Source organism: Triturus cristatus, chromosome 4_2 (assembly GCF_964204655.1).
Source record: "Triturus cristatus chromosome 4_2, aTriCri1.1, whole genome shotgun sequence".
Classification (NCBI taxonomy): Eukaryota; Metazoa; Chordata; class Amphibia; order Caudata; family Salamandridae; genus Triturus; species Triturus cristatus.
In genome coordinates this window covers 103,719,281-103,863,459 of record NC_140586.1, presented here as the reverse complement: position 1 = coordinate 103,863,459, position 144,179 = coordinate 103,719,281, and the positions used below count along the sequence as shown (strand labels likewise).

At 45.1% G+C, this 144,179-nt stretch overlaps 1 long non-coding RNA gene across 2 annotated transcripts; it reads left to right on the top strand.

Moving 5' to 3' along the window:
• Positions 1 to 73,613: 73,613 nt before the first annotated feature.
• Positions 73,614 to 137,610, top strand: LOC146833103 (uncharacterized). Of its 2 annotated transcripts, none has more exons than XR_014960505.1 (5): positions 73,614 to 73,742; positions 123,318 to 123,408; positions 136,211 to 136,307; positions 136,395 to 136,455; positions 136,705 to 137,610. It is a non-coding gene; the product is annotated as an uncharacterized LOC146833103 (long non-coding RNA). The 2 variants fall into 2 exon arrangements; XR_014960504.1 differs by lacking the exon at positions 73,614 to 73,742 and adding an exon at positions 74,805 to 74,972.
• The last annotated feature ends 6,569 nt before the right edge of the window (positions 137,611 to 144,179 follow it).

Genomic DNA, 144,179 nt, shown 5'->3' with positions numbered 1-144,179 from the left:
ATAATCTAAATTGAGTGGAATTAAATACAATTTAGTTACATAAATATTGGTTTAGTGTTCCTAATGGTTTCTCTTTGTAATATTAAATTTAATTGACTAAATTACTGTAAGCTAACTCGAATGGTAAACCTAATATTTTTCACATTTAATTAGATGAAAAAAAAAAAAGTAAGTAAGCTCACCCTAATACTAGTTCTATCCTAATCTTTCAAAGAAAGTAGAATTGAAAATAAGAATTCTGTAACATTTGGGAAACAATAAACCTAAAAGATATTGAAGTCAATTTAGTAACTTTCAGCAAACTAGTGCATACCTTTGAACTAACCTTGTTTCATCTAGTATCATGCTCTGCCACCACATTCTCAGTAGTGGCAATGTTAATGCAGTGATTAAAGGTACTGAAAGTAGTGGGGTGTACTCCACAGACTACTTTTCTGTAAATTATGTCCTTTGTAAATGTCCCTGGCTTCTTGAACAGTGCAAGTGACTCTCTGTAAACTAACTGAGGTTAATCTTCATCCAGCTTGTGTTTTTCTCCCCTCTCTCATCTATGTTGTGCAGCTTTCCGGTTTTTCCATACTGTACGTACCTTGGTCCTTTCTCATCCCTCCGGTCTCTTGTTCTGCCCTTATCCAGTTCATGACTCTCTCTCAACTGGCACGTAACCCTCACTTCTCTCATCAACCGTGTGCTCATACACCTCATTCATCCATCTTGTGCATCATTTTACTTTCATCTATTGTGTGGCTTAGCTGCTGCTCATATAAGGTTTTGTTCCTGCCTCTCCTTCTCACTGGTTTGGACCACATTTTCTTCTCTCATCACCGGATATGAATCTTTCTCAACGCCAGCATCCATTTTATGGCTCAGCCTCCTGTGTCTTCAACTGCATTTCATGCTGCAATCCAGGGGTGTGGAATTTAATAAAATATCTACTTGTCCCTGGGGCAGGTTGCTTCATAAATCTACTTGTCCTGTAACAAAATCCACTTGCCCCTTTCGTGCCATGTAGTGCAGCGACAAATTATGGCAGCAATCTCATTATATAAGATCTCTGATATAGACTATCCTATTATGCCGGGGCTCATACCATAGTAGTGTACGAATACTAGCAATCCCCTCATGTCGCCACGTATCTGCAGATCTACATACTGGGCTGAAAATAGTGGTAAGCAATAATTCCAGGGTTACAATGCCCTTTGAGTCTGTGCAAACCTATTCATTTGCATGTTTTAAGGGTTTTCCACAACTCTTCTTTTCCCATACTGGGAAAAGTTGGAAATTTACTCCTGACAATGGCAGACATAAACCTTCTTCCAGAGTTGGGGGGGGAAAGTGGTTGGAGGGAAAGTGAACTTGCAAACACTCAGATTTTCGCATGAGCAAATCTACACATGCATATTTGCTCATGCTAAAATGCAGTTCACAAATATTTTCTGGGAGTACTATTTCTTGTCCTACTCCTGTAAATTCTTGGGAAGTCACGAAAGCCGTATAGCTGCACTTAATGCAAGGACATATACAATGGGTGCACTTTTGAGACTTTCTTTATTTGTTGGACCCCTAATTTGGTCTGGCGTCGATTGTGACTTTTTGTGTTTATTAAAATTCTGTCCCTCTCTGTATTGGCTGGCTTCACTGGGGGTGACAGCATTCTGCTACTTCACAAGGAGCATATCGGCAGAAAAAAACGTAGTTTTGTTCAATGCCAGTGCCTACTGTAGTAGTGTGTGCTTTTTGGGACCAATAAAACATTTTTGCTTTTGCCAATGTTTGTTATAATGGTGAGAGCCCGCAGCTCCCACACCAATAAAGTTTTACAAAAACCATGTCAAAACAAGTCACACATTGACAAAACTAAAACGCTGACCACCAATTTCAGACCTACTGGCTTTGCCAATGGTTGTTTATTTTTGTTTCCAATAATCTCATTGAAACTGGTTACATTGATTTTCCATTATGAATATTTTTGGGTAATACTAGCATGTATCAACAAATGTTACTAAATGATTCTGCAAAGAAATGGTACTTGAAATTTTACAGTGGTTTAGCAAAATGTATTTTTCCCTACTTTCAGTTTTTTAATTAACATTTTATTTTGAAAGCAAAGAATCATCAGTCTTGCTTTCAAGCTTCTGCAAATATTTGCATCAAATCAGAGAGTATTCTTGGAGCATTATACATACCCTCATATTTCTAAACTTTGAAAACGTGTGTACACATTTTTTATACAGGAACCACTGTCAGTAATGCAGTCAGAGCTCACAACATTTACTTAGAGCGCTCACCCTAATAATAAAGGCTTTCAATTGATGAACCATAAATACAAGTTTTTACATCATTAATATATATCGATTATATAATGATGGAAGTAAAACATTGGAATAGGCTGCTGGAGTTCAGGGTGGTACCAAGATATGATAGTGACCACAATGCCCTCGTACTAACATTGAAAGCTGGAAGTTTTGGGCTGACAAATTTGGTGCCCGATGCAACTAGTGTAATCCCTCCCTACATTATGGCTAACAATAGACGTAGGGTAAAATGGCCATATCTACAGGAGTCCCCCACTAAACTGGCTAAAATATATAATATAGCCATACCATTGATTTCCGAAATGGGGGATGATGCCTCTGAGGGCAGAGCTGTGAAAATTCACAAGCAATTGGCAGACCAGCTAGTGGATGTGCTTTGCTCCGCGGTGGTGGTAAACCCACCGCGGGCTAAGACACACCCCTGGTACGATGCCATCTGTAGAAAGGCAAAAAAAGAGCTATTGGCATCAATTAAAGCGCAAGATAAAGTAGGTATAAAGAATTCTCGACTTCTCTATAAAAAAAGCAATTATAGGGGGTAAGAAGGATTGGGAGGATAAGATATGGGAGGAGCTCGGATTTGCACTTGAGCGCAGGGACACCAAATCCTTTTGGGCCATTGTTGCAACAGGCACTAGCGAGGGCGACCGGGTATGCGCCCCTAATATAGCATCCACAGTGTGGGAGGCACACTTTGAAGCTCTATATGCTAGCGTCAAATTGGAGATTATATCAGACCCAAGTAGTAAACTCCCTAAGGAATCAGGATTGATGGGGTTGGCTGTTTTGGAACATGGGGAGGACGGAGTGCCTCACCCGCCGGCCTCCCCGGGCTCCCGCCATGAGTATCGGTTGGTGGGGGCCTTGGGCGGCCGGCGGAGGAGGGAACATAATGAGGTTGGGGAAGTGTGTCATCTTCAATGGCACGAGGTTATTACCCTTAAGGAGGTTGAGTTAGCAATAGGAAGGTTATCTCCCAATAAGGCCCCTGGTTTGGACAAACTGCCAGGAGACCTATTTCGTACCCAGCCCAAAATATGGGCCCCATATTTGGTTGTCTTGTTCAATGAGATTCTATCGGGGACATGGCTCGGAGCTGCGATCGTTCCCATTTATAAGAAAGGTTGTCCGTTATCCCCATCCAACTATAGGCCCATTAGCCTTATAGATACAACTCAAAAACTAATGGGCAGGATTATTCTGGATCGGATTTTGGGTTGGATGGAGGAGAATGAAGTATTGACAATCCTCCAGGCTGGTTTTAGGTCAGGCATTTTCACCCTGGACCAAATATTTCGCCTGCAGGTTTTATTTTGGAAAACGGAAAGTGTGGAGGGTGGCAGCCTCTACCTTGTCTTTGTTGACCTGCGGGCTGCTTTCGATCTTGTGCCCAGGGATAAGCTATGGAAGGTCCTGACAGATCTTGGTCTCCCACCCTACTTCTTGGCCGTACTAATTAGACTACATACTGGTAATTATGCCCGGGTTAGGTGTGGGAGGCATGGGGACCTTTCAAAACGTTTCCCTGTTCTGAAGGGAATACGCCATGGTTGAGTTTTGGCCCCAACACTATTTAGTCTGTATATCAATGGTCTTGTAGATCATTTGTCTGGTATAATAGACAATGATGCTCCTAGACTAGCGACCGGGAGAGTGCCCGCTCTGATGTTTGCGGATGACACTCTGTTATCCAAAACATCATCGGGCATTCAGCGTATTCTGGACGGCTTCGCGGCGTTCTGTGCTTCGCGGGGATTGGAGATTAACTAGGATAAAACCAAGTTTATGATCTTCAATCCCCCCAGAGGGAAACACGCCCAAACCCTGTCCTCAATGGTATTTCCCTGGAGAGGGTCAAAACCTTTGGTTACCTTGGCATAACCATAACTGAGAATTTTGATTGGGGCTTTCAAATTTCCAAATCGGCCCTCAAGCTAACACAAATAATTGGGGGCATTAGCAAAGTTCGTAGAATATCCGATCTTAAACCGGTTGCCCCGGCCCTTGAAATCTATCGACTTCAAGCTAGAATGGCCTCAATCTACGGCGCTGAATTTTGGGGCCATAAAAATACATCTAATCTATTGAGGGTGGAGCTGAATTTTATGAGGAATTTGGTAGGATTACCTCTAAGCACACCACTCATTCCTCTGCGACTCGATCTGGGGCTGGAGTCGATAGAGGAGCTTGTAGCTGCAAGACCTATGCTCTATTGGAAGAGGCTGTGGTCTGTCCCTGAATTGGCTCCTTATAGAGCAGAGTTTTGGGAGATTTGGCCCTTGCTAAAAAGTAAAAACATCCCATGGTTGCTCCATATTAGGGCCCTTAGTAAGCGGGTAGGTATCCCACAACTTTGGGAGACACCTGAGCTGCCTTGTCCGGGGTTGCCGAAATTGGAATTTCAAACCCAGTTTAGGAGGCAGAATCTGTTAGCCCTGCAGACATCGGTAACCCTGGGCAGGCTGTCCGCTGAGTTCCTCCTAGTAAAAATGGAACTCCGATTCGAGGAATTCCTAGATGCAATACAACCTCCCCTAGCGAGGAAGTTGTATCTCCAACTAAGGTATGGTAGCCTGCCCATTAGGTCTTTTACCTCTAAATGGTCCAAATCAGATGGGGAAGCTTGCCCTGTAAGTAACCATAAACGTGAAGACGTTCCCCACGTTATGTTTTTTTGTCCTGCATATGTTAAAATAAGGAAATGTTGGTTAATCCCACTATGTAGGAACTTTGGATTTCGCCATTGTGCGCAGGCCAGTCGGGTCTTGACTTTCGATACTCATCCCCTTGTTGTCTTTTCTGTATCCCGCTTCCTACATGGCATGTGGCGCAGAAGGCACATTTTTGTATAACATATGTGATGGAGTATGGTTGTTTTTATTTTTTCTTCTGATAACTTTTGAGTTTAATTTTTGTTCTTAACAATTGTTGTTTTGTATTGTTTTAATCTCTTGTGCTTTGTGTGTATTTTATTTGCACTTTTATGGTCTTTGACCGAAATAAAGTTATCAAGAGAGAATATATAGGCAAAAATATTACCTTAACTGCAGACAGTGCCCATCCATTATCCATAATGTTGTACTGCAAACTGGCAGCCAAAGGGTTTGTGCTGCAGTGAGATGGGCCTACTTGTCCCAGGGACAAAATACACATGAAAGCCTGTCGCCCTTCACCCCAAACAATATATCCTGGGAGTCGAGCTATAGGAATTCCACATCCCTGCAATATCATCTACATTATGCTCAGTTACCGTTGCTTGCTCCCCTCTCATCAGCATAGTACCCTGCTTAACTCTCAGCCACATCAAGTCCCAATCTCTTCTCTAATCCTGCTTCTCTTCCTCATCTGGGTTGTGGCATGTTCAGACCTATTGACCATATTTGGCATCGGCCCCTTCTTATCATCACTTTACTCTTCCCCTTATCTGCTTTGTGTCTTGCTCTTTTCCATCATATAAACTGTGCCTCACTTGCTTTTTTCCTCTGCTCTGTGCCTCAATCCACTCATCTGCATGGGTCTTGGCCCCCGCCATCATTCGACTTGGCAATTCCTGCATAATTTCTTTACATTTGTGTGCCACGCCCTTTTCTCACCAGCCTAATTCTTTCATCTCCTCTTTCATTCAGCATGTGCAGTCTCCCCTACACTGTGTCATTCATCTTTTTCTTTTGATCATATTTCATTGAACAAGGTAATTCTATAATTACACATTAACCGACATTACTAATTCATTAAAGGAGATGTAAACGTGTATGTCATAGAAACCTAGGTGCTTAGTTAAAAGCCACTTGCGCCACCGGTGTTTCACTTTTAATATGTAAATAAGCTCCTAGTCTCCAAGATACTGCAAAAGATATTATAACAAACAGCCTATTTCCAGTACAGGTCAGCTTAGTTACATTAATATGTCTTGTAATCATACTATACTGCTAGGAGATATATTTTAAAGGGGAGCAGAGGTTAAAGTTTTATTTTTTAAACTTGCTACCCTACTGTATCCAGATTGTGCTAGTCTTCTGCTTTTCCATCCAGTGCATGTCTTGGCCAGCCCTCATCTGACCTGTGGCTTGTTCCATTGTTCTCCATCTCATGCCTCACATAGGTCTTTCATTTGACTTTTTCCTCACTCACCTCTCTCATTTGTATAGTGTCTAGTTCCACTTTCTCATCTGTGCTCTCCCTCTGGTTACTTCTCTCATCAGTCTTCTTCCTGGGTCACCCACATCCATTTACGTCTCAAAGAATCCTTAATAAAGAGTAGCAGTACAGACAAAGTGGGCACTAGGAATGTAGATCTTAAGCTACCAAATTAGGTTAACATATTCGCTCCAGAATTTAATAGTATTTTAGGGGTCAATCGAGAAGCGCCATCCAGGCACAGGCTTGGTCACTATAAGGTGGCTTGTCAAAGTGGCCTGTGCAATCTCTAGGTGTTGGGAAATTGCTTAGTAAAGGCGTTCTTGTATGCACTGTGTACAGTGTGCCCCCGTTCTGAAAATGAGGCATGTGCAGCAGTAGCTGGGGAATCTTGGAGAGCGTGTCTACATATGGATTGCCTGGCATCGCCAAGGTGTCCGTTTGCAACCAAGAAGGGGCCATGGCACAGTGGTATGAGATTTCAGGGTGGTAGTTTGTGAGTGTGCATGCGAGTGTCTTACATCCTCCATTTCTGTATCCTCGTGCTTAGTGACCGAGGAAAAGTTACCTAGTTGTTTCTCAGAGAAGGAGAATAATACAAAGGAGGACAGCAGCTTCTCATTTCAGGTGGTGCTCACAATATACCTCCACAAATCAAATTAATCTTAACCTTCCAAAATAGAACCCAACAGCGCACAAGATATTGGACTCATGCCACCCATGCGCAGCAGAATCAATGCAATACATTACCCAGCTTTCCTTTACAACAGAAGTATAATGGAAATAAGATGGAGCAATAGAATGGGAGAACTGCTAGCACCAAGGATTTGGAATGGTTTATTCCTTCTTCACTCTACTAGGTATGATAAATCCCATCCACAAGCAATCTTTCATACAGTAGATGCCTAATAAGGCCACATTGTAAATACCAAGGTGGCTATGCTGCCAATAATATTAGAATATAAATACTATACAAAGTGGCTGATTGACAACATTATGCATCTGGATGTTCCTTGCTGCTAATGCTGCATTTTTGCAAAGTTGAAGGGTTTCTGAGATCCAAGCACTTCCTGAAATTCTGTCTCTTCTTTTGGAGGCATTGTATTTGGGCTAAATGGAGACAAATGGAGAATGTGCACCTCCACAGCCATTCCTCATGTACTGTAGCCATCCTCAAATTCTCCATGGAGGGTGGGGAGCCAGGCTGATCAGTGCCCCTAGTATCTGCATACTTTTTCATACTTCTGACTTCTTCGGTCCAGCAGTGTACACAGGCACCAGCACAAGAGCTGTGCGCCACTGGAAGTAGCATACAGACAAAAAAGAGATCGTGACCTCCATTAGTGGTAGGTATGTGGCCCACAGATTCACACCCGGAGGTAAAACATGTTTTGCCCTAATCGGATTAATTTAAATGGCAATAAGAAGCATTGATTTATTAAAATAGGTTTATTTACTTTCAACAGAGCATCTTCTCAAGCTGTGTTACTCAAAACTACTTCAACAACATGCGATTCCCAACCAAAGAATCTTCCTCAATCAATAAGAAAAGATGATAACCTTTCTGGCTCATGTGGGATGTTTCAATCTTAACACAATGCAACTCTAAGGGAAATGGCTGTCTATGAACCTTGTGGCCTATTTGAGAACCGAGAGTAGCATCCAGGAGAGCATGGACACAATACCCTGACTCTATTGGAGGAGAGTACAGAACCTTTAATCCTGTGTGAAGAGCTTCAGCTGCCCCCAGGAGTAGCGGGAAAATGCCCTGATCTACAGGGGTTAATTGTGCTGCAGTTTCCTTGCTTAGGTATACTGCCTGTAGCTGCGCCACCAGAAGAGCTGAGGGACCATGTCGAGCTCTTTATAAAAGGTAAGTGCAGCTGGTCCTAAAGTATCAGCAAGAGGATCAAAGAGACAACACCCCGCTCCATGGAGAAGGAATCTGTTAGGGTGTTTTGTTCTGTGTGATGTTTGAATGGAAGCAGGAGGAACTCCACCCACTCTGTAAAAGAGACACAGCATGGGGTCTTCTAGGTCTATATGCCTCCTGCTAGTGACTGGGAAAAGCAGATAAAAGCACAGAAAAAGAAGCCTGCGAGGATGTAGTGTCAGCAGCACAGCCCTGCAGGAGCTGGTTGACTCCGGCAGATGAAAGATGACAAAGGGTCTAATGGAATCAAAAGTGCCAAAATGTGATTTTGGGGAGAAATAAGATGGACGTGGAGGGCTCTGTGCAACCACTAGAGACAAGTAATGATTGCTGACTCCATGGACGAAGAGGCTGGGGCAACAGAGATGGGCTGATTGAAAATAATGAAGCCCTGGTGGGGGGCTTAAAAGCTCTTCTAAGCACTCTGTGAAACGCAAGGTGGCTGACGAGAATACAGAGCTCAGAACCATCAGCATAAGTCTGTCCACTTCATGGCAAATGCAAGTCCTAAGAGCGGAAGGAGTACAGTTCCCACTAAATTATATTTATCCGAGGGCATCTCATTTCCATCAATATCTCTGGCTGAACCCTTGAAAATTGACTTTGCTGCCCTCCAGTCTTCCACTTAGGACCACTGGAAAAGAGAGCAAAATGTTCACTCTTTTTCTAGAGGGGACACAACCAAAAAAGCATGCAACAAGCTACAAACACAAAGAGAACCTCAAATCTCAGCAGATTATCTCTTTCCTTCAAGTTGACTGCCCCGGAACATGCATTACTAAAACAGTCACCAACACGTCAGGCCTCGTAAAGGATAAATGGTGGAATGGCAATGACAACTATTTCTGCCCAGTTTCCCCTCCTTCCCCAATAACTCAAAGACATCTATCCACAGTACAGTGGGTTCACATGCTTCCAGGCCACATTAATCTTTTACCGCGGCCTCTAGAGACAGATATCTTTCAGCCCAGCCAGATAGCCCCATAGACTGTTCTTATTCCACTGGTAAGTGACCGATAATATCCCACTTTCCATTTTTCATCTCAGTCCCAGGCCTAGATTCTTGAGCCCACTGTACCCGATTTAATCATTTTAATCTGAAACCTCCAGTCAATCTTTGAAAGAACTCAGTCCTTCAGAACTGGACCCAACACTGGAAATAGCACCCATTCCCCCTTTCACAGCCCCAAGCATTGGTCCAACACTACAGATATACCACATCAGTACATATGGGCCCAATTCCCACTAGCTGACAGTGCTCCAACGTCCCTCCTACCCTTCCCAGAGGAACAGGTGATTTGGCAACCTAGAATACAACACTAGTTCCAATGGGAACCGTGGAAACAGATCATCACCTTCTACTTCCTACTCATACATGTCCATAATAGGCTAAAGAAAGAATTTCAGTCTACAATATTTATTGCAACTATACAGCTCTATTATTAAGCAAATGTGCTGCGATTAGAAAACATATACAACTGAGCCAAGTAATTGTAGGAAGCTGGCTCTTTATATGCTATACCAAAAAGAGGTATATTGTTCAGAGAGTCCAGGTATTCCCTTATGAGCGGACACAGGCTTGCTCTAGCAATTCCAAGGTGCTCTTATGGGGGTAGTGCGGTTGGGCTGCCTTAGGCTTATCAGGTGTGTTAGCCAGCTGCAAAACACACACACAGCCAATAAATGATGCACGCGAATTAAGGAGATCCACAAAGTACAAATAATGTTTAGGCACCAGAATCAAATCGATCAGGTAAGTAAGTCCTGCAGGAGAAATACTTTTACATTTAAAAAGTCAACAGTGGATTTTTCTGAAGCTGCATGCTAGCCCAAAGGAGGAAAAACAAGTATGGCAATCAGGTACAGTACCACGACTCACAAGTCTAATCTCCTGGACTTAAGGTGAGTATTGGGCAAGGTCCAAGGCAGGATCAACAGGTCACCTCCAGCGGCACTAGGACGGCCAGGTGTAGTGGTTCAACAGAGAATGGGTGCTGAAGGTTAGTCAATAGGGTTTGGTCTGTGAGAAAAGAAGCTGCGGATTTGGACTGGGAGGCCAGTCAGGCTGAACCAACCGGGGGGCTCACTAACAGTGTCAACAGTCCTAAGATCAGAGAAGGGCTCCACGTGTGAGCTGAGTCCTGAACAGATCCCTGTGTCTGGCTGACAGGAACTTTCAGTCACCATCTCTAACCAGGGCAACACCTTCCTACCAGTAGTACGAGGGCCCTACAGTGTGATATCATTCACAGCTGGCATCAGATCCCAACAGCAGTTGCCAATGATGCAGAGTCCAGCAGCCCTATCTATGCAGGGGCTCTTTGCTACCATGACCCTCACAAGGCTCGTCACGCAGTGCCTGGAAGACCTGGCACTGCAGACGGCCTACGCTGCATGGGGTGGTCCCACCCAGGCACCAAGCAGCACCTGCGTTAGTGCCCACTGCACTGCCAAGACGTGCCACTGATACACCACCCCTGCTGCAGGTGGATGGTAGCTTCTGACTGGTAGACTGTAATGTTGTTTGATGTGTCTTTCATTACGCTCCCCTATGCTTGGGCCATTCCTAACTACCCCCTGCATCTAAAGCTCAGACAACCTAGAACTTGACGCTATACGAAACACCAAGAAGCAGCCAATCATCCGATCATGCCATGCTCACCACACCCAGGGTCGAATTGACATAACAATTCGGCCCAAGAACCCCCAAAAAAGTGGCCCACATTTCCGGATCACACCCATTGATGAAACAGCATTTGGCTAGTGTCATTGGGCTCATTTTTAGAGAAATGCATGATAAATCATCAATTTTAAAACTCGTACCACCAAAACCATTGGTGAAAACTAGAAGTACTACATTTTGGTCAGGCGAGCCAAGTGCAATAAAGTGGCACAAAAGGCCACAACTCCTGATCGGGCTATCTACCACCTGACCATTTTTTTTAAAGGCATTACGGTTTATTTTATTGTTCAGGTCAGTACAAAAATTGAGAGAATCACCCACAGCTGGTATTTTCTATTCTGATCAAAATGTACTTTTAACAATAAATGCAAGGTGAAAGCAGTATAAAATGTGGTGTAAAGCTGCTTTAATGATCGATGACTGACAGTTAAAACTAAACAAAGGCAGAAAAGCCATGTGAAGAAGGAATACAAACTTTTTTATTATTGTATGAAGAATACTCTTTCATTATGTTCCTGCCTTCGCAGAAGCTTAAAACGAGCAAACAGAAGGTTATTTTTTTATCAGTTTTATTTAGTTTGATTATGGTTCAAGGGCAGCAACTATATGAGCACCAGTCAGAAAAAACACCCCCCCCCCCCCCACCAAACCAAGACCTGAAAAATACTTCAGTGGAGGAGCCAACCAAAGGCCCAAAAGCAAAGCCCCTTCCCTTACTCCCCCCAGCCAACTATAACCTTCACCACCGCTTGAGAGCAACCTGGCTCTTTGGAGAAACAGCGCTCAGATACCCCTAGGGGTGACAGTGTTGTGCTTTATAAATGTTAGTTTATGTTTGATTACGCTAGATCAAATTTATTTTTATTTTAGTCCTTGGGCAATTGATTTAAGTAGAATATGTAGAACAGGGGTCTCCAACCGGTCGATCGCGAGCTACCGGTAGCTCGCTGACCACCCGGGAGTAGCTCGCGCCCGGCATCCAATTATTGCTTCTTTCTAAGATCCGGTATCTATTTATTTTCCCTTCGTTATTATTTTAGGCGTGTTATGAACGCTTGCCCGCCCTCACCCAAACCAGCTGCTCAGATTGGCTGAACTGAGCTTTATCTGGGGCGGGGCGGGCAGAAGAACGTGACGTTCTTCCTGAACTCCGTCACAAACAGGAATCGCGCCACCGGCCTTTTCCAGGCTGGCATTGCACTTTATATCCTGTGCGACATGTGCGCAAAGCATCAGGACGGAAAGCCTGATAGCTGTAGTGCAGGTGGCACAAGCACTGTTCAGCTATCTACCCTACCGGAAACCGTGCCACGTGCCTTTCGATCCTGTGAAGAGTGGAGCACGTTAGCAGATTGGTAAGTGAGCCCCTGGCTCAGTAGCTTCATATTAAGCAAAAGCAACTCAGTGCGTGTAAGACTCTGATTCGAACGTGTGTACCCATTCATGCGATACTGCCCCCGCCCCAAATAAAAATCGGAGTGTAATGCTGCCTAATTTGAAGGATTCTACTACAATAGTTAATCAGCATACTGATAATATCAAGACCGAACATGCGCCACGGGAAGCACCGTCCTGCTCTTCATTTTAAAAATGCGTGCAGCTGAAAAACATTCACTATTAACTTTAAAGATAACATTTCAGTAAATGTGCTGTTTTATGTTCAATACCGCTGCCGCCTATTTAAGCAAAGGCCTACTTGCAAGTGCCGTGGATTATCTTATTCAAAGATATATATTTAAAATTCAAGAAACAAGCCCACAGGAAAAAAGTACTATGAATACAAGTCAAAATGCTCTTACGATACCTATTCCCTTTTCTTGTTACCAAGTTACCAACGGCAGGCCAGCCCCAGGGACAAGCAGTCTTTGAGTGCATGTGAAGCAGAAGGTAAGATATGCATTGTCAGAGTTGGCAGTTAACCTGCTTTCTCTGTCAGCAAACCGATTAACGAAAAGATGATCAGCCCGTACACAGAGAGATGGGCATAGAGGAGGCAGGAAGTGGGGGAAGTCACTTGTAAAATGTGACCTTGAGGGCTTCGCAACAGGTGCATTAAGCCCCTGATCTATCCTAGTTTCATTGGAACCAATGAGACATTGGTTAATGCAGATTAGTGAAGGAGGAGGTGCATTGACCTCCGATGTATATTCTAATCTAGAACAGGAAACTATTATCTGTAGGGAGAGGTCCTGCGTTAACCTATTCAACTATATTATTGGGGCTAGAATTAGTAACCTGCGGGTTTGAGCTCTGCATCAATCACATTAACCCCCTGAGCTTTCGTACTGGGTTTGAATCTGCGACCTTCAGTTTGCATGCCTATCTCTGCAGCAGGTGCATTAACACATATACACATTTCTGCAGCAGGTATATGTCATTAAGCCACTGAGTTCACTTCTATGGAACCATAATTTGACCAGCATGGAAAACGCGGCTCTCATTAAAAAGATACTAGTCTGCATTTTTTTGCTTGACAGAAGCTGACAGATACTTGGCTAAGTAATCAAATGGTCAGCTTAAGTTGTATTTGAAACCTCTTACATTAACGATTAATCATTAGGTGCAGCTATCTCAAAACCAGGTGCCAAATGCAATGGGAAGGATGTGAGAACATTACTCTGTTATTTTATGGGGTTTTTTTCTGTAAAGCTGGAGGGGTGAAAAACAATGTCGATATATGTACACAGTAGTTACAACCTTTCCAAATACCAGTCATTTGTTGTTGTTTAAATAGTCTGCAAACGCCTGGACATGAAAGAAAATCATATGTATTCATTTGTAGCATAACTTTTCTCCCTTTGTTTATTTGAAAACCAAGAAAGGAGAGGCATTTTGCTTCAGCATTTTTATAGCGCTTACTAACCCAATGTATGGCACTGTAGTACTTACCTACATGGTGAGCAAGTGTGTAAGGTAGGTGGTTGGAAGTGTTTTCTTTGGTTTTTGTTCCTTTGTGGGAAGCGTTTCCATGTCTTGCCTGATGAATACCAAGGTGCGGTTATCATGTTATGGGACGCAGCGCTTAGCAGTATGGTGGGTGATGAGGTGTGAGACAGCCTTAAAGTCAATGAAGCTGGGGGTGGGGTCTCTCGGAAAAAAATTGTGAGCTGTTTAACCTTTTAGGTAGCTCACTAAAGTTTTCACTGATCAGAAGTAGCTCTCACTACAGAAAAGGTTGGAGACCCCTGATGTAGAATAAATGCATTGCAGATACATTTGTTTCTTTGGCGCTTTCTTGTTTTTGCTTTACCATTCATTATATGCATTTATAATATATCTGTTGATTGCATATACATGTAGTATCCTTCACATGGGATTAAATGCCAGTGTTGCTATATATATATATATACACACACAAAACACAGACTATACAGCTTAGAATAAATTTCTCTACGAATGAGTCCAGGGCACAAGTCCTAAAAAAAGAAGTGGGGGGACGCTGTCACCGGAAGTGACGTCACAACAGGAATCTCATGAAAAGAAGTGGGGGGACGCTGTCACCGGAAGTGACGTCACAACAGGAATCTCATGAGTATTCATATGCCTTTAGATGACGGGGCATTTCACAGCACTGCTACCCCTGGTCTGTTCCTCGATGTCCTTTGCAACCCCCCCTCCCCCCCACTCCCCCGAGGGGGTGCCCCAGTTGCACAACGAAGTGCTCAAAAGTGCACAAGATACAGAAGGACACACATTCCAAGCGTTAACCGCCAACGCCTGCTCGCTCCGCCTCCCAATCACTCCAGCCTGCACACACCACCGGTGCCTCTTAAAGTCTCCAATTACAAATATTAGCATATCTTTGGTAATTTACGGGAAACTTCCCTCCCACCCGGGCTCTCTGCTCACACAATGCTGTCCAGCTTTTGGGCAGGGGGGACGGCGTCCACCCGGAAAAACCTGGTAATATAAGTGGGGGGACGCCGTCCACCCGCGTGGTACCCCGACTCGAGCCCTGAATGAGTCACAGACCATTCTCTTGTATTCCCGTATTGTACCCAGGTCTGGTGACGATTCTTGGGTTCCCCCATTATCTGTAATGGTTAGGATTGCTCTCAAGCAGGATCATTAATCACCAGTTTGCTTGAAATTGTTTATTGTTGTCTTGCATCCATGATAAAATAAATAAATGAAGCATACACCAATTATGTGCCTTGCTGGGCCTGGGCAGATTTTAAAAAGAAAAACAAATAGTAACACATTCTTTTACCTACTCCATTAGTCAAAATGTATGTCACAGCCAGGTGTGATAAGCAGCTGCGGGGTCAGGTAAGGTGAATCAAAATACACAAACTTCTTTTCTACGGCGCTAAACAGAATGGAAATATCCACGCAGCAAGACGGTAGGCAAGCAGCAGGTCGGTAGGCAAAAGTCTCCTTCGCCATGCCCCTATTGTACCTGCACGACAACCCACCTTTCTCAAAGGAGTTGGGCGATTGCTGATGGCTGTGCGAAAGAGCCAAGGCCCAATCTTGCACTCCCAGAATAGGTAGAAAAACAACGTTAGGAGGAAAGTTTTAACTTATAAAGCCCATTTTCGATTGGCCTTCATGTCCTCACTGAGAGGGCCAAGGCTCATGTTTAGTTGGGAAGGGTTATGTTTGGGTGGGCCTGGCTGACCCAGCCCCCCGCTAGAACCGGGCCTGCCTTGTTGCATGCACTATATTACCCTTCCCTCGCACTTACCTCTAGTCTGTTCCCAGGTACCTCTCCAAGTCCCGCGCAGGCCTTGCGCCCTTCACCACGTCCGGGGCTCCGCTAATTGAAGCGGCGCACGCGCCGTGTAGCAACAAACCAGTCGTTATTGTGAGAGTCTCAGAAAACAAGGTGTCCGCAGAGCTCCGCCCCCATCGGCAGGTAGCGACCAATCACAGCCAGGAAACGGGGTGACTGACAGTTTTTCCAACGCTTCTAATAAGAAAACATTGGCAAATGCAATAGGTCTCGTATTTATGCGAGTTTGAGCTATTGGCATTGTAAATGACAATGCCTTTTATTTATGATTTGGTTTTTGAAACATAAATAAAACGCATTGTCATTTACAATGCCAATTGCTTAAACTCGCGCAAATGCGAGACCTATTGCATTGCAAATGCAAAGGGAGGAGAGGTATATTCATAGTATCTCACCAGTTATTTATTATACTGGGGACAAACATGTTGTTAGCGGGCCATGAACAGTAGTAGAGCATGTTAGGCCCTCATAGCAGAGAGACTTAATGCTTGTTGCATCCACTGAGTTTCTAGGAGTAATCGCTATAAATATAAGGGGTCCCCGCAATGTGAAATCCAAATACATGTTATGGTCCACATTAGTTGCAAGAACTAAAGCACGTTTTGTTCACACGGGGGAAAATAGTAGGAATCACTGCCATCTTGGAAAGGTTTTCTTACTCTGGCAAAGGCGACATATTCACTTTTTTCCACAGACCGATACTTCACAACTCGACTCTAAGTAAAATTAAATGCACACTTTAATGAATTTTGCCAGTAGTGCACACAAGTGGCACGACACAGCACTTTTCCACTGACCGGCGCGGAAAGAAACTCAGAAACATCCCACAATGAAAATTCTTAGCAGCTTCAGAAAACATATTTTTGCGAAAGTAAATACCAGATAGCCTGTAGCTATTTAAATCAGGACCAGCGTTTTGGTCTAGAAATGCACTCACGCGATTAAAAGACAATTAACATCTCCCTGATCAACTAAAAATGAAAAATCTGTTTGCAAAAATGTAAATGATATTACATAAGTGTAGTGACCAGATTAAAAACATGTATCCTAGGGTTGAATAACTGATTTACTTCACTAATGTTATAACGTACGTTTCTCTTTGAGGTTACCACCAAAATTACACACATAAAAAAAAATAAGGATTTAAATTTTGTTTCCATTGGAAAAATAGTCCTTACGGCTGGAACAGGTTGACCAGATCCCGGTCAGTGGTATTTGGAGGAAGTTCTCGGATGTAAAGGTTTGTTTTGCTTAACTGGTCCTACCCTGAGCTGTTGCTGCTACTGCTGTTGTTGTTACTACCGGTGGTACTGGTGCTCGGTGGCGTCACCAGGTGGGCTGGGATAATTAATACACTTCTGTGCAAAGTTAAATGCACGTGTGTTTGTTGCTGAAAACTCTCGATCAAGAGGTTTGAATTTTTTGTTTTCTGCTCCACGGGAGTATAGTTGTTCTTAAAACATGTAAATACTATGGGCCTGAAAGTAGCAGAGGGTTTATTAAAGAGCATACTGAAACGTTTAATCTAAAAGATTTAATGATAAAAAATAAAATATTAAAAGATCAACGGGGAATGATGTGATTGAACGACAGAGCAGCAGCAGTGTAATAAACAAGCACTGATCGTATGCCTAAGCCTTACAGAAACGGAATATTTACAGATCTGTGCAGAAACCAGAACACCAGTTATCAACCCCTTATCACGTGTAAATACATCATCAATTTATACTTTAAAATCTTTCACCTGTAGTTTTGGATAACGAAAGGGAAATGCTAATCATATCAGAATGCACGACAAAACAGTACTGGAACTAACCTCACCGACCACAGACTAACGTAAAATATATATAGGCAGTTAATGCATTTAAAATTGCATTCTGGTACTTGTAGTTCTGATATTTTCATTATGTTCACTATAACCACAAAACTATATCCCTTCAAAGCAAAAGACAAAGCAGGCCTGGAGATGTCAGCATGGCCCTCCTTTTATGATCTGCATTAAGTGTGAAAACGGGAAAATGTCACACTGCAAACAAGTCTGACTACAGAAAATGGGGAGCTCTGCGGGGTGTTAGTATGTGTGAGGATGTCTGGTGAACCATGTGACATGGGTGTTTGTCATGTGTTGGTTTGTGGACTCCTGTCTGCCTGCGTGTGCGCCTGCATCACACAGGCCACACCTAAGCTATGCTCTTGACCCATAAACTGGTTTCAAATTATGTGATCGTGGGCAAATAAATTAATTCATTGAGCCGCCATTTTCTTCATTATCACATATGAGAGCACCTTCAAATGTGCGAGCTCAGCATGTTTGCTGTACATAAAACTCTTTTGTTTGAATTAGAAGACTAAACTTTCCATATTGCTGGCATAGCTTGTTAAAAAACATTATATGAGAAGCAGAGCAAAAGGGGTGCTTAAGAGGCAGTGTGTATTGTTAGCAGTTTAAAACAATATTTTTCACACTAACCCACATTTCTTTAAGACCTTTGAAACAGAGACGAGAGTGTGTGTGTTTATATCTGTCTGTATGTATAAATTACAGGTGAAATGCGACAGATACCTCACCATACCTTACTGAAAGCACTTTTACCAAACTATTTACTACAGAATACATGTTTAGGGGGTGTAACACCCCTCACAACCTCCTGAAGCTGCACCAGCAGCTCTCTGTTGAGATTGTTGCGCGACAGTTGTGGATTGCGCAGGGCTATATAGGCACCATTTATGCGCGCTGGCATCAATTCCATTGTTTTCACACCAACATGTGGCTCTCGAGCGAAAACTGGTCTCTTTGAGACTCTTTCCATTAACAATTTCTTCTGAAAATTCTCAGTATGCAAGGTAACTATGTCAGCTGCCAAATCTGCAGGGTTTTAATCCTGTGGGAAATGTCTCAAATAAATGTCTGTCACTGAACCACATGTGATTTCCATATTCCTGGGATCGGAACACGTCCCCATGGCCATTTAAAACCGGGAAGCAAAGTTCTTTTTGGCGCGGCACCGCAAGAGCCTGCGCGGTATCGATTGAGGTCTAAAGGTAGGTCCCTGAGCTCCTCCTGAGATTGCTCCAGCAACAGGTTGTTTGCACAATGTAAGTCCACAGGCAAATCTCAGACAAAAACGCAAGAAGTCCAAGTGACACTTGGCCTCGTTCCATCACTCTAGGTCACCTGTGAAGGTGCAAGGGTGTCATCGTGATTTGATGTGTTTTCGACTGAAAGTGTACTGGGTTCCTGTTATCCAGGTCCCCAGGATCAGAGCTCTTTCCCAAAACTTTACAGTTCTTCCCCCAATTGGCAAAACCTTTAGCACCCTCTGTAAGTTCCTTATAAATGGGGCCTGAGGTACTAAAGAAGGTCCCTACGGGCTGCCTCATGAACTGTGTCACCCTGAGGGATCCCTCACCAAGCACAGGCACGAGTGCCATTGCAGGCTGCATGTCTTGGTGCAGACAAAAGTGAAAAAAAAGAGATTTCACACATCCCTGCGTGGCATGTCTCCTATCCCTTCATGTGATACTTCTAATTCACCCATACAGCAGGCCTGACAGCTCTAAGGCAGGGTAGTTAGTATTACATGTGAGGACATTCCTGCTTGAGCAGATATGCCTCTGTGCTGGTCAGTTCCATTACTGCCAGTACAAGTAACCAGGGAAGCCATTTTAGAACATGTTTTGTTGCAGGGTTTCTGCACATACACAGAACTATGTGCAGGATTATGGGACCTTGGTGTATAGGGGCTAAGCCTTCCTACCACCTTAGTGCCCACGAGCCCAGTTCCATTACTGCCAGTACAAGTAACCAGGGAAGCCATTTTAGTACATGTTTTGTTGCAGGGATTCTGCACATACACAGAACTATGTGCAGGATTATGGGACCTTGGTGTATAGGGGCTAAGCCTTCCTACCACCTTAGTGCCCACGAGCCCAGGACCGACTAGCTATAGTGGCTCACTCGCTCTCCTACTCACAAATGGAGGAACCAATGATTAGACACCCCAGAACACAACACTCTCAGGAATCGCAGTAACAAGACACACCTTTTCGCTTACACTCTCGTACTTGTCCACAATAAGATCTGACTGAGACACAATGATAGTTTAAAATATTTATTTTAACTAATGTGCTCTAAAATGCAGTATACGTGCCACAAAAAGCATAAAGTTGCATAACACCAGTATCGTTAGCATTGCAGTAAGGCCATTTATCATTAAGGGAGAAGTCATTATACAAAGACTTTGGAGAAAGGACTACAGTGCATATGCTCCCTCCCCTTGGTAAGAAAATTGATTATTATATAATAGAAGATCTCTGGGCTTTGTTAGCAGACCCCATACCTAAGGCCATAGATCGTATTTCTATATCACAGGTGCGTGTTGTTCTTCTCCCTAGAAAGGTCCCTCTCCAAGTGTGTTTTACCGAAGCATGCATCCCCATAATATCAAAGTACAAGTTTCCAACAAAAACAGCTGCATTTGTATGTTTTGTCTAGGTGCTCGGGCTTGACCAGAACAGAAGAAGAAGGGGCAGTGTTTATCGACCTTGCTCACAATGTTCCGAATAAACTCCAGGAACTGGCAGAGAATGAGCACAGCAGAGAGTTCTCTTTTTTTTTATTTTTTTTAAACAGACTTTATTAGGTCACAAAACAAAATGCAGCCAATCCCCTTCCCCCGTACTCCACCCTCCAGCCAAATCAGAACGTGGTGCAGTGACCAGTCCACCAAACTGATCACAACTGTACAACATTCACCCCAACAGCGTCTATGCTACAAGGTAGGTCATCCACAGGAGTAATCCACAATGAATGTGCGATAAAACCAATATGCCCCCCGCCCCATCCCCCAGCAACCCCCCCATCGTAACCCCCCCCACCCACCCACCCAAGCATGTCGCCAGTATCTATCATAATTACATGTGCATCAAAGCCTCACCTACCACTCGTCGGATCCGCCTCCCAGCTATCCCAGCAGAGAGTGCCTCAAGAGCATAGGGGGAAGCCTGTTACACAGCAGAGAGTTCTCATGTGAAAGTTATCAACAGAGTTGTGTAAAAATAAAGGCATGTAGTAACGTGCGCAAAAGCAGCATCATGGCTACCGGGTTCATGCTAACTTAAAGATGTCAACAATGTTCCTAGCGACCACGTGACCCCCTCCGCTTGGCCAGTTTGTAGTGCATAGACAAACAGGTGTCAATGATAAGCAGAGCCAAATCGTATTATGTTCCACCCAAAAAGAGTTAATCCAAAAGTGCAAATAAAAAAATATATATATATATGTGTGTAGATATTATCTACTTGCGGTCGCCAGTAGATAGTTATAGTTAGGACCTATTTTCCATAGGAAAACCGCAACTTTCTATTCCCAATAAATCTGGCGCCGGTTGACGAATCTTCGCTTAATTTTCCAAACTTTTGGCCAGCTCCGCTCCGCTCCTACCCTGAAAGTTTCGTGGTGATTCGTCAAGCGGGGGACGAGAATAAAGGGGGGTCCCAAAACGCGTTTTCCCCATGCAATTTCCCATAGGATCTGTTGTCGCAGCTACAGCCCGAACCGCTGAAAGGAATTACACCAAATTTGGCAAAGAGGTAGTCCTCAGTTCAGACTCCTGCCTTTTGCATAAATGGTGTGAATCCGTTCAGTAGTTCCTGAGAAAATTAGAGTTGAAAGTACATATATATCTATGGCCGTGGAGGATCCGCGGACCCTACCCGCACCGTATGCGCACCCTCCCCGAACCGAGCGCGCACCCTCCCGATCGCGTGCTGAATGCTAATTGGCTGTCGAGTGTCTGTCTACATTCGAAACCAGGAACTGTTGGCAGCCATTTTCTGCCTCGGTAGAAGCGAGGACGAAGAAGCAAGGGGAATAAGTGTGTAAAACATATGAAGGGGGCAGAGTGGAAATACTCTGACCCTGTAGAGGTGCTTAGGGGGTCCGAGAAGGACCCCCTGGGGCCCCCTTTTTTAAAAAAAAAATGGCGAATGTGAGTCTGTGTGCATTTGGGAACCACTGTGAGAGAAGCATTTGGTAACATCATGTATTGTCTGGCAGATAACTCTTTTAAAACCTGTCATGTTGTCAAGTTTTAGTAGCATTAGAAGCCAGTCTTTGCTTATGCGTTGATTAAATGAGTCATGCTTTGACACTAATGTGCTGTACTTAAATATGTGGAGTGTGTGCAGTACCCTTACCTCTTCTAGACTAGTGAATGAGTTTTGGTAAACTGCTAGGGATAGTGTTGCTTGTCTAAAATCACACTATGAGTCTGTGTTCAATTGGGTAAGGATTGTGATAGAAACATTTGGTAACATGGTGTATTTGCTGACAGATAACTGTTTTAAAATCGGTCCTGTTGTCAAGTTTTAGTAGCTTTAGAAGCTATTCTTTGCTTATGCATTGATACAATGAGTCAGGGTTTGACACTAAAGTGCAGTACCATGTACTATTCTCTTCACTGTGCCAGAACTGAACATTTAAAAGTTTTACTCAGGCACTGTCCTAGCAGTAGTCTGATGATTTAGTCAGTTTCCAAGTACTCATGTTGTGAACCATACATTACCACATAAACTGCTTCAAATGTCTATGCAGTATGCATGCAGACTTCTAACATACTATACACTTGTCTTTCACATCTTCAATTCCCTAGTCAGTATCCATACAGTCTAGCAAACATCCTGTCACTCCCTTTGCACTCCTCTAGTGACCCATTCAGTACCAAGTACTAAGTACTAATCCATTCACTGTGTCAAAAGCCAACCACTTATAAATTCACCCAGGCACTGTCTTTGCTGTACTCTAATCATTCAGTTATTACCCAAGTACTCATGCAGCGAGACAGACCTTAGCACATGGACTGCTTCAAACGCCTATCCACTAGTATGCATGCAGTCCTCTAACCACCTACACACTTGTGTTTCACACCTTCAATCCCCCAGTTAGTATTCATACACTTCTAGCAAACACCCTGTCACTCACCCATTGTGTCTCCTTATAGTACTGTAATCATTCAGTCAGTTAGCATATAGTCTTTTAGTGAGGTAGGCTTTAGGGCATGAACTGCTTCAAAGTAGTATGCACTATTCAAGTAGTGTTTTAACCATCGTCACACTTGTGGTTCAGGGCTATAGTTTCTTAGTCAGTTTTTATATAAAATGTGTTTGTACAGTATTGGAATAGTATAAATTTGAAAGTTATTAATATACATTTATTTGTGATTCTTTTTTACAGATACAGAACAGGAGTGTTTCTCATCCGTTTGCACTCTTCTCGTGCAAGATTGTTTGGATGAAGGGTCTTTCGGCGTTTCATCATACTTGCCGTGCCGTACGAGTATTTCTTGTTAGGATCCCCTTGCAACAGAACTCTTTTGCAAATCTTGCACGTGACCAAGGTGGCATTGATCTTTGTGTGCCCCTCGGGAAAAGTAAAAAATTTCCACACCACTGAAGGAAAACGTTGTGGGCGTGGTGCGTCCTCCAAAAATTCATCCTTAGATTCGGTGAATATTTTTAAGCAACAACATTTACAGTTTTTGTAAGTTAAACTTATAAAATGTTGTTAGCTGTAAGCATTTTATATATCTGTGATTTGTATCTTTGGTATTTTGTTGGGAATAGCATGTTGTTTTTTTTTTAACAATCTTTTTGATTGTTTTTTTTTTTGCCCGCTGTTAAGTGATGAGTACGATTGAAATCACTATTTTTAGTGAAATTTAATATATTCTGAGAACAGCAAAAAAGGCAAACAAATTACTTTGTGGAAATTATGCTGTGTTGTAAAAAATGTATTATTACATGTTATCATTTTTTTTTCTTTTTCTTTCACAGATCCAATTTTAAAAATAAGCAATTTATATGAATTTAGATTGCAATGAAAATCTGAAAAAAATGTAGACCATTTTTTATTGCTATTACTGTGAAGGTAAGTTTAACTAAGTCTCAATATGCAGAATGAGGAGGTCTGCAAGAAGCTACAAAGTTGAAACACGTTTCTAAAAACACTCTGTTTATACCTATGTAATTTTGAAATCTGACCATAGTCAGATATCATGTGACCTGCAAAAAAAGAGATTTGAGGGGTTCATAATATTTCCCATTGTAGCTATTGAAGGACCACAATTATTTCAATCATTCTTCTTTGAACATCTTTGCAGACAAAACTCTGCGCTTACCTTCTATCATTCGCAAGGAATTTTTAAACTGGAAATATGTCACTTTTTGTAACATAGTTATTGCGCAAGACACTCTTTCATATTTACAAAGAGAGGAAAAGGCACTCTGTGCACTTTTTATACTCCATGTAAATACAACCTCATTATGCACACCAGTTTGCGTTGAAAGGGTATTCTATAACTGTTGTTGTGCATGATTGCACTGAATACTCATAGAACAAGACACATGTCTAGATTTGTCAGCAATCATAAATCTCGATTTGTGTGTGAATGCTGCACCATTCTAAAATTGGTGTAGGAAAGCACAACAAGGAGAATTGTTTTCATTTCTCCACATTTTTACATCTTCAATGCATGCTAAAATGCTCAGCATACATTGAAGGAGAAAAATGCCTTTACTGCTTGTTTTTGTGCAGGAAGGTGTGTCTTCCTGCACAAAAACAAACAGCACATGACACAGATATCCTTGCACTATAGATTTGCAACATATTTATGTACATATGTTGCATCCCTGTGCTTCGGAAGTACTACAGCTCACTGTAGTTAAAGAGGTTACTGTGTGATGCTGCAGCACTTCCTCATAGTTCTGCACTCATACATTCACCATACGCTACTAATGCATTAGTTCAGTCAATTACGTACTACACATACATTCATCTAAACTTTCACAGACAAACAAACAAATATATATATCTTTTTTTAAATCAGGAAAGTTAGTTCTTAGAAGAACGTTTTTTTTTCTTCTTTTTTGTTTTTTAATTTTTTTGTACTTTATGGAACAATTTTGTTATTTTTTTGTTTTTTTCAAAAGGAAAAAACGACAACAGGAGGAACAAAACAGTCAACTTCTGCAAAAAAAAAATAAAGACAAGTTTAGCACTTGTGGTTTTGCTGCGCTCAGTAGATTAGTTCAATTGACTGCTCGCCGTAACATAGTAGTTTGTTGCATTTAATGCAACAAATTTTTAGTTTTCCAAATTCTGGACGTATGTCCGTGTGAGTGCTCAATGGTGATGCTGCAGAAGTGCTTGCCACTGCTTGCTGAGGCTGCTGTCGGAGTCTTCTGCATTCCTGCTTGGCCAGGTTCAAGGGATGCAGAGACTTCAGGTGTTTTAACATACTCTCAGTCCCAAAAGAGTATTTTTTGTATGGATCTCCTCTGGAAAGCACTCTTTGACATATTTTACATGTCACTTTAGTTGAATTAGTTTTATTTTGTCCTTCTGTGAAGGTAAAAAATTTCCACACCACAGAGGTGTATCTTTCTGTGCGTGGAGGTTCCACAACAAATTCCTCATCGGCTGAATGGTCTGATTCTGATGGTGGCTGCTGTGCAGAAGCCATTGTCTTCAGAAAAATTGCAGCTGTGGAAATATTCCCCAAAAAGTTTCTTCTAGTTCTAAGGTGTGAGATGTTCCTCCAAAGAAGCTCAAAGAAGAATGATTGAAATGGGTGGGGTCTTTCAATAGTTAGAATAGGAAATGTAAGGAACCAATCAAATCTCTTTTTTTGCAGGTCACATGGGATCCGCGCACTGTGCGCTTGCGCAGCACGCACCCAGCGCGCATCCGCGAAATTGAATTTAAAAGGAATATAGGATTAGATGTAAAAATATATTACTTTCATGAGTAGTTTACAGTTTGTGTTCAATTAATATTCACATGAAATACATATATATATGTTTTTTTAAATGTTAAATATTTCGCCGGATCCGCGCACCCATTGCGTCATACACGCATGTGACGCATCGCGGAAGCGCACACGCATCGCATTACGTACATCGTACGTGTCGCGTATAGGCTTGGAGTCGCGTATCGGTCGCATTGCAAACACGTACCCAACGCATACCGTTCGTGGATGCTTTCGTGTAGGGATCGAGAACGGTGCGCATAGGGTGCGCGAATCCCAAAAAAATGGAGAAAGAAAATAACACGTACAGTTTTGAAAATATAGTTTAAAAATAGTTTTAAATATATAAAAAAATATTTTTAAACAACCCAATAAAAACAAATAATATTTTTTATTTTTAAAAGAATTAATTAAAAAAATAAGTTAAAAAAATGGTGATAAAATAGTATTTCAAAAAAACATAATTAATGAAATTGACACACTGAAATTGAAAAATATAGAAAGCCAATGAAAATCATTAAACATGATATCTTTAGAGATAAGTTATAGATAGGAATTAGCATTTACAAAACCTTTGAAATTCACTGAAAAACTATAGGTTTCATGCACGTTATAGTTAGGAATTGTCTTTTAAAAACCCTTTGAAATTCACTGAAAAAACCATAGGTTTCAGGGGCGTTATAGTTAGCTGGACATTTCCCTCATACAAAACCCTAGAAATTCCCCCGTTATAGTTAGTTCAGCTAACTATAACTCGCGCCCCCGCAATGCACTGCTGATGACGTCACATATTACATCACTCATGACATGGTCAGTGACATCACTGATGACATCTCAAATGACATCACTGATGACATCACTGATGACGTCATCCAGTGAGTGTGTGTTTCTGTAAATTTTAAATATGTTTAATATATATATAGGGAAAAACCTATGGAAGGATGAGTGGGTGTATAAGTGTGTGAGTGGATGATTTAGTAGGTGCGTGATCTACTCTATAAGTGACAAATGCAAAAACAACAATTGATGGACAGAATGCAGAACAATGTCATACATTCACCCCAGTACAGAGATCTGGGCCTAAATCCATCGTTTTTTTGCTCACCATGCCATTCCAGTTTGAACCCAGCCATATGCAAATCAGTCTTGACCCTGTGCCCCATGGGAACAGTCCAGTCCGAACTGCCAAGCCAGGTCCTCCCTGGACTGGAAACAAGCATCCTAGGACCGGTTTCGGGCTTTCAGCCCTCGTCAGCCAGGATAGCTTGATTCCAGTGGCATGGAGAGCAAGGGACTCACGTCTGAGCATACCCTTTCCACTCGGGGTGACAAATGCAAAAACAACAATTGATGGACAGAATGCAGAACAATGTCATACATTCACCCCAGTACAGAGATCTGGGCCTAAATCCATCGTTTTTTTGCTCACCATGCCATTCCAGTTTGAACCCAGCCATATGCAAATCAGTCTTGACCCTGTGCCCCATGGGAACAGTCCAGTCCGAACTGCCAAGCCAGGTCCTCCCTGGACTGGAAACAAGCATCCTAGGACCGGTTTCGGGCTTTCAGCCCTCGTCAGCCAGGATAGCTTGATTCCAGTGGCATGGAGAGCAAGGGACTCACGTCTGAGCATACCCTTTCCACTCGGGGTGACAAATGCAAAAACAACAATTGATGGACAGAATGCAGAACAATGTCATACATTCACCCCAGTACAGAGATCTGGGCCTAAATCCATCGTTTTTTTGCTCACCATGCCATTCCAGTTTGAACCCAGCCATATGCAAATCAGTCTTGACCCTGTGCCCCATGGGAACAGTCCAGTCCGAACTGCCAAGCCAGGTCCTCCCTGGACTGGAAACAAGCATCCTAGGACCGGTTTCGGGCTTTCAGCCCTCGTCAGCCAGGATAGCTTGATTCCAGTGGCATGGAGAGCAAGGGACTCACGTCTGAGCATACCCTTTCCACTCGGGGTGACAAATGCAAAAACAACAATTGATGGACAGAATGCAGAACAATGTCATACATTCACCCCAGTACAGAGATCTGGGCCTAAATCCATCGTTTTTTTGCTCACCATGCCATTCCAGTTTGAACCCAGCCATATGCAAATCAGTCTTGACCCTGTGCCCCATGGGAACAGTCCAGTCCGAACTGCCAAGCCAGGTCCTCCCTGGACTGGAAACAAGCATCCTAGGACCGGTTTCGGGCTTTCAGCCCTCGTCAGCCAGGATAGCTTGATTCCAGTGGCATGGAGAGCAAGGGACTCACGTCTGAGCATACCCTTTCCACTCGGGGTGACAAATGCAAAAACAACAATTGATGGACAGAATGCAGAACAATGTCATACATTCACCCCAGTACAGAGATCTGGGCCTAAATCCATCGTTTTTTTGCTCACCATGCCATTCCAGTTTGAACCCAGCCATATGCAAATCAGTCTTGACCCTGTGCCCCATGGGAACAGTCCAGTCCGAACTGCCAAGCCAGGTCCTCCCTGGACTGGAAACAAGCATCCTAGGACCGGTTTCGGGCTTTCAGCCCTCGTCAGCCAGGATAGCTTGATTCCAGTGGCATGGAGAGCAAGGGACTCACGTCTGAGCATACCCTTTCCACTCGGGGTGACAAATGCAAAAACAACAATTGATGGACAGAATGCAGAACAATGTCATACATTCACCCCAGTACAGAGATCTGGGCCTAAATCCATCGTTTTTTTGCTCACCATGCCATTCCAGTTTGAACCCAGCCATATGCAAATCAGTCTTGACCCTGTGCCCCATGGGAACAGTCCAGTCCGAACTGCCAAGCCAGGTCCTCCCTGGACTGGAAACAAGCATCTTAGGACCGGTTTCGGGCTTTCAGCCCTCGTCAGCCAGGATAGCTTGATTCCAGTGGCATGGAGAGCAAGGGACTCACGTCTGAGCATACCCTTTCCACTCGGGGTGACAAATGCAAAAACAACAATTGATGGACAGAATGCAGAACAATGTCATACATTCACCCCAGTACAGAGATCTGGGCCTAAATCCATCGTTTTTTTGCTCACCATGCCATTCCAGTTTGAACCCAGCCATATGCAAATCAGTCTTGACCCTGTGCCCCATGGGAACAGTCCAGTCCGAACTGCCAAGCCAGGTCCTCCCTGGACTGGAAACAAGCATCCTAGGACCGGTTTCGGGCTTTCAGCCCTCGTCAGCCAGGATAGCTTGATTCCAGTGGCATGGAGAGCAAGGGACTCACGTCTGAGCATACCCTTTCCACTCGGGGTGACAAATGCAAAAACAACAATTGATGGACAGAATGCAGAACAATGTCATACATTCACCCCAGTACAGAGATCTGGGCCTAAATCCATCGTTTTTTTGCTCACCATGCCATTCCAGTTTGAACCCAGCCATATGCAAATCAGTCTTGACCCTGTGCCCCATGGGAACAGTCCAGTCCGAACTGCCAAGCCAGGTCCTCCCTGGACTGGAAACAAGCATCCTAGGACCGGTTTCGGGCTTTCAGCCCTCGTCAGCCAGGATAGCTTGATTCCAGTGGCATGGAGAGCAAGGGACTCACGTCTGAGCATACCCTTTCCACTCGGGGTGACAAATGCAAAAACAACAATTGATGGACAGAATGCAGAACAATGTCATACATTCACCCCAGTACAGAGATCTGGGCCTAAATCCATCGTTTTTTTGCTCACCATGCCATTCCAGTTTGAACCCAGCCATATGCAAATCAGTCTTGACCCTGTGCCCCATGGGAACAGTCCAGTCCGAACTGCCAAGCCAGGTCCTCCCTGGACTGGAAACAAGCATCCTAGGACCGGTTTCGGGCTTTCAGCCCTCGTCAGCCAGGATAGCTTGATTCCAGTGGCATGGAGAGCAAGGGACTCACGTCTGAGCATACCCTTTCCACTCGGGGTGACAAATGCAAAAACAACAATTGATGGACAGAATGCAGAACAATGTCATACATTCACCCCAGTACAGAGATCTGGGCCTAAATCCATCGTTTTTTTGCTCACCATGCCATTCCAGTTTGAACCCAGCCATATGCAAATCAGTCTTGACCCTGTGCCCCATGGGAACAGTCCAGTCCGAACTGCCAAGCCAGGTCCTCCCTGGACTGGAAACAAGCATCCTAGGACCGGTTTCGGGCTTTCAGCCCTCGTCAGCCAGGATAGCTTGATTCCAGTGGCATGGAGAGCAAGGGACTCACGTCTGAGCATACCCTTTCCACTCGGGGTGACAAATGCAAAAACAACAATTGATGGACAGAATGCAGAACAATGTCATACATTCACCCCAGTACAGAGATCTGGGCCTAAATCCATCGTTTTTTTGCTCACCATGCCATTCCAGTTTGAACCCAGCCATATGCAAATCAGTCTTGACCCTGTGCCCCATGGGAACAGTCCAGTCCGAACTGCCAAGCCAGGTCCTCCCTGGACTGGAAACAAGCATCCTAGGACCGGTTTCGGGCTTTCAGCCCTCGTCAGCCAGGATAGCTTGATTCCAGTGGCATGGAGAGCAAGGGACTCACGTCTGAGCATACCCTTTCCACTCGGGGTGACAAATGCAAAAACAACAATTGATGGACAGAATGCAGAACAATGTCATACATTCACCCCAGTACAGAGATCTGGGCCTAAATCCATCGTTTTTTTGCTCACCATGCCATTCCAGTTTGAACCCAGCCATATGCAAATCAGTCTTGACCCTGTGCCCCATGGGAACAGTCCAGTCCGAACTGCCAAGCCAGGTCCTCCCTGGACTGGAAACAAGCATCCTAGGACCGGTTTCGGGCTTTCAGCCCTCGTCAGCCAGGATAGCTTGATTCCAGTGGCATGGAGAGCAAGGGACTCACGTCTGAGCATACCCTTTCCACTCGGGGTGACAAATGCAAAAACAACAATTGATGGACAGAATGCAGAACAATGTCATACATTCACCCCAGTACAGAGATCTGGGCCTAAATCCATCGTTTTTTTGCTCACCATGCCATTCCAGTTTGAACCCAGCCATATGCAAATCAGTCTTGACCCTGTGCCCCATGGGAACAGTCCAGTCCGAACTGCCAAGCCAGGTCCTCCCTGGACTGGAAACAAGCATCCTAGGACCGGTTTCGGGCTTTCAGCCCTCGTCAGCCAGGATAGCTTGATTCCAGTGGCATGGAGAGCAAGGGACTCACGTCTGAGCATACCCTTTCCACTCGGGGTGACAAATGCAAAAACAACAATTGATGGACAGAATGCAGAACAATGTCATACATTCACCCCAGTACAGAGATCTGGGCCTAAATCCATCGTTTTTTTGCTCACCATGCCATTCCAGTTTGAACCCAGCCATATGCAAATCAGTCTTGACCCTGTGCCCCATGGGAACAGTCCAGTCCGAACTGCCAAGCCAGGTCCTCCCTGGACTGGAAACAAGCATCCTAGGACCGGTTTCGGGCTTTCAGCCCTCGTCAGCCAGGATAGCTTGATTCCAGTGGCATGGAGAGCAAGGGACTCACGTCTGAGCATACCCTTTCCACTCGGGGTGACAAATGCAAAAACAACAATTGATGGACAGAATGCAGAACAATGTCATACATTCACCCCAGTACAGAGATCTGGGCCTAAATCCATCGTTTTTTTGCTCACCATGCCATTCCAGTTTGAACCCAGCCATATGCAAATCAGTCTTGACCCTGTGCCCCATGGGAACAGTCCAGTCCGAACTGCCAAGCCAGGTCCTCCCTGGACTGGAAACAAGCATCCTAGGACCGGTTTCGGGCTTTCAGCCCTCGTCAGCCAGGATAGCTTGATTCCAGTGGCATGGAGAGCAAGGGACTCACGTCTGAGCATACCCTTTCCACTCGGGGTGACAAATGCAAAAACAACAATTGATGGACAGAATGCAGAACAATGTCATACATTCACCCCAGTACAGAGATCTGGGCCTAAATCCATCGTTTTTTTGCTCACCATGCCATTCCAGTTTGAACCCAGCCATATGCAAATCAGTCTTGACCCTGTGCCCCATGGGAACAGTCCAGTCCGAACTGCCAAGCCAGGTCCTCCCTGGACTGGAAACAAGCATCCTAGGACCGGTTTCGGGCTTTCAGCCCTCGTCAGCCAGGATAGCTTGATTCCAGTGGCATGGAGAGCAAGGGACTCACGTCTGAGCATACCCTTTCCACTCGGGGTGACAAATGCAAAAACAACAATTGATGGACAGAATGCAGAACAATGTCATACATTCACCCCAGTACAGAGATCTGGGCCTAAATCCATCGTTTTTTTGCTCACCATGCCATTCCAGTTTGAACCCAGCCATATGCAAATCAGTCTTGACCCTGTGCCCCATGGGAACAGTCCAGTCCGAACTGCCAAGCCAGGTCCTCCCTGGACTGGAAACAAGCATCCTAGGACCGGTTTCGGGCTTTCAGCCCTCGTCAGCCAGGATAGCTTGATTCCAGTGGCATGGAGAGCAAGGGACTCACGTCTGAGCATACCCTTTCCACTCGGGGTGACAAATGCAAAAACAACAATTGATGGACAGAATGCAGAACAATGTCATACATTCACCCCAGTACAGAGATCTGGGCCTAAATCCATCGTTTTTTTGCTCACCATGCCATTCCAGTTTGAACCCAGCCATATGCAAATCAGTCTTGACCCTGTGCCCCATGGGAACAGTCCAGTCCGAACTGCCAAGCCAGGTCCTCCCTGGACTGGAAACAAGCATCCTAGGACCGGTTTCGGGCTTTCAGCCCTCGTCAGCCAGGATAGCTTGATTCCAGTGGCATGGAGAGCAAGGGACTCACGTCTGAGCATACCCTTTCCACTCGGGGTGACAAATGCAAAAACAACAATTGATGGACAGAATGCAGAACAATGTCATACATTCACCCCAGTACAGAGATCTGGGCCTAAATCCATCGTTGTCAGCATTCCGTCCATCATTTGTTTGTTGTAACGCTTTTCGCCCTAAGTGGGATGGGTATTCCCAGACGTGGGACCCGTGCTCACTACGCCACTGGAGTCAAGCTATCCTGGCTGATGACGGCTGATAGCCAGAAACCGGTCCTAGGATGCTTGATTCCGGTCCAGGGAAGACATGGCTTGGCAGTTCGGGCTGGACTGTTCCCATGAGGCACAGGGTCAAGACTGATTTGCATATGGCCATGTCTGAACTGGGGTGGCGTAGTGGGCAAAAGAACGATGGATTTAACCCAGATCTCTTGACTGGGGGAGAATGACTGCATTGTCAGCATTCCGTCCATCATTTGTTTGTTGTAACGCTTTTCGCCCTAAGTGGGATGGGTATTCCCAGACGTGGGACCCGTGCTCACTACGCCACTGGAGTCAAGCTATCCTGGCTGATGACGGCTGATAGCCAGAAACCGGTCCTAGGATGCTTGATTCCGGTCCAGGGAAGACATGGCTTGGCAGTTCGGGCTGGACTGTTCCCATGAGGCACAGGGTCAAGACTGATTTGCATATGGCCATGTCTGAACTGGGGTGGCGTAGTGGGCAAAAGAACGATGGATTTAACCCAGATCTCTTGACTGGGGGAGAATGACTGCATTGTCAGCATTCCGTCCATCATTTGTTTGTTGTAACGCTTTTCGCCCTAAGTGGGATGGGTATTCCCAGACGTGGGACCCGTGCTCACTACGCCACTTGAGTCAAGCTATCCTGGCTGATGACGGCTGATAGCCAGAAACCGGTCCTAGGATGCTTGATTCCGGTCCAGGGAAGACATGGCTTGGCAGTTCGGGCTGGACTGTTCCCATGAGGCACAGGGTCAAGACTGATTTGCATATGGCCATGTCTGAACTGGGGTGGCGTAGTGGGCAAAAGAACGATGGATTTAACCCAGATCTCTTGACTGGGGGAGAATGACTGCATTGTCAGCATTCCGTCCATCATTTGTTTGTTGTAACGCTTTTCGCCCTAAGTGGGATGGGTATTCCCAGACGTGGGACCCGTGCTCACTACGCCACTGGAGTCAAGCTATCCTGGCTGATGACGGCTGATAGCCAGAAACCGGTCCTAGGATGCTTGATTCCGGTCCAGGGAAGACATGGCTTGGCAGTTCGGGCTGGACTGTTCCCATGAGGCACAGGGTCAAGACTGATTTGCATATGGCCATGTCTGAACTGGGGTGGCGTAGTGGGCAAAAGAACGATGGATTTAACCCAGATCTCTTGACTGGGGGAGAATGACTGCATTGTCAGCATTCCGTCCATCATTTGTTTGTTGTAACGCTTTTCGCCCTAAGTGGGATGGGTATTCCCAGACGTGGGACCCGTGCTCACTACGCCACTGGAGTCAAGCTATCCTGGCTGATGACGGCTGATAGCCAGAAACCGGTCCTAGGATGCTTGATTCCGGTCCAGGGAAGACATGGCTTGGCAGTTCGGGCTGGACTGTTCCCATGAGGCACAGGGTCAAGACTGATTTGCATATGGCCATGTCTGAACTGGGGTGGCGTAGTGGGCAAAAGAACAATGGATTTAACCCAGATCTCTTGACTGGGGGAGAATGACTGCATTGTCAGCATTCCGTCCATCATTTGTTTGTTGTAACGCTTTTCGCCCTAAGTGGGATGGGTATTCCCAGACGTGGGACCCGTGCTCACTACGCCACTGGAGTCAAGCTATCCTGGCTGATGACAGCTGATAGCCAGAAACCGGTCCTAGGATGCTTGATTCCGGTCCAGGGAAGACATGGCTTGGCAGTTCGGGCTGGACTGTTCCCATGAGGCACAGGGTCAAGACTGATTTGCATATGGCCATGTCTGAACTGGGGTGGCGTAGTGGGCAAAAGAACGATGGATTTAACCCAGATCTCTTGACTGGGGGAGAATGACTGCATTGTCAGCATTCCGTCCATCATTTGTTTGTTGTAACGCTTTTCGCCCTAAGTGGGATGGGTATTCCCAGACGTGGGACCCGTGCTCACTACGCCACTGGAGTCAAGCTATCCTGGCTGATGACGGCTGATAGCCAAAAACCGGTCCTAGGATGCTTGATTCCGGTCCAGGGAAGACATGGCTTGGCAGTTCGGGCTGGACTGTTCCCATGAGGCACAGGGTCAAGACTGATTTGCATATGGCCATGTCTGAACTGGGGTGGCGTAGTGGGCAAAAGAACAATGGATTTAACCCAGATCTCTTGACTGGGGGAGAATGACTGCATTGTCAGCATTCCGTCCATCATTTGTTTGTTGTAACGCTTTTCGCCCTAAGTGGGATGGGTATTCCCAGACGTGGGACCCGTGCTCACTACGCCACTGGAGTCAAGCTATCCTGGCTGATGACGGCTGATAGCCAGAAACCGGTCCTAGGATGCTTGATTCCGGTCCAGGGAAGACATGGCTTGGCAGTTCGGGCTGGACTGTTCCCATGAGGCACAGGGTCAAGACTGATTTGCATATGGCCATGTCTGAACTGGGGTGGCGTAGTGGGCAAAAGAACGATGGATTTAACCCAGATCTCTTGACTGGGGGAGAATGACTGCATTGTCAGCATTCCGTCCATCATTTGTTTGTTGTAACGCTTTTCGCCCTAAGTGGGATGGGTATTCCCAGACGTGGGACCCGTGCTCACTACGCCACTGGAGTCAAGCTATCCTGGCTGATGACGGCTGATAGCCAGAAACCGGTCCTAGGATGCTTGATTCCGGTCCAGGGAAGACATGGCTTGGCAGTTCGGGCTGGACTGTTCCCATGAGGCACAGGGTCAAGACTGATTTGCATATGGCCATGTCTGAACTGGGGTGGCGTAGTGGGCAAAAGAACGATGGATTTAACCCAGATCTCTTGACTGGGGGAGAATGACTGCATTGTCAGCATTCCGTCCATCATTTGTTTGTTGTAACGCTTTTCGCCCTAAGTGGGATGGGTATTCCCAGACGTGGGACCCGTGCTCACTACGCCACTGGAGTCAAGCTATCCTGGCTGATGACGGCTGATAGCCAGAAACCGGTCCTAGGATGCTTGATTCCGGTCCAGGGAAGACATGGCTTGGCAGTTCGGGCTGGACTGTTCCCATGAGGCACAGGGTCAAGACTGATTTGCATATGGCCATGTCTGAACTGGGGTGGCGTAGTGGGCAAAAGAACGATGGATTTAACCCAGATCTCTTGACTGGGGGAGAATGACTGCATTGTCAGCATTCCGTCCATCATTTGTTTGTTGTAACGCTTTTCGCCCTAAGTGGGATGGGTATTCCCAGACGTGGGACCCGTGCTCACTACGCCACTGGAGTCAAGCTATCCTGGCTGATGACGGCTGATAGCCAGAAACCGGTCCTAGGATGCTTGATTCCGGTCCAGGGAAGACATGGCTTGGCAGTTCGGGCTGGACTGTTCCCATGAGGCACAGGGTCAAGACTGATTTGCATATGGCCATGTCTGAACTGGGGTGGCGTAGTGGGCAAAAGAACGACGGATTTAACCCAGATCTCTTGACTGGGGGAGAATGACTGCATTGTCAGCATTCCGTCCATCATTTGTTTGTTGTAACGCTTTTCGCCCTAAGTGGGATGGGTATTCCCAGACGTGGGACCCGTGCTCACTACGCCACTTGAGTCAAGCTATCCTGGCTGATGACGGCTGATAGCCAGAAACCGGTCCTAGGATGCTTGATTCCGGTCCAGGGAAGACATGGCTTGGCAGTTCGGGCTGGACTGTTCCCATGAGGCACAGGGTCAAGACTGATTTGCATATGGCCATGTCTGAACTGGGGTGGCGTAGTGGGCAAAAGAACGATGGATTTAACCCAGATCTCTTGACTGGGGGAGAATGACTGCATTGTCAGCATTCCGTCCATCATTTGTTTGTTGTAACGCTTTTCGCCCTAAGTGGGATGGGTATTCCCAGACGTGGGACCCGTGCTCACTACGCCACTGGAGTCAAGCTATCCTGGCTGATGACGGCTGATAGCCAGAAACCGGTCCTAGGATGCTTGATTCCGGTCCAGGGAAGACATGGCTTGGCAGTTCGGGCTGGACTGTTCCCATGAGGCACAGGGTCAAGACTGATTTGCATATGGCCATGTCTGAACTGGGGTGGCGTAGTGGGCAAAGGAACGATGGATTTAACCCAGATCTCTTGACTGGGGGAGAATGACTGCATTGTCAGCATTCCGTCCATCATTTGTTTGTTGTAACGCTACTCTATAAGTGAGTCATTAAACGTATCTTACTGCAGACTAGTGAGTAAACTGTGTGAATGTCTGTATCTGCCTGTCTGTTGGTGTATAAGCGGCTGCATGGTTTTGTGAATAGCTATATGAGTGTCTCTATGGGTTATTGATTGGTTGTCTGAGTATCTGTATGGGTGCCTGAGTGTTTGTGTGGGTGGGGTGTGTGTGACTCTATGCATAGATGTGTGAGCGGTTGATTCTATGGGTGCATGGTTTTAAGAATGCATCTGTGATGGACTGTATGGTTGGGTGAGTGTGTGTATGGGTGTGTTAGGGATTGATTGTATATCTCAGTGGTACATGTGTGACTAACTACATATGTGAAAGGCAGTATATATGTGTGTAAGAGTATGTAAGTGGGTATATGTGAGAGTGTGTGATTGTGAGAGTGGCTGTATGGATGAGTGTGTGCTTGTATCAGTGATTGTATAAGAGCGTAAGAATGTGGTACTATTCTTATGAGTAAGTGAACTTGTGTGTGCATTACTGCATAGGTGAGTAAATGGGAGTGTGATTAATTATTTGCATGACTGACTAGGTGTGAGAGTACCTCTATGGATGATTGGTGGTGTGTGAGTGTCTATGTAGGTGTATAAATGCATATGATAGTCCTGTACTGAGTGACTGTAAGTATGAGTGACTGTACAGGTGAGTGAGTGGATGTGTGTGTAGATCTAAGAGCCAATGAGTGGGTATGTAGTTATTGGTATTGGAGTATCTATGGTTTTGAGAATGGACGTCTGAAACTTTGATTGAGTATATCAAAGGGTGTGAGAAGATGCACTAATTTATCACATGGATGACGTCATCAGTGATGTCATCAATGAGGTCATTTGAGATGTAATGAGTGATGTCATCAGTGATGTCACTGACCATGTCATGAGTGATGTAATATGTGACATCATCAGCAGTGCATTGCGGGGGCGCGAGTTATAGTTAGCTGAACTAACTATAACGGGGAAATTTCTAGGGTTTTGTACGAGGGAAATTTCCAGCTAACTATAACGCCCCTAAAACCTATGTTTTTTTCAGTGAATTTCCAAGGTTTTTTAAATGCCAATACCTAACTATAACGCAACTGAAACGTATGTTTTTCTCAGTGAATATATATATATATGAAAATGTGTGTGTGTGTGTGTGTATATATATATTCACTGAAAAAACCATAGGTTTCAGGGGCGTTATAGTTAGGTGGACATTTCACTCGTACAAAACCAGAGAAATTCCCCCGTTATAGTTAGTTCAGCTAACTATAACTCGCGCGCCTGCAATGCACTGCTGATGACGTCACATATTACATCACTCATGACATGTTCAGTGACATCACTCATGACATCACTCATGACATCTCAAATGACATCACTGATTACATCATCCTTTTGATAGAGTGGCAGACCTCCTCCAACCCTAATATAACCTTTGATACACACACTCAAAAATACAAACTAACATTTTCAAAACAATGGACATACCAATACCAGTTACAACACACCTATTCAGTAATTCCAAGATCTACACACACATCCACTCATTCACCAACAGTCCCTATACAGTCACTCATACACGTACTCACTCATCATATGTACTCATACACCTATACATCCTGTTACACACCGCCACTCATCCAGAGTTACTCACACACATAGTCACACATGCAAACAAAGTATCAAACATCTGTTTACTTACATATAGAGTTATACACACACTACCACTATTACTTCTACATAAACTTACACATACTTACTCTCTTAAACAATCACTTATAGAAACACCTCCTTATTTGTACAGGAACTCTTCCAATCGCTCACTCTCACATATACTCACTTATATACACCAATTCTCACATATACTAGTTTAAAACATATGTAGTTACTCATAAAGACACTATTGAGTCAGTCATTCACTCACTAACACACCCATACACACACTCATCCACCTATACAGTCCTGCACACATGCTGTCTTCAACACATACAGTGAGTCACTCATTCATGCATCTATGCACTAAGTAATACCCCCCACCGAACCATACAGACACTCAGACACTCATACTGATACTAAAAATACCAACTAACAACCCATATAGACACTCATGTAGCTACTTACCAACCCATGCAGCCACTTATACACAAAGTGAGAGACTGATACAGATATTTACATATTTAAATATTACTCACTAACCCATGTATTCACTAAGATACACTTAATCAGTCAGTTATACAATCAATTTTACAAAAAAAAATCATCCATTTAGACACTTTTATACCCATTTGTTCTTCCATCGACCTTGAGATATACATATATAAAACATATTACATTTTCAGAAAAACACACATTCACTGGATGATGGCATCAGTGATGTCATTTGAGATGTCATCAGTGATGTCATGAGTGATGTCACTGACCATGTCATGAGTGATGTAATATGTGAGGTCATCAGCAGTGCATTGCGGGCACGCAAGTTATAGTTAGCTGAACTAACTATAACGGGGGAATTTCTATGGTTTTGTACGAGTGAAAGGCCCAACTAACTATAACGCCCCTGAAACCTATGGTCTTTTCAGTGAATTTCTAAGGTTTTTTAAATGCTAATTTCTAACTATAATGCGCATGAAACCTATGTTTTTATCAGTGAATATATATATATTTTTTATACTATGTATACATGTGAAAATGTCTCGGTCCGCCTGTTTGTCTCGGTGGCACAGAAAAAATAGGTGGAACTGACGTCAGCACTCCAACGAGGTCCTCTTATGACTCCGATGACGTCATAACGGTGTCACGAGCGGAGCCGTGCTATTATGACGTACTCGTCGATGTGGGAGAGCTAGGAAAGAATTTCCGTAGAATGCTGGTGCAGGGGATATTCACCTAAGTGTTCAGGCTAGTCCTTTGGGAGCAATTGTTTATGGACCAGCCCCTCTCTGTATATGTGTGTGTGTATATATATATATTCACTGAAAAAAGCATAGGTTTCAGGGGTGTTATAGTTAGCTGGACTTTTCACTTGTACAAAACCATTGAAATTTCCCCATTATAGTTAGTTCAGCTAACTATAACTCGCGCGCCCGCAATGCACTGCTGATGACGTCACATATTACATCACTCATGACATGGTCAGTGACATCACTCATGACATCACTGATGACATCTCAAATGACATCACTGATGACATCACTGATGACATCATCCTTGTGATAGAGTGGCAGACCTCCTCTCACCCTAATATAACCTTTGATACACACATTCAAAAATAGAGACTAAACTTTTCAAAACAATGGAAATACCAATACCAGTTACAACAACCTCTTCAGTAATTCTAAGATCCACATACACATCCACTCATGCACCAACAGTCCTGAACAGTCACTCATACATGTATTCACTCATCATATGTACTCATACACCTATACATCCTGTTACACAATGCCACTCATCCATGGAGTTACTCACACACATAGTCACTCATGCTAATAAAGAATCAAACATACATTTATTTGCATATACAGTTATACACACACCACCACACTTACTTCTACGGAAACTTACACATACTTAGTCTTTTAAACAATCACTTATAGAAACACATACTTATTCATACAGGAACTCTTTCAATCTCTCACTCTCACATATACTCACTTATATACACCAATAGTCACATATACTAGTTTAAAACATATGTAGTTACTCATAAAGACACTATTGAGACAGTCATTCACTCACTAACACACCCATACACACACTCATCCACCCATACAGTCCTGCACACATGCTGTCTTCAACACATACAAACAGTGAGTCACTCATTCATGCAACTATGCACTACATAATACCCCCCACCGAACCATGCAGACACTCAGACTGATACTCAAAAAACCAACTAATAACCTATATAGACACCCATGTAGCTACTCACCAACCCATGCAGCCACTTATACACAAAGTGAGAGACTGATACAGATACATACATATTTAAACATTACTCACTAAGCCATGTATTCACTATGATACACTTAATCAGTCAGTTACACAATCAATTTTTCAAAAACAAATCATCCATTTAGACACTTATATACCTATTTATTCTTCCATCGACCTTGAGATATACATATATAAAACATTTAATTTTCAGAAAAACACACATTCACTGGATGATGTCATCAGTGATGTCATCAGTGATGTCATTTGAGATGTCATCAGTGATGTCATGAGTGATGTCACTGACCATGTCATGAGTGATGTAATATGTGACGTCATCAGCAGTGCATTGCGGGCGCGCGAGTTATAGTTAGCTAAACTAACTAAAACGGGGGAATTTCAATGGTTTTGTACAAGTGAAAAGTCCAGCTAACTATAACACCCCTGAAACCTATGTTTTTTTCAGTGATATATATATATATATATATATATATATATATATATATATATATCTATATATACACATATACAGGGAGGAGCTGGTCCTCAGGACCGAGCACCAGATGACAATGACAACCAAGGTAAAATGATGGTTACGTTTTATTGACGACTTGTTTGTTATATAGGATGGTGATGTTAGTGAGGCTCAAAATGTTGTGCAAGCTATAAATACAAATAATTTGAATTTGCACTTCACAGCCAATGTCAGTAAAACTCAAGTCAGTTTCCTAGATACCAATGTTTATATAGCGGAGGATAAAATTGAAACTAAACTTTATCGTAAAGAAACAGCTGGAAACTCGACATACCATGCAAGCAGTGCCCATGTTAAACATTTAGTGATGAGTATCCCCTAAGGGGAAATGCTTCGGTTGAGGCGTAGCAATGAAAGGGACCTAATGGAGGCTCAATCTGAAAGCAAGGTACGTTTCCTAGACATGGGATACTCCAGAAAAGTCATTGACAACGCTATTTTAAAATCTGTGTGTAAGAATAGACATGACCTGCTGACTGAGGAAGTGAAAAGAAAAAGTAAAAACAAAACCTCACTTGAAATAGACTCTATGGCTGATGAAACTAAAAAGAAATTCATAATAATCAGTCAATATAGCCAATAAAATAAACAGCTCCAATCCATCATCACTCATAATTGGCAAATGGTTCTCAGTGACCCAGTGATTGGCTCAATGTTACCAAAGAGACCGTCCATTACAAACAGTAGGGGTCGATCAATGAGAGATGATCTAGTTAAAACCAGCTCTGAGAACATAGAAACAACTAATTGGCTAAAAACACACAGGTTTTTATAAATGTAAGACCTGTAAGGGGTGCCAACAAGGGGATAATAAGACAATGTACACTACTCAGTTCGGTAACAGAAATCACAAAATAACTAAGTTATTGACATGTAAAACTGAATTTGCAGTATATGTCTTATCTTGCCTGTGTAACCTACATTATGTAGGCAATACTAAGTTACAAATGCATAGGAACATTTTACAATATCTGAGGGCAATTAACAATCAAGATAACACCTATCCTGTGGCATGCCATTTTAAGGCCAAACATCAATCATGCAGTCAGGACCTCAGGTATTATGTCATTGACGCATTATCACCAAGTAGAAGAGGCGGTGAAAGAGAACATAGATTGCGCCAACTGGAAACTAGATATATACTGGAGCTAAATACAAAACAACCTTTTGGGCTAAACGTAACAGAAGACCTTTTTACCTGTCTTTATTAGTGCAATATCATGTTGATCAATTTTTGAGATAGCCAGAATTAATTTAAACATCTAGGAATAGGTTTTATCTAAAGTATTACAACTATGGTTTTTATCATGTATTTAATGAATATTTATTGACTTTTTTGCACCATATTTATTTATATTTTTATATATATTTAACACGCGTAAATTTATATCCGAGCAATATCTATCTATTATGGATCTTATCTTAATGCTCAATGGATAGTGATAGCACTGTATTGTATAATGTATGGACACACAGAAAAAATGTCATTAAGTTTATAATTGTGATGGCATAAATAACATAAGACGGGAATATAGCATAATGAATAACTGGGTATTTAAACTGCATAAAGACGTAGATTTACGAATAATAAATAAAAAAAAAATAATAAAAAATATTTTAAAAATGCAACAGGAGAGCACCATTTGACTAAACTGCTCAGTGCGGGTAACTGGGGCTCCACTACCAGGAAATAAAAAGAGTCAACAGACTAAGGATTAGTTGCTGTTGAAAGATACATGTAAAAAAAACCACAAAAAGCATTCATGCACTTTATTGGATGTCACAAATTTTATTGATTCATATGCATTTTTATTTTCACTTTATCAATAATTTGCACAGTTCGAGAGTTGTTGGCACAATCAAGTAAAACAGAAGATATATTTACCAAATGTTTGCACCTTTACGATTAAATAATGTATTTTGCATCATTAGGTATTACAAACGAAAACTATATAGAAATTTCGGGGCTAAGCACTGAACAAAAGGTTTTAGATTTTGTATTTATCTTTTATGATATGCTTTTATCCACAAACCTCGACCTGCATAGTCTTTCGTTTGTATTTATTGATTGAAATGTCACGTATCAATGGTTTTTTATTTGCACTCGTCACTTTAAAAAGCCTATGACAATGCCAAACTATGTCATGTGATCAAGGCCCGAGGAGGGGCTGAAACGCGTCATGGCGATATGCACCATTAAAGATTAAAACCAGCACCTACTATTGTGATCTGTATCCATTTTTGCCCTCAAAATTGTGTGGAGAGTAATGGGATCTGTGGACATATACATATATACATATATGTATTCACTGAAAAAACCATAGGTTTCAGGGGCGTTAGAGTTAGTTGGACATTTTACTCGTACAAAACCAGTGAAATTCCCCCGTTTTAGTTAGTTCAGCTAACTATAACTCCCACGCACGCAATGCACTGCTGATGACGTCACATATTACATCACTCATGACATGATCAGTGACATCACTCATGGCATCACTGATGACATCTCAAATGACATCACTGATGACATCATCCAGTGAATGTGTGTTTTTGTGAAAATTAAATATGTTTTATATATGTATAGCTCAAGGTCGATGAAAGAATAAATGGGTATATAAGTGTCTAAATGGATGATTTGTTTTTGTAAAATTGATTGTATAACTGACTGAGTGTATCTTAGTGAATACATGGGTTAGTGAGTAATGTTTAAATATGTAAATATCTGCATCAGTCTCTCACTTTGTGTATAAGTGGCTGCATGGGTTGGTGAGTAGCTACATGAGTGTCTATATGGGTTATTAGTTGGCTTTTTGAGTATCAGTATGAGTGTCTGTATGGTTTGGTGGGGGGTATTACTTAGTGCATAGATGCATGAATGAGTGAATCATTGTTTGTATGTGTTGAAGACAGCATGTGTGCAGGACTTTATGGGTGGATGAGTGTGTGTATGGGTGTGTTAGTGAGAGAATTACTGTCTCAATAGTGTATTTATGAGTAACTACATATGTTTTAAACTAGTATATGTGAGTATTGGTGTATATAAGTGAATATATGTGAGAGTGAGAGATTGGAAGAGTTCCTGTACAAATAAGTAGGTGTTTCTATAAGTGATTGTTTAAGAGAGTAAGTACGTGTACGTTTTTTTTTAAGTAAGTGTGGTAGTGTGTGTATAACTGTATATGCAAGTAAACAGATGTTTGATACTTTGTTTGCATGTGTGACTATGTGTGTAAGTAACTCTATGGATGAGTGGTGGTGTGTAACAGGATGTATAGGTGTATGAGTACATATGATGAGTGAGTACATGTATGAGTGACTGTATAGGGACTGTTGGTGAATGTGTGGATGTGTGTGTAGATCTTGGAATTACTGTATAGGTGTGTTGTAACTGGTATTGGTATGTCCATTATTTTGAAAATGTTAGTTTGTATTTTTGAGTGTGTGTATCAAAGGTTATATTAGGGTGAGAGGAGGTCTGTCACTCCATCACAAGGATGATGTCATCAGTGATGTCATCATTGATGTCATTTGAGATGTCATCAGTGATGTCATGAGTGATATCACTGACCATGTCATGAGTGATGTAATATGTGACGTCATCAGCAGTGCATTGCGGGCGCGCGAGTTATAGTTAGCTGAACTAACTATAATGGGGGAATTTCACTGGTTTTGTACGAGTAAAATGTCCAACTAACTATCACGCGCCTATGTTTTCTTCAGTGAGTTTCTAAGGTTTTTTAAATGCTAATTTATAACTATAACGTCCCTGAAACCTTTGGTTTTTTCTGTGAATTTCAAAATGCTAGTTTCTAACTATGCCTACAGAGGTAGGACATGTGAAGAAAGAAGAAAAAACGCACAGAAAGAAGCAAAAGAAATGCAGAAAGAAGCAACAGAAGTCCACAAAGACGAAGAAAATTGCAGGAAGAAGCAAGACATGTGCAGAAAGAACTAACAGAGGAGCAGAGAGAGGCCTTGTTGCTAAATCTTCCTGTGCCCACAACTTTTTCATATGGGTACTGGTGGTAACTGACTCTGACTAACCAGGCCTAGAGCCAGTGCTATGCTAAAAGACACTTGGAATACAGTGAAAACACCTACATACTCTAGGGAACACTATGCGTTGGGGTACCCCCGTGATTAGCATGCCATCCTCTGTAAGGCTCTAGTACATAATAGCGCATGGGGATTAAAACTACCTCTAAGTTAGAGGTGCAGAAGTATGATACTTTAACTAGTAGTCGTGTTTGCAGAGTGGTGGAGATAGGGTGCTGGGCGTCCAACCAACGCTCAGGAATTCTGCTGTGTAGGATTTACAGGAGGTACCAGGAGGGATTCTCGGCCCCCAAACTCCCTCAGGACTAAATTGGACTTCATCTCCATCCCATAGTCTGCCACGAGGCACGTTTGCAGAGTGGTAGAGAAAGGGGGCCATGGCCTCCGAAGACGTTTTAGCAATCCCACTGTGTGGGATTTACTGGAGGTAAAAAGAGGTAGTGGGTGGCGCGATCTTCATTCAGCTGCTCTCATGAGTGTCCGGAACCCCCCATCCGTGCCCTCCTTCCATCTTGCCCGGCGTCCACACCCCGGAGGGCGGGGGGCGGAAAGTCCGCATCCAGGTGCTGGAAAGGGGGCAGTGACCGGGGCAGCCTTCTGACCTGCCAAGACCACGCTCGCCACCTCTGCGCCCACCTCTCAAACGATTAACTAAAATCAGGCGGGACCCGCGCGCTCTGTTGGTGAGGCTGCCAGCCCTGGGCTCAGCTGATGCCCCCGCTTGGGTGTCTACCCCTTCTCCTGGGTAACCTGGCATGCTCTGTCTCAGCCTCCTTGCTGGATTTTCTCTGCCTTTTGCAGGAAAGGACGTGAAATGGTTCCACCAGAGAGTTCAGGCTGTGTTGGTGCCCGCCAGTCCACAGATTAATTTGTTTCTTTAGATATTGGAAACCAGATCCGCGGATCCCACACTCGGAAAATGCGAGGATTTCCTGCATGAGCTGGGGGTATCTCGGAGCTGGGAACAGTCTGGACCGCGGATCACCCTCTTTCTTCTCCAAAGTTCCCTAAATATCGCCCCTGCTGGCCGCAGATGGGAGGGGGCTGTCACGAGCCTAGTCCAGCCGTGACAGCTCGAGAAAGGCTCCCGGAGCGGAGGGGAAGCTGCTGCCAGCTGGGTTTTCCCTGGCGTCCCCTGCGAGCAGGATCCCAGTGTCAGTAATACACAAGGCGAGGAAAGTGAGGCGCTGTCTGCCAGCGTTGAGAGGTGACGTTGGAGGCAGGTGGTGGGAGCTTGACAGGGGCTGAGCTCGGGAGGGGGAGGGTGGAGGCAGGAGTCCGGGATCCTTCTCTTGCACTCCTGTCGGGGAGAGCTGGTGACCTCGGGCACACCACGTCTCTTTGGGTGTGATCTGCCACACGGAACCTCACACCCCTGTCAGGCAGAGGGCGAAGTAGACCACACACCTCACACTGTTGTCAGTGGGAGGGCGTTGCGCTCCAGCGCTGTACACCTCACACATCTTGAGGGAGTGGTCGAGCAGACGAGTTCCCGACTGCTACAAGAAGGAACATATGCTCCCATGCACAATAACTCACAGTTCATTTATGAGGGGGTGTGGCAGGTACCCCAAGTCTTCGCAACGCACTCTCCTGTCAGAGGAAGAAATGTGCACATGGCCGTTTCAACTCACACTACTGTCGGGAAAAGGTGTGCTCGGGGCAACAAAACTTACACTCATGTCCGTGTGGAGCGCCATGCTCAGGCACCTCACACCTCTTTCAGGTGGGACCCTGGGAGCGCGCCTTCCGCTATCTCAATGCACTCTCCTGTCAGAGAGGGAGAGATGTGCACACGGCCGCTTCAACTCACACAGGAACAGGTGTGCTCCCGGACAACAAACCTCACACTCTTATCCGTGTGGGGCCCCGTGCTGTGACACAACACACCTCACACCTCATTCAGGCGGTACCGTGGGAACGCGCCGCTCTATCTCTACTCGCTCTCCTGGTAGGGCGGGCGAAGTCTGCAGCCTCTTCAACTCACACGCCTCTCAGGCGAGTGGGGGCTGGGGGGCGAGTTGGGTTCCTCTAGTCTGGTGCCTCATACTCCGATCAAGGAGGCGGTATACTCAGGTCTTTAAGTGGGATGAAAAAACAGGCGGTGGGGGTCTAAAAGATGTGTGGCCTATGCATTTGTTTATTTGATTTCCATAGTGTGCCACCCGACCGGATTTTGGTGTCTCTCGGAGCTTTCATTTATTGCACAAAGATATAAAAGCACAGTACCTGCTACGGTTATCTCTGTGCGCTCTGCAGAGAGGCCACGGATTGTATGGCCATGTATTCTGAACACGTTTTTGACCCACTGACACTGACGAGAAACTCATACTACCTTGAGCCTGAACACCAGAGCTTTCAATCGTGGCTGTATGCCCTATACAAGAGCGATATGCTGAACAGAAAAACACAACATCCTGGTTATAGCTAACACTCTGAGTGTAATATACTGTGAAACGTGAACTATAAAGGGGAATGAATGACTGTCATGGATCACCTGAACAGTTATTGCATTAATTCATCAGAAATCATTAGTGATTTCCCCAGTGTATTTAAGACATGTATATAGGGGCCGGATAGGGACCCGTTTCAAAGTCCGTTCCGAAATACTTTGGGTATGAGTCCTGAAGGGACCGGCCCACTTAAAGCCCTGGGTGTGCTCCCACATGCCACACCTCACATTTCTTTCAGGAAGGGCTGTGAAAAGCATACTTGCCGCCTTCTCAACCCCGCTACTAGGGAGGGTGAGGTGTTCAGCCACCACAGGATTAGCCCACACCTGGCACTCCCGTCCAAGATTGATTGGCTACTTCCAGCTCTCAACCCCCGCACCTCATAGTCATGACAGTTCACTTTCATCTCTGCACAAGAGGCAGGGTCGTAACTTCCTTTGGTGCAACAGGTGCAGTGGCACCGGGGTGCAGATGTCTGATGCCTCATATTGCTGTATTTCACAATTCAGTGTGTGTGTGTGTGCGTATGGGGGGCGGGGAAGGGGGTAGCACCTTTTCTTCCCTGCATTTGGACCCACGCTCATTGGGTAGCCACAGGCGAGAGGGGACCTCGAGCTGCCAGGTACTTCCCACTTCCTCTCACGCTTTTGTATGCAGACGGAAATGGGGGGGAGGGATCTCTGACACCTTCATAAACTTCTGTGTAGGCAACTGGCAAGCATTCACATCATACCTCATGCCCATCACAGGGCAAGAAGGATCGGCGGGTCTGTGAGGGATTACTCTCACTCTCTCCAGTGCGCGAGGAAGGTGCTCATACCATAACGCCATAACCATTTATCTTGGAATGGTGGGCAGTGATATAAAATACCTGTCCCCGCACGCTTGTTAGAGTGAATTGTGCCCGCAGCACCTCAGTTTACACTCCTGCCAAGTAAAGAGGCGGGAGCCGGCCAAGCTACGCATCTTGTCACTTCCTGTCGAGGGGCGGGTTTTTTTCCAGACACCTGTCATAAACTTCTCTCGTGCAGGGTGGCGGGCTGAAACACCGCTTCTGACACACTTCTAGGGAGAAGGCGCACTTGCAGACTCCTCACCTAACGTTGTTGTCAGGGGCGGTGTGCTCCCAGTCGCCTCACATCAGACAACGTTTGTCAGGAAGTTGGGCTGCAGACAGTCCAGAGATACCCCAAGCCTTTGATATGGGCTCTTAAATGTAGAACACTGCCCTGGGAGAAGCGAGATGCTCGCGTGACAGCTCTTGCCGCCTTATCACCTGGGATGGGGCAGCCTCCCTGCGCCCCGCACACAGCCGAACTTACGCTTCTGTCAGCATTGGAGAGCACCTTGAACCCCAGTATCATTTACTATTGGAATGGATTCGTGCTCCTAGGAACACCAGCTTGTGCAGGGAGGGGGAGGGAGCAATGGGGGATATATAACTCAGAGGCACTGCACTTCTGTTAGAGGAGGCGCACTCAGCGCGCTCTCCTGTCCACCGCACAGAAGAGATGGGGTGGACAGCTACAGCCTCACAGCCCACCAGGGGAGGGCAGGGCAGCTTTCGGCGGACAACGCGGCTGACATTGGTGCCATTGTGTATTCAAAGCACCTCTAGCAGAGGAGGACTTGGTGTACTCCCGAGCACCTCACACTTCGGAGAGATAACACTTCACAGATCTGTGAGGGCGGGATGAAGAGAGTGCATGCGCTCGCAGGAACCACACATCCTGTCGCTCAAAAACTCCAACCCCCTACACCAGACGAAGGAAGGGGAAGTGATGTATGTGTGAGAGGAGGGGCTGTGAAACCACCTGTCGGAAGATAGCATCAACTCCAAGACACACCCTCTGGAAAACTTGGGAACAGGCACCCCACCCTATTACACCCCAATCTAGACTGCCGTCTTAAAGCAGGGTGAATAACCTGCCCAAAGGACACTCAACTGTCGACTGCTGCAATGAGCGGGAGATGGACAGGCACTTGGCTATAAATGGTGCAGAAGGTGCAGTGGCACCGGGACTAAGGGTGTGACGTGGTGGATGCATCGCAGCTATAACTGCCTTTACTACTCATCCCGGATTAAGGGTGGTGCTTCCTTACACCAGGGTCCATGGTACACTTCGGTACTCACACCACATATATGGTGAGGGAACCTGCCTCATCTCACCTGACACTTGTGCACAGTTGTACGGACAACGCCTGCTACTGAGGGGGAGGCAGCTCAGAGGTGCCTGAGGGAGCTAAAGGCAACCTGACATGCTCCTGCGAGACGGATTAAGAGGCATGACGCCCCCAACAAACCAGCTTGGAAATCAGCACCGACTTCACGGGAGGGTAAACGGATCTCAAGACCCATCCATCCCCGAGCTCATGCGGAGGGCGGACAAAGACAGAAGTTCGGTGTTCAGTTCACCATCCGCCGCGAGCCCCGTCAGCACTCATACAACCTCTTAAAAACATAGGCCCCAGACCTGCTAATTTACACAGCTATTTACCCTGTGAGAAGGGGGAGTGGCCTTGTACCAGAGTGGCCTAGGAGGCACTGTGCCCCCTCCCACCCACCGCTGCTCCCACCCATAAATACCAGGAAAAAAAAAAGCTGGGAGAGGCTGTCGCCGATGTCCTGGGGTGTTTTCACATCCCTTAATTGATTTTGGTAGCCCAGACCCTTCAAAAATGAGCTGCAAAACCATGCACTGTCTTTACTGCCACCGGGTGATTTCGGCACCTCACTCTCTGGGTGACCTTGTGAAGGAAGCCGACGTCGTGTGACACGTGGTGGCACCGTGTGGGCTGGCAGGTCTGAGGCACACACACTCAAGCGGAGACACACAGAGCCACATAGAATTACTCAGTCACACATAAGAGACACGCACACACTGAAAGAGGCAAGTACACTCAAGCTAACAGATGCACGAACACAGATGCACACTACACAGCATATACCTGAACACAATTAACACTCAGGTAGAGAAGAGAGATTTTGCCGTGTTTTTCTGGTGTATTTACAACATTTAAAATACAGGCGTGTGTGGGGAGATTTGAAAACACGAGCATGATAACAAATGTACTGTCTACAAGCACTCCACAGAGAGAATACACTCACGCATGTCGTTGTGCGAGTGCACACACACGCTTCAAAAGAGGGGGTTATAGCAGACGCACACCATCACTTTGCACACATGTGGGAAACAGACGAAGTCTCTGCTCTCATTTCGAGGGGTGAGGAGCGTTTCTCTGCCCCAGTGCTGGCAGAGCAGCAGTGCGTCATTCCTCTATGCAGGAACTGGAGCCATGAGGCTGCCAACCAACACCGAGTCCAGATTGTGGGAGGCTGCGCCGTGTGCGGGATTCAGGCATTGGACCAGAACACAGGAGCGGAACCATGCTCGAAAAGAAAGAACCCGCCTTCACCGTGGTTCACTTGGCACACACTGGCTACCGACACCTCTCGCCTACTTACCTACTACAAAGTACGCATGCAGCGATATCTCACACGCACAACCCATGTACATAATACACACATGTAAACAATCTCTCTCACACTTAGACGTGTGCACCGCCTGTCCCATCTTAGACTTGAACTCCAACCCACACACGTAAAACATATCTTTCTGATGCACACATATATAGAGATTAAACGGAGTGTGTCAACACAAGCCTCATAGTCGGAATTTGGACCTGGCTCCACAGTTCCAAACCCTGCAGTTGGAGCTACAAACGTGTATCTGTTGCAACTAAAAGCCCCGGGGCTGGCGGTCCCCGGGCTAGGGGGGCCTTATAGGCCCCCCACACATAAAAAAAGCAAAGCCCTGGGGGGTGGCGGTCCCCGGGGCTGCGGTGGGGCCGTGAGCCCCCCGCAAATATTTTATGAAAGAAACAGGGTGGCTGTCCCCGGGGCTGCGGGGGCCTGCCTGGGACCCTGCAATTTCAATTTTACATGCCCCCGGGACTTGGCCCACCCAGGGGCTAAATAATAACCAAGCCCGCGCTTCGTTTTTTTTGGGCCAAAATTCGCACTAGAATAAAGCTCGTGATCGGGAGGGTGCGCGAATCCTCCGTGCCTCTGAATATCAAAACTTTTATTTTTTGATTTTCTCAGCAACTTCTGAACGGATTTATACCATTTAAAAAAAAGGATGCTTTCTGAAGCAAGCACTACCCTTTTGCCAAATGTGGTGTGATTCCGTTCAGCAGTTCGGGCTGTAGTCGTGTCTGAAGTTTCCTATGGGAAATAACATGGAGAAAACACATTTTGGGACACCCCTTTTTTCTCGGCCCCCACTTGGCGAATCACCGTGAAACTTTAATGATAGGAGCTGACCGGAGCGGGCCATACGTTTTTAAAAAAATTCGCGAAGATTCGCCAATTGGCGCCAACGTTAGTGGGAAAACAAAAATCGAGTTTCCTATGGAAGTAGGTCCTAACTAGAACTACCTGCTGCTGACCGCCAGTAGGTAATATATATATATATATATATATATTATCTACTGGCGGTCGCCAGTAGATAGTTATAGTTAGGACCGAGTTTCCATAGGAAATCTGAAAATTCTATTTTGAATAACTTTGGCGCTGGTTGACGAATCCTCGCGAAATTTTCAAAACTAATGGGGCGCTCCGTTCAGCTCCTACCCTGAAAATCTCGGGGTGATTCGTCAAGCGGGGGCCGAGAAGAAAGGGGGGTCCCAAAACACGTTTTCCCCATGCATTTTTCCATAGGACCTTTAGTCGAAGGTACAGCCCGAACGGCTGAACAGAATTACTTGAAATTTGGCAGAGAGGTAGTCCTCAGGTCAGGGAAGTGCCTTTTGCAGGTCTGGTGTCAATCTGTTCAGTAGTTCCTGAGAAAATCAAAAGTAAAATCATATACATATGTGGGCGGAGCCTAACCACACATCTCATCCTGAGATCTGATTGGCTGTCAGCACTTCATCCAAGAAGTGTTGGCAGCCATCTTGGGACCAATATACATGATAGCACCTCATTAAAAAGCATTGCAGTTAATAGAAGGTTTTAAGACTTTAGTTACATTATAAATCATTTGTTGATGGTACCATACTCATTTTAGGAATTGTGGTATGTTCTAAGGTGTTTTCACCATGTGAAAAAGCCTTCTGCTGGGATATCATGATTGAGAGAAAAATATTTTCTCATGCTTTTCCCACATAGGTTTGGAAGGTGATCTATAAGCTAAACTGAGAGCTTATTTTCTGTAAATTCACATTATCTTTCTCAGTCATGTGAGAATGAAGTCTGACATTCTCAGTGAAACATGTACATCTAACAAGGGCAGAGACTGTCAGTTGATTCCTTTGTGTTCTACTGCAGCTTCCCAGAGTGTTCCAAAGAACAACTAGAGCGCTAACAGTCCTACTTATGATAAACGTATGGCACACCTGAAGCCATCTTGCTTGGATTAAAGTGGTAACTCTTAAAACATTTAATTTAAAAAGGAACAAAATGAGGAGGTTCATTTTTCCATAAAAATTATGATTAGTGCTGCAGAAAGAAAAATTAGGGCATATTTTGAGTGACTTCTCAAATCCTCTTCTATTTCATTAAAAAATTCTGACATGCAGACTGAAACATGCACTTTCAATACCAGCAGCAGTTTTCCCTGGTGAGCAGTAGCTTTACTACAGTGATCTAATGAGCAAAAAGAGTGCTAACATTCTGAATTTATGGTAAATGTGTGACACATCTGAATGCCTTCTTGATGGAATCAAAGTAAAAAACTGAAAGTATTTCCTACTGAGGAGACTGCAGTAAATGAGGAAATTAGGAAACTTCATAACAAATAAATCTCCCAAGATGGCCACCGGAGACAAAAGAGCCCAAATGTAGCCCAAATATCACCAAGATGTAGCCCAAGTATAGCCCAATGACATAATGTCCATGAGTGTTCTTAAAAACAACTAGAGCGCTTACTGTCTTCATTATGACAAAAGTATGGCACACCTGAAGCCATCTTGATTGGAATAAACTGTTAACACTTAAAAGATTTAATTTAAAAAGGAACACAATGAGGGGGTTCATTTTGCCATAGAAATTATGATTAATGCTGAAGAAAGAAAATGAGGGCACATTTTGAGTGACTTCTCAAATCCTCTTCTATTTCATTAAAAAATTCTGACATGCAGACTGAAACATGCACTTTTAATACCAGGAGCAGACTTCCATGGTGAACAGTAGTTTTACTACAGTGATCTAATGAGCAACTAGCGTGCTAACATTCAGAATTTATGGCAAATGTGTGACATATCTGAATACCTTCATGATGGAATCAAAGTAAAAAACTGAAAGCATTTCCTACTGAGGAGACTGCAGTACATGAGGAAATTAGGAAACTTCATAACAAATAAATCTCCCAAGATGGCCACCGGAGACAAAAGAGCCCAAATGTAGCCCAAAATCACCCAGATGTAGCCCAAATATAGCCCAATGACAGAAGTGTGCAAAACACTTATTATTTTGTGTTTTTGCAGTGTTATATAGTGCAGACTTGTCAGGTATTGGAGTGCTTTACATGAGCATTGGTTACATCACACAAGAACAAATTCATTTTGGTTGTAGACATGGGGAGACTAAGGGATTTGACCAGAATCACAGAATGTCGAGCTGAAGCAGAAACTCCAACCTGGTTCCCCAGTTGCAAAGTCTGCAGTTCTGGAACTAACACCACATCCTCTCCCCTAAGTGCAACATTTAATCAAGTGGCCAACTGGATAAAAAAACATAAAGATAACAAATAATTTAAAAGTGCTTTGTCGCTATTTGAAAACTCAGAAAGTATGTCCTTATTTTAGTCTTTTAGAGCACTAACCATAATTTTGATGCCAATAAGACGCTCTCATATATGTAATTTCTAAAGGAAATGCTCTAGGTATTACAGTTTTGATTACATCAAGATGACATCAGGCGTTCCACACTTTTGTAATAAATATAGAATGTTAGCAATCTAGTTGTTCATTAGGATACTGTTGAGAGGCAGAGGCCAGGGGCACGGACTCTGAAAATTGAAGGCAGGTAGGAGGGTGCAAAGGCAACAATTTAACCACACTGAGCAGGCAGGAAGGGCCGTGGCAGAACAACAGACTATGGAGGGCAGTGGAAAGGGGGGCAGGGGCAACAAACCAACAATACAGGACTTGCAAGAGAGGCTGTGGCAATGTAATAGACCATTGTGGGCAGAAGGAAGAGGCAATGGTAGTACAACCATACATGCCAACAGACCCGATTCAGCCAGGAAACGTCCAATGTTTTTAAGCTCAAATGGGCTTTATTTGATCTGTCTCCTGTCTACAATCTCCTCTTTTTCAATGTAACTCAAAGGGGAAAATCAATACCCCAGTTTTTTTTCAAAATCTCCCTCTTACCAAGTTCAAAATGTTCGCAAGTATGGTACATTGGATCATGGAAGGAAATGGGGTAGGAACATGGACTTGGATAACAGAGGACAGGAAGGACATGGAGAGGTGCACCAAACTGACCCTGCAGGGCAGGCATCAGGGTTTGCAGCAGCACAATACACCACACAGGGCATGCGGGACGGGAGTGCAGCACAACAATCCCTAGAAAGCAAGAGGGAGGGGACAGGACCATGCACATGGACAACAGAGAACAGAGGGGCAAGAGGCAATGGTAGCTAGCTGACCATAATGGACAGACAGGAGAGAAAGCTTCAGCATAACAGACCATAAAGGGCAGGAGGGACGGATCAGGGGCATTACAATGGAACAGACAAGCCAGGAGGGAGGGAGTAGGGGTCTGCACATGTAAACAGAGGGCTGGGGGCAAGGGGGCAGGGCAGGAGCAGCAAGATAGCCATGGAGGTCAGGCAGGATGGGCACTAGAAGCAAGACACACCATGAAGAGCAACAGTGAGACTGTGATGGAATACACACAGACCATGGAGGGAAGGTGGGAGGGGGTCAGGGGCAGCTAACTGACCACACAGGGAAGGTGGGAGGGGCCATGGCAGCACAGAAGACCATGCATGGCAAGTGGGAGGGTTAGTGGCAGCACAATGGCTATGATGGGCAAGAAGGAGGGTGCAGGGGCATGCACAAAGGACGATGGAGGATAGAAGGGAGGGTCAGGACCTGTGCACAGACAAGAAAGTTCAGGGGAAGGTGCCTCTCAACAGACCGCATGGGGCAGGCAGGAGGAGCAGTTGCAGCACAACAGACCAGGGAGGGCAGAAGGGTGTGGCAGTACAATGGACCATGTAGGACAGGAGGAAGAGGATAGGGGCATGGCATGTGGACAGGCAGGGACAGGTTACAGTCATCTGACAATGCTAGGCAGGTGGAAGGGGAGTGGCAGCTCAACAGAACACTCAGAGTAGATAGGAGTGGCAGGTCCATGGAACATGGTGGGCAAAAAGGATGGAGCAGGGGCATTCACAAAGACATCGGAGGGCAGGGGGAAGGAGAATAGGGGCAGCAAGCTAAGCACAGAGTTTAAGCAGGAGGTCAATGATGGGGCATAGAATTGGGCAATGGAGGGCAGGAGGAGTGGACTGGTACATCATACTAAATTGAGGGCAGTGGCAGCACATCAGACCATGCATGGCAGGAGGGAGGAGGCTAGTCCATGGATTCACACAACAGAGGATAGGGAGGGGGGGGATGGGGCAGCAAGCTAACTGTTCAGAGAAGGCGGGTATTAGGAACTTTATTGTTTTTAAAACGTGTGTCTGTGCGAACTACTTAAAATATGAACAAGTATGCAGCATGATCTCACTTTTATTCAGGAAGAAGAGAACGTTTGTGACTGTGACTCTGGGCTCACTTGGCAGAAACACCCCCTGACCCTCCACCCCCTATCGCAAAATGTAATGCCCGCGAAAAGGGTAGGTGAACACAGTGTTATATAGAACATAGTCCTGAGAGCACGATTGAAAATGAAACCTAGATATAGTGTATGGTATAAACTATGCACCAAAAAGTGTGATATAAGATGAACCGGGCGTGAAATATAATATGCAATACATTGTGCGCCATGACAGATTCATTGGAGAGCGCGAGATAGCACAGGCACTAGCGCGTGCTATGCGATATGCGCCTTGGAGTGTAATATGCACAGGGCAGTGTTGTGTAACCTAACTAGTCTCTAAAGTTTTAATATAAAATATGTGCTGGGGAGTGTAACGTTGCATATGTACTGTGACAAAGATATGGATCCCAGATTGTAATATGTATGGCATAGCAGTGTGCGTTATAACATAGGCATCGAGGAAGGCACGTTAGATGGGGCAATATAACCCGTGCGAAGACAAGTGTGGCATGACATATTCATGGGGTGGTGTTACAGTGCACATGGGCTAGAGAGTGTCATAGCATATGCACTAGCTGGTGGAATACAACACAGAGGTGTGTGGCACTCAGCAGGCAATGGTGGGTGTAACACAGCATTGGGCTCTGCCAGGAGCGCGCTGTGACTCTCAAGTGATGTTCGTCCCCTTTCCAGAGAGTAAAATAAAAAGTATTACACATCCGGCAGTGGATGTGTGTTTTATTAACCGTGAGGGGGGTTTCTTGCATAGTTTTGGTCGAATTTTTGTCAAATCCCCTTTGAATGGCTTGGTGTGCATGTGTATTAAATGTGCCCGTCAATAGCTACCCATGTTTGTATAAATAAACGACAAGGGTGTCTACCGAGATTAGGCACGGTAGGGCATCAGACATGTCAGAGCTTCACTAGTGGTGTAAATACATTCCACGTGGATTCATTGTATGCATAGTCGCCTTTTAATGAATATCACGCAAATCGTCATGGTGATAGGTACGTACGGTTTGCCCAGCATGTCCTAGGTGTGTCTATAAATATATATTTTTAAAAAATAATAAAAAACAGTGGCTGGCCCTGGGGATTGGGGTCAAAAAAATATAATTAGGAGACAGGCCCTGGGGGATGGGGTCATCAGGGCCAATAAATTAGAATAAGAAAGGGAACCACACAGCCCCCCTTCTTAAAAAATTAAAATAAATAAAAGACTGGCATCGTGCCGGAGGCCACGCCCCCTCCTTGCAGCACTCTGCAAACGCGCCCCCTGGAGAGTTGTAAGTTGGGGAATTAATTCCTCTTCAATACTGAGGGTCCCTGAGGGCCAACTAGCCCAACAGGCATCTCCAGTATGCGCCAGGGAGCTGCGCTGCAGACAGGTGTTCTGAGGCCAAGCCCCTTTTTACACCTCTCTGCAACGCAGCTCTGTGGCGCTTACTGGAGGTACCTAGGGACCCTTAGGATTCAAGGGGACTTAATCTCTCAACTTAGAACAGCCACAGGGCGTGTTTACACAGTGGTGAAGGGAGGGGACGGGGCCTGAGGTGACGTGTGCAAACACGCACTATGGCACGTTTTAAATTGGGGATATAATTTCCCTTCAATACTGAGGGCCCCTGGGGGCTAACTAGCCCACCAAGTGCTTCCAGTAAGCGCCACTGAGCTGCATTGCAGAGAGGTGGTCCAGGCCGTGCCACTTTTTACACCTCTCTGCAACGCAGCTCTGTGGCACTTACTGGAGGTACCTATTATTATTATTATTATTATTTGGAGTTTTATATCGCGCACGGTTGCCCTTGAGCATCCCAGCGCTATCCATAGATCAGACCACCACCCAACGCGTGGCCCTTTAGACCGGGAACAGATGAGTTTTTAATAGTTTGCGGAAACGCAGAGTGTTACTCTCTGCCCGCAGGCTAAGTGGAAGCGAGTTCCAGGCGGAAGCCGTATTCACTGAGAACCTTCTCCCTCCAGTGCGGGCACGCCTTACCCTAAAAGACTGGAGGAGAAATTTATGATCCGAGCGAAGCGCCCTTGCTGCCTTATAGGGTTGGATCATGTTCCTGAGAATCGCTGGGCCCTTCCCCTGCAGACTCTTCTGTGCCATGCAGAGTGCTTTAAAAGTTACTCTTTCCCGCACCGGGAGCCAGTGCAGCGCCTTCAGTGCTGGTTTGGCAGACTGTCTTCTGGGAACATTAGTCAGCAGTCTGGCTGCCGCATTCTGCACCTGCTGCAATTTCTTGAATGTGGATTCCGGCGCGCCCAAGAAAAGTACATTACTGTAGTCCAGCCTCGAAATGATGAGCCCCTGAATGAGCAACTTACGGGAGGTCTCAGGAAGGAGTGAAAGAATCCTGCGGGCTGACTGGAGCATACCGAAGCATACACCGGTGGTCTTTTTGGCATGTGTTCTGAACGTCAGGTCCTGCTCCAGCCACACCCCCAGGCTCTTAATCTCCTTCTTCGGGCTGGGAGGAGCACCCATGCAGTCGGGCCAACTACTGGGGGACAGGGCGAAGGAGGATTGACCCAAAATCATGAGCTCGGTCTTAGAGCCGTTCAATTTAAGGGATGAATTACACATCCACCCAAACACTTCCTCCAAACAGGAATGAAGCACCGCTGGTTCTTTCTCTAGCTGAGAAAGCCCCACCACCATCTGTGTATCATCCACGTAGCTGATGATGTTAAAGCCAAACGGAGAAACCACATCCTCCAGGGGGGCCATATAGACGTTAAATAATGTAGGGCTCAACGACGAGCCCTGGGGAACCTCACACTGGAGGGCGAAGGGGGGAGACTTCTCATTTCCTTCCCATACTTCAAATGACCGACCTTCTAAAAAGGATGCAAGCCATCCCAGAGCTATCCCAGTGACACCCAACCCCTCCAGTCGCTGGAGTAATACCTGATGATTCACGGTATCGAAAGCCGCACTCAAGTCCAGGAGGATCACTGCTACTGACCCCCCTGAATCCAGAATGCATCTGGTTTCCTCCACCACGGCCAGAAGGGCGGTGTCTGTGCCCTGCCCAGGACGGAATCCCGTCTGGGACTCCCGAAGCAGGCCGTTGGCTTCCAAAAACTTCGAAAGTTGGTAGTTGACCAGTCTTTCGGCCACCTTGCTCACCCCTGGGAGCAGGGAGATCGGCCTAAAATTAGCCAGGTCAGTGGGGTCTAGGCTCGGCTTCTTCAGGAGGGCCTTCACGACCGCTCCTTTCCATCCAGGTGGCACCACTCCCTGCGATAGTGAAAGGTTGATCAGCTCAGTCACTGGCGCCGCGATGGTCGACGCAACCTGTTTTAAATATCGCATCGGGACAGGGTCCTTGGGAGAGCCACTCTTCAATTTCCCCAGCAAACTCAACACCTCCTCAGCAGTCACTGGGCCAAAAAGATCCAGCTCAGCTGCTCCTACCCTTCGTTGAGCAATTGGCTCTACCACTGCAGTTGGCTGAGGGAGTGAGCATAGGATGGTCTCAATTTTGGAGTTGAAATAGGTAGCTAATTCCAAACATTTCCCTTGGGGGTTGTCATGAATAACTGGTGGATCGGGGGTTTTTAACAGCTCTTTCATAACTTTAACGGATAATTGTTCTTACTAGTTGTCCCCCAATCCTTCCTCCACCCCCGTTCCAACCTTTTACAGCTCTTTCTCAGTGCCCTCAGCTCCAGAGAGTACCATGGGGCCGATCCCACTCTCTTGTCCCTGATGAGCATCTTTTTCTTAGGGAGAATGACATTTAAGGAACTACTCAGCCAGGTCTGTAGGCGGGCGTCCGCATCCACCGGGTCAGAGACCCCTTGGGGGCATGTTGACTTCAACTGGGTCACCCATTTATCCATAGGGAGCCTCGACCAAGCTCTGTCCATCCTAAAAGTCCTAGGTGCGAGAGGATCCCAATCCGCCGGGGCCCAACTGACTAAGACCAAAAAGTGGTCTGTCCACGGTAGGGCAAGAGGAGGTAGGGCGGTAAGATGCTCAATATTTGAGAAAATTGGATCTAGCAGGTGACCCTTTTCATGGGTCGCACCTGAATTAATTCGTCTCATCTGCATAGTGCTGAGGTCACCTTGCAGGTCAATGGCTGGCAAATCCGTTGAGTCCTCAAAGTGGAGGTTCAGGTCTCCCAAAACGACAAAGTTAGTGGTGGAAGACGCTAGACAGGTGACAGATTCCATTAATGAGTCGATGAAGCCGGCCACTGGCCCGGGGGGCCGATAAACAAGGAGACCTGCAATGACGACCGTGGGAGACAGCCGGAGGGAAAATTGACAGCTTTTGCAGTCCTTGACCCCGGCCTCCTGCGCTTTGCAACTGAGCGTATCCCTATACAGAATAGCCATGCCCCCTCCCCGACCTGTGGGTCTGTCGAGGTGGAAAATCACAAATCCCGGCGGGAGGGCTTGGACCATATCTGGGCCAGATGTAGGCGTGATCCATGTCTCGGTTAAGAATAAGACATCAAGATCATGGTTCTGAATTAGTGAATTAATTTCTATGGAGTGACAAGGAAGTGACCTGCAATTCAACAGACCAAATTCTAAATTTTTTCTAACTCGATGGACCCCCCGCCCTGGGCGGCATGCCTTACAATTTACAAAGGGTTGCCCATCTCTCACAATGAGCCCACATGCATTCGATTTAGGGGGTCGCAATAACAGGAGATCAGTCGCGGTATACCTGAAGCCGCTACCCTGCGCAGATGTGCCAACGGGCATAACGGCAGGCCCTAGGCCCGGCTGGGCCCGGACGGGCCCAGACGGGCTTTCCTCTGGCGCTCCTCCGGCGCGATGCTGCGCGCGTGCGCTGTGCGCGACCATAGTGGCCGTTAAATAGCGTGTGGTAGGCGGTACTCGTATCAACTAGAGCGCAGCCCCGGCAGCCCTAGTGGGCTAGTTGGACCCTAGGGACCCTCAGGATTCAAATGAACTTAATCTCCCAACTAAAAACGGACACAGGGCGTGTTTACACAGTGGTGAAGGGAGGGGACGGGGCCTAAGTTAACGTGTGCAAAAACGCCCTGTGGCCTGTTTTAAGAGGTAGTTTTAATCCCCCTGCCCTATTATATACTAGGGGCTTACAGAGGAGGTCATGCTAATCACAGGGGGACCCCAACGCATAATGTTCCCTAGTGTATGTAGGTGTTTTCACTGTATTCTAAGTGTCTTTTAACATAGCACTGGCTCTAGGACTGGTTAGTCAGACTCAGTTACCACCAGTATCTGTCTGAAAAAGTTGAGGGTACAGGATGATTTTGCAACAAGGCTTCTTTCTGCTCTTCTTTTTGTTCTTTCTGCATGTTATCCTTCTTCCTGCACTTTTCTTCGTCTTTGAGGACTTCTGTTGCTTCTTTCTGCACTTCTTTTTTTTCTTTCTGTGAATTTTTTCTTCTTTCTTCACATGTCCTATCTCTGTAGGCATAGTTAGAAATTAGCATTTAAAAAACCTTTGAAATTCACAGAAAAAACCATAGGTTTCAGGCACGTTATAGTTAGGAAATAGCATTTAAAAAACCTCAGAAATTCACTGAAAAAACCATAGGTTTCAGGGGTGTTATAGTTAGCTGGACTTTTCACTTGTACAAACCATTGAAATTCCCCCGTTATAGTTAGTTCAGCTAACTATAACTCGCGCGCCCGCAATGCACTGCTGATGACGTCACATATTACATCACTCTTGACATGGTCAGTGACATCACTGATGACATCACTGATGACATCTCAAATGACATCACTGATGACATCACCGATGACATCATCCTTGTGATAGAGTGGCAGACCTCCTCTCACCCTAATATAACCTTTGCTACACACATTCAAAAATAGAGACTAACATTTTCAAAACAATGGACATACCAATACCAGTTACAACAACCTCTTCAGTAATTCTAAGATCCACATACACATCCACTCATTCACCAACAGTCCTATACAGTCACTCATACACGTACTCACTCATCATATGTACTCATACACCTATACATCCTGTTACACACCGCCACTCATCCATAGAGTTACTCACACACATAGTCACTCATGCAAACAAAGTATCAAACATACATTTACTTGCATATACAGTTATACACACACCACCACACTTACTTCTACATAAACTTACACATACTTACTCTTTTAAACAATCACTTATAGAAACACATACTTATTCATACAGGAACTCTTTCAATCTCTCACTCTCACATATACTCACTTATATACAACAATAGTCACATATACTAGTTTAAAACATATGTAGTTACTCATAAAGACACTATTGAGACAGTCATTCACTCACTAACACACCCATACACACACTCATCCACCCATACAGTCCTGCACACATGCTGTCTTCAACACATACAGTGATTCACTCATTCATGCATCTATGCACTAAGTAATACCCCCCATCGGCAATGCGACCGGTACGCGACTCCAAGCCTATACGCGACACGTACGATGTACGTAATGCGATGCGTGTGCGCTTCCGCGATGCGTCACATGCGTGTATGACGCAATGGGTGCGCGGATCCGGCGAAATATTTAACATTTAAAAAAACATATATATATGTATTTCATGTGAATATTAATTGAACACAAACTGTAAACTACTCATGAAAGTAATATATTTTTACATCTAATCCTATATTCCTTTTAAATTCAATTTTGCGGATGCGCGCTGGGTGCGTGCTGCGCAAGCGCACAGTGCGCGGATCCCATGTGACCTGCAAAAAAAGAGATTTGATTGGTTCCTTACATTTCCTATTCTAACTATTGAAAGACCCCACCCATTTCAATCATTCTTCTTTGAGCTTCTTTGGAGGAACATCTCACACCTTAGAACTAGAAGAAACTTTTTGGGGAATATTTCCACAGCTGCAATTTTTCTGAAGACAATGGCTTCTGCACAGCAGCCACCATCAGAATCAGACCATTCAGCCGATGAGGAATTTGTTGTGGAACCTCCACGCACAGAAAGATACACCTCTGTGGTGTGGACATTTTTTACCTTCCCAGAAGGACAAAATAAAACTAATTCAACTAAAGTGACATGTAAAATATGTCAAAGAGTGCTTTCCAGAGGAGATCCATACAAAAAATACTCTTTTGGGACTGAGAGTATGTTAAAACACCTGAAGTCTCTGCATCCCTTGAACCTGGCCAAGCAGGAATGCAGAAGACTCCGACAGCAGCCTCAGCAAGCAGTGGCAAGCACTTCTGCAGCATCACCATTGAGCACTCACACGGACATACGTCCAGAATTTGGAAAACTAAAAATTTGTTGCATTAAATGCAACAAACTACTATGTTACGGCGAGCAGTCAATTGAACTAATCTACCGAGCACAGCAAAACCACAAGTGCGAAACTTGTGTTTAATTTTGTTTGCAGAAGTTGACTGTTTTGTTCCTCCTGTTGTCTTTTTTTCCTTTTGAAAAAAACTAAAAAATAACAAAATTGTTCCAAAAAGCACAAAAAAATTAAAAAACAAAAAAGAAGAAAAAAAAAGTTCTTCTAAGAACTAACTTTCCTGGTTTAAAAAAAGATATATATATTTGTTTGTTTGTCTGTGAAAGTTTAGATGAATGTATGTGTAGTACGTAATTGACTGAACGAATGCATTAGTAGCGTATGGTGAATGTATGAGTGCAGAACTATGAGGAAGTGCTGCAGCATCACACAGTAACCTCTTTAACTACAGTGAGCTGTAGTACTTCCGAAGCACAGGGATGCAACATATGTACATAAATATGTTGCAAATCTATAGTGCAAGGATATCTGTGTCATGTGCTGTTTGTTTTTGTGCAGAAAGACACACCTTCCTGCACAAAAACAAGCAGTAAAGGCATTTTTCTCCTTCAATGTATGCTGAGCATTTTAGCATGCATTGAAGATGTAAAAATGTGGAGAAATGAAAACAATTCTCCTTGTTGTGCTTTCCTACACCAATTTTAGAATGGTGCAGCATTCACACACAAATCGAGATTTATGATTTCTGACAAATCTAGACATGTGTCTTGTTCTATGAGTATTCAGTGCAATCATGCACAACAACACTTATAGAATACCCTTTCAACGCAAACTGGTGTGCATAATGAGGTTGTATTTACATGGAGTATAAAAAGTGCACAGAGTGCCTTTTCCTCTCTTTGTAAATATGAAAGAGTGTCTTGCGCAATAACTATGTTACAAAAAGTGACATATTTCCAATTTAAAAATTCCTTGCGAATGATAGAAGGTAAGCACAGAGTTTTGTCTGCAAAGATGTTCAAAGAAGAATGATTGAAATAATTGCGGTCCTTCAATAGCTACAATGGGAAATATTATGAACCCCTCAAATCTCTTTTTTTGCAGGTCACATGATATCTGACTATGGTCAGATTTCAAAACTACGTAGGTATAAACAGAGTGTTTTTAGAAACGTGTATCAACTTTGTAGCTTCTTGCAGACCTCCTCATTCTGCATATTGAGACTTAGTTAAACTTACCTTCACAGTAATAGCAATAAGAAATGGTCTACATTTTTTTCAGATTTTCATTGCAATCTAAATTCATATAAATTGCTTATTTTTAAAATTGGATCTGTGAAAGAAAAAGAAAAAAAAATTATAACATGTAATAATACATTTTTTACAACACAACATAATTTCCACAAAGTAATTTGTTGGCCTTTTTTGCTGTTCTCAGAATATATTAAATTTCACTAAAAATAGTGATTTCAATCGTACTCATCACTTAACAGTGGGCAAAAAAAAAACAATCAAAAAGATTGTTAAAAAAAAAACAACATGCTATTCTCAACAAAATACCAAAGATACAAATCACAGATATATAAAATGCTTACAGCTAACAAAATTTTATAAGTTTAACTTACAAAAACTGTAAATGTTGTTGCTTAAAAATATTCACAGAATCTAAGGATGAATTTTTGGAGGAAGCACCACGCCCACAACGTTTTCCTTCAGTGGTGTGGAAATTTTTTACTTTTCCCGAGGGGCACACAAAGATCAATGCCACCTTGGTCACGTGCAAGATTTGCAAAAGAGTTCTGTTGCAAGGGGATCCTAACAAGAAATACTCGTACGGCACGGCAAGTATGATGAAACACCAAAAGACCCTTCATCCAAACAATCTTGCACGAGAAGAGTGCAAACGGATGAGAAACACTCCTGTTCTGTATCTGTAAAAAAGAATCACAAATAAATGTATATTAATAACTTTCAAATTTATACTATTCCAATACTGTACAAACACATTTTATATAAAAACTGACTAAGAAACTATAGCCCTGAACCACAAGTGTGACGATGGTTAAAACACTACTTGCATAGTGCATACTACTTTGAAGCAGTTCATGCCCTAAAGCCTACCTCACTAAAAGACTATGGGCCTCATGTAGGAAGCCAAATACCGGTCGGTAACGGCCGATTTTCGGTAATTATACCGTTACCGACTGGTATTTTGGCTGTTGAGATGTAGGAGGCTCATTTCTGCATTCGGTAAGTTACCGAATCGGTAAAATTACCGAATCGGTAATTTTACCGATTCGGTAAATTCCGAATACAGAAATGAGATGTAGGGGGAGTGTGTGGGTGTTGTCTGGAGTCGGTATTTACCACCAACTAATAGTTGGTGGTAAATAAAGAATGGATGTGTAAAAGCATTTGATAGCGCTTAGAAGTGTGCAATGTGGCAGACATACATGCCCTTAGGGCATGTATGTGTGCCACATGTGCACACATGGCCGAATCAGGGGTGCAACAGGGTGTCAATGTGACACCCTGCCACCCTTGCATGTGCTCCCCCATTACCGAATGGGTATTTACCGATTCGGTAACGAGGCATACCTTCCCATCAATGGGAAGGTATGCCTCATTACCGAATCGGTAAATACCGATTCGGTAATTACCGAATTATTCCGAATCGGTAATATTTACCGACTAATTACCTACATAGCATTTACCACTTCATAAATACCGAATCGGTATGATTCGGTATTTATGAAGTGGTAAATGCCAGGCCACCTACATAAGGCCCTATATGCTAACTGACTGAATGATTACAGTACTATAAGGAGACACAATGGGTGAGTGACAGGGTGTTTGCTAGAAGTGTATGAATACTGACTGGGGAATTGAAGGTGTGAAACATAAGTGTGTAGGTGGTTAGAGGACTGCATGCATACTAGTGGATAGGCGTTTGAAGCAGTCCATGTGCTAAGGTCTGTCTCGCTGCATGAGTACTTGGGTAATAGCTGAATGATTAGAGTACAGCAAAGACAGTGCCTGGGTGAATTTATAAGTGGTTGGCTTTTGACACAGTGAATGGATTAGTACTTAGTACTTTGTACTGAATGGGTCACTAGAGGAGTGCAAAGGGAGTGACAGGATGTTTGCTAGACTGTATGGATACTGACTAGGGAATTGAAGATGTGAAAGACAAGTGTATAGTATGTTATAAGACTGCATGCATACTGCATAGACATTTGAAGCAGTTTATGTGGTAATGTATGGTTCACAACATGAGTACTTGGAAACTGACTAAATCATCAGACTACTGCTAGGACAGTGCCTGAGTAAAACTTTTAAATGTTCAGTTCTGGCACAGTGAAGAGAATAGTACATGGTACTGCACTTCAGTGTCAAACCCTGACTCATTGTATCAATGCATAAGCAAAGAATAACTTCTAAAGCTACTAAAACTTGACAACAGGACCGATTTTAAAACAGTTATCTGTCAGCAAATACACCATGTTACCAAATGCTTCTATCACAATCCTTACCCAATTGAACACAGACTCATAGTATGATTTTAGACAAGCAACACTGTCCCTAGCAGTTTACCAAAACTCATTCACTAGTCTAGAAGAGGTAAGGGTACTGCACACAATCCACATATTTAAGTACAGCACATTAGTGTCAAAGCATGACTCATTTAATCAACGCATAAGCAAAGACTGGCTTCTAATGCTACTAAAACTTGACAACATGACAGGTTTTAAAAGAGTTATCTGCCAGACAATACACGATGTTACCAAATGCTTCTCTCACAGTGGTTCCCAAATGCACACAGACTCACAGTGTGATTCTAGACAACAACCACTATACCTAGGAGTTTACCAAAAATCATTCACTACTGTGGAAGTGATAAGGGAATTGCACACTATCTACATATTTCAGGACTGCACTATTGTGTCAAAGACTGACTCATTTAATCAAAGCATAAGCAAAGACTGGCTTCTAATGCAACTAAAACTTGACAACAAGACAGGTTTTAAAACAATTATCTGTCAGCAAATACACAATGTTACCAAATGCTTCTCTCACAGTGGTTCCCAAATGCACACAGACTCACAGTGTGATTCTAGACAAGCAACCCTATCCCTAGCAGCTTACCAAAACTCATTCACTACTGTGCAAGGGGTAAGGAGACTACACACAATCTACATATTAAAGTACAGCACATTAGTGTCAAAGCATGAATCATTTTATCAATGCATAAGCAAAGACTGGCTTCTAATGCTACTAAAACTTGACAACATGAAAGGTTTTAAAAGAGTTATCTGTCACCAAATACACAATGTTACCAAATGCTTCTCTCACAGTGGTTCCCAAATGCACACTAACTCACAGTGTGATTCTAGACAAGCAACACTATCCCTTGCACTATACCAAAACACATTTCTTCATCTAGAAGGAGTACTACATTTTAATATAGAAACATAACTCATTTCACAAATTCAATTCAATGACTGGTTTCTAATTCTACCAAAATATAAAAACAGCACAGTTATCTGTCTGCAAACACATGAAAAACACAAATGCTTATCACAGAATGGTTTCTACATGCACACACACTGTCAATAAGATTGTAGAGAAAAAAAGTAGTCCCTACACTTTAGCAGGAGAAATACATTAGTCTGATTAAAATCAAAATAGTCTACATACATCCCCTCACAATTAAATAACTCACCTTTCAAGTTGTTTTGTAGATTAAGAAGTATATCAGTCACACACCAGATTTTCTGTTACAGAATCTCTGCACTGTGCACCTCTCAGCAAAAACAAAGAATGGAAAGGTTTCCCTTTCATTTTCCACACATATACATGTAAACATCAAATCACAATCTTTCACACATAAATTCAAAAGCAAACACACATTTCTATTGGTTAAACATTTCAACCCTTTCCAAATGAAATACATTTCAACCCTTCCCCCAATCTGCCTTCTGTCTGTTACCATAGAAACAGGTCATGGAACACTGCACTGAGCACACAGGTCACAAGTTCAGCACACAATGTTGCTAAACATGACAGCAAGTGTGCTTGACTTTTCAACATATCAGCTTATCATATATAATGTTCCTTACAATCAGTTTTTGTAAACCAATAAGAATCATGCCTTTAAAAAACAGAAATATACACCCTACCTTTCAGTGTAGAAAGTTGTCATACAACCAATGATTTCTTGTCGTTTTTCAAATTTTTTTTCCTTGGATCCGCGCACCCAACACGTTAGGATGCGCGCACCGTGCGCGCATTTTGCCATTTTTTTTAAAAAAGGGGGCCCCAGGGGGTCCTTCTCGGACCCCCTAAGCACCTCTACAGGGTCAGAGTATTTCCACTCTGCCCCCTTCATATGTTTTACACACTTATTCCCCTTGCTTCTTCGTCCTCGCTTCTACCGAGGCAGAAAATGGCCGCCAACAGATCCTGGTTTCGAATGTAGACAGACACTCGACAGCCAATTAGCATTCAGCACGCGATCGGGAGGGTGCGCGCTCGGTTCGGGGAGGGTGCGCATACGGTGCGGGTAGGGTCCGCGGATCCTCCACGGCCATAGATATATATGTACTTTTAACTCTCATTTTCTCAGGAACTACTGAACGGAGTCACACCATTTATGCAAAAGGCAGGAGTCTGAACTGAGGACTACCTCTTTGCCAAATTTGGTGTAATTACGTTCAGCGGTTCGGGCTGTAGCTGCGACAACAGATCCTATGGGAAATTGCATGGGGAAAACGCGTTTTGGGACCCCCCTTTATTCTCGTCCCCCACTTGACGAATCACCACAAAACTTTCAGGGTAGGAGCGGAGTGGAGCTGGCCAAAAGTTTGGAAAATTAAGCGAAGATTCGTCAACCGGCGCCAGACTTATTGGGAATAGAATGTTGTGGATTTCCTATGGAAAATAGGTCCTAACTATAACTATCTACTGGCGACCGCCAGTAGATAATATCTACACACATATATATATTTATTTTTTTATTTGCACTTTTGGATTAACTCTTTTTGGGTGGAACATAATACGATTTGGCTCTGCTTATCATTGACACCTGTTTGTCTATGCACTACAAATTGGCCAAGGGGAGGGGGTCACGTGGTCGCTAGGAACATTGTTGATATCTTTAAGTTAGCATGAACCCGGTAGCCATGATGCTGCTTTTGCGCACGTTACTACATGCCTTTATTTTTACACAACTCTGTTTATAACTTTCACATGAGAACTCTCTGCTGTGTAACAGGCTTCCCCCTATGCTCTTGAGGCACTCTCTGCTGGGATAGCTGGGAGGCGGATCTGACGAGTGGTAGGTGAGGCTTTGATGCACATGTAATTATGATAGATACTGGCGACATGCTTGGGTGGGTGGGTAGGGGGGGTTACGTTGGCGGGGTTGCTGGGGGATGGGGCGGGGGGCATATTGGTTTTATCGCACATTCATTGTGGATTACTCCTCTGGATGACCTACCTTGTAGCATAGACGCTGTTGGGGTGAATGTTGTACAGTTGTGATCAGTTTGGTGGACTGGTCACTGCACCACGTTCTGATTTGGCTGGAGGGCGGAGTACGGGGGAAGGGGATTGGCTGCATTTTGTTTTGCGACCTAATAAAGTCTGTTTAAAAAAAAAAAAATGAGAACTCTCTGCTGTGCTCATTCTCTGCCCGTTCCTGGAGTTTATTCAGAACATTGTGAGCAAGGTTGATAAACACTGCCCCTTCTTATTCTGTTCTGGTCAAGCCCGAGCACCTAGACAAAACATACAAATGCAGCTGTTTTTGTTGGAAACTTGTACTTTGATATTATGGGGATGCATGCTTCGGTAAAACACACTTGGAGAGGGACCTTTCTAGGGAGAAGAACAACACGCACCTGTGATATAGAACTACGATCTATGGCCTTAGGTATGGGGTCTGCTAACAAAGCCCAGATATCTTCTATTATATAATAATCAATTTTCTTACCAAGGGGAGGGAGCATATGCACTGTAGTCCTTTTTCCAAAGTCTTTGTATAATGACTTCTCCCTTAATGATAAATGGCCTTACTGCAATGCTAACGATACTGGTGTTATGCAACTTTATGCTTGTTGTGGCACGTATACTGCATTTTAGAGCACATTAGTTAAAATAAATATTTTAAACTATCGTTGTGTCTCAGTCAGATCTTATTGTGGACAAGTACGAGAGTGTAAGCGAAAAGGTGTGTCTTGTTACTACGATTCCTGAGAGTGTTGTGTTCTGGGGTGTCTAATCATTGGTTCCTCCATTTGTGAGTAGGAGAGCGAGTGAGCCACTATAGCTAGTCGGTCCTGGGCTCGTGGGCACTAAGGTGGTAGGAAGGCTTAGCCCCTATACACCAAGGTCCCATAATCCTGCACATAGTTCTGTGTATGTGCAGAATCCCTGTAACAAAACATGTTCTAAAATGGCTTCCCTGGTTACTTGTACTGGCAGTAATGGAACTGACCAGCACAGAGGCATATCTGCTCAAGCAGGTATGTCCTCACATGTAATACTAACTACCCTGCCTTAGAGCTGTCAGGCCTGCTGTATGGGTGAATTAGAAGTATCACATGAAGGGATAGGAGACATGCCACGCAGGGATGTGTGAAATCTCTTTTTTTTCACTTTTGTCTGCACCAAGACATGCAGCCTGCAATGGCACTCGTGCCTGTGCTTGGTGAGGGATCCCTCAGGGTGACACAGTTCATGAGGCAGCCCGTAGGGACCTTCTTTAGTACCTCAGGCCCCATTTACTAGGAACTTACAGAGGGTGCTAAAGGTTTTGCCAATTGGGGGAAGAACTGTAAAGTTTTGGGAAAGAGCTCTGATCCTGGGGACCTGGATAACAGGAACCCAGTACACTTTCAGTCGAAAACACATCAAATCACGATGACACCCTTGCACCTTCACAGGTGACCTAGAGTGATGGAACGAGGCCAAGTGTCACTTGGACTTCTTGCGTTTTTGTCTGAGATTTGCCTGTGGACTTACATTGTGCTAACAACCTGTTGCTGGAGCAATCTCAGGAGGAGCTCAGGGACCTACCTTTAGACCTCAATCGATACCGCGCAGGCTCTTGCGGTGCCGCGCCAAAAAGAACTTTGCTTCCCGGTTTTAAATGGCCATGGGGACGTGTTCCGATCCCAGGAATATGGAAATCACATGTGGTTCAGTGACAGACATTTATTTGAGACATTTCCCACAGGATTAAAACCCTGCAGATTTGGCAGCTGACATAGTTACCTTGCATACTGAGAATTTTCAGAAGAAATTGTTAATGGAAAGAGTCTCAAAGAGACCAGTTTTCGCTCGAGAGCCACATGTTGCTGTGAAAACAATGGAATTGATGCCAGCGCGCATAAATGGTGCCTATATAGCCCTGCGCAATCCACAACTGTCGCGCAACAATCTCAACATAGAGCTGCTGGTGCAGCTTCAGGAGGTTGTGAGGGGTGTTACACCCCCTAAACATGTATTCTGTAGTAAATAGTTTGGTAAAAGTGCTTTCAGTAAGGTATGGTGAGGTATCTGTCGCATTTCACCTGTAATTTATACATACAGACAGATATAAACACACACACTGTCGTCTCTGTTTCAAAGGTCTTAAAGAAATGTGGGTTAGTGTGAAAAATATTGTTTTAAACTGCTAACAATACACACTGCCTCTTAAGCACCCCTTTTGCTCTGCTTCTCATATAATGTTTTTTAACAAGCTATGCCAGCAATATGGAAAGTTTAGTCTTCTAATTCAAACAAAAGAGTTTTATGTACAGCAAACATGCTGAGCTCGCACATTTGAAGGTGCTCTCATATGTGATAATGAAGAAAATGGTGTCTCAATGAATTAAATTATTTGCCCACGATCACATAATTTGAAACCAGTTTATGGGTCAAGAGCATAGCTTAGGTGTGGCCTGTGTGATGCAGGCGCACACGCAGGCAGACAGGAGTCCACAAACCAACACATGACAAACACCCATGTCACATGGTTCACCAGACATCCTCACACATACTAACAACCCGCAGAGCTCCCCATTTTCTGTAGTCAGACTTGTTTGCAGTGTGACGTTTTCCAGTTTTCACACTTAATGCAGATCATAAAAGGAGGGCCATGCTGACATCTCCAGGCCTGCTTTGTCTTTTGCTTTGAAGGGATATAGTTTTGTGGTTATAGTGAACATAATGAAAATATCAGAACAACAAGTACCAGAATGCAATTTTAAATGAATTAACTGCCTATATATATTTTACGTTAGTCTGTGGTCGGTGAGGTTAGTTCCAGTACTGTTTTGTCGTGCATTCTGATATGTTTAGCATTTCCCTTTCGTTATCCAAAACTACAGGTGAAAGATTTTAAAGTATACATTGATGATGTATTTACACGCGATAAGGGATTGATAACTGGTGTTCTGGTTTCTGCACAGATCTGTAAATATTCCGTTTCTGTAAGGCTTAGGCATACGATCAGTGCTTGTTTATTACACTGCTGCTGCTCTGTCGTTCAATCACATTATTCCCCGTTGATCTTTTAATATTTTATTTTTTATCATTAAATCTTGTAGATTAAACGTTTCAGTATGTTCTTTAATAAACCCTCCGCTACTTTCAGGCCCATAGTATTTACATGTTTTAAGAACAACTATACTCCCGTGGAACAGAAAACAAAAAATTCAAACCTCTTAATCAAGGGGTTTTCAGCAACAAACACACGTGCATTTAACTTTGCACAGCAGTGTATTAATTATCCCAGCCCACCTGGTGACGCCACCGAGCACCAGTACCACCGGTAGTAACAACAACAGCAGTAGCAGCAACAGCTCAGGGTAGGACCAGTTAAGCAAAACAAACCTTTACATCCGAGAACTTCCTCCAAATACCACTGACCGGGATCTGGTCAACCTGTTCCACCCGTAAGGACTATTTTTCCAATGGAAACAAAATTTAAATCCTTATTTTTTTTTATGTGTGTAATTTTGGTGGTAACCTCAAAAAGAAACGTACGTTAAAACATTAGTGAAGTAAATCAGTTATTCAATCCTAGGATACATGTTTTTAATCTGGTCACTACACTTATGTAATATCATTTACATTTTTGCAAACAGATTTTCCATTTTTAGTTGATGAGGGAGATGTTAATTGTCTTTTAATCGCGTGAGTGCATTTCTAGACCAAAACGCGGGTTCTGATTTAAATAGCTACAGGCTATCTGGTATTTACTTTCGCAAAAATATGTTTTCTGAAGCTGCTAAGAATTTTCATTGTGGGATGTTTCTGAGTTTCTTTCCGCGCCGGTCAGTGGAAAAGTGCTGTGTCGTGCCACTTGTGTGCACAGACTACTGGCAAAATTCATTAAAGTGTGCAGTTAATTTTACTTAGAGTCGAGTTGTGAAGTATCGGTCTGTGGAAAAAAGTGAATATGTCGCCTTTGCCAGAGTAAGAAAACCTTTCCAGGATGGCAGTGATTCCTACTATTTTCCCCCGTGTGAACAAAACGTGCTTTAGCTCTTGCAACTAATGTGGACCATAACATGTATTTGGATTTCACATTGCGGGGACCCCTTATATTTATAGCGATTACTCCTAGAAACGCAGTGGATGCAACAAGCATTAAGTCTCTCTGCTATGAGGGCCTAACATGCTCTACTACTGTTCATGGCCTGCTAACAACATGTTTGTCCCCAGTATAATAAATAACTGGTGAGATATTATGAATATACCTCTCCTCCCTTTGCATTTGCAATGCAATAGGTCTCGCATTTGCGCGAGTTTAAGCAATTGGCATTGTAAATGACAATGCGTTTTATTTATGTTTAAAAAACCAAATCATAAATAAAAGGCATTGTCATTTACAATGCCAATAGCTCAAACTCGCATAAATACGAGACCTATTGCAATTGCCAATGTTTTATTATTAGAAGCGTTGGAAAAACTGTCAGTCACCCCGTTTCCAGGCTGTGATTGGTCGCTACCTGCCGATGGGGGCGGAGATCTGCGGACACCTTGTATTCTGAGACTCTCACAATAACGACTGGTTTGCTGCTACACGGCGCGTGCGCCGCTTCAATTAGCGGAGCCCCGGACGTGGTGAAGGGCGCAAGGCCTACGCGGGACTTGGAGAGGTACCTGGGAACAGACTAGAGGTAAGTGCGAGGGAAGGGTAATATAGTGCATGCAACAAGGCAGGCCCGGTTCTAGCGGGGGGCTGGGTCAGCCAGGCCCACCCAAACATAACCCTTCCCAACCAAACATGAGCCTTGGCCCTCTCAGTGAGGACATGAAGGCCAATCGAAAATGGGCTTTATAAGTTAAAACTTTCCTCCGAACGTTGTTTTTCTACCTATTCTGGGAGTGCAAGATTGGGCCTTGGCTCTTTCTCACAGCCATCAGCAATCGCCCAACTCCTTTGAGAAAGGTGGGTTGTCGTGCAGGTACAATAGGGGCATGGCGAAGGAGACTTTTGCCTACCGACCTGCTGCTTGCCTACCGTCTTGCTGCGTGGATATTTCCATTCTGTTTAGCGCCGTAGAAAAGAAGTTTGTGTATTCTGATTCACCTTACCTGACCCCGCAGCTGCTTATCACACCAGGCTGTGACATACATTTTGACTAATGGAGTAGGTAAAAGAATGTGTTACTTTTTGTTTTTCTTTTTAAAATCTGCCCAGGCCCAGCAAGGCACATAATTGGTGTATGCTTCATTTATTTATTTTATCATGGATGCAAGACAACAATAAACAATTTCAAGCAAACTGGTGATTAATGATCCTGCTTGAGAGCAGTGCTAACCATTACAGATAATGGGGGAACCCAAGAATCGTCACCAGACCTGGGTACAATACGGGAATACAAGAGAATGGTCTGTGACTCATTCGTAGAGAACTTTATTCTAAGCTGTATAGTCTGTGTTGTGTGTGTGTGTGTGTGTGTATGTATATATATATATATATATATATATAAATAGCAACACTGGCATTTAATCCCATGTGAAGGATGCTACATGTATATGCAATCAACAGATATATTATAAATGCATATAATGAATGGGAAAGCAAAAACAAGAAAGCGCCAAAGAAACAAATGTATCTGCAATGCATTTATTCTACTTAAATCAATTGCCCAAGGACTAAAATAAAAATAAATTTGGTCTACCGTAATCAAACATAAACTAACATTTATAAAGCACAACACTGTAACCCCTAAGGGTATCTGAGCGCTGTTTGTCCAAAGAGCCAGGTTGCTCTCAAGCGGTGGTGAAGGTTATAGTTGGCTGGGGGGAGTAAGGGAAGGGGCTTTGCTTTTGGGCCTTTGGTTGGCACCTCCACTGAAGTATTTTTCAGGTCTTGGTTTGGTGGGGGGGGGGGGGGGGGGGGTTTTCTGACTGGTGCTCATATAGTTGCTGCCCTTGAACCATAATCAAACTAAATAAAACTGATAAAAAAATAACCTTCTGTTTGCTCGTTTTAAGCTTCTGCGAAGGCAGGAACATAATGAAAGAGTATTCTTCATACAATAATAAAAAACGTTTGTATTCCTTCTTCACATGGCTTTTCTGCCTTTGTTTAGTTTTAACTGTCAGTCATCGATCGTTAAAGCAGCATAAAGCAGCTTTACACCACATTTTATACTGCTTTCCCCTTGCATTTATTGTTAAAAGTACATTTTGATCAGAGTAGAAAATACCAGCTGTGGGTGATTATCTCAATTTTTGTACTGACCTGAACAATAAAATACCAGTAATGCCTTTAAAAAAAATGGTCAGGTGGTAGATAGCCCGATCAGGAGTTGTGGCCTTTTATGCCACTTTATTGCACTTGGCTCGCCTGACCAAAATGTAGTACGTCTAGTTTTCACCAATGGTTTTGGTGGTATGAGTTTTAAAATTGATGATTTATCATGCATTTCTCTAAAAATGAGCCCAATGACACTAGCCAAATGCTGTTTCATCAATGGGTGTGATCCGGGAATGTGGGCCACTTTTTTGGGGGTTCTTGGGCCGAATTGTTATGTCAATTCGACCCTGGGTGTGGTGAGCATGGCATGATCGGATGATTGGCTGCTTCTTGGTGTTTCGTATAGCGTCAAGTTCTAGGTTGTCTGAGCTTTAGATGGAGGGGGTAGTTAGGAATGGCCCAAGCATAGGGGAGCGTAATGAAAGACACATCAAACAACATTACAGTCTACCAGTCAGAAGCTACCATCCACCTGCAGCAGGGGTGGTGTATCAGTGGCACGTCTTGGCAGTGCAGTGGGCACTAACGCAGGTGCTGCTTGGTGCCTGGGTGGGACCACCCCATGCAGCGTAGGCCGTCTGCAGTGCCAGGTCTTCCAGACACTGCGTGACGAGCCTTGTGAGGGTCATGGTAGCAAAGAGCATCTGCATAGATAGGGCTGCTGGACTCTGCTTCATTGGCAACTGCTGTTGGGATCTGATGCCAGCTGTGAATATCACACTGTAGGGCCCTCGTACTACTGGTAGGAAGGTGTTGCCCTGGTTAGAGATGGTGACTGAAACTTCCTGTCAACCAGACACAGGGATCTGTTCAGGACTCAGCTCACACGTGGAGCCCTTCTCTGATCTTAGGACTGTTGACACTGTTACTGAGCCCCCTGGTTGGTTCAGCCTGTCTGGCCTCCCAGTCAAAATCCGCAGCTTCTTTTCTCGGATACCAAACCCCATTGACTAACATTCAGCACCCATTCTCTGTTGAACCACTACACCTGGCCGTCCTAGTGCCGCTGGAGGTGACCTGTTGATCTTGCCTTGGACCTTGCCCCATACTCACCTTAAGTCCAGGAGATTAGACTTGTGAGTCGTGGTACTGTACCTGATTGCCATACTTGTTTTTCCTCCTTTGGGCTAGCATGCAGCTTCAGAAAAATCCACTGTTGCCTTTTTAAATGTAAAAGTATTTCTCCTGCAGGACTTACTTACCTGATCGATTTGATTCTGGTGCCTAAACATTATTTGTTTAAATTGCTGTGGATCTCCTTAATTCATGTGCATCATTTATTGGCTGTGTGTGTGTTTTGCAGCTGGCTAACACACCTGATAAGCCTAAGGCAGCCCAACCGCACTACCCCCATAAGAGCACCTTGGAATTGCTAGAGCAAGCCTGTGTCCGCTCATAAGGGAATACCTGGACTCTCTGAACAATATACCTCTTTTTGGTATAGCATATACAGAGCCAGCTTCCTACAATTACTTGGCTCAGTTGTATATGTTTTCTAATCGTAGCACATTTGCTTAATAATAGAGCTGTATAGTTGCAATAAATATTGTAGACTGAAATTCTTTCTTTAGCTTATTATGGACATGTATGAGTAGGAAGTAGAAGGTGATGATCTGTTTCCACGGTTCCCATTGGAACTAGTGTTGTATTCTAGGTTGCCAAATCACCTGTCCCTCTGGGAAGGGTAGGAGGGACGTTGGAGCACTGTCAGCTAGTGGGAATTGGGCCCATATGTACTGATGTGGTATATCTGTAGTGTTGGACCAAGGCTTGGGGCTGTGAAAGGGGGAATGGGTGCTATTTCCAGAGTTGGGTCCAGTTCTGAAGGACTGAGTTCTTTCAAAGGTTGACTGGAGGTTTCAGATTAAAATGATTAAATCGGGTACAGTGGGCTCAAGAATCTAGGCCTGGGACTGAGAAGAGAAATGGAAAGTGGGATATTATCGGTCACTTACCAGTGGAATAAGAACAGTCTATGGGGCTATCTGGCTGGGCTGAAAGATATCTGTCTCTAGAGGCCGCGGTAAAAGATTAATGTGGCCTGGAAGCATGTGAACCCACTGTACTGTGGATAGATGTCTTTGAGTTATTGGGGAAGGAGGGGAAACTGGGCAGAAATAGTTGTCATTGCCATTCCACCATGTATCCTTTACGAGGCCTGACGTGTTGGTGACTGTTTTAGTAATGCATGTTCCGGGGCAGTCACCTTGAAGGAAAGAGATAATCTGCTGAGATTTGAGGTTCTCTTTGTGTTTGGAGCTTGTTGCATGCTTTTTTGGTTGTGTCCCCTCTAGAAAAGGAGTGAACATTTTGCTCTCTTTTCCAGTGGTCCTAAGTGGAAGACTGGAAGGCAGCAAAGTCAATTTTCAAGGGTTCAGCCAGAGATATTGATGGAAATGAGATGCCCTCGGATAAATATAATTTAGTGGGAACTGTACTCCTTCCGCTCTTAGGACTTGCATTTGCCATGAAGTGGACAGACTCATGCTGATGGTTCTGAGCTCTGTATTCTCGTCAGCCACCTTGCGTTTCACAGAGTGCTTAGAAGAGCTTTTAAGCCCCCCACCAGGGCTTCATTATTTTCAATCAGCCCATCTCTGTTGCCCCAGCCTCTTCGTCCATGGAGTCAGCAATCATTACTTGTCTCTAGTGGTTGCACAGAGCCCTCCACGTCCATCTTATTTCTCCACACAATCACATTTTGGCACTTTTGATTCCATTAGACCCTTTGTCATCTTTCATCTGCCGGAGTCAACCAGCTCCTGCAGGGCTGTGCTGCTGACACTACATCCTCGCAGGCTTCTTTTTCTGTGCTTTTATCTGCTTTTCCCAGTCACTAGCAGGAGGCATATAGACCTAGAAGACCCCATGCTGTCTCTCTTTTACAGAGTGGGTGGAGTTCCTCCTGCTTCCATTCAAACATCACACAGAACAGAACACCCCAACAGATTCCTTCTCCATGGAGCGGTGTGTTGTCTCTTTGATCCTCTTGCTGATACTTTAGGACCAGCTGCACTTACCTTTTATAAAGAGCTCGACATGGTCCCCTCAGCTCTTCTGGTGGCGCAGCTACAGGCAGTATACCTAAGAAAGGAAACTGCAGCACAATTCACCCCTGTAGACCAGGGCATTTTCCCGCTACTCCTGGGGGCAGCTGAAGCTCTTCACACAGGATTAAAGGTTCTGTACTCTCCTCCAATAGAGTCAGGGTATTGTGTCCATGCACTCCTGGATGCTACTCTCGGTTCTCAAATAGGCCACAAGGTTCATAGACAGCCATTTCCCTTAGAGTGGCCACGTTGCATTGTGTTAAGATTGAAACATCCCACATGAGCCAGAAAGGTTATCATCTTTTCTTATTGATTGAGGAAGATTCTTTGGTTGGGAATCGCATGTTGTTGAAGTAGTTTTGAGTAACACAGCTTGAGAAGATGCTCTGTTGAAAGTAAATAAACCTATTGTAATAAATCAATGCTTCTTATTGCCATTTAAATTAATCCTATTAGGGCAAAACATGTTTTACCTCCGGGTGTGAATCTGTGGGCCACATACCTACCACTAATGGAGGTCACGATCTCCTTTTTGTCTGTATGCTACTTCCAGTGGCGCACAGCTCTTGTGCTGGTGCCTGTGTACACTGCTGGACCGAAGAAGTCAGAAGTATGAAAAAGTATGCAGATGCTAGGGGCACTGATCAGCCTGGCTCCCCACCCTCCATGGAGAATTTGAGGATGGCTGCAGTACATGAGGAATGGCTGTGGAGGTGCACATTCTCCATTTGTCTCCATTTAGCCCAAATAGAATGCCTCCAAAAGAAGAGACAGAATTTCAGGAAGTGCTTGGATCTCAGAAACCCTTCAACTTTGCAAAAATGCAGCATTAGCAGCAATGAACATCCAAATGCATAATGTTGTCATTCAGTCACTTTGTATAGTATTTAGATTCTAATATTATTGGCAGCATAGCCACCTTGGTATTTACAATGTGGCCTTATTGTATGAAAGATTACTTCTGCATTGCTTGTGGATGGGATTTATCATACCTAGTAGAGTGAAGAAGGAATAAACCATTCCAAATCCTTGGTGCTAGCAGTTCTCCCATTCTATTGCTTCATCTTATTTCCATTATACTTCTGTTGTAAAGGAAAGGTGGGTGCTGTATTGCATTGATTCTGCTGCGCATGGGTGGCATGAGTCCAATATCTTGTGCGCTGTTGAGTTCTATTTTGGAAGGCTAAGATTAATTTGATTTGTGGAGGTATATTGTGAGCACCACCTGAAATGAGAAGCTGCTGTCCTCCTTTGTATTATTCTCCTTCTCTGAGAAACAACTAGGTAACTTTTCCTCTGTCACTAAGCACGAGGATACAGAAATGGAGGATGTAAGACACTCGCATGCACACTCACAAACTACCACCCTGAAATCTCATACCACTGTGCCATGGCCCCTTCTTGGTTGCAAACTGACACCTTGGCGATGCCAGGCAATCCATATGTAGACACGCTCTCCAAGATTCCCCAGCTACTGCTGCACATGCCTCAATTTCAGAACAGGGGCACACTGTACACAGTGCATACAAGAACGCCTTTACTAAGCAATTTCCCAACACCTAGAGATTGCACAGGCCACTTTGACAAGCCACCTTATAGTGACCAAGCCTGTGCCTGGATGGCGCTTCTCGATTGACCCCTAAAATACTATTAAATTCTGGAGCGAATATGTTAACATAATTTGGTAGCTTAAGATCTACATTCCTAGTGCCCACTTTTTCTGTACTTCTACTCTTTATTAAGGATTCTTTGAGACGTAAATGGATGTGGGTGATCCAGGAAGAAGACTGATGAGAGAAGTAACCAGAGGGAGAGCACAGATGAGAAAGTGGAACTAGGCACTATACAAATGAGAGAGGTGAGTGAGGAAAAAGTCAAATGAAAGACCTATGTGAGGCATGAGATGGAGAACAATGGAACAAGCCACAGGTCAGATGAGGGCTGGCCAAGATATGCACTGGATGGAAAAGCAGAAGACTAGCACAATCTGGATACAGTAGGGTAGCAAGTTTAAAAAATAAAACTTTAACCTCTGCTCCCCTTTAAAATATATCTCCTAGCAGTATAGTATGATTACAAGGCATATTAATGTAACTAAGCTGACCTGTACTGGAAATAGGCTGTTTGTTATAATATCTTTCGCAGTATCTTGGAGACTAGGAGCTTATTTACAAGCCCCTTGCACCGGCTGGTGCGTCACTTTTTCTCATATTAAAAGTGAAACACCGGTGGCGTAAGTGGCTTGTAACTAAGCACCTAACTTTATTTCGGTCAAAGACCATAAAAGTGCAAATAAAATACATACAGAGCACAAGAGATTAAAACAATACAAAACAACAATTGTTAAGAACAAAAATTAAACTCAAAAGTTATCAGAGGAAAAAATAAAAACAACCATACTCCATCACATATGTTATACAAAAATGTGCCTTCTGCGCCACATGCCATGTAGGAAGCGGGATACAGAAAAGACAACAAGGGGATAAGTATTGAAAGTCAAGACCCGACTGGCCTGCGCTCAATGGCGAAATCCAAAGTTCCCACATAGTGGGATTAACCAACATTTCCTTATTTTAACATATGCAGGACAACAAAACATAACGTGGGGAACGTCTTCACGTTGATGGTTACTTACAGGGCAAGCTTCCCCATCTGATTTGGACCATTTAGAGGTAAAAGACCTAATGGGCAGGCTACCATACCTTAGTTGGAGATACAACTTCCTCGCTAGGGGAGGTTGTATTGCATCTAGGAATTCCTCGAATCGGAGTTCCATTTTTACAAGGAGGAACTCAGCGGACAGCCTGCCCAGGGTTACCGATGTCTGCAGGGCTAACAGATTCTGCCTCCTCAACTGGGTTTGTAATTCCAATTTCGGCAACCCCGGACAAGACAGCTCAGGTGTCTCCCAAAGTTGTGGGATACCTACCCGCTTACTAAGGGCCCTAATATGGAGCAACCATGGGATGTTTTTACTTTTTAGCAAGGGCCAAATCTCCCAAAACTCTGCTCTATAAGGAGCCAATTCAGGGACAGACCACAGCCTCTTCCAATAGAGCATAGGTCTTGCAGCTACAAGCTCCTCTATCGACTCCAGCCCCAGATCGAGTCGCAGAGGAATGAGTGGTGTGCTTAGAGGTAATCCTACCAAATTCCTCATAAAATTCTGCTCCACCCTCAATAGATTAGATGTATTTTTATGGCCCCAAAATTCAGCGCTGTAGATTGAGGCGATTCTAGCTTGAAGTCGATAGATTTCAAGGGCCGGGGCAACCGGTTTAAGATCGGATATTCTACGAACTTTGCTAATGCCCCCAATTATTTGTGTTAGCTTGAGGGCCGATTTGGAAATTTGAAAGCCCCAATCAAAATTCTCCGTTATGGTTATGCCAAGGTAAACAAAGGTTTTGACCCTCTCCAGGGAAATACCATTGAGGACAGGGTTTGGGCGTGTTTGCCTCTGGGGGGATTGAAGATAATAAATTTGGTTTTATCCTAGTTAATCTCCAATCCCCGCGAAGCACAGAACGCTGCGAAGCCGTCCAGAATACGCTGAATGCCCGATGATGTTTTGGATAACAACAGAGTGTCATCCGCAAACATCAGAGCGGGCACTCTCCCGGTCGCTAGTCTAGGAGCATCATTGTCTATTATACCAGACAAATGATCTACAAGACCATTGATATACAGACTAAATAGTGTTGGGGCCAAAACGCAACCCTGGCGTGCTCCCTTCAGAACAGGGAAACGTTTTGAAAGGTCCCCATGCCTCCCACACCTAACCCGGGCATAATTACCAGTATGTAGTCTAATTAGTATGGCCAAAAGGTAGGGTGGGAGACCAAGATCTGTCAGGACCTTCCATAGCTTATCCCTGGGCACAAGATCGAAAGCAGCCCGCAGGTCAACAAAGACAAGGTAGAGGCTGCCACCCTCCACACTTGCCGTTTTCCAAAATAAAACCTGCAGGCGAAATATTTGGTCCAGGGTGGAAATGCCTGACCTAAAACCAGCCTGGAGGATTGTCAATACTTCATTCTCCTCCATCCAACCCAAAATCCGATCCAGAATAATCCTGCCCATTAGTTTTTGAGTTGTATCTATAAGGCTAATGGGCCTATAGTTGGATGGGGATAACGGACAACCTCAGCTCCGAGCCATGTCCCCGATAGAATCTCATTGAACAAGACAACCAAATATGGGGCCCATATTTTGGGCTGGGTACGAAATAGGTCTCCTGGCAGTTTGTCCAAACCAGGGGCCTTATTGGGAGATAACCTTCCTATTGCTAACTCAACCTCCTTCAGGGTAATAACCTCGTGCCATTGAAGATGACACACTTCCCCAACCTCATTATGTTCCCTCCTCCGCCGGCCGCCCAAGGCCCCCACCAATCGATACTCATGGCGGGAGCCCGGGGAGGCCAGCGGGTGAGGCACCCCGTCCTCCCCATGTTCCAAAACAGCCAACCCCATCAATCCTGATTCCTTAGGGAGTTTACTACTTGGGTCTGATATAATCTCCAATTTGACGCTAGCATATAGAGCTTCAAAGTGTGCCTCCCACACTGTGGATGCTATATTAGGGGCGCATACCCGGTCGCCCTCGCTAGTGCCTGTTGCAACAATGGCCCAAAAGGATTTGGTGTCCCTGCGCTCAAGTGCAAATCCGAGCTCCTCCCACATCTTATCCTCCCAATCCTTCTTACCCCCTATAATTGCTTTTTTATAGAGAAGTCGAGAATTCTTTATACCTACTTTATCTTGGGCTTTAATTGATGCCAATAGCTCTTTTTTTGCCTTTCTACAGACGGCATTGTACCAGGGGTGTGTCTTAGCCCGCGGTGGGTTTACCACCACCGCGGAGCAAAGCACATCCACTAGCTGGTTTGCCAATTGCTTGTGAATTTTCACAGCTCTGCCCTTAGAGGCATCATCCCCCATTTCGGAAATCAATGGTATGGCTATATTATATATTTTAGCCAGTTTAGTGGGGGGACTCCTGTAGATATGGCCATTTTACCCTACGTCTATTGTTAGCCATAATGTAGGGCGGGATTACACTAGTTGCTTCGGGCACCAAATTTGTCAGCCCAAAACTTCCAGCTTTCAATGTTAGTACGAGGGCATTGTGGTCACTATCATATCTTGGTACCACCCTGAACTCCAGCAGCCTATCCCAATGTTTTACTTCCATCATTATATAATTAATATATATTAATGATGTACAAACTTGTATTTATGGTTCATCAATTGAAAGCCTTTATTATTAGGGTGAGCGCTCTAAGTAAATGTTGTGAGCTCTGACTGCATTACTGACAGTGGTTCCTGTATAAAAAATGTGTACACACGTTTTCAAAGTTTAGAAATATGAGGGTATGTATAATGCTCCAAGAATACTCTCTGATTTGATGCAAATATTTGCAGAAGCTTGAAAGCAAGACTGATGATTCTTTGCTTTCAAAATAAAATGTTAATTAAAAAACTGAAAGTAGGGAAAAATACATTTTGCTAAACCACTGTAAAATTTCAAGTACCATTTCTTTGCAGAATCATTTATTAACATTTGTTGATACATGCTAGTATTACCCAAAAATATTCATAATGGAAAATCAATGTAACCAGTTTCAATGAGATTATTGGAAACAAAAATAAACAACCATTGGCAAAGCCAGTAGGTCTGAAATTGGTGGTCAGCGTTTTAGTTTTGTCAATGTGTGACTTGTTTTGACATGGTTTTTGTAAAACTTTATTGGTGTGGGAGCTGCGGGCTCTCACCATTATAACAAACATTGGCAAAAGCAAAAATGTTTTATTGGTCTCAAAAAGCACACACTACTACAGTAGGCACTGGCATTGAACAAAACTACTTTTTTTTCTGCCGATATGCTCCTTGTGAAGTAGCAGAATGCTGTCAGCCCCAGTGAAGCCAGCCAATACAGAGAGGGACAGAATTTTAATAAACACAAAAAGTCACAATCGACGCCAGACCAAATTAGGGGTCCAACAAATAAAGAAAGTCTCAAAAGTGCACCCATTGTATATGTCCTTGCATTAAGTGCAGCTATACGGCTTTCGTGACTTCCCAAGAATTTACAGGAGTAGGACGAGAAATAGTACTCCCAGAAAATATTTGTGAACTGCATTTTAGCATGAGCAAATATGCATGTGTAGATTTGCTCATGCGAAAATCTGAGTGTTTGCAAGTTCACTTTCCCTCCAACCACTTTCCCCCCTGTTCTGCTTGGGTTTTCGGATCAGGTGGAACCCGCTCAACAGAGCCTTTCTAACCCAAACCAGAACGTTACCCCCTCCCTAGGGCCTTTTTACACCTAAATAACCACATATATATGTACCACCTAGGGACAGGGAATTCCTATTATATATATATATATATATATATATATATCAAGACCTCACAGCCTCGCGATCTCAGACAGACCCAGAACTTCCTACCCAGACGGCAGCCACAGTCTCGCGGTCTCAGACAGACCCAGAACTTCCTACCCAGACGGCAGCCACAGCCTCGCGGTCTCAGACAGACCCAGAACTTCCTACCCAGACGGCAGCCACAGTCTCGCGGTCTCAGACAGACCCAGAACTTCCTACCCAGACAGCAGCCACAGTCTCGCGGTCTCAGACAGACCCAGAACTTCCTACCCAGACGGCAGCCACAGTCTCGCGGTCTCAGACAGACCCAGAACTTCCTACCCAGACGGCAGCCACAGTCTCGCGGTCTCAGACAGACCCAGAACTTCCTACCCAGACGGCAGCCACAGTCTCGCGGTCTCAGACAGACCCAGAACTTCCTACCCAGACGGCAGCCACAGTCTCGCGGTCTCAGACAGACCCAGAACTTCCTACCCAAACGGCAGCCACAGTCTCGCAGTCTCAGACCTCACAGCCTCGCGGTCTCAGACAGACCCAGAACTTCCTACCCAGACGGCAGCCTTAGCCTCGCGGTCTCGAACGGACCCAGTACTTCCTACCCAGACGGCAGCCTTAGCACGAGCTCATCCTATTATCACCGTAGTACACGATAGGGGAATCGGGGTTACTATGTATCAGATCACACAAAGACTATTAGTTGAGCACAACCTGTTCTTTAGTTCGAGGGGCTCTTTTCTCCCTCATTCAGTTACCACTTACCTGATCAGGATTAACATCTGTTCATGTCAAGTTGAATCTGACTAGAAGAATAGGCTATCCTCCTATACAAGGATACACAACACATGCTGACTCACAACAAGCTAAATACTTTATTTAATTGCTACATGCACACTCACAGAATACATCATATATACAACCTGCAAGGAAAGTAAAAGGTTAAGTTATACACTTCAATAAAAAGGGGTCGACATCACCTTAGTCGTATGTAGCCTGTGCTCAATGGTCATCTAGGTTCCCTTCTCGTCTGTGCCTCGGCTTCGCCTGGAAGTCACACCTCCGCAGTCGCGGATCTACTCCCTTCTCCCTCTCCGAGTCACTGGAACCTCTTCCTCATCGGCTACTCTCTCCTCTTTGGATTCAAGTTCATCATCTGTCTTCCCTGAAATAAGTAGTAGCTTTTCTGCTAACGGCCAGGTGCCGCCTATGGACTAGAAGCAAGTGCCAATATCTAACTCAGACTTTCACTAATATAGAGGTGCATTCTCTCATGGAAAATTCCAGCTCGAAACCTGCCGCCCACCAAATTCCTGTACCTCCCCGTGCCAAGGACACGTTCCCAGCCGGCCGGCCTGATGTAGTGTCTTCGGCAGGGGAAAAATACACTCCTTCGATAAGGGCCGGCCTGAACCGGTTCTCTCCGAGCGAATAACACCTCATAACTAAAATATCACCCTTCACCTAGAAATGTCCCAAGCTGCCGGGGCAGAAAGAAAGATGGAGTCTCTCCTGTCTGAGGCCTACCAGGCCTGAATTCAGCACGACTCCATGAAATACCCTCACTATAGGGCAGGTTATCCTTAATACTAACGAATCTATCCCCTAGGCTATGTATGTAAGCCCTGATCTATGGGGAGGAGCACAGGATCGTGTCAAAGTGTCTAATAAATAGGCCCTATTCACTACTCTAATCCTTAGACTTGGATGGAAAGAGACTGAAGTCATATTAATCGCTCTACAACACAAGAAGGCCGGGAAAATCGAGCAGTACATTTCACCCTTGACTTCAGTCTATTATACATCCATTAAACAGAACTAACATCGGTGGAAGAATAATATGAAACAAAACTAACTGATCTATGTCTAGTACCGAGTGTACAGAAGTGAAGCAGTGAAGGGATACACTGAATAAAGCAACAGATAGAAATCAAAACAGCGATAGCAATCAAAATGCCACCTAATGTGTGGCGTAACATATGCACGTCCGGTAACCAATTAAAGAGCCAGTCAAACCAGCCCTGATCAATGTGTTTTCTAACTTCATCCGTTAAGTCATGCAACTTATCTAGGTGTGCACGAATGGATTGTGTATGATCAGATAAGTTAAAACAGCAGAGGCCTTCAAAGTCTGAGCAACCATGTCCATGTTTAAGCAAAAGATAATCAATGGCTGCTCTATTTTGCAAAATGGCCCTACGTTCACCCTGGGCGTCCAATAGCAAGTCAGACAAGACTGTAGAAGTATGATTAATAGATTTCACCATCCAGCAAGCCATTTTCCCAATAGATTTGGCATTATAAACCGCCAAAGCAGGAACACCAATAATTGAAACAGCTAGGCTAAGATATTCAGACTTGGAATATAAATGCAAAGATGAGTCACAATCCTCCTGTAACATCATAGTATCTCGAAGCACACGAGAGTTGGCATTTGGATGTGATGAGAACATCAGCAAACTCAGTCTGGTAATGGCACACGGGCCTCCGGAAATGTTTGCAGGGACATATGGCCAGGAAGTGTTACCACATGAGAAAAGCCATCCGGCAGGTAGCAACATCGCACGATAGTGACTGGGAGTAACCACCAAACTATTGCAAGTCATATTGTTCTGGACTGAGACACATGTGGTCGGTGTCCTCTGAAAACACAAAGTCCGTTCGTGAGTTGTGAATGAAGTGGCGCCTCTTAACTTGAGGCGTAGGCATTCAGAAATTGCATTAGGATTACATGTAAGAAAGAAGCATAGGTCACCTCGTGTGATATTATACGTAATTATTTGGGACTGGATGGGGAGTTGCTCATTCGGCAGTTCAGTGCACAAAGGACAATATACATGGGTAGCAAAATCACCCAGGATAATATTCGGACGAGCCTTCGAAACGTTAAAGATACTAATTAAAGTCTCCAGTGAGGCGGGGACAGCAACTAGACAAGTCGCTAGAATGTCATGCACAGATCTCATCGGTGTCAAGCAGAAGTGAGGGGCATCAGTCACTCTCTTGGCCAGTAATGTCCAAAAGTTCGATGACGAATCCCACGCATTGAAGGAACGCAACACTCGGGTCCTCAGTTCATCCCGGGTTGAGGGGATCCCTTCTCTCTCGCCGAACCAATCCAAAAGGAGTCCAGTTCCGACACATCCTGCAGCAACAATCCAAAGAATGATCTGAAAAAGAACCAAATACAGGCATTAATCATTCTCGTAAATAACATTTATCAGCTGGGACAGCTTCCCAGCTATCTTTCCCTGGCCTCATAACCAAAATGGTATTGTCCTGACCGGTGGCAATAACCTCTGCTTGTTCAGGGGGATTCTTAGGCGATTGCACCCAAACCCTGGCCCCAGGGTTATCCGTAGAGCCAAAGCCTTTCTGGCCACGTACAGTTAGCAAAGTTGGGGCAGTGCCTTTCAATATCTCGCCACTGAAAACAGGCATAATGAGTAATGGAGCCACTCGGTCAGTGCGGTGTATCAGTAAGTCAATCTCACTGCTATTTAGCAGAAGTACCTTAATCTCTCCCTGATAGTCACTGTCGATGACACCTCCAAGTACCTGGATGCCTTTTACAGCCAGCCCCGATCTAGGGGCGATCAATCCAAAATTCCCAGGTGGTATATGAATACCAACACCAGTAGCAATGATGACCCGATTCTTACTCTCCAGAACGGTGTCATCCATGGCGTGCAAGTCTAAACCTGCCGACCCTGGGGTAGCTCTGCATGGAGTCAGAGCTCCGGGAGTAATTTCCCAATACATCACAGTTTCACTGATTACATTAGGCATAGTCTCAACATTTGGGGGAAACAAACGCATAAGTGGAGATTCAGCATTTAAAAAAGGACGATTATTCAGAATCAATAGTGCTTGTGGTAAAAAGTCTCGCCAGTTTTTATACTTGTCATCTGTTAACTTTCGTAATTGGTCCTTTAACAGGCCATTCAATCTCTCCACCAGGCCCGAGGCCTGCGGGTAGTAGGGTATATGAAATATCCATTCAATATTATTTTCCACACAGAATTCTTGTACCAATCTTCCACGAAAATGGGATGCATTATCAGATTGAATTTGGAATGGCACACCATAATACATCATAATTAATTCTAATGTTTTTATGGTATTCAATTGGGTAGCTTGCTTATATGGAAGAGCTACCAGCAAGCCACTATATGTATCGACAATTGTGCAAACATATTGACAATTCCTACTCATGGGAAGGGGTCCGATGTAATCAATCTGCCAAATTTGAGCGGGCAATTTCCCGCGATGTAAATGGCCTCTAACAATTTGGGGTACCTTACGCTGTCTGATATGTTGACAGACGGGACAATGTAAAATAACATTTTTGATTAGATCCAGGGGAATATAGATTCCTCTATCAGCAGCCCACCTGCTAGTGGCCTTCTCTCCAAAGTGTCCTGCCTTCTGGTGTGCCCATTTCGCCAATCCCGCAATATCAGGATCTTGTCTGTCCACCACTGCCTCAGCAATTTTAGATTTTTCATCTGCAATGTTATGAAAAAATTTGTCAAGGGAGTCTATTGGAGTGTGAGCATCCACATGGAAGATTGTAACAGTACTCTGTGGGAGCATCTCCCAAATCTCTTGCCATAACTCTTTTCCCCACAATTCTTTGGAATGTAACTTCCAATTATGGGAATGCCAAGTTGGCAACCAAACAGCCAGTCCATTGGCAGTTGACCAAGAATCGGTAAAAATATGACATGTACCAGGTAATTCTTGTTTCAAAACTTGGTAAACAGCGTAAAGCTCGGCAAATTGGCTACTCTTCCCTTCACCAGTTGTGCTCAACAGTTTATGTGTGACCGGATTATAAGACACCGCCTTCCAGTGCCGTGTCGTCCCAATAAACTTCGCCGACCCATCTGTGAACCAAACATGGTTTCTGTCCTCAGCGGACAAATCATCAAAAGGTCTACCCCACTTAACAGGAGACTCCTGTTCTAAAGGTACGGAACACTCACTCTCAGTCTGTCGACGGTGCTTGCGCCACTTGCTCATGTAAAGACGCAACTCCTTTCGGGCCCACACGTGCCCTGTCTTGTATGTACCATTTCCATTTAATCACGCTCGCCTCTTGAGCATGCCCAATTCGATGAGTTTTCGGTGAACTCAGAACCCACTGCATAATAGGAATTTCAGGACGCAAGAATATATCATGTCCTAAAGTCAATTGCTCGGTATTCACCAAAGCCCAATAACAAGCAAGTAGCTGTTTCTCAAAGGGTGTATAACGCTCACCAGCATCAGGTAGCTTTTTGGTCCAAAAACCTAACGGTACCTTACTCCTGCCTTGTTTCTGCCACAAACTCCAATTTGCATAAGGGCCTTGCACAGACACATTCAAATCCACATCACCATCACGTACAGGCCATAGATCCATAGCATGTTGAATTGCCTCTTTTGCCAGACTAAATGCATCTTGCTGTTGCTTATCCCATTCAAATGCATTCTTTTTACGTGTAATTCGGTACAAAGGGGCCAATATTTGACTCAAATGAGGAATATGCTGGCGCCAAAAACCAAATAAGCCAATGAAGCTCTGGGCTTCCTTCCTATTCCTCGGAACCGAAAAATCAAGAATCTTCTGTTTAACTTGAGGGATCACCTCGCGGAGTCCCTCATGCCAATTAATACCTAAAAATTTTACAGCTTGGGACGGACCTTGTAATTTATCCGGATTGATCTCCCAACCTTTCTCACGCAGACACTCAATGACTCTATCTAATTGTGTCTGAACATCCTCTTGTGTTTCGCCTTGGATCAAAACATCATCAATATAATGACATATCTGAATTTTGGGATGAACTGGTACCTCAGCCAAATGTTCTGCCACCAGCCGGTGACAAATCGTAGGACTATGCACATAGCCCTGAGGAAGACTTCTAAACGTCATCTGATGCCCGTTCCACGTAAAACTGAACTGTTCCTGACACTCAGGGGCAATTGGAATAGAAAAGAAAGCATTAGCAATATCGATGGACGCATACCATGTACCTGGATGTGTTTGGATTCTTTCAATCAGGGTAATAACATCCGGTACTGCAACAGTCAAAGAGGGCGTGTGTTTGTTCAATTCTCGATAATCAACAGTCATACGCCAAGAATTATCACTCTTACGCACCGGCCAAACAGGATTATTCCAAGCAGAAGTAACTGGAGTTATAACACCTGCATCAACCAACTCCTGAATGGTGGTACTAATCTCTTCATGACCACCCGGAATACGATACTGCTTCTGACAAACCACTTTGGTCACCTGGGGAACTTGTATGGGGGGCATCCTTAAACGACCAACCCGTATAGGTCTGGACGAGATATAATGCGTCGTTCCAAATTGGTAACACCCATCATCAAGATGCAACGTCATTCCCTTCAAAATATCAATTCCAATTATGAATTCTAAGAGTGGCACCACTAATACAGAATATTCCTTTCTAGGGATTCTACCTATTCTCATTTCAAGCAAAGTTTGAACTGCAGGGGTTTCTTTTCCTCCTAATCCGGTAATAGTAAAAGGCTGCCCTGTAAACTTCTTTGATTTTCCATGAATAAGAGTGGCCTCCGCTCCTGTATCAACTAATGCTCGGGCCCTTTGGATATTACGATGTCTCCAATAAATATCAATATCTACATAGGGTCTATTATCTCTATGAGCCCATCTGTGTACCGGAGCTTGACCTATTTCCTAGTCATTCTTACTGCATTCTGTGTACCAGGACAAATCAGGATAAAGACTCTCACGTTTCTTAGGTATCGGTACCTCCTGTTCATATCCATTCCCCGTACGGAACGGATTCAAGTCTTCAGTATTATACCGTGGGTTACGATCAACCAAGCTGTGACGATTCTCTCTCCTCCTCAACTCAGGAGATTGATCCCTATCATCTCTACGCCTGCTGTAAGCATGATCATTTCTCCCCCTTTCCTTTTCCCCCTCTCTTTCCCTGTCCCGCTCTCGACGGGGGGACAGATCACGTACAGGACACCGATCATCACGACGACCAGAGCGCCCACGGCGATCGTCATCACCGCTACCATCAGAACAACCACGATCACACTCAGTCGTTCGAACACGCCGGGCACCCTCCTTCCGATCCAAGCCCCGTTTGCGAAACTACTCCCACAAATGAGCAGTAGTCTCACCATCAATGTCCTCCCGACGTACACCATCAGCCAAAAGACCAGTAAAGATATCACGTCTAGTAAATTTATATTCACCAGGAGTACGAGTGTCAGACCGGGGCTGACGTTCAGGTTTAAACCACTCACCCAACTCACCGAGTTGGCGCACCGATTCCAACACCGTAGATAGCACATTACCAGTCTGGTTAATCAACAAAGTCATCATGACCTGCTTGTAGGCGACAGGAGAAGAGCGAATGATACGATTCCGCACAGAAGAAGTCAACATCCCATCAAGCAACCTGTCAGCAGTGCCCAGAAAAATAGCCCTTTTCATCACTTCCTCCTTAAGACGTTGCGCAGCATCACGCAAGGTATACCACGGCTTGTCATTGACAGGCCAGTCAGATTCAGTAGGATACTTCAAATTACAACCCTCAGTTGCCAATTGGAGCAAAGAAATTTGACCACCACCATTATAGTTACGAAAATGATCTTGCACAGTAGATTCCAAACTCAAAGAACAAAATTTCAAACAGTCGCCAGTATCCAGCATAATACCGGCAGCGCCCAGTTCATAAAGGCGCACCATCCATGTGAGCAAGGCCTCACCAGTCCGCTGTCGAAAGCGCTGCAAAATATCACTAATTTCTTGTTGAGTAAAATCTTCTAAACAGTCCAAAGAAACACCCTGCGGAGCATTAGGAGATTGCTGCAACTTCCGACGAAAAACCGGATGCGCAGAGACCACGGGACGAGCATCACAAGGAGCCCGAGCAGTACTAGTAGAGGGACAATCAGTGTAAGAAGCATCGATCCCGCCCGAAGAACGAGCATAATCACGGGGTGCACCATCAGAGGTGCGAGAAGCAGACTTACATTCATGACGGGAACGAGAAAACTCGTGCGTAACAGACTCCTCACCCGAGGAACAAGAGGTATTCGAGTCCCAGATATTACCATCCCATTCATCAGGATTCCAATCTAGTCCAGCTTTCGCCACGACCAGACGCACCTTACGCGTCGAAACTCGACCACGCCTGTTCTTGTACTTATAACGAGCAATCCGCACAGCCGCCCTTTCGGCAACCGTTTGGTAAGTGTCAAGTTTGTCAGAAAGCAACTTATTTTGACATCGCAGTAGAGTATTAGAATTCTGAATCTCAACAAAGTGTGCCTCCACATCCTTAAGAGAGATCTGTAATTTCAACAATCTCTCATGCAGAATCCGATACGCAGACAGAATAACCCAACCTCTGCGCCCCAAAGCGGGAACCTCCTCACCCTTCAATACAGGTGCCGTCTGCAAACAAGTAATCACGTCAGCCGGTTCCGCCGACTCCAAAGAAGAGTTCCAATTTTCACTCAGACCAGTAGAGTCAGCCCACTCACGGGCTAAGGCTCCATAAGGCGTTGAATCCCATCCGGGAATATCAACGGACAATTTAAGAGTAGATTTAGATTTCTTAGAAAACATCGCGAAAAAAGAAAGAAAAAGAAACGCAGAGAAAAGAAAGGAAGAGAGAAAGAGAGAGAGGGAAAAAAAACTATACACGCAAATATATAAAAAAGAATGCAAAGAAAACCACGCACACACCGAAAGCAAACATAAGACAAACAAAACGCACACAGGTTTCGTAAACCGTTCGTGACGCCAAATGTTCTGCTTGGGTTTTCGGATCAGGTGGAACCCGCTCAACAGAGCCTTTCTAACCCAAACCAGAACGTTACCCCCTCCCTAGGGCCTTTTTACACCTAAATAACCACATATATATGTACCACCTAGGGACAGGGAATTCCTATTTTATATATATATATATATCAAGACCTCACAGCCTCGCGATCTCAGACAGACCCAGAACTTCCTACCCAGACGGCAGCCACAGTCTCGCGGTCTCAGACAGACCCAGAACTTCCTACCCAGACGGCAGCCACAGCCTCGCGGTCTCAGACAGACCCAGAACTTCCTACCCAGACGGCAGCCACAGTCTCGCGGTCTCAGACAGACCCAGAACTTCCTACCCAGACGGCAGCCACAGTCTCGCGGTCTCAGACAGACCCAGAACTTCCTACCCAGACGGCAGCCACAGTCTCGCGGTCTCAGACAGACCCAGAACTTCCTACCCAGACGGCAGCCACAGTCTCGCGGTCTCAGACAGACCCAGAACTTCCTACCCAGACGGCAGCCACAGTCTCGCGGTCTCAGACAGACCCAGAACTTCCTACCCAGACGGCAGCCACAGTCTCGCGGTCTCAGACAGACCCAGAACTTCCTACCCAAACGGCAGCCACAGTCTCGCAGTCTCAGACCTCACAGCCTCGCGGTCTCAGACAGACCCAGAACTTCCTACCCAGACGGCAGCCTTAGCCTCGCGGTCTCGAACGGACCCAGTACTTCCTACCCAGACGGCAGCCTTAGCACGAGCTCATCCTATTATCACCGTAGTACACGATAGGGGAATCGGGGTTACTATGTATCAGATCACACAAAGACTATTAGTTGAGCACAACCTGTTCTTTAGTTCGAGGGGCTCTTTTCTCCCTCATTCAGTTACCACTTACCTGATCAGGATTAACATCTGTTCATGTCAAGTTGAATCTGACTAGAAGAATAGGCTATCCTCCTATACAAGGATACACAACACATGCTGACTCACAACAAGCTAAATACTTTATTTAATTGCTACATGCACACTCACAGAATACATCATATATACAACCTGCAAGGAAAGTAAAAGGTTAAGTTATACACTTCAATAAAAAGGGGTCGACATCACCTTAGTCGTATGTAGCCTGTGCTCAATGGTCATCTAGGTTCCCTTCTCGTCTGTGCCTCGGCTTCGCCTGGAAGTCACACCTCCGCAGTCGCGGATCTACTCCCTTCTCCCTCTCCGAGTCACTGGAACCTCTTCCTCATCGGCTACTCTCTCCTCTTTGGATTCAAGTTCATCATCTGTCTTCCCTGAAATAAGTAGTAGCTTTTCTGCTAACGGCCAGGTGCCGCCTATGGACTAGAAGCAAGTGCCAATATCTAACTCAGACTTTCACTAATATAGAGGTGCATTCTCTCATGGAAAATTCCAGCTCGAAACCTGCCGCCCACCAAATTCCTGTACCTCCCCGTGCCAAGGACACGTTCCCAGCCGGCCGGCCTGATGTAGTGTCTTCGGCAGGGGAAGAATACACTCCTTCGATAAGGGCCGGCCTGAACCGGTTCTCTCCGAGCGAATAACACCTCATAACTAAAATATCACCCTTCACCTAGAAATGTCCCAAGCTGCCGGGGCAGAAAGAAAGATGGAGTCTCTCCTGTCTGAGGGCTACCAGGCCTGAATTCAGCACGACTCCATGAAATACCCTCACTATAGGGCAGGTTATCCTTAATACTAACGAATCTATCCCCTAGGCTATGTATGTAAGCCCTGATCTATGGGGAGGAGCACAGGATCGTGTCAAAGTGTCTAATAAATAGGCCCTATTCACTACTCTAATCCTTAGACTTGGATGGAAAGAGACTGAAGTCATATTAATCGCTCTACAACACAAGAAGGCCGGGAAAATCGAGCAGTACACCCCCCCAACTCTGGAAGAAGGCTTACGTCTGCCATTGTCAGGAGTAAATTTCCAACTTTTCCCAGTATGGGAAAAGAAGAGTTGTGGAAAACCCTTAAAAAATGCAAATGAGTAGGTTTGCACAGACTCAAAGGGCATTGTAACCCTGGAATTATTGCTTACCACTATTTTCAGCCCAGTATGTAGATCTGCAGATACGTGGCGACATAAGGGGATTGCTAGTATTCGTACACTACTATGGTATGAGCCCCGGCATAATAAGATAGTCTATATCAGAGATCTTATATAATGAGATTGCTGCCATAATTTGTCGCTGCACTACATGGCACGAAAGGGGCAAGTGGATTTTGTTACAGGACAAGTAGATTTATGAAGCAACCTGCCCCAGGGACAAGTAGATATTTTATTAAATTCCACACCCCTGGATTGCAGCATGAAATGCAGTTGAAGACACAGGAGGCTGAGCCATACAATGGATGATGGCGTTGAGAAAGATTCATATCAGGTGAGCGGGGTGCAGGGAAGAAGATGGATGAGAGTGGGAAACAATGTCCAAGACAGACGAAGGGAGAACATGGTACACAATGGATGAGAAAGAGGACCCAAGAACAACACAGATGATTTAGGAGAGCAAGACATAAGGTGGATGAGAGAAGAAAATGTGGTCCAAACCAGTGAGAAGGAGAGGCAGGAACAAAACCTTATATGAGCAGCAGCTAAGCCACACAATAGATGAAAGTAAAATGATGCACAAGATGGATGAATGAGGTGTATGAGCACACGGTTGATGAGAGAAGTGAGGGTTACGTGCCAGTTGAGAGAGAGTCATGAACTGGATAAGGGCAGAACAAGAGACCGGAGGGATGAGAAGGACCAAGGTACGTACAGTATGGAAAAACCGGAAAGCTGCACAACATAGATGAGAGAGGGGAGCAAAACACAAGCTGGATGAAGATTAACCTCAGTTAGTTTACAGAGAGTCACTTACACTGTTCAAGAAGCCAGGGACATTTACAAAGGACATAATTTACAGAAAAGTAGTCTGTGGAGTACACCCCACTACTTTCAGTACCTTTAATCACTGCATTAACATTGCCACTACTGAGAATGTGGTGGCAGAGCATGATACTAGATGAAACAAGGTTAGTTCAAAGGTATGCACTAGTTTGCTGAAAGTTACTAAATTGACTTCAATATCTTTTAGGTTTATTGTTTCCCAAATGTTACAGAATTCATATTTTCAATTCTACTTTCTTTGAAAGATTAGGATTGAACTAGTATTAGGGTGAGCTTACTTACTTTTTTTTTTTTAATCTAATTAAATGTGAAAAATGTTAGGTTTACCATTCGAGTTAGCTTACAGTAATTTAGTCAATTAAATTTAATATTACAAAGAGAAACCATTAGGAACACTAAACAAATATTTATGTAACTAAATTGTATTTAATTCCACTCAATTTAGATTATAGAAAGCAAATTTTAACATTGGGTAAAGATAAAACTAAATTAGTAGATTTTATTTAACACCAATATATTTTACTTAATTGTAATTAATAAAAAGTTAGTTTATTAAATAATTTAAGGTAATATACAAAATCTAGTTATAACCTTATTTAGCATTAGGGCAAGATTTACCTTTAGATCTGTTTTTAATTTAATAACATTAAATGACATCCAATTTTATTTTGTTTAAAGTTTGGATGCGGTTATTTTCAGAGTTCGGTAAAGGTAGCTAATTTCATTTCATATATTTAAATGTATATAATCCGATTTCATTTGTTTGTAATTAAGGTAGTATTGGCTATCAAGTTAACATTTACTGAAGTGAATTACCTTTAAATATGTTCAAATCATGGTAGGGGTTACTACTAGGCATGGTTTTGGGTTACGTATTTAATTATGTTCAGTGTAAGGGCTAGTGTTAATTTTTTTTGCTAGAATGGATGTAAGGGGGTGGGTCAAAGTAGGGAAGAAATTTGAATATAAGAAAGGGAACATAGACAGTAAATGGATGATTAACTGGTGCAAAGCCCAAGCCAGATTACGCATAAAATGGATGAAAGATGGAGCAGAGCCACAAGGCAGATAAGAATTCTTTGAAGGAATATACTTCTAAGAAAAGGGGTTTATGGATAGTTATAGGATGGTAGCTGTATTACAATCTAACTTATTTAATGTACTGAAACAAAGCTGTAAATGTTATAAATAACCTCTTTTATTCACCTTAATGTGTTTGTTATTCTAAGTGTTAAGTTATTGAAGGTAGAATAACTAAAGAGCAATATTAATTATTAAAGGTCAATATGTGCTGCTAAATAGTGATCTTTGTTTTTCTCTCATTTTCAATGTGTATATTTAACTAGAAAAAGGCAAAATAGTGGAAGACAAATGGTAGTAATTTGTGACCACAAAGCGAGTTCAACTATGATTAGGATGAAAGAGAGGGGACCAGGGAAAGAAATGTATGACAGGAGAGAGAGGAACAAGGCTTGTAAGAGAAGGAAGCAGCATGCAAGCCAAATTAGAGTACTGAGCGAGGACGAAGCTGGACAAGAAAGGGAAGTGAAACACCCTCTGGGTGAGAAATAGGTGGGAGGTGGAGGATGCTTGTGATCAGGCAGCAAGGACCCAAGAGGAAGAGGAAGTAAATGCTGCACACAAGTGAGCAGGGATAAAGGCACAATTTAGATGGGCGGTGACAAAAGACACAAGCCAAGTAACGTGGAAGGAAGGCACAGATCAGTTGAAAATAAACAAGTAAAGAATGATGATGAGAGAAGTATCAATAGAGATAACTGATGGGAAAGTGTCACAGACCACAAGATGTTTGCAGAATGAGAGGGAAGCCTTGTAAAACACTTAAAAAGGGCTCTTGAATGATAAGGTAGGGTACAGGCAAAATAAAGAAGACTGGCAAGACAATAGGGTGGTTGAAGGGAGCATGGGCAAGATAGATAAGAGAGAAGCATTAACACATAATCCAGAACAGAGGGAAGACTAAATCAGTGCAAAAAGCTTGGTGCTAGCCAGAGCCGAGAGCCAGATGAGAGAATGGAGCAAATCGCTTACTAGATGAGATAGGAAACCAAGACCTATTTCAGATTAGAGAGAGGGGCATGAGGCACAAAGAAAGAGGATTGATAGAGATGAAAACTAAGAGAAGGGTGCACAGCAAAACATACACAACATAATAAAACAAGGTGCAAGCAGAATGAGAGAGGAAAGTGAGACACTGTAAAAGAAGAAAGAGACCAGCCATAAGAAATTGAGGACCAATGCCAAAGCCAGTTGTGCCCTATGTTCCCAGTTGGGTTCAAACTGCACTATACCTGAATCGCTTACATGCCACCTGGTGGTGTGACTCACCAACACTGCTCTGCCCTGTCTAGGGATATTAACTCATGGTTTGATGTACTCACCATAATTTACACCTCTGTTTTTCCTGTTACTATTGGGTGTTGTGCATTGTGCTGCTGGCAATCACTTTTCTTCCTTTTTCCACTTGATGCATGAGCTCTGCTCTGACTGTATGTTTTATTAAAAATGTGCAAAAATGTTAATAAAGATTTAAACCAAAAAAAAGACAAGGATGGAGCGGTCTGTTGTGCACTATTACTATGAGAGTGCGAAGAAGCATAAGGGGGATGAGTGCGTTGCGAGTCACAAGTGAGATGAGCGGGTGAAATGAGATCAGTAAAGGATGGGCGAAGGGATCAAGGGTCAATGTGGAGGAGAGCCAAACAAGGTACAAGATTGATGTGAGAGGGAATCAGGCACAAGGCAGGTGAAAGTGAGTTGCCAAAAAAGGGGGGAAGACCAAGGTAAGTTGGAGGTGATATAGGCACAAACCAGAGGAGATGCCCAAAATGGTCGTGCTCAGAAGTGGGGTCAAGGGGGTTGAACTTTCCTGACTCCTCCTCTGGAGCATCACCACCCATATAAAAGTTATTCTGCCCTGCAGGATTCTGGATGTCATCGTGCAGGGGCATCTCGAAGAGAGGCTATCTGGTAGGGATGCTACCAGTCTTAAGTCTCCTAGACGCACACAGGGTCCTAAGTTCCTGGAACCTAAGACCAATGTATCTAGAGGCCTGAGCCCCACTGGACACACCCACCTGAGACATGGTACTAGGTGTAGTGTGGTGTTCTGCAGCTACCTTCCCTAGTGATCCTAAACTTCCAAAGATTGGAGAAAGGATTGTGCTAAGACCCTTGGTAATCAATCCAAGAAGTTCAGTAGAACTTACTTGATACAGTATTTATATGTGCCTAGTTAGTGATAGTTTCTCATGTAACCTTCACTTGATTAAGTGGTAAAACCATGCAGGATTTAATCCCAACTGCTGCACACAAATGTAGGAAGCTGGCTTAGTATGTGGTGCACACTTAAGAGTGATGGACCGTGTACTAATCCAGGCAACACTTATGGTGATTTTAGTGATCTTTGATAACCTCAGGCTCTCAAAGTTGTAGCTATGGGGAGCAGCCTTCAGGCTTATCTTGAAGGAGTGTAAAGCAGCATGGCCCCCTAGCTAGAGATACCAACAATACTCATTAAAATACTTCAAAGAATCGGGTAAGTGGCACTAATATACACTGGTCTCCAGGGGGAGGTCAAACCATATTCTAAAGAAGTGGAATGCGAACTGCAAGGAAGAATGGGACTGGTACCAAAAGAGAGTCAGAGGAGCTGGGAGAACCTGGAACCACCCAAGTTAAGTAACCAGGAACCCCACAGAGGCTGTGTGCAGAGTGGAAACACAGATATGTGCCTAATGGAAGTCAATAGAGAAGTCATGATTTTAAAGAAAAAGGAACCTTCCCAAAGAAACCCTTTGGAGGACAGAAAGTTGAAGAGCCACCCCACCTGTGGTTTCCCCAGAAACCAGGTTATCTGCTCCAGAGTAGCCGGGTGCAGAGGGGTGGTGTGGCATCGGAACCTCCGGTAAACGACAAGGGAAGACTTGGGAAGAAAGGCCTCTGGAGAAGTCTCTGAAGATCTCCGGTGGAATCCAAGGGTGGATTCTTGAAGAAGAGAAGCTGCAAGCAGAGGGGACAAAGTATTTTTCACTTTGAGGCGACCAGGAGGCACGGAAGCACAGTGCCCACCCTTGGCAGGGAGCTCAGGAGAGTTGATGAGGACCTCGGTGCAGCTGTGGGGACCAGGCGACGCTGAGAAAGACCAGGAGCTGTACACAAGCTGCTCTGCATTGGTGTCTAGGTGCTCGGTGTCGGACTGGAGCGCCAATAAGCATTGGTAGATGCAACTGATGTGTATGACAAGATGCAATGGTCCAAGGGACTCAAAGTGCAGGAGAGTGGGGGCAGGCCCAGAGAAAGCAGGGGAGCCCACCAATGCAGGAGAAGACCTTTGGGAGGACACCCAGGCCGAAGGCACCCGAGTCACAGAAGGACCTCAGGCAGCTCACCAAAGAGATGGAGGCCCACAGTGCAAGGGATGTTGTGAGGACACTGATCTTCATGGGATGAAGTGCTGAATGCTGGAGCTTTTTGTAGCCCAAAGATCTCTAGAGTGCTGAGCCAGCAAGCCTTGGCAACAGCAAGTCTACTCGGTGTGCAGGGGTTTGGTCCCAGTCGCTCCAACAAGAAATACTGTACTCCAAATGACAAGGAAGACATGTCGGGCCTTTGGAGAGCCACAGAACCACCACCTGTTTTGCTGGGCCTCGGGAAGTCCGTAGGACGACAGGAGCAGCAGACCGTTCAGCTTTGTTGTGGTGCCTGCAGATGCAGGGTAGTGATTTCTTTGGATGTCCTTGATGCCCACTGGTCTTTTGGGTAACATGAGCAAAGCACAGATGAGGCAGAAGACTTGCAGAACAGCGAGACCAGGAGCAGCGAGTCTTTCTTCATGCAGCCGCGGTTCACAGCCAACAAAGTCCACGTGTCTACACAGTCGAAGAGTGTCTTGGTTTCAGAGGTGAGTCTTGTTCCATGACGAATCTGAGGACCCACCCACAGGGAGCCCTAAAATACCCAAGGAAAGGGTTGAAATGACTCTGGGACCCTTCCCAGAGGAGTGGCTGGATAGAGTGGCCCAAGGCGGGGTTGGAATGACCTGGGGATCCCTCCCAGAGGAGTGGCTGGACAGGGTGGAGGATACTCCCTTGTCCTTTGTCCAGTTTCGCGTCAGAGCGGAAACCAAGGATTCCTGAGCTGGCTCAAACTGGTGTATGCCAGAATGTGCCCTTCAATGCAGTCTGGTGGCGCTGGAAAGCACACCCACAGTAGCCCAATACACCAAGTCCTGTCTGGGATGTGGTCACACCTTCCTGTGACTTTAAACTTATTGTTCTACCTTCCCCTGCTCGAGCTCAGCTCAGTTGCAGGAGGGCAGAACAGCGACTGTGGTCGGCAGCAGCACTAGCTTGCTGGTTGACCCTGAAAGGCTGTAACCGGGAGTACAGCGGGCTCCCTTTAGGGGCCCTCAGTACTTGGGATCTTACATCCAACAGCGGATTCACTGTTGTGGCGTGATTCCAACATGTTTGATACCAAGAATTACCAGGTTTGATACATCCAATATATAGTTAGACTTTTCGTAATGACTGATGTCCACTATGTTTCTTAAAATGGCTGACCACACTTACAAAGACTGAAGAATCAACTCTGGGGTTAGTAGGGATGTCCTGCTCATGGAGGGTCACCCTCACGCTTATAAAAAAGCACCCTGCCCTCGGGACTACTATAGGAGTGATTTAAGTGTAGTGACCTCAGATAGAAGAAAATGTATAACTGTCGTGAGAGGTGCAAGCACCACCACTCACAGGCTGCAATGGCATGCCTGTAGTCTGAGTTTAAGTTGACTCCCATGGGTGGCACAATACATGCTGCAGCCCATGGGAGCCCTCTGGTGTACCTATCCCCTGGGTAGCTTAGTATCCTATATTAGGGACTTATAAGGGTATACCAGTAGCCAATTGTTGCGGTACAAAAGTACTCACCAGCGCCATTTTGAGAAAGAGAGCCAAGATGCTGGGTTCCAAGTTGGCAGGATACCAGCAAACTACAGTCAAAACATACTGACACCAGCCAAAAAGTGGGGGTATCCACGAAAGCAAATCTCACTTTCCTACAACATGTATGTTCCAGGCACTGATATTCTCAGCTGGATGCATGCCTTTGATCTCGCATATAAGGCTCAAAGTCTGAATGGTCAGTCAAAGCAGTGACTCTACTAAGTCTCCTCCCTCTGGAATGGACTGAAGTCATTGACAGGATATCTAAGAAAGACAGTCTGACATATGAGTGTATGAAGAATGCTTTGATTAGGCAGTTTGGATTGAAACCAGCCCAATATTTGCTGAGGTTCTATGAGAACAAGAAGGTGGATAAAGTTCCTTTTGGGAATTGGGTCCATGGCATTGTGAGAAACTGGAATGAGTGGGTTGGAAGCAAGTGATTACCAGTCCCTAAATCAGGTGATGACAGCAGACCATCTCCGGGAGGAGTTCTCTAACTGACTCAGTTTTTGTTCTGCATTGTTGGCAGATCAGTGGCTTGCCAACAGAATGAACAAGGGGCATGGGAAACACAGTTCCAAGCCCAAGGGGAGAAGAACTCTCAGCAGCCTGACCCTAAACTAGAATGGAAGGGCCAGAACAGTTCCCCAGGCTCTCGGCCAGGACAGCAGTCTAAGGGGAAGAGGGCCTCTTGTCAGCACCAGAAAGGGAAAGGAGCGAAGTGTCCTTTCACTCCCAAGGTGATTAAATGATGTAAGTGTCACAGAGAGGGACACTTAAAGCCGGATTGCCCTGTGAAGGGCAAGATGCAAGTGGCACCTGTGATGGCAAGTGTGCTTTCAGTGGGGGCAGACATGAAGGAAGACTTAACTGAGTTTAACTTAGTCACCAGGGACATCTGGGAGCTAGACCTAGAACCCCTTAAGTACATTCACCCTAACTCAAGGGGGTATAGGAATGTGGCAAGTATCAATGGAAGGAGGGTTCCTCCCATGAGGGATACTGGTACCCACAAGACTATGGTTGAATGGAAAGATCTGAAACTCGAGGAGCTCATCCCTGGTTCTAAGGGTTATGGACTTGTAGCTACCAGTGATGACTTGGAGAACCCTCTTGCCAGAGTGGAGGTGGAGATGAATGGCAGGGTGCAAGAAAATCTGTGCGCCGGGTAGTTCCTGGGGAATGATCTGGTCGAACCTGGGTTAGTACCAGGACCTGAGGCCTATATGGCCTGGATTTCATCAACTGTGCTCAACAGGGCACAGATGGTAAAACCACTTCTTAGTGAGGTGGGGGCCACTGTAGTAGACACTAGAGAGGAATAGGCTGGAGCAAGAACTAAGGACAGATTCTGAGAAGGCACCTTTCCTGTAGTCTTCACCTCCAGCTCCATTTGGAGAGGAGGGTCTGCATCCAGAGGAGGATATGGTGTCAGAGGCTAGGTCCTTGCCAAAGCTGCAGGAGCTGCTGGTGGCAAGTGGACCGTCCCGTGAGGAGTTTTTTAAGGCACAGGCTGAGTGTCCTACACTTTTTGGTCTGCGGAAGACTGCTCAGAAACAGGTCTCTACTGCAGTTGTCAGAAAGCACAGGGTGGCTTAAGATGGATTCCTTTATAGTGAGCCCACTTACCCAGAGCCAAAAGCTAGCAAAAGGTTGGTGGTTCCTCACGTGCTCAGGATTTTCCTGTTACAGCTAGCACATGAAGTACCCTTAGCTGGTCACTTTGGCATCAAAAAGACAAAGGGCAGGTTATCACGCCTGTTTTACTGGCCAAGAGTTGGTCAGGATGTGGAGAAGGTTTGTAGCACCTGTCTGGTCTATCAGGCCAGTGACCAGTCTGGTGGGCAGACAAAGGCACCCTTGGTGCCTCTACCTTTTGTGGGGGTATCCTTCGAGAGGGTGGGGATTGATATAGTTGATCCGTTGGACCCTCCATCCTCCTCAGGCAACAATTACATTATTTTTGTGGTGGGCCATGCTGGCAGGTACCCTGAGGTGATGGCTTTATAGAACAGTACTGCCAAAGTGGTAGCTACAGATCTTTTCCAGGGTTGGCTTCCCTCAGACGGTGGTTACTCGTAGGAGAACAAACTTCATCTCGTCTTACGTGAAGGTCATGTGGGAAGAGGTAGGTGTGACTTACCGCTTCTCCACCGCTTCTCCACTGCTTACCACTTCCAGACCAATGGTTTGATGAAGCTCTTCAATAAGACCCTAAAGAGCATGATGGGGACTCTGTCTGATCCCCTCAAGAGGAAGTGGGATCTTCTCTTGCCATACCTGTTGTTGGCTTACAGGGAGCTACAAAAGAAAGGAGTTTGGTTAAGTCCCTTAGAATTTCTTTTTGGGCATCCTGACTGAGGTCCCCTGACTTTGGTTAAGGAGGCTGGGAGGGCAACCCTAAATCCACTGCCCATGGCGTGGTGGACTATATCCTGGGCCTCCGTAGAGTAATGGCCCAGCTCATGAGTAAAGCAAAGAATAATCTTCAAGCCAGTCAGGAGCTGATGGAGTGGTATGACCAGAAGGGTATGCTGGAAAAAAAAAAAGAAGGGTATGTTGGACCTGGAAGTGTGGATCCTAAAGCAGATTTGTCCCCTGGCTCTGAAGGACATGTGGTATGGCCCCCACAAAGTTAAGAAGCTTTCTGATGTCATCTATTTAGTTGACCCAAGTGACGCACAGGAGCCCCAAAGGGTATTCCATTTTAATCGGCTGAAGCTGTGTCTTCAAAGGGATTACCAAGAGTGCATCAAGAATGAAGTGGTCAAGATACTGGACATGGGTATTTTTGAGACCTCCTGTAGTCTCTGGGCCAGCCCAGTTGTGTTAGGGCTTAAGCAGGGGTCAGCTCACCTTCACTTCTGTGTGGACTATTGCGGTCTAAACACTGACAAAAACTGATGCCCATTCTATTCCCTGAGCTGGTGGATAGGTTGGGTGACGCAAAGTACCTTAGTACTTTTGATCTACCAGCTGTTACTGGCAGATTGCCTTAACCCCTGACTGCATGGAGAAAACATAATTTTCAACCCGAGGGGTGCGCTACCAATTTAAAGTTATGCCTTTTGGATTGAAGAATGCTACTGCCAGCGCCTAGTCAACCATGTAGTATCAGGTCTGGAAGAGGTCTGTGTGGTGTACCGGGATGAGATTGCAGTGCTCAGTACCTCCTGGGAGGACCACATGGAACCTCTGATGCAGGTGTTGGTGAGGATGCAGGGGGCCAAACTGACCTTCAAGGCAACCTAGTGTCAAGTTGGGTATTCCACTGTTTATCTTGGATTTCAGGTGGATAATGGGAAGGGTTGTCCCCTGGAGGCTACAGTCCAGGCAGTGTTGAACTGGGAGATTCCCACAACCCAGACCCAGGTAAGGGCCCTACTGGTTGCTATCAGAACTTTGTAGCAAGCTATTGGACCATCGTTGCTCCATTAACAGTCCTGGCCTCTAAGAAGCAGCCCAGGAAGGTGATCTGTACTGAAGTGTCAGAGGGCATTTGATGAATGGAAGGCAGCACTATGCAATGCTTCTGTGTTGAAGGCCTCTGATTAGGCAGATCTTCATTGTGCAGACAGATGTTTCAGACAAGGAGTTGGGGCAGTTCTTGCCCAGCTCAGTGGAAAGAGAAGGGAGCATCCGGTGGCCTTAATTTGCTGTTGACTACTCCCCAGGAAGCAGAACTGGTCTGCTTTGGAAAATGTTTTCCCATAGTGTGGGCCTTCTGAAGATTCAGGCCTTACTTTCTTTTTTTAGTGCGAGGTTTGAGGTACAGACGGATCACAAGCCCCTTGCGTAGCTCATGGCAATGAAGGGAGAGGTGATCAGGTGATCCACATCTCTTGAGGGGCTAGATTTCATTGTGGAATATAAGGCAAGCTTACAGCACGGTAGTGAAGATGGCTTTTCCTGCCATTTTACCCAATCAGATGATTGGTCTTCTCCCACTGGGGAATAATTACCGGCCATTCTGGTCTGGGGGTGGGCATATGTTGGGATGGAAGGTCTTCTGCATGTCTCTGGAAAGCGTTCTTTCCCTGCTTTATGCGGATCTCCAGTCAAGTAACCTTAAAAGTTACTGTATGTTTTCTAGATCCATACCTCTGTGAGCATGACAATCCCCTGTTTACATGGATTGAGACCCTAGAGCATGTGTGCTATATAAAACAAAAAACAAACGTGTTTGAGAGCCAGTGGGTGTACTGTGGAAGGATGGTGAGTTCAGCCATTGTGTGTATTATGAGCTGTTGTGCTCGACATGCCAGCTCCCACGTGTCCTTTCCCTAATCCATGAAGAAGCCCAGTGGGCTTATTTGTGTGTTGCTACATTAACTCTTCTAGGAGGGACCCTCCCGCTTTTCTGTTAAGTGTTGGCCAGGGTCTCCTGGTCTGGAGTTAAATGAAATTCCTCTCTTGGGAGTAGCACGGACAGGTACAATGGAAGACAGTATGTCATCCTTTGCATACCTTGGACAGCAGTGAACATAGCACAAATGTGCCTCACGATTGGAGGGGCGCCCAGGATTCAAAAGTAGCAGACTCTCTGATTGGATCACGCTACCATTCAGAGGTGATAAGTCTATCTTCAGCGGTCAGTTGTTTGTTCACAACTGGTCTAATTATGAAGGTGATCCACACAGTGTCTGTCCAAGGAAGCCAGCCAGGACCTGTGGTGTGAAGGCAAGATAAGAAGCTTGCTCACTGCGTCTGACAATCTGAAAGCCCCTTGAACTTGAAGATGTTTTCAGTGTAACTGATAGAATATGCTGCCAAGGAATTTGCCAGTTTGATGAGGAGAATCAGTTGGCAGCATCAGTCAGAGAACCGGCTGTTCCTGTGAGGCTTATGGAGCTGGCACTTTGAACAAGGAAATTGCAGACAGCTGCTGAAGATAAGGAAGCTTGCAGCACATCTATGGAGACCGAGGGAAATTGGGAAGCTTGATCCCATTCCTTGAAGGTGAGATCACTTTGCCCAGACCCCTCTCCGGTGCTGTTGGAGCCTGTGTGGTATTTCCAGTTACAAGCTGTAGATGGTGAAGAGTGTCCTGTGGTACAGGCCCCCACCTTTCTTTTTGTGACATCTGGGGGGATATTAGGATGTTCTTGTACTCTGACCAGTCACTACTCTCCTACATATCACCAGTGGCAACTGGACTAGTAGGACTCCAGTAAACTGTGCCAAGACATCAGGCATATATGATAGGATATCTGACACCACTAGAGCAGTGTCATCACTTGGGAGGGTGCTTCTGTTTATTTGGGTGGCTGATTAATGGCTGAACAAGAAAATGTGACTTCACAACAAATGCTAAAACAAAATCATTTCAATACAAGTATTGATATCCTGTCTCTAGTAAATGAGAGGGTAGGAGGCTGGCTTAGTACATGGTGCTCACTGAGCACCCTGCACTAATCCAGACAACCCTTATGGTTTAGTAGTCTTCGGCAACCTTAGAAAGCTCTCTAAGACAATAGCCCTGGAGAGCAGCCTTCCAGCTTAGCCCAGAAGGAGTGTAAAGCAGCTTGTTTTACCAGTACTTAATCTTATGGTATAGGTTAAGTGAAAAAGAACCACACAGTTGAGTTATAAAAAAAAAAATAGGTATTTATTATTAACACTCACTAACACAATGCAATATCTCCTTCCTGCAGATATAAACACAATACACACAATACTTTGCCAATAGAACTCGTAAGCAGCACCAATACTCAGTAGTCTCCAGGAGGAGATCAAACCATATACTAAAGTAGTGGAATGTTGTTGGACTTGGCCCTTTTTGCAGGGTCATCCCTGAACTTTTTGCCTTCCACCTATATTTTTCTAACCTGTTAGCTGTTTTATGACACTGGGCACTTTACCACTGCTGATCAGTGCTAAAGTGCATATGCTCTCCCTATTGTAAATGAATTTATTGATTAGTGGTTCCATGATTGACTAATTTGTTTTACTTGTCGGACCCTAGTATATTGCACTGAGTGTGCCCAGGGCTTGTAAATCCAAATGCTGCTGGTGGGCCTGCAGCACTGGTTGTGCCACCCACAGAAGCAGCCTTGTAAAATGTGTCTAAGGTCTGCCATTGCAGAGCCTGTGTGCAATCTGGTACTGTCACGCTGACTGGGCAAGTGCACCCACTTGCCAGTCCCTAAACCTTCCCTTTTCTTCATATCAGACACCCCTATGGTAGACCTAAGGGCAGGGTGCATTGTAAGTATAAGGTAGGACATGCCCTGATGTGTGTGGCATGTCCTAATAGTGAATTACAGCCATTTTCGTTTTTCACTATTGCAAGGCTAACTGTTCCCCCATAAGCCAGAATGGGCTGTTAAATTATTACATGTCTATAATCTTAACTGACTCAGAGAACATGGTAGAAATTCGAGTTTAGTATGCCTGAACTCAGAATGATAAAATACACCTTTTAGTGAAGGTGGTTTTAACATTCTGTGTTTGAAAATACTACTTTTAGAAAGTAGGTATTTTCCTGCCTAACCTTTCCAACCTGCTTCTGCTAGGTTGTGTATTCCTTTGTCTGGTTTCTGTGAGTGACCGGGCTGGGGAATTCCAGGAGACCGGGTGAGTCCGCCCAGTGGTGAATAGAGAGATCTGCATCTAGATGGGAGGGAGGAGTTACACCTGGGACCAGAATAGGACAGTGCCTGCCCCCCACAGTGCTGGCTCCACCTCCTGTGTAGCGGCTGATGTCTCTACCCTGCACAGTGAATGAAGAGAAGGAATCCTGTCAACAAAGTGCTCCAGGGCTGTACTTGCCTTCCACAATGCTGGCTCCACCTCCAGTGGGGCGTCTGATGTTTCTGCCCTACACTGTGAAAGGAAAGGAGAAGTCTGGTAAACGGAGTGCTCAGGAACTGGTTTGAACCAGGCAAAGGCCCCTCTCCCCTCAGAGAACAAAGGATTTTGGGGTATAAGTAGTGGGACCGTGATCCCAAGAATTTAGATCACTTTTGGAACAAGGTGAAGCCTTTACTGAGGAGCAGAAACTGAGGAGAGACTATCCCTAAGCTGAAGTGCTGCTTGGGGGATTGGCCTGCAGTGGTTTGCCTGACTGCCAAAGGAAGGAGAAGAGACTGTGTGCTTATTTCAACTTGTTAGGATCTCCAAGGGCATTGAACAGAGCTTGCCTCCTGCTGAAGTCTCAGGGACAACAGACTTCAACCCCCAGCTCTACAGAACTCTTGGGAAGTGCCTGCTGCTGTTTTGGGCCTACTGAGGGACTGCGTGTCGCAAGGAGCTGGAAGCGCAACTCAACGGAGCCGAAGCGTGTCGCTGTCGCTGCTGCCTGCCGTCGCACTTTTGAACAAGGGTGTCGCCGCTGGAGTTGTCGCACTGCACCGAGGAAGAAGCGTGTCGCCATCGCTGTTGCTGCCGTTGCACTTCTGAACAAGGGTGTCGCCGCTGGAACTGTCGCATTGCACCGCATCGAGGAAAGCGCCTCGCATCCCAAGAGAAGCGCGCCGCCGTCGGAGCTGCTGCCGTCGCAGCTGCTGCCGTCGCATTTCTGAACAAGGATGTCACCGCTGTAGTTGTCGCATTGTGCGGAAGCTTCACGCAAACTGGGAGAAGAGTGTCGCAGCTGAAGCTGTTGCCGTCGCACTTCTGAACAAGGGTGTCGCCGCTGCAGTCCACGCATCGAACCGTGAACTTCTCGCATCCCCGGAAAAGCGTGCCGCATCTGTAAGATCTTCATGTCTTTATTTCTTTACACCAGAACTTTGCCGCATTTCCATCGCTGCGACATTGCTTGTCGTGGAAGCGCAACGCATCGTACGGTACATTGACGCAAAGTGTTGTATCTTAAGAACTGAACTGAACTAAGCTAAAACTACCATCTTAAAGTCATAGTATTGTGTATTTTTGTCGTTTATGGTCTTGTGGTAAATCTATATAAAGTATACTTATTTTTTATATAAAACCTGTGTGGTGTCCATTTGTAGTGTTGTCACTGGATTACTGTATGTAGTCACAAATGCTTCACACACTGCCTCTGAGATAAGCCTGTCGGCTCGTGCCAAGCTACCAAGGGGGTGAGCAGGGGTTATTTTAGCAGTGTATCCCCTTACCCTGACTAGAGGCGAGGGTCCCTATTTGTCACAAGTACCTACCTGTGCCAACTAGAGACCCCGAAATCTAACAAATGTAAACCACGACTTAAGTCAAGAATGGACCCAGAAGAAGTCGAAGAGTTGGGGACCCAAGGAACCACCCAAGGTGAGTATCTAGGAACCCCACGGAGGTAGTGTGCTGAGTGGGAACACGATTGCATGCTCAATTCACGTCAATGGGTAAGTTGAGTTTGCATTTTTAAAGAAGGACCCTTTATAGTGGACCCTGAAGAACACCCCATGGAAGATTGGAGAGTCACTCCACCCTTAGGATACCCTTAGGAACCAGGATACCTACACCAGGGAAGCCACTCAGGAGTAACCAGGAGGCACGGAAGATGAATGCCCACCGGAGATGTAGGGGAGTTGATGGTGCCCTTGAAGTTGCAGCTGTGCGGAGCAGGTGACGCCAAGGAAGACCACGAGTAGTTCTCGATCTTTCCCAAGTCAGATCTCTAGATCCAAGGAGTCAGTGTCCGGCAGAGGCAACAAGGATTGGCCGCGGCAAGCAACATAGTTGATGAAAAAGGTGCAGTGTCAGGACCAGCAAGGTCCAAGTAACTCACCATGAGCAGGTAAGTCAAAGCAGGACCCGAGCAAGCAGGGGAACCCGCTGGAGCCAAAGAAGACCCTCGAGAGGACCCACTGGCCTGAAGCACAGGAGTCGCAGGAGGACCTCAAGCAGCTCACCAAAGGATGAGGGCCAGCGGTGCGCTGCAGGAGATGCTTGTGGGTAGAGCTTCTTGGAGCTCAAAGATCTCTGGAGGAGAGAGTTAACAAGCCTTGGCAATGACAAGTCAATGCGGTGCACAGGAATACTGCTCCAGCGGTTCCGACTAGTGATACTGACTTAAAACTTGCAGGAATACTGCTCCAGCGGTTCCGGCTAGTGATACTGACTTAAAACTTGCTGTGAAGACAGGGCAGACCTTGGGGGAGTTGCAGACCCACCACCTTTGTTGCTGAACTTTTTGGAGTCCCTAAAAGCTCAGGAACAGCAGACCTGTCAGCTTTGTTGCGGTGTCTGCAGATGCAGGGGAGTGACTCCTTCACTCCAAGGGAGATTGCTTCGGGTGTTTTGGATGTCCACAGGCCTTATGAAGAACCTTTATGGAGCACCGGTGTAGACAATGCAGCAGACTTGCAGGACGACAAGTCCAGGAGCAGCAGTAGACTTCCCAGTTGCAGTCTCAGTTCCCAACGCGAAGTCCAGCGATGTCCAGAGTGCCCAGTCAGTTAAATTTGAAGTAGTATTGGATCTGAATCTTGTCCCACGATGAATTTAGGGACCCAATCACACGTACGCCCTTAAGTACCCTAAGGAAAGGTTTGGGACGATTCAGGGTCTCTCCCACAGAAAGGGCTGGACAGTGGGGAGGATGCTCCCATGTCCTATGTCCAGTTTCATGCCAAAGTGGGAGCCAACGGCTCCCTGAACTGGTTTCAACTTGAGTATGCAAGCAGTCCTGAGGGAGGTGGTCAAACCTCCCTGTGACAGGAAACCTATTCTCCTGCCTTCCCCTGCTCGAGCTTGGCTCAGCAGCAGGAGTGCAGACATGTGTCTCTGGTCGGCAGCAGCCATAGTTTGCTGTCCAGGTCTAGAAGACTAGTACAGGGATAACTGAGGGCCTCCCGGAGGAGCTTTACAGTGCATGGAATCATACCTCATGGAATCATACCTCCCACATCGTTTACGGTGTGGGGGTATGATTCCAACATGTTTAAAACCAATCATGACAGGGTTAGTTACAGTCAGTTTAGAGATGGCCATTGTGTAATGACGCATGGCCACTCTAGATATCATCATGGCTGATACACTTACAACCTCGTAGAATAGACTCCGAGAGTCGTATGGGTGTCCTGCTCATGCAGGGGCACCCTCACACTTGGATCCAAGCACCCTGCCTTCAGGATTGAAAGGCTCACCACCAAGGTAGCTTATATGTTTTAAGTGCAGTGACCTCAGATACAAGTAAACTTATCTGTCTTATGGTGCTAGCATCAGCTTACCCAGGCTGCTGTGGCAGGCCTGTGGTCACAATTTGAGTGGTCTCCCATGGATGGCATAATGCATGCTTCAGCCCATGGGGGACCCCTGGTGTACCTATACCTTGGGTACCTTAGTACCATATACTAGGGACTTGCAGTGGTACACCAGTAGCCAATCTGGAGTGTACCGAAGTACTCGCCATGTCCAATTTAGGGAAGAAGCACAGACTGAGGTCCTGATTAGGAGGATCCCAGTCAGACTAGTCAGTAAAACATAATGACCCATCAAAAAGTGGGGCTGACCATGAAAGCAGATCCTACTTTCCTAGACCACCCCCCCCGCCTTAACGTAAGGAGAGGTGACTAACCTTGCCCAGTTTATTCTTCATTTTCTGGGTGGAAATATCTGGAGAGCCCATCTACGTTGGCATGGTAATTCCCATGCCTATGTTCCACTAAAAAGTCCATTTCCTGTCGGGAAATGGATCACCTCAAAAGTTTGGGATTTTCACTCTTCATTTGTGTAAGCCATAGGAGGGGCTTATGGTCTGTCTGAACAAGGAAGTGAGTGCCAAAAAGGTATGGCCTCCACTTCTTCAAGGCCCAGACCATAGCAAAGGCCTCCCTCTCTATACCTGACCAACGTTTCTCCCTTGAGGTCAACCTTCTGCTTATAAAAGCTACTGGTTAGTCCTGGCCCTCTGAATTTAGTTGTGACAACACAGCTCCTACCCTATCTCAGATGCATCTGACTGGACAATGAAGGTTTTGGAATAGTCAGGACTTTGCAAAATGGGAGAAGTGCACATGGCCTGCTTTAGTTCATCAAAAGCCTTTTGACGGCTAACTGTCAGTGAACTTTTTTAGGCATTCTCTTGGAGGTGAGATCATTAAGGGTAGTCACAATGGACCCATATCCCTTAACAAACCTCCTGTATTATCCGGTCAGGCCCAAAAAAGCTCTAACCTGCGTCTATGTAGAGGGATAGCCCAGTCCACAATGGTCCGGATCTTGCTCTCCAATGGCGGACTTGGCCTCCACCTACCAGGTGACCCAAATATACAACCTTGCTCTGCCCTATCTGGCACTTAGTGGCCTAGAAAATGATGCCTGCCTTTTGCAGGGCCTCCAGGACATTCCTGAGGTGGACAAAGTGGTCCTCCCAAGTGGAGCTAAAGGCAGCAATATCATGTAGATTTGCAGCACTATAGGCTTCCAGACCTGTGGAAACGCTATTCACCAACCTTTGAAATGTGGCATGTGTATTTTTCAGACCAAAGGGCATCACAATAAATTGATAATGCCCACTGGGGGTTGAAAATTCTGTTTTTGGCTTGGCATCCTCAGCTAGTCTGATTTGCCAGCAGTCAGGTGAAATGTACTCCGATATTTGGCTGAGGCCACAGTATCTATGAGCTCATCTGCCCTAGAAATAGGATGGGCATCAGTCCTAGTAACAGCATTGAGCCCTCTGTAGTCCACACAAACCTCATCTCTTATTCACCCTTGGTGTGAGGTTTTGCAACAAGGACTACTGGATTAGCCCAAGGTCTATCTGAAGGTTCAATGAGCCCCAATTCCATCTTCTTTTGGTTCTTTGTCCTGATGCAGTAACTGACATGGTCAAGCTCCTGATGCAGTCTCTGACATGGTCAGGCTGTCTGTAATTGTTGTTCTTGACTGGCAGACTGTCCGCTGTGTCCACTTCATGGGCACACAAGGTGGTTTGACTGGAAGGTGGAGAGAACATGTATTGGTACTGATTGAGAACTTTCCTGCAATCAGCTTGCTGCTTGTCAGTGAAGCTTCCTGCCAAGGCTACTCCTTCATGGAGCGGGTCACTCTCTTCATCCTGTCCCTCATCAGTGGCCATGAGCAAGCTCATGTCGGCCCTGTCTGCAAAAGGCTTCAGGCGGTTCACAAGAAGTAGCCTGTGGGGACTTCTGGGAGTGCCTAGGTCCACCAGGTAGGTGACCTCTCATTTCTTTTCAAGGATTGTGTGGGGCCCACTCCATTTGTCTTGGATAGCTGCTGGGGCCACAGACTCCAACAGCCACACTTTCTGGCTTGGCTGTACACAGCCAGGACAGCCTTTTGGTCGTGCCAAGCTTACTGAAGTTCTTGGCTGGCCTCAAGGTTTTTCCTTGCCTTTTTTATAAACTCTGCCATAAGTGAATGTACTCTCCATATCCAATTTAGGGAAGAAGCACAGATGCTTGGGTTCTCATTAGCAGGATCCCAGTCAGACTAGTCAGTAAAACATGACACCAGCAAAAAGTGGAGGTGACCATGAACGTAGATCCTGCTTTCCTACAGAGAGCAACCCTGTGCAACATGGCCTGTAATATGCAATGCTAATTGTGTGTCTCCATGTTAACTGTGTTTTTATAGTGCTTAGTGTCTAGGCCCTATAATACTAATTGGTGTCAGAACTCTGTCCCAGAGGGTTGTAGCGACATCTGTTTTTCACTGATTGTCCTAGTTTTATGTGTAGTATTTTTCTCTTGTGTGTATTAAAGAATTATCTTTTTAAAACGTAAAGCACTGACTGGACATTGCCTTTATCAGCTGATAGTACCGTGTGCACGGTTTTCTGAATGTTAAAACCCAGCTCACCTTCTTGAGTAAGCCATGGACTGCTCTGTCTCACTACCATGAGAAGAGTCAAGTGCTGGAGAGGAGTACTTGGTTATCCAGTTTTGGGTCCACTAGTACCAAGGCCCCAGGACACCAGCTGGGAACACTCCAGTCGATGCGATTGTAGCCTAGTAACCCCTGAGTGCCCTAGTACCCAGGAATCCGGGTCTAACAGTCTTATTCAGATTTAAAGACACCTCTTTATTGAGAATATGATCTCTGAGCAGAGACTGATATAGCCATGTAAGAACTCTTTTCTTGGAAGTTTTATATAGAGAGAATTCGACCCCCCCCCCCCGCCCACCACCACCAGCCAAAAAAGTTATGTAATGGGGAGCCACGGCCAATAGGTCAGGGGAGCCGCTGGTTGAACAAGTTTGTAAACCACTGGCATGATACCTCCCATTAATATGTGTCTTAATTATCTCTGACCCTGATTGAATTTGATCTTTGTAGCAACATATGGTACAGGACGCATTCTTTACCATCACTTGATTTTTAACAATATTCCACATGTAATGCGGGCACATAACAACCCCCCCCCCCCTTTTTTTTTTTTGCAGGAGCTACTAGTGACCGTCCAATATTCTTTTATATGGGAACATATATATTTTCTTAGGTGAGAAATATCCATCACAGTTTTTTCACCCATATCTCACAAATGACTGAACAATACAGCCAGATAATAACTACAAAATAAGGACCCAAGGCAGATTAGGACATGCAGCTAGAGCGCACCCATGTCTGCTGCCCTTGGCACCGCAAGAGGAACTAGGAAGTGGTTCAATGCACGTCTACCATTTTGGAAATGATCAAGCGGTCTAGTTGCTCCTTGCTCTAGACAGTGTAGTGCGGACGCACAGCCCATGCGCCAAGCTACCAGCACATAATATACGAGCAGCTCTATGGGGTAAAGATGGTAATATTCTGGCCCCGGTGCAGTTCCTTGGGTAAATTGGCACAGAGGATGCCTGAAAAGCAGTGAGTACGGCGCAGCTGTTTAAGTTCCCATACAGCATAGTTCTCTGAATAAGCTCATTCTTACGAGCACGACATGATGGCCATGATTTATGTATTTTTTTCAATCACATCAAGTGTAACTACAGGCTCGTCTTGCCACCGGAGGACCTATTTTGCAAAAGTCTTGCCTCTTTTTTGTAGTGTTTGTGCTATGTCTATCATTTTGCTTTGTGGTTTACGCCATAGGGATCACTGTTTTATTATATGTGCTCCCCTCAGCAAGCATTGTATTTTAGTTCACATGACCTGCCACGTAGAGGTCACTTCTTTAAAATATATAATAAGCCTATACAGCGTACTTTGTTTAATTTACTAGTCTAAGCGCACTGTTCTCCTGTTTCTGCCCAAAACTTTGCCGGGCTAGCTCTCTTATTCTATATGACAGGTTGCCAAGCAGTAACACCAAGTAGGTGCTAAAAAACCTTTTCTGTTAGCATGCCGTGTGTGTGAGGTCACTTCATCAGTACTATTTTAGGAGTGGAATCTGGGAGTTAGATCCTTGGTCCTGAAGAAAAGCCATGGGGATTGCCTTGAAACATGTAGACTTATAGAAAGGAAGGTACATTTCAACCTACACTTTCAATTCTCTCTCCCTACTTTTCAACAATACTGCATGGAGGACTGTTTAAAGTATTACTTACTTACCAGGCAGTTATTTTTAAACCTCCAACAATACCCCTCCCATTTCTTATATTTTCATCATTTAGATCATACTACTTGGTGCTCCCGGATAACTCGTAGCTCGCCCGTTCCGCAGCAAAATAGGGGGATCCCTATGATAAAGCATGCCACCAAGGGGCAACCCTAGTGGGTTAGGGTATATAAGAATACCTAGAGTTTTCTCTCTGTCTTGTGAAGGGTTAGCACACAGAGTAAAGACGAGCTCTCTTGTTTTGAAGACGATAAACTCCTCGTGATATTCCTCTCATCTCCCCTTATCTCTTGAGACAAAAATATCCTGCCCATGACAGACAAGAGAAGAAAGCTCCAGACCTGGATACTACCCTTCAGGGCTATCACTGCACTAGCTATATTGCTCTTAAATATGCCTGCTTCGTTGCGGTATAACTGAGCCCCCAGATAGCGGCACAAGTGAGATTCCCATTGAAGACCCTTATAGTTAATCTGCCTGTCCGGTCCAGTGGGATTGGGTTTATCAGTAAAAATACAAGAGTTCATCCTATTGGCCCTTAATCCTGACACCTCACCAAAGGTCTGTACTACTGCCAACATTGATGACAAATCTGATTTATTACTCCTTGCATAAAGCAGCATATCGTCTGAGCATTGTTATATATGTGTGGTGTCCTGTCTGCGATATGTGGATTTCTCTATCTTTATTATCACCTCTTCTTTCATTAGCCATGCCCACCATCGACATAGAAAAAATAAAGGCTCAGAAAGCATACATGGTTAGTTCTCCTCTCTATCTGGTATGACTCTCACACTGTTCACTCTGTCTTAAGGCATGCAAGTGGTGGAGAAAATATGGGAGCGACACAATGCATGATATCAGGCCTGTGGTCTAGTATTCTCCTGACTGCGAAGATAGTTTGGAATCCTATTGTGCCAAGATCTTATTCCAGATCAGTTATGACCACTACCGGCTTTATTATGGTGCAAAAGGTCTTGTCTAGGTTTTGGCAACAACTGAATCGTACCTTTTTTTTGTGAGTCCGGTAGCTACAGTGTATACCTCTACTAGGCTCCTGCCTAGCTCCTTCACTTAGGTCATTTCAATATCTGCTGATAGTCTATCGGCTACAGGGGTTTTGCTCCTTGCCAACTCAATTATCAGTTTTCATACCCCTTGGACATTTAATACAGCCACCAGAGGTCCTTTTAAGGTTCCCATTCCGGATGAGCTACAAGGTTTTCTAGAGCCGAGCCAAGCCAGAAACCTCAGTACTTTCCTCACACCAAGTTGAGAACTATTTTAAAAAAAACTTGATGAATACCATTTTGGGCTTGTATCCTCTGCACCTCTGTATTCTTGTGCTTTGTCTCCCTTTGGGTTTCGAATTGGTCAATTAGGCCAGTAGCCTCATGGATTTATTCCCCTTACTAAGCTGTTTTGGCGTGTATTATTTGCCGCTGTAATCCTTCCATTATGGTGGCTTTGGCATGTTTTTCCCTGTGTAGAAGTAGCTCTTTTTGTACGTCTGAGTCTCCTCAGGGAGCCTGTTCCAGTTTCCTGGGGCAGTGGTTGATCTAGCACAGTCATTTGCCTCTGTTATTCTTTCCTGGCTCTCTGTCGTCCTTATGATGTTCCCCTGATGGCCATCTTGAAAGCCTGCCATTCTATCAATCCATTGGAGGATGTCCAGATGTTCTCTGCAAACTAGTGGCAAACCATTTCACTCATAGTGTCCCCAAACATACAGTGCTCCTGTGCATCAGATTGAAGACTTCCAGTAGAGACAGCTGATCCGGGCCTGCTTCACTAAAATTCCCAACAGGTGGGCATTATAGTCAGAGGAGGAAGCAATAGACTTGTGGCCCTGAAGAAATGGTCTTGGCCAAATGTTCTTCCATTTCTAAAAACAGAAAATAATGGAGATATAAGATACTCTTTGTATTCGTGGCCTTTGCTATTGAAGTTGTGAACGCATTAGAAACTTATACACTTATAAGGAGGTACCATCACTATAGTCAGAACAGGTGACAGGATGGAAACTGCTCCCTACCACTAACTCACCCATGGATGGCCTTTAATTACCAACAGCCATGTGTTGCAGCATAAGATGGAGTGAAAATATTCAATTTGCCAATTTCTGAATGTTGGATTGTACAGCCTTAGTGTGGTCTTCCTAAAACGTTTTGCCTTCTCCCCTCCTGTTGTGCTCTAATTCGCTTTTGTTGGCTTTTGGACGCTGTACACTTTACCACTGATGGCCAGTGCCAAAGTGCTGGTGCTCGCTCCTTAAAACATACTGCCATAATAAGACTACATGCAACAGACACATTTAATTTACTAAAGTCCCCAGTAAAGTGGCATAACATGTATCCAGGCCTGTAAATTAAATGCTACTTGAGGGCTTGCAGTACTTATTGTGCCACCCACTTAAGTAGCCCTTTCAAACATGTCTCAGGCCTGCCATTGCAGCCTATGCGGAGTTTCAAACTGCCAATTTGACTTGGCAAAATAACCCTTTGCCAGGCCCAAAATTCCCTTTTTTAATACATATAATGCACACTTAATGTAAGCCCTAATCAGCCCTTAGGGCAGGGTGCAGTGTATTTAAAATGTTGGACATGTGGTTTAAAGTTTTGTCCTTGTGGTGAAAAAATTCCAAATTTGTTTTTCACTACAGTTGGGCCTACCTCTCCCATGGGATAACATTGATGTTAGCTTATTACATTTAATAAGTTGTTGGGACTGAAAAGTTCCCTGCATGGTAATTGATGTGTACCTCTGCCCTGAGTGTCCTACTGTACTGTTGTCTGAGTCCATAATGCTGATTTTTTTTTTTTTTGTCTTAAACCAACACGAATCATGCGTGTGTGCCATGACATAGGCCTGTCTCACGGATTGCAGCCTTGTTGGAACCGCAGGGGCGCCCAAAGCACTATCCTCATAGTGGTGGAAGTCTACTGCCTTCACGAGGAGTTGAGCAGCACAAGCGTGGTGGTGGCAGCATACCGTGTAGTGATCAATAGTAGTGAACAGCTCCCTTTTACCCTGTGTCACTAGAGTGAGGCCTACTGCTACTCACCAATTTAAAAGTTCTGCTGCTGTGTGCTTAACTCACTTTTTGCCCACCTCAGTTAGATGTGGAAGTGCTGCGCAGCAAAGAGCAGTGCCTCTGTATGTGTGCCTGTGATGGGTACAGTACAGGGATATAGAAGTTCTACACAGTATATGAATGGTTAGTGCACACACCGAACGTATGTATGCCTGTTGGGGTAAAGTACATAAGAGATGTAATGCTGGCAGTGCATGCACAATAAAGGCACGTGCTGAGTCTGTGTGCTTCAATCAAGTACTATAAATGAACGGTGAAGTGTTGTGCAGCACACATGGTGTGTGTGTGTGTGTGTGTGTGTGTGTGTGTGTGTTATAAAAAACAAAAGTGCACCCTGGGATAACGCATAAAGGCTTCAGTGCTGAACACTGCAGAGATTGAATATGTGTGCTGAATGTATGTGTGCCTTTAATGGTACAATGAATGGAAGTAGAAGATCTGAACAGTAAGTGTGCTGTGAAAGCATACTGAGTGCCAGTGCTCCTGCAATAGTACATTACATGGAGGACCCTGGGTTCCTTTTTGAGAGGTCTGGTTTGGGGATGAGCAGAATTTGGCAAATCTACATTACTCTTGTAACGCTGAGTTCCGGACGGTTTCCACCAATGGCTGCTTGGAAGTTTTTTCCTGTGAGCCTCCAGAAATGCTAATGAGATTTGACCTCCCACAGTGCCATTTTCTAATGAGGGCAGTTGCAGCGAGGGTGCTGCTTCTTGAGTAGATTTCCTTCTGCTCAAGTGGATTTTCTGCTGCTTGAGTGGATTTTCTACTCGAGCTGCAGCAAAATCAACTTGAATGGCTATGCATTCGTGCACACCGCATGCTGCCATTTGCGCTGCTTTTTCAGTGCTTCTCGAGCTACTGGCTCTAAAGTGCAGTGCAAGCTGCGCAAAATTTATTCTTTCCTCTTTGATGGTGGAACTCTGCAGAATTTAGCACAGTTTTTATGTAACTCTGAAAGTTTCGCCCATTCCATGCGGAGAAGATGAATCCCCCCAGACAGGTTTGTATATTGATGCATTCCTATGAGCTGGCTGCGACACACCATTGGAGGGAAATCACAAGAAAGGGGCCTGGACACTTCCCAGGAAGGGAATTGGGGCAGATAAAGGAATCGTAACGACCCTGGGTAGCCTGGGATTAAAAGTTTTATGCACATTTCTCTGCGGTTGACATCCGGATGTGAACTCTGATCATTCCCATGAATTTGGTTGTGGGTCAATAATCGTCAGTCATGTCTGCTGTAACAACCATCCCTTCAGAGGAAAAGAGAAAAGGAAAGATGTCCACTTTAAAAGAAGGAGAACCCCAATATAAAACTTCAAAGGCTCCGACCCAAAATTCCATTTGCTGTCTGGAAAAGGACCACAAAAAGGGGAGACTTAAACCAGAAACGTTGTCATCAGCTAAGCAGCCATATGGGCTGTATGAGGAGGTGAAGCTCTTCAAGACTTCTGCCTGTGACCAGGACTTCGGGCAAAGTCCTGCTAGCCTCCCTGCTGGCTGAGGGGACACCAAGATCATGTAGAAGGGTGGGACAGGGATTTGCCTGACAACTACTAGAAATTTGATCATAAGGAGGATTGCGTTATTGCTTCTGAATGTCATATACCTTTGCATGTGAAGAGTTAGAAACAAAATAATTATTTTTTTAATATGAAAGCAAGCATTGGACTGGGCATTGGTTTATTGTAAGTACTGTTTTCACTTTGAGTTATGAGCCGTGTTCATTGATCTGTATCTAATTTGCCCAGAGAATCATCATCATCGAGGGGTGGTAGCTAGGAGAATGGTGCTTTCCTTCACTGAGATGATGGTAAATGGGAATACGCTGCTGTGCTTCATTGACGATTTGTAACTGAAAATTTGCTACTCTGCCACATTGAGGGGTGGTAACTGGGAATACACTGCTGTGTATCACTGATGGTTGGTAACTGGAGTACTCTGCTGTGCTTAATTGAGTGGTGGTAAATGTGTGTATGGTATACTGGTCTCTTCGTGAGGTGATTTTGCATACCCGTGACTTGCTCTGCTTAAATTACCTCAGTGCTTTTGATACTCCCATACATCTGACTTGCTTCTCTCTTTCCTCTCTTCTACAGTGTGCCCAAGTGGATGACTGGATGGCAGCCAAGTCCATTTACGAGTTCTCATCCAGACACATTGATAAAAGGTGTCCCTGGAAAAATACAGGTGAGTTAGACTATAACCTCTTCCACTCTGGGGATTTGCATCTTGCGTCTGCCTGAAGTTGCCAGACTAATGCTGATAGTTCCGGGGTCGGTTGTCTCAGCAGCCACCATAAGTTTCATAGAGTGCTTAGAAGAGACTTGAAGTTGGAGACATGCACTGAATAAATGGGAAACAAAAGGTTTTCTCTGACCATTTTCTTTTCCGCTTCATTCTATTGGGCCTGTTTGCATGATTGTCAACTTACCCTCCAAATGAGGAAAGACCGTGTAAATGACACTCCGCTTGTTTAACTTTACGCAACTTATGCTGAGAAGGGTTTATGGATCCCAGGTTTCCCTTCCAACCAGTTTGTTAAACAGGCCTGTAATCGGCAGGGGTGAGGGATGGTCTTTGAGGAGCGTATGGGAGTTCAGCTCATACTTGAGGCTTTAGTTAACTTAAGTAGGGCATTACACAGCGATGAGGTCGCCAGAGGCAGATAGTGCTGTACCTACCACATAGCAGCTTCTATGCACATTGACTGATGCTTTTCTGCTTCAGGAACCTGAGGATCAGGTGCAGATTCAAGCCTTTGCCGTGTGCAGTCCGTCACATATTTAGCAAACTGTATGGCAGAGGCAACGGAGCCCACCCTCTCTGGAAGTGGATGAAGTAGGCCAAAGATTGTTGAACCTTTGGCAAGTGAATATGTGCAGACTATGTTTATCTGCTGGTGCTCAGCATGACTTGTTTTATGCATTCCTTACAGCAGAGGTTTGTTCTGCGTGATTGATGTCTCAGTTCTTTGATACACAGGCTTCTTCATGGGGTGAGCTAGAGTGCCTCTGACCTGCTCTGCGTGATTGACGTCTTGGTGCTTTGGCGCACAGGCCTCTTCATCGGGCGACCTTGCATACCTCTGACTTGGTCTGCGTGAGTGAGGCATGCTCCTCTTCATAGGGCGATCTTGCTTTGATGCCCTGGTCTCTTAATAAGGCGACATTGTGTACCTCAGACTTGCTCTGTTCAATTGATTTCTCAGCGTTTGATGCACTGATCTTTTTATGTGGCAATCTTGCATTCCTCTGACCTGCTCTGCGTGATTGACATCTCGGTGCTTTGACGCATGGGCCTCTAAATGGGGTGAGCTTAAGTACCTCTGATTTTGCTCTGCACGATTCACTATTCTGTGCTTTGATGCATGCTTATCTTCATGACGCGATCTTGCATACCTCTGACTTTCTGTGTAATTGACTTCTCATTGCTTTGATACACTGGCCTCTTCATGGGGTGAACTTGCATACCTCAGATTTGCTGTCTGTAATTGACTTCTCAGTGCATTGACGCACTTTCCTCTTCATGAGTCTACCTTACTTAGCTCTTATTTGCTCTGCATGATTGACTATTCTGTGCTTTGATGCACGATCCTCTACATGGGACGATCTTGCATACCTATCACTTACACTGTTTAATTGACTTCTCAGACCTTTGAGACATTGGCTTCTTCATGGGGCAACCTTGCATACTTTGGATTTGCTCTCTATTATTGATTTCTTGGTGCTTTGACCCACGGGCCTCTGTAGGGGACAACCCTGCGTACCTCTGACTAGCTCTGTGATTTATATCTTAATGCTTTTGTACACGGTCCTCTTCATGGAGTAACCTTCCATAAATCTGACCTGCTCTACATGATTGACTTCCCAGTGATTTGATGCATGCTCCTTTTCATGGGACGATCGTGCATACCTCTGAATTGCGCTGCGTAATTGACTTTAGGTGCTTTGGTGAACTGGTCTCTTCATGAGGGGAGGTAACAGAATATGCTGCTGTGCTTTATTGCCAATACTGATATTCCCTCCAACATTACTTTAAAGGTGCATAGAAATAAAGTCCATGACAACCATATTTCTCAGTTGAATTCTTTCAAATTTATTTCAAAATTCATTTAAACTTTATATTTCATAGAAAATCAGTTAAAATTTTCTTCTGCATTTTATAAAACACATTAACACTAAAACACCTGAGGAGGAGCCTAGCGCGCAACCAAGATGGCCGCGTAGGTGCGAGGCTCCCGAGGACCTCCGCGACCTCCTGAATTAATCCTGGCGATATCCTGTCCTTGTTGAGGGGACTGTGTTGGGGAACCGGAGCTGAGGCGCCACCCGTTTTTTGGGCTCGAATCGGACCCCGGACGCCGGTGGGAGCATCGATCGAAGGTTGTGGCCTTCTCCTCGCCGGCCCCCCGGATTGGAGTAGTGGGGCGATCCGGGGACAAAGTGAATAACAGCGGCGAACGGGGCTGGGCGACTGGCGTACCCCGCACTTTCACTTTCGCGCCCTCCTAGCTCTCAGGCGGGGTCGGACTGCGGAGCGGGGTGTGGTGGTGTGGCCTTGTCCAGGAGCCCGGCTGACCCGCCGGCGGTGGGTTGACCCGCGGTTCGGTGGTCGCCCCTGCCCCCCCCCTGGCACCCGTGACTTGGTATAGCGGCCCGTTTGGGGTGCTTGGCACGACGGTGGAAGAGCCAGCATGTCCACCAAACAAGATGGCGACCGGGCGAAGGTGAAGACGACCCGCCGTGGCACGGCGCACCAGGCCAACAGTATGGACCGCTACACGCTCCAGAAGGGTTCTCCGGAGACATCGCGTGCATCCCCGGTGGGCCCGACGGAGGCATCCGCTCATCCGGTGGATCTGACCCTCCGGGACGTCATGGGCGCCATCGCAGAGATGAAGGCCTCGGTGGACCAGCGTTTCGACACCTTAGCGCAAAAAATAGACTCGGTCCTGGTGGATGTGAGCCTTGTGAGGGCAGACTTGTCCAAAACAAACGACCGAGTCGACTCCCTGGCCCACACCACGACGAGCCTCACGACAGACGTGGTGGCCCTCCAGAAGGAGGTGCGCCGGCTTGGCCAGGCGAGCGCCCTGATGGACCGGCGACTGGAGGACTCCGAGGGTCGGGCCCGGAGGAATAATGTCCGTATTGTGGGGGTGCCGGAGGGACGAGAGGCGGAGGCGGCGGATCTTTTCGTGGAAGAGTTGATCCTGACCCATCTCCAGCCCCGGGGGCTGAGTAAGCTTTTTGCGGTGGAGCGTGCTCACCGGGTCCCCGGGGGCAGACCTAAGACTGGTGCCCCGCCGCGGCCTCTCATTGCCCGGATTTTTAATTTCCGGGACAGAGATGCTATCCTCCAGACCTCCAGACAACAGGGACCGGTCAAGCTTGACAACATGGAGGTACATTTCTACCCAGACTTTACCCCGGCGGTCCAGAAGCAGCGGCAGAGCTTTCTTGGTGTTAAACGTCGCCTGAGGGACCTGAACCTCAAGTACTCAATGCTCTTTCCAGATAAGCTGAGGGTAGAGGTGGATGGTCGCACGCACTTCTTCGACCGGCCCGAGGCGGCTGGGGACTGGCTGGACACTCTGCCTGGAGATCGGGGCCGGGGGGGCGGGGGGGGCGCGGCTGGCGAGGAGGGCCCGCCGGAGTAGAATTGAGGGGTGACTGCATAGGCCTTGCTCTGGACGTTGTTCCTTCACCATTTATTGATTGCGTATTTTCCCCTCCTATGGAGGTCGTGCGGGGTCTGTTGGGGGCTTCCCTCCTCCTCTGGGGGACTAGTTAGTATTTTAGCTATGGGGCGACAGGCACACTGCACTTTGGGGGGGCTGTCTGGGCTCATGCAGGGGTGCAGGGAGGGGGGAGTTTTGTTGGGACCGGGGGGTGGGGGGGGTGTGTTGTTTGTTAGCACCGCAGGGCAAACCCGCTACTATGTTGTTGTTTTTAGGATGCTCGATGGGGGACGACCGATTGTTTCGACGTATGATGGGGGGTAGGGATTTGGCTGTGTTGTCATGGAATGTTAACGGCCTGGGGGATAGGATTAAGCGTGGTGTGGTCCTGCAGTACTTAAAACGTATTTCACCAGATGTTGTCTTCCTGCAGGAGACGCACCTTATAGGTAACTCCTTTCATGCAATGAACCGGCGGGGATATCGTTTGGCGGCCCATTCTGGCTTCACCTCGGGCTCGCGGGGGGTGGGTATTATGATCAAGAACTCGCTCCCGTTGGAGATTGATGAGGTGCGCCATGATGAGAGGGGACGCTACACGGTTCTGGTGGGAAGAATGGAGGGTAGAGTGTTTATCTTTATATCAGTGTACGTCCCGCCTGGGTTACAAGCCACCACATTTGCGGACCTGGGGCGCCTCCTTCTGGACCTTCCGAGTGGCCTGCTGGTGGTTGGAGGGGATTTTAATGCGGTAGCCTCTGGGTCTATGGATCGCCATCCCCCTAGGGACCTCCCCCGGGCACAGGCGTGGCTGCCCGGCCTTCTGGACACGCTGGGCCTGGTGGATTGCTGGCGATTAAAGCATCCTGCATTGCGACAGTACACCTTCCACTCGGGTGCCCATGGTAGCTTCTCGCGGCTTGATTACATCCTTGTCCCGGCGGCCCACGCAGGGAGGGTGGGGGAGGTGCGCCATCTGGCGCGGGGTATCTCAGACCACTCCCCATTGTTGTTGCATCTCGATGTCTTCCCGAGGGGGGATGGCAGGGTGGCCCCAATCAATGCATGGTATTTGCGCGACCCCACCATTCGTGCCGATTTGATCAAATCCCTACAGCGATATTTTGATGAGAATGTGGGGTCGGTCTCTTCGGCCATCTCCCTGTGGGAGGCTTTCAAGGTAGTCCTTAGAGGGGAGGCCCTCTCCTTTATCTCCCATGCCCGGCGGCGCGAGCGGGAGGAGGTGACCCGGGTAGAGGCCGAGATTGCAGAACTGGAGGGTGCCCTGGGAAGCGGGGTAACAGACGACAAGTTGCATGTTCTACACCTAAAGCAGGCGGCCTATCGGGCCCTCGTCACGGAGGCGGCCAGGGGCCTCAGTAGAGAGCAGCAGGGGCGATTGTATGATGTGGGTGATAAGGCTGGCAAATTGATTGCGTGGTTGGATAAGAGGGAGAGAGCGAGCCGTGTGGTGCCTTTGATTGAGAGTGTTGATGGTGCGTGTGTCACTGAGCCGGAAGCCATTGTCTCCTGCTTCGCGGATTATTTCCGCGAAGTCTACTCCCCGGTTTCCCCCTGCTCGGAGGCAGACTCCCATGCCCTGCTTCGGGACATCGCACTGCCCTCCCTAACGGTGGAGGACAGGGATTCGCTGGACGCCCCTCCCACCTCGGACGAAATTGCCTTGGCTATTCGCTCGGTTGCATCCGGCAAGGCCATGGGCCCCAATGGTATTCCCATCGAGCTCTACAAGCTACGCCCGGATGTGTTGGCGCCCCACCTGCGCGCGATGTTCCTGGCGGCCCACTCGCGGGGTTCCCTCCCGCCGGACCAGCGTCTAGCCACAATTGTGGTGATCCACAAGGAGGGGAGGCCCCGTGAACGGGTCACATCCTATAGGCCGATTTCGCTTTTGAACGCGGAGCCCAAAATCCTCGCCAAGGTGTTGGCCAACAGGTTGGTTGGCGTGGTGGGCGATTTGGTCCACCAAGACCAATCTGGCTTTATACCGCACCGTAACACGGCGCTCAATCTGCGGCGCTTGCACGGGGTGCTCGCGCGTGTCCCATTTGTGCGGGAGCCGGCCATCTTGGCGTCCTTGGACGCCACCATGGCGTTTGATACGCTTGAATGGCCATACATCTGGGCGATGCTGGCAAAATTCGGGTTTGGCCCGGGTTTCATTAGCTGGGTCAAATTGCTATATTCGGGCCCATTGGCGCAGGTGGTAGTGAATGGGCGAGTCTCGGCCCCATTCGCGCTGGGGAGGGGTACGCGACAGGGCTGCCCCCTGTCGCCTCTCCTGTTTGCTCTGGCCCTGGAGCCCCTGGCGGAGTGGCTGCGGTGGCACCCTTCTATCCGTGGTCTCCGCTGGACTCCCGAGCATGAGGACCGTGTGTCCCTCTATGCTGACGATATCCTTCTGTATCTCGCCTCCCCGCGTAAATCACTGATCGTCCTGGTTGATGTTTTGCGTTCATTCGGTCGCAACTCAGGCCTGGTCATCAACTGGGCGAAATCCTGTGTATATGTGCTTTCCGGGGAGGCTCCGGCCTTACCACGGGACTGTCCGATCCAGATTGCCTCCCAAGGTTTTCGGTACCTGGGTATCTATATCACTCTTGACCCGGAGGCCCGCTATGAGCGGAATTTGTTACCCCCCCTCCGGCGTTTGAGGGAGGACGTGGTGCGCTGGCGGCGTCTGCCGCTCTCGCCGCTCGGCCGAGCGGCCTTGTTTAAAATGATGTCCCTGCCACGCTTCCTCTACGCCCTCCAGAATACTATGGACTTGGTCCCGGCACGCTATTTCCGTGAGGTGGAGGGCCTCCAGCGGCGCCTGTTCTGGGACGGGAGGCCGCGCATTGCTCTGGCTAAATTGACGCTCCCGTGGTACGATGGGGGGGTCGCCCTCCCTGACATTAAACGGTATTACTGGGCCTCCCAACTAGCTGCAATTAATCATGGCCTTTACGGGCCCGCCTTGAACCCGGCATTTGAGATGGATAAGATGCTCCTGCCCGGTGGCGATTACAATCGAGCGCTCTACTCTGGCGCGCCCGACTCCCGTCTGACGGGGCCGACGCGTGTCATGGTGCGTGTCTGGCACGCGGTTAATGCAGCTATGGGGTGGAAGGACCGTTTGACCCGGGCGTCACCGCTATATGCGTCTGAGAGGTTGGGCTCCCTGTGGACATCGAAGGGCTTCGAGAAGTGGGACACGATCGGAATCAGCACAGTGGGAGATCTCTGGACGAGGGGGGGATTCAAAACTTTTGAGACGCTGCAGGCGGAGTTCCAGCTGCAGGGCAGTGAGTACTTTCGGTACCTACAGGTCCGGCATGCGCTGGGCTCCGTCTTCCCGGATGTCGCATCCATTCCGGAGTCTTCCCCCCTGGAGGACAGAGTCCTAGATGGCCATGTCCCGGACAGCACGATCTCCCTCATATACAAAAAACTGATCAACGATAGATCGTGCCTGCTGACTAATCTCCGCGAGGCTTGGGTTGCCGACGGGCTGGAGCTGGACGATGAGGATTGGATTTCCGCGGTGGCCTCTCCGAAAGAGGTGGCCATCCCGGCTCGCCTTCGTTTCGTCCAGCTCAAGATCCTTCACCGGGTTTACGTGACGGGGCCAAGGCTTCTGCGTATGGGTTTTGCTGGTGACGGAATGTGTAAGCGTGGCTGTGGTGCGTTGGCGACTTTCATGCATATACTGTGGGAGTGCCCGAAGGTGGAGCGATTCTGGCGTGGTGTGCTTGAGGTCCTGCGTGTGGTGACGCGTGTTGCGCTGCTGCCTGAAGCGAGGAGATGCTTGCTGAATGTATGGGAACCGAATGACTATTCGGTCCCGCAGACGCGGTGGGTGACTCTGGGATACATGATAGCCAAGCGCGACATTGCTCAATTGTGGGGATCCCAGAGGCCCCCTGCGGTGTCGGCCTGGAAAGAGCATATGGATTGGTGTATGTTTCGTGAAAAGGTGGTGTATGTGGCGAGAGGTAAGCCTGGGGCGTGGGTGAAACTCTGGGGCCCCTGGAACGCCTACCGCGGGGGTATTTGTGAGCCACCACTGCTACCGGCTGCCTCGCCTGCTCCGTCTCCCTAGACGGCCCCCCTCCCTCAGCCGCGGGCGCGCGGTCCCCCAGTCCCTGATCTATTCCCATTCCCCTCTCCAGAGTTCTGCTGCTGGTTTGGATCCCCCACTTATGGAGCACGTGCTGTTATTTTGGATCGCGGGTTGCCTTGCGGGTGTGGTTTTTTGGTGTTTTGTTTCAAGAAAAGGGAACCGTACTGTGGGCTTGGAGCTGTGTGGCCTGCACCATTGATTACTCCTGTTTCACTGCTCTGCACTGCCTAGAGACGTTTACTGTATGTGTGCAATATGTTTTTGTCATTCTAGCGGCCGGCCGGATGGTTGTAGGCCCATACCTGTAACTTTTACGAACTGCAATAAACGGTTTCAAAAAAAAAAAAAAAAAAAAACACTAAAACACCTTCCTTATACAAAAGATAATCAAACCTTTTTCACCACACTATCTTCTTCAAGCAATTCCCAGTCCCCATTCACACACACTTATAACCCACACGTAACTACAGCCATAGAACATAAACACGTCCTCGCTACCTAAATTTGTTTACTATTATTTTAAACGGCAGGTGTCTAAACCAAACAACAACAAACTGAATTACACAGATGTCTTTCAAGTGCACTCCTACCCAAGATAGACAGTTCTTTTAAATTAACAACAGCTTTACAGTGCACGAAAGCAAACAAAATAGACAAAAGTTTGTTTGGCAAAAAGAAAAACAAAAAGTCGACGCATTTCGAACCCACTTCTTAAGGGGTTCTCTTCAGGACCACAGTAGCTGTAACATAAAAATGCAAGATCTTATTGCCCAGATGCAAAAACCGTATTTAACTTAATTCACCAAGTACAACAACCCAGTATCCAACCAGCTTACCTCTTATATGATATAGAGCAATCCACTACTCATTTCACAACAAATCCATGAATAAACGAAAGGCAAAAGAAGATGAAACAAAACCAAAACGTTGTCCCAAAGGAAATAGTCGTCCTAATTAAACCTTGTCCCAGTAAGAAAACGTCCACTTGCAGTGTACGAGAATGTAGGTGTTTATTTTCAAACAACTCTTTTAGGAGACGAAGCGCGAGTGCTGAAAGAGAGGAAATAAGCATGTAAAACTAACCTGCCAACTATATGATCAGTCCAGTGGCTTTTTGTAGTTCAAACAACTAATTACCTTTATCACGCGTGAAAATGCAAAAGCGTTCCTTCTGCTGCGTTCGTGTTTTTTAATAGACGGTAGCTCCAGAATGGTTCATTTTTTACTTGTTGCCTCTGCAAAGTCAGAATAATCATGAAAGTAACAAGCTTTGATTATCATACCTAGCAAAACAACGCGTGTGGCAATCGTCTGTTCCTGCCACAATTGTCTATATTGCAGCGCGGGTTGAGCTTAAACATACCTTTTTATAGACGCCAATTCTTTAATCAATCCATTGTTTACCGTTCTGCTCGCATGATGCGGTTGTGAAACACTGTCTGCGTGCGGCCATTGGCAAACCCTGGCTTTACGCTAGACTCACAGAATTGTGGGTAATCTGCTCAGTGATTCTGGGAAAAGTAGTTTTCTGATGAAAACCTAGTGCCGGGGCAGTGGAAACGCTTCGGATGACGTATCATTGTTTGTTATAATCCTAAATCTCAACTAACCAGTGTAGAATTAACACCTTGGAGGGAAAAGGCCGGATAGAACCTGCAAAAGACTGTTCATTGAACATTTATTGGGGCACCTGCCACCAGATAAGAGATTTTCAGAACCTAATATTTACAGTTTGTACAGTTCAGCAAGTTCATTTAGTCCATTCGTAGTTGTATTAAATTTGACAATTAACATTGCCTCACGTTGACTTAATTTCTGATCCAGGCTGCCACCTCTTGAATCTAGTTCCAATTTAGAAATCACTGTCCATTTGAGGTCTCTTTCGGTATGTCCTATCGATATCCAATGATTGACTAGAGGTGCCGTTTCCACATTTTTTCTAATTCTAGATTTATGTTGCGTGATTCTCTGACGAACCTCTTGATTCGTCTTCTCGACATATAGCTTTGGGCAGGGGCACAATATCCTGTAGACAACAAATATAGATTTACAGTTGGTAAAGATATCATGCTTCCAATGTATACCATTATGGGAAAACAAAGAACCCTCAATTGTCTGCTCGCAGCAGGAGCACGAGCCACATTTATGATGACCACTCACATGGGCTAAACCCATGTAATTTCTCAAAGTTGGTTTAGGCGGTTTTGGTAACAACGCGCGGACCACATGATTGGCAATACTTTTGGCTTTCTTGAAAGCAAAAAGCGGACCATTATAAAAAGATTTGTCCAAATTTTTAATCAAGGGCCAGTTTTGATGAATGATTTTTTTGAATTGGGACAAAAAGTGGAAACACAGACCACTTTTACAACAGAAACAACGAACATCTATTGATAGTGACTCCCGTGGTGTCCACCACGCCCTTTTCATGGCATTTTTTAGTAATTTCTTGGAGTATCCTCGATCAGATAACCTACCAAGCAGATTGTTGGCATGTAGGAAATATTCATCTTTGAAGTGGCAGTTACGTCGAATTCTTAAAAACTGCTCAAAGGGCAAGTTTTGCTTAAAACTTTTCGGATGATTACTTGTATAATGGAGTGCCTTGTTCCTATCTGTTGGTTTTTTAAATAGAGTTGTAACAAGACTACCGTCAGACGGATAGACTTCGACATCCTATAAAGTCATTTGATGTTTGGAATGATTAAGGCTGAACTTTGTCCTCTGTTCTTGCATTAAGCCAATTAAAAAATTTGATGAGGAGTTCTTGTGTTCCTGACCACACCATGAAGATATCATCTATATAACGCATCCAGTTCGATATGAACTGCTGGAAAGGGTTGTTATTGTAGATGAATCTCTCTTCGTACATTGCCATGAATAGTAGTTCCGGGGCGAATGGACAGCCCACCACGACTCCTTTGATTTGGTAATAAAAATCATTAGCAAACATGAAAAAATTCTTCTTTAATGCAAAACTAGACAATGAAATCTGTGGGGACCCTTACTGGTTTAGTCCTTGTTTCCAAATAATGGATTAGTACCGCTATACCCTCCTCCTGTGGGATCTGTGTATACAGCGACACAACATCAAGGGTCACCATGATGTCATTGTTCACTTCAAAATTAATAGACTCCCACCTGTTGATGAAAGCTGTTGTACCACCAGGTAGGCCTATTATTTCTGGCTGCAATTCTCTGATTGAGCCCATTTCAAAATATGTGGACTATTACAACAGCTTTCATCAACAGGTTGGAGTCTATTAATTTTGAAGTGAACAATGACATCATGGTGACCCTTGATGTTGTATCGCTGTATACACAGATCCCACAGGAGGAGGGTATAGCGGTACTGATCCATTATTTGGAAACAAGGACTAAACCAGTAAGGGTCCCCACAGATTTCATTGTCCAGTTGGCCAGTTTTGCATTAAAGAAGAATTTTTTCATGTTTGCTAATGATTTTTATTATCAAAGGAGTCGCGATGGGCTGTCCATTCGCCCCGGAACTAGCCGTACTTTTTATGGCAATGTACGAAGAGAGATTCATCTACAATAACAATCCTTTCCAGCAGTTCATCTCGAACTGGACGCGTTATATAGATGATATTTTCATGGTGTGGTCAGGAACACAAGAAAAACTCATCGAATTTTTTTAATTGGCTTAATGCAAGAACCGAGGACATCAAGTTCAGCCTTAATCATTCCAAACATCAAATGACTTTTTTGGATGTCGACGTCTATCCATCTGATGGTAGTCTTGATACAACTCTATTTAAAAAACCAACAGATAGGAACAAGTCACTCCATTATACAAGTAATCATCCGAGAAGTTTGAAGCAAAACTTGCCCTTTGGGCAGTTTTTAAGAATTCGACGTAACTGCCACTTCAAAGATGAATATTTCCTACATGCCAACAATCTGCTTGGTAGGTTATCTGATCGAGGATACCCCAAGAAATTACTAAAAAAATGCCATGAAAAGAGCGTGGTGGACACCACGGAAGTCACTCTTCCAAAAGAAACAACGAACATCTATTGATAAAGTGGTCTGTGTTTCCACTTTTTGTCCCAATTCAATTCAATAAAAAAAAATCATTCATCAAAACTGGCACTTGATTAAAAATTTGGACCAATCTTTTTATAATGGTCCGCTTTTTGCTTTCAAGAAAGAGAAAAGTATTGCCAATCATGTGGTCCGCGCGTTGTTACCAAAACCGCCTAAACCAACTTTGAGAAATTACATGGGTTTAGCCACGGTGAGTGGTCATCATAAATGTGGCTCGTGCTCCTGCTGCGAGCAGACAATTGAGGGTTCTTTGTTTTCCCATAATGGTATACATTGGAAGCATGATATCTTTACCAACTGTAAATCTATATTTGTTGTCTACAGGATATTGTGCCCCTGCCCAAAGCTATATGTCGAGAAGACGAATCAAGAGGTTCGTCAGAGAATCACGCAACATAAATCTAGGATTAGAAAAAATGTGGAAACAGCACCTCTAGTCTATCATTGGAAATCGATAGGTCATACCGAAAGAGACCTCAAATGGACAGTGATTTCTAATTTGGAACTAGATTCAAGAGGTGGCAACCTGGATCAAAAATTAAGTCAACGTGAGGCAATGTTAATTGTCAAATTTAATACAACTACGAATTTTGCTAAATGAAATTGCTGAACTGTACAAATTGTAAATATTAGGTTCTGTAAGTCTCTTATCTGGTGGCAGGTGCCCCAATAAATGTTCAATGAACAGTCTTTTGCAGGTTCTATCCGGCCTTTTTCCTCCAAGTTGTTAATTCTACACTGGTTAGTTGCGATTTAGGATTATACCAAACAATGATTCTTCATCCGAAGCGTTTCCACTGCCCCGGCACTAGGTTTTCATCCGAAAACTACTTTTCCCAGAATCACTGAGCAGATTACCCACAATTCTGTGACTCGAGCGTAAAGCCAGGGTTTGCCAATGGCCGCACGCAGACAGTGTTTCAAAACCACATAATGCGAGCATAACGGTAAACGATGGATTGAGGAAAGAATTGGCGTCTATAAAAGGTATGTTTAAGGTCAACCTGCGCTGCAATATAGACAATTGTGGCAGGAACTGACGATTACCACACGCGTTGTTTTGCTAGGTATGATAATCAGAGCTTGTTACTTTCATGATTATTCTGATTTTGCAGAGGCAACAAGTAAGAAATGAACCATTCTGGAGCTGCCGTCTATTAAAAAAACGAATGCAGCAGAAGGAACGCTTTTGCATTTTCACGCGTGATTAAGGTAATTAGATGTTTGAGCTACAAAAAGCCACTGGACTGATCGTATAGTTGGCAGGTTAGTTTTACATGCTTATTTCCTCTCTTTCAGCACTTTCGCTTCGTCTCCTAAAAGAGTTGTTTGAAAATTAACACCTACATTCTCGTACACTGTAAGTGGACGTTTTCTTACTGGGACAAGGTTTAATAAGGACGACTATTTCCTTTGAGACAACGTTTTGATTTTGTTTTCTCTTCTTTTGCCTTTTGTTGATTCATAAATTTGTTGTGAAATGAGTAGTGGATTGTTCTATATCATATAAGAGGTAAACTGTCTGGATACTGGGTTGTTGTACTTGGTGAATTAAGTTAAATCAGGTTTTTGTATCTGGGCAATAAGATCTTGCATTTTTCTGTTACAGCTACTGTGGTCCTGAAGAGAACCCCTTAAGAAGTGGGTTTGGAACGCGTCGACCTTTTTGTTTTTCTTTTTGCCAAACAAACTTTTGTCTATTTCGTTTGCTTTTGTGCATTGTAAAGTTGTCAATTTAAAAGAATGGTCTATCTTGGGTAGTAGTGCACTTGAAAGACATCTGTGTAATTCAGTTTGTTGTTGTTTGGTTTAGACACCTGGCGTTTAAAATAATAGTAAACAAATGTAGGTAGCCAGGACGTGTTGATGTTCTATGGCTGTGGTTACGTGTGGGTTATAAGTGTGTGTGAATGGGGACTGGGAATGTCTTGAAGAAGAGAGTGTGGTGGAAAAGGTTTGATTATCTTTTGTATAAGGAAGGTGTTTTAGTGTTAATGTGTTTTATAAAATGCAGAAGAAAATTTGAACTGATTTTCTATGAAATATAAAGTTTAAATGAATTTTGAAATACATTTGAAAGGATTTAATTGAGAAATAGGGTTGTCATGGACTTTATTTCTATGCACCTTTTAAAGTAATGTTGGAGGTAATATCAGTATTGCCAATTGTGATTGTTTTGTATACTTAAGGCTCAGCCTTACTGATTTGAGCCAAGACCCAGTGTTGTTTTTTGCTGTGCTTTATTGAGCGTTGGTAACTGCAAATTCTCTACTGTGGTATATTGATGGATGGTAACTGGGAGTATGCTGCTGTGCGTCACTGAGGTGTGGTAACAGAATACTCTGCTGTGCTGTGTTGAGCGTTGATAACAGGGAATACGCAGCTGTGCTTCATTGACGATTTGTAACTGCTAATTCACTACTGTGCTATACTAAGGGGTGGTAACTGGGACTACTCTGCTGTAATTCATTGAAGATGTGCTACAGACTACGCGTGGGGTAACATGGAGTACGCTGCTGTCCCTCACTGAAGTAATGGAACGTGCTGCTGTGCTTTATTGAGCGTTGATAACAGGGAATACGCAGCTGTGCTTTGACGAATTGGAACTGCTAATTCACTACTGTTCTATATTGAGGGGTGGTAAATGGCAATACGCTGTTCTGCTTCACTGAGGTGTGGTAGCAGAATACTCTGCTGTGCTGTATTGAGCTTTTGTTACCGAGACTATGCTGCTGTGCTTTATTGACTATTAGTAACTGCAAATTCGCTGCTGTGCTACATTGTGGGGTGGTAACTGGGAGTACTCTGCTGTATTTCACTGGGGTTTTGTAACCGAATAAGCTGCCGTGCTTTATTGAAAAGCAGTACGGACAATTAGTGGTGGTAACTGGGAGTACGCTGCTGTCCTTCTTTGAGGTGTGGTAACTGAATACGCTGCTGTGCTTTATTGAGAGTTGGTAACCGGGAATACGCTGCTGTGCTTGTTGGATTATTGGTAACTGCGGATTCGATACTGAGCAGAGTATTCCCTGTTACCAACGCTCAATACAGCACAGTATTGAATCCGCAGTTACCAATAATCAAACAAGCACAGCAGCGTATTCCCGGTTACCAACTCTCAATACAGCAATGTTTCTTTGAGTGGTAACTGCATATTCGCCACTGTGCTACATTGAGGAGTAGTAACTGGGAGTACACTGCTCTGCTTCACTGAGGTGTGGTAACAGAATACGCTGCTGTGCTTTATTAAGCGTTTATAACAGGGACTACGGTGCTGTTCTTCATTGATGATTGGTAATTGCAAATTCTCCACCGTGCTACATTGAGGAGTAGTAACTGGGAGTATGTCAAGACGAACAGAGTTCTTAACATTAACTTGCACAGGAACAGAGACGCTAGTTCCCTACACCCTCTCAAGGATGTCTCGGAGACCTATTTATAATCTCGACTCTAAAAGACACCCAAGGGGGAGGGGATAAAATAACAAACAAGAAGAGCCTGGTCCTGGAACCTTATTCTCTCTGCTTCTCTTGATTTTTCGTCCGTCCAGCAGACTGTAATTCTGAGAAGACCTGAGAATACTAAACACAGAAAATTACTGCACCTCCTACTCTACTCTGTTCTCGTTTTTTTTCATAATCCTTACATTCTTATTACTTACCGTATGTTCCAAGATCTGTGCTTCTCTTCTATGTTAATCCAGTGTAGTATTCTTTCTTTTCTTTCTTGCTATTGGTTATTGTCACCAGAAGACTTAACCTATCAAACAATGGTATTACTTAACTGCATATCCTTACTCAAACTGACTCTAGTTGTATGTAATTATTCTTGTTATACTTCACCTACCTACTTTCTTTAAGTCTGTGCTTCTTTTCTTCAAACATATTCTATTTTCTTATTGCTATATTAAGTAGAAGTCTAATGATGTTTATCTGTACAGTGCTTCTTAGTTAAGAAACTAATTATTCTTCTTTTCTTTCTTTTACAGATTTTGTAATCACCTTTTTTCTTTTTGCAGGTAAGTACTCCACTCTATATTATTTAAACTGTATACAATACCTTGTTATATTTTTCAAGGTTCTTATTCAACAGTCTTTAATTAACACTCATGCCACTTAGCTTATTTCTTTCTTTCTCTCTCTTCTTCCTTGCGATGGTATCTGGAATCTGCGAGGAAGATTCACTGCCAAGAAGTAGTTGCCAGGAGCGTTGATGCTGAAGGAGGAGAGACGACAAACACCTCAAACACCCACTTGCCTCTGTCACCACGGAGATAATTCTTGAACGAAGGAATTGAAAGACCTATTCCCGACCCGGAAGATTTCCCGACAAAAATGTCTAAGACATTCAAATTTGCCGCGGAGCTTCTCTGTGAGGTACTCACTCGAGGTAATCTTTAGTGAAGTGCGCATTTGTTACAGCGCGCGCGCGCTTCATTAAGCCTCTAAGCACCTGTGGGGAAATAGACTAGACCGCCGATATCGGTTGGAAATCGGCGGCCATCTTTATGTTCCAAATCGTGATTTAATATTTTCCAGTTGTTGGTTCCTGGCCGATTTCTTCCTTTCAGGTAATCACCTTTACTCAGTAATGTACACACTATTTGTATCATGCGATCTGGAGGTCTGACAGTGTACACTGCTTTGCTTTACTGAGGTGTGGTAGCAGAATACTCTGCTGTGCTGTATTGAGCTTTTGTTAACGGGAATAAGCTGCTGTGCTTTATTGACTATTAGTAACTGCAAATTCACTACTGTGCTCTGTTGATGGATGGTAACTGGGAGTATGCTGCTGTGCTTCACTGAGGTGTGGTAATAGAATACGCCACTGTGCTTGATTGAGCTTTGGTAATAGGGAAAACGCTGCTATGCTTCATTGACAATTTGTAACTGCGAATTCGCTACTGTGCTATACTAAGGGGTGGTAACTGGGACTACTCTGCTGTAATTCATTGAAGATGTGCTACAGACTACGCGTGGGGTAACATGGAGCACGCTGCTGTCCCTCACTGAGGTGTGGTAATGGAACGCGCTGCTGTTCTTTATTGAGCGTTGATAACCGGGAATACGCTGCTGTGCTTTGACAAATTGGAACTGCTAATTCACTACTGTTCTATATTGAGGGGTGGTAAATGGCAATACGCTGTTCTGCTTCACTGAGGTGTGGTAGCAGAATACTCTGCTGTGCTGTATTGAGCTTTTGTTAACGGGAATAAGCTGCTGTGCTTTATTGACTATTAGTAAATGCAAATTTGCTGTTGTGCTACATTGTGGGGTGGTAACTGACAGTACTCTGCTGTGTTTCACTGGGGTTTTGTGACCGAATAAGCTGCCGTGCTTTATTGAAAAGCAGTACCGACTATGAGTGGGGGTAACTGGGAGTACGCTGCTGTCCTTCTTTGAGGTGTGGTAACCGAATACGCTGCTGTGCTTTATTAAGCGTTGGTAACCGGGAATACACTGCTGTGCTTCTTTGATTTGGTAACTGCGAATTAGATACTGTGCTGTATTGAGGGGTGGTAACTGGGAGTATGCTGCTGTACTTAATTGAAGAGTGGTACGGACTATAAGGGGGGTAACGGAGTATGTTGCTCTGCTTCATTGAAGTGTGGTAACAGAATACGCTGCTGTGCTTTATTAAGCGTTTATAATGGGGAATACGCTGCTGTTCTTCATTGAGGATTGGTAACTATGAATTCGCCACTGTGCTACATTGAGGAGTAGTAACTGGGAGTACACTGCATTGCTTTACTGAGGTGTGGTAACAGAATACGCTGCTGTATTGAGCGTTGTTAACAGGGCATACGTTGCTATGCTTAATTGACAATTTGCAACTGCAAATTTGCTACTATGCTATATTGAGGGGTGATAACTAGAAGTACGCTGCTCTGCTTCATTGAAGTGTTGTAACAGAATACGCTGCTGTGCTTCTATGATGACTGGTAACTGCGAACTCGCTACTGTGCTATTTTGAGGGGTGTTAACTTGGAATACGCTGCTGTACTTCATTGAGGTGTGGTAACAGAATACGCTGTGTTTTTTATTGAGCGTTGGTTACAGGGAATACGCTGCTGTGCTTCATTGATGATTGGTATCACATTTGCCATTGGGCTACATTGAGGAGTAGTAACTGGGAGTACACTGCTTTTCTTCAGTGATTTGTGGTAACAGAATACTGTGCTGTACTTTATTGAGCTTTGGTAATCAGGAATACGCTGCTGTGCTTCATTGACAATGTGTAACCGCGAGCTGTGTGCTTTATTGAGCGTTGGTAACAGGGAATACGCTGCTGTGCTTCATTGGTGATTGGCAACAAATTCGCCATTGGGCTACATTGAGGAGTAGTAAATGGGAGTACACCGCTTTGCTTTACTGAGGTGTGGTAACAGTATACGCTGCTGTACTTTATTGAGCTTTGGTAATAGGGAATACGCTGCTGTGCTTTATTAAGCGTTGGTAACGAACTACGCTGCTGTGCTTTATTGAAAAGCAGAAGACTATGAGTGGGGGTAACCGGGAATACGCTGCTGTGCTTCTTTGATGATTGGTAACTGCAAATCCGCTACTGTGCTATATTGAGGGGGGGGGGTAACTGGGAGTACACTGCTGTACTTCATTGAGGAGCGGTACAGACTATGAGGGGTGTAACTGGGAGTAAGCTGCTCTGCTTCATTGAGGTGTGGTAACAGAATGCGCTGCTGTGCTTTATTAAGCGTTTGTAACAGGGACTACGGTGCTGTTCTTCATTGATGATTTGTAACTGCAAATTCGCCACTGTGCTACATTGAGGAGTAGTAACTGGGAGTACACTGCTTTGCTTTACTGAGGTGTGGCAAAAGAATACGCTGCTGTGCTGTATTGAGCATTGGTAACAGGGAATACACTGCTGTGCTTAATCGACAATTTAGAACTGCAAATTTGCTACTATGATTTATTGAGGGGGTGGTAACTGGGACTACTCTGCTGTATTTCATTAAAGAGTGGTACAGTGTGTGCGTGGGGTAACATGGAGTACGCTGCTGTCCTTCACCGAGGTGTGGTAATGGAACACGCTGCTGTGCTTTATTAAGTGTTTGTAACAGGGACTACGGTGCTGTTCTTCATTGATGATTGGTAACTGCAAATTCGCCACTGTGCTACATTGAGGAGTAGTAACTGGGAGTACACTGCTTTGCTTTACTGAGGTGTGGTAAAAGAATAGGCTGCTGTGCTGTATTGAGCGTTGGTAACAGGGAATACACTGCTGTGCTTAATTGACCGTTTGTAACAGCAAATTCGCTACTGTGCTATATTGATGGATGGTAACTGGGAATATGCTGCTGTGCTTCACTGAGGTGTGGTAACAGAATACGCTGCTGTGCTTTATTGAGCTTTGGTAATAGGGAATACGCTGCTGTGCTTCATTGATTGGTAACTACATAAATGCTATTGTGCTACATTGAGGGATAATAACTGGGAGTACTCTGCCTTGTTATACTGAGGTGTGGTGGTAATACGCTGCTGTGCTTTATCGAGCTTTGGTAATCGGGAATACGCTGCTGTGCTTCATTTACTATTTGTAACTGCGAATTCGCTACTGTTATTTTGAGGGGTGGTAACTTGGACTACGCTGCTGTGCTTTATTGAAAAGCAGTACGGACTATGAGTGGGGGTAACTGGGAGAACGCTGCTGTCCTCCTTTGAGGTATGGTAACAGAATACGCTGCTGTGCTTTTTTGAGGGGTGGTAACTGGGAGTACGCTGCTGTGCTTTGACGATTTGTAACTGCTAATTCCCTACTGTCCTATATTGAGGGGTTGTAAATGGAAATACGCTGTTGTGCTTCACTGAGGAGTGCTAGCAGAATACTCTGCTGTATTGAGCTTTTGTTAAAGGGAATAAGCTGCTGTGCTTTATTGACTATTAGTAACAGCAAATTTGCTGATGTGCTACATTGTGGGGTGGTAACTGACAGTACTCTGCTGTGTTTCACTGGGGTTTTGTAACCAAATAAGCTGCGGTGTTTAATTGAAAAGCAGTACGGACTATGAGTGGGGGTAACCGGGAATACGCTGCTCTGCTTCATTGATGATTGGTAACTGCAAATCCGCTACTGTGCTATATTGAGGGGTGTTAACTGGGAGTACACTACTGCCCTTCACTGAGGTGTGGTAATGGACGCGCTGCTGTGCTTTATTGAGGGGTGGTAACTGGGAGTACGCTGCTCTGCTTCATTGAGGTGTTGTAACAGAATATGCTGCTGTGCTCCATTGAGCGTTGTTGACGGGGAATACTCTATGTTTCTTTGAATGGTAACTGCAAATTCGCCAATGTGCTAAGTTGAGGAGTAGTAACTGGGTGTAAACTGCTCTGCTTCACTGAGTTGTGGTAACAGAATACGCTGCTGTGCTTTATTAAGCGTTGGTAACTAGAGCTACGCTACAGTGCATTAGTGAGAAGCAGTACAGGCTATGAGTGGGGGTAACCGGGAATACGCTGCTGTGCTTCTTCGATTGGTAACTGGAAATCCGCTACTGTGCTATATTGAGGGGTGGTAACTGGGAGTACACTGCTGTACTTCATTGAAGAGCGGTACAGACTTTGAGGGGTGTAACTGTGAGTATGCTGCTCTGCTTCATTGAGGTGTGGTAACCGAATACGCTGCTTTGCTTTATTGAGCATTGGTAACAGGGAATACGCTGCTGTGCTTCATTGACTATTTGTAACTGCGAATTTGCTACTGTTATTTTGAGGGGTGGTAACTTGGACTACGCTGCCGTGCTTTATTGAAAAGCAGTACGGACTATGAGTGGGGGTAACTGCTGTCCTTGAGGTATGGTAACAGAATACGCTGCTGTGCTTTATTGAGGGGTGGTAACTGGGAGTACACTGCTTTGCTTTACTGAGGTGTGGTTAAAGAATACGCTGCTGTGCTGTTTTGATCGTTGGTAACAGGCAATACACTGCTGTGCTTAATTGATGATTGGTAACAAATTCGCCATTGGGCTACATTGAGTAGTAGTAAATGGGAGTACACCGCTTTGTTTCAATGAGTTGTGGTAACAGAATACGCTGCTGTGCTGTATTGAGCGTTGATAACAGAGAA